At 40.5% G+C, this 143,405-nt stretch overlaps 7 protein-coding genes across 7 annotated transcripts in view; 4 read left to right on the top strand and 3 right to left on the bottom strand.

Moving 5' to 3' along the window:
* dph2 (diphthamide biosynthesis 2) overlaps window positions 1-3,852 on the top strand; it is a 3,919-nt gene extending 67 nt beyond the window's left edge. The window contains exons 1-7 of the mRNA XM_070928065.1: window positions 1-21; window positions 431-607; window positions 792-904; window positions 1,318-1,538; window positions 1,749-2,435; window positions 3,199-3,381; window positions 3,593-3,852. The exon at window positions 1-21 is cut by the window's left edge and continues 67 nt beyond it. Of these exons, the coding sequence (XP_070784166.1) occupies window positions 458-607; window positions 792-904; window positions 1,318-1,538; window positions 1,749-2,435; window positions 3,199-3,381; window positions 3,593-3,720 (1,482 nt within the window). The 5' untranslated portion in view covers window positions 1-21; window positions 431-457 and the 3' untranslated portion in view covers window positions 3,721-3,852. The remainder of the gene's footprint in view (window positions 22-430; window positions 608-791; window positions 905-1,317; window positions 1,539-1,748; window positions 2,436-3,198; window positions 3,382-3,592) is intronic.
* On the bottom strand, window positions 3,411-8,380 carry ncf2 (neutrophil cytosolic factor 2). The gene is made up of 15 exons (XM_070928064.1): window positions 8,170-8,380; window positions 7,871-7,953; window positions 7,604-7,712; window positions 7,092-7,226; window positions 6,704-6,811; window positions 6,409-6,468; window positions 6,151-6,194; window positions 5,871-6,012; window positions 5,688-5,753; window positions 5,325-5,379; window positions 5,129-5,172; window positions 4,856-5,004; window positions 4,653-4,764; window positions 4,145-4,262; window positions 3,411-4,036 (listed from the first exon to the last, which is right to left on the bottom strand). Exons 1-15 carry the CDS (start codon window positions 8,341-8,343, stop codon window positions 3,945-3,947), a joined length of 1,491 nt encoding a protein of 496 aa, XP_070784165.1. The 5' UTR covers window positions 8,344-8,380; the 3' UTR covers window positions 3,411-3,944.
* A 589-nt stretch (window positions 8,381-8,969) lies between these two features.
* Window positions 8,970-14,988, top strand: garem (GRB2 associated, regulator of MAPK1). The gene is made up of 6 exons (XM_070928360.1): window positions 8,970-9,090; window positions 10,554-10,694; window positions 10,946-11,076; window positions 11,561-12,763; window positions 13,282-13,436; window positions 13,837-14,988. Exons 1-6 carry the CDS (start codon window positions 8,970-8,972, stop codon window positions 14,687-14,689), a joined length of 2,604 nt encoding a protein of 867 aa, XP_070784461.1. The 3' UTR covers window positions 14,690-14,988.
* Window positions 14,989-25,456: 10,468 nt separating this feature from the next.
* prkdc (protein kinase, DNA-activated, catalytic subunit) lies at window positions 25,457-57,646 on the bottom strand. Its single transcript, XM_070927781.1, has 86 exons — window positions 57,481-57,646; window positions 56,767-56,843; window positions 56,581-56,685; window positions 56,147-56,221; window positions 55,818-55,926; window positions 55,600-55,712; window positions 55,370-55,469; window positions 55,213-55,268; window positions 54,909-54,939; window positions 54,668-54,825; window positions 54,356-54,502; window positions 54,013-54,177; window positions 53,660-53,828; window positions 53,330-53,379; window positions 53,046-53,168; window positions 52,541-52,708; window positions 52,162-52,271; window positions 51,801-51,960; window positions 51,415-51,501; window positions 51,168-51,287; window positions 50,343-50,502; window positions 50,130-50,239; window positions 49,521-49,608; window positions 49,218-49,381; window positions 48,926-49,078; window positions 48,293-48,400; window positions 47,942-48,168; window positions 47,552-47,646; window positions 47,138-47,240; window positions 46,696-46,829; window positions 46,228-46,458; window positions 45,829-46,055; window positions 45,530-45,738; window positions 45,004-45,136; window positions 44,579-44,737; window positions 44,131-44,334; window positions 43,702-43,890; window positions 43,457-43,561; window positions 43,134-43,301; window positions 42,819-42,946; window positions 42,304-42,505; window positions 41,989-42,167; window positions 41,706-41,874; window positions 41,516-41,581; window positions 41,364-41,427; window positions 41,020-41,168; window positions 40,641-40,781; window positions 40,351-40,470; window positions 40,047-40,190; window positions 39,563-39,714; window positions 39,151-39,282; window positions 38,792-38,903; window positions 38,454-38,575; window positions 38,202-38,351; window positions 37,707-37,880; window positions 37,386-37,484; window positions 37,003-37,213; window positions 36,714-36,888; window positions 36,357-36,560; window positions 36,121-36,236; window positions 35,854-35,985; window positions 35,532-35,711; window positions 35,153-35,361; window positions 34,859-34,997; window positions 34,527-34,715; window positions 34,016-34,240; window positions 33,679-33,787; window positions 33,410-33,512; window positions 33,139-33,301; window positions 32,866-33,040; window positions 32,087-32,280; window positions 31,710-31,893; window positions 30,891-31,051; window positions 30,204-30,415; window positions 29,982-30,069; window positions 29,745-29,888; window positions 29,047-29,254; window positions 28,793-28,860; window positions 28,461-28,681; window positions 28,124-28,216; window positions 27,462-27,542; window positions 27,250-27,321; window positions 26,959-27,160; window positions 26,652-26,840; window positions 26,356-26,495; window positions 25,457-26,056 (listed from the first exon to the last, which is right to left on the bottom strand). The coding sequence occupies exons 1-86, from the start codon at window positions 57,644-57,646 to the stop codon at window positions 25,852-25,854; spliced, it is 12,351 nt and encodes a 4,116-aa protein (XP_070783882.1). The 3' UTR covers window positions 25,457-25,851.
* Window positions 57,647-61,372: 3,726 nt separating this feature from the next.
* arhgap29a (Rho GTPase activating protein 29a) lies at window positions 61,373-95,121 on the top strand. The gene is made up of 22 exons (XM_070927952.1): window positions 61,373-61,652; window positions 76,109-76,252; window positions 79,368-79,464; window positions 80,262-80,334; window positions 80,794-80,854; window positions 81,406-81,552; window positions 82,648-82,712; window positions 82,813-82,923; window positions 83,075-83,155; window positions 83,741-83,923; window positions 84,775-84,912; window positions 85,063-85,253; window positions 87,511-87,680; window positions 88,037-88,165; window positions 89,541-89,639; window positions 89,927-90,090; window positions 91,156-91,344; window positions 91,666-91,803; window positions 92,101-92,336; window positions 92,473-92,782; window positions 92,944-93,052; window positions 93,146-95,121. Exons 1-22 carry the CDS (start codon window positions 61,373-61,375, stop codon window positions 94,096-94,098), a joined length of 4,068 nt encoding a protein of 1,355 aa, XP_070784053.1. The 3' UTR covers window positions 94,099-95,121.
* Window positions 95,122-96,115: 994 nt separating this feature from the next.
* abca4a (ATP-binding cassette, sub-family A (ABC1), member 4a) lies at window positions 96,116-125,392 on the top strand. The gene is made up of 50 exons (XM_070927951.1): window positions 96,116-96,181; window positions 96,777-96,870; window positions 97,026-97,167; window positions 97,399-97,538; window positions 99,399-99,526; window positions 100,137-100,334; window positions 102,485-102,574; window positions 103,506-103,740; window positions 103,928-104,067; window positions 106,451-106,567; window positions 107,410-107,607; window positions 109,629-109,834; window positions 109,917-110,093; window positions 110,275-110,497; window positions 111,351-111,572; window positions 112,073-112,277; window positions 112,390-112,467; window positions 112,639-112,863; window positions 113,639-113,816; window positions 113,932-114,063; window positions 114,281-114,420; window positions 114,636-114,773; window positions 115,007-115,185; window positions 115,507-115,609; window positions 116,128-116,333; window positions 116,723-116,777; window positions 116,955-117,035; window positions 117,797-117,972; window positions 118,233-118,357; window positions 118,557-118,655; window positions 118,749-118,938; window positions 119,055-119,149; window positions 119,384-119,416; window positions 119,616-119,721; window positions 119,850-119,924; window positions 120,103-120,272; window positions 120,782-120,959; window positions 121,131-121,246; window positions 121,427-121,574; window positions 121,671-121,794; window positions 122,176-122,305; window positions 122,514-122,634; window positions 122,771-122,833; window positions 122,919-123,025; window positions 123,131-123,272; window positions 123,772-123,906; window positions 124,038-124,141; window positions 124,238-124,330; window positions 124,487-124,736; window positions 125,259-125,392. Exons 1-50 carry the CDS (start codon window positions 96,116-96,118, stop codon window positions 125,376-125,378), a joined length of 6,996 nt encoding a protein of 2,331 aa, XP_070784052.1. The 3' UTR covers window positions 125,379-125,392.
* Window positions 125,393-127,240: 1,848 nt separating this feature from the next.
* On the bottom strand, window positions 127,241-136,693 carry tecrl2a (trans-2,3-enoyl-CoA reductase-like 2a). Its single transcript, XM_070927953.1, has 13 exons — window positions 136,670-136,693; window positions 132,757-132,807; window positions 132,392-132,443; window positions 131,739-131,783; window positions 130,203-130,306; window positions 129,741-129,856; window positions 128,647-128,752; window positions 128,247-128,319; window positions 128,091-128,134; window positions 127,945-128,002; window positions 127,618-127,706; window positions 127,477-127,522; window positions 127,241-127,368 (listed from the first exon to the last, which is right to left on the bottom strand). Exons 1-13 carry the CDS (start codon window positions 136,691-136,693, stop codon window positions 127,241-127,243), a joined length of 936 nt encoding a protein of 311 aa, XP_070784054.1.
* Window positions 136,694-143,405: the final 6,712 nt, after the last annotated feature.

Raw genomic sequence — 143,405 nt, 5'->3', positions numbered from 1 at the left:
CTACTCACATGACATTGAATTGTAAGTTTACATGTATGTGGTCACGCAGGTACAAAACGTCATACGTTGTAAATAATAGTTTGTAAAGATTTTAAACAGACATATGGAGTCAAATCAGCTAGCGGCTAAGCTAGCAGACGAAGTACGTAATTTAAGGGATGGTTAACTGTAACTTAGATTTGACAGGATATGTGTCGTTAACTTGTAAGAAAATGCCATAACTTCCTATTGACAATGTTGTAAAGTGGTTGGCTAACGTTATATTCAGGCATTCCTGAATGTAACAACATAGCCAGATGTCTCAGTTGTAAATTTACGTATTTTTCGCTGGCAGAATACACCATTAAACAAATGTTAGTTAAAATTTCATTAGCTTGTTTGCTTCATCACCAGCTGACATGCTGAAATATAACTTCTTGTATTATTGCAGGCACTGTTGAGTGTTTCCCACGCAACAATGGCTGATGCATTCAGTAGCAGCTCGGAAACGGTTCTTCAGCGTGTGGTAGACGTCACAGTGAAGACAAATACCCCTCTGGAAAAACTTGAAGAGTTGTATCAGATTAAGAAGACTTGCGACTTCATTAGTGAGCGTCAGTTTAAAAAGGTGAGGATGACGTTTTTACTTTTGGTCATGTGAACATTTCAGTCCATTTGTATACCAAAGCATGGACAACACACTTATTGTTAAAAAGCTCGTTGAATAGGTCTTCAGTTGAGCAACTGGAGTAAGCTGGATGCAGGAACTCAAATAATTGTGTGAAAAGTTTATTTGTCTAAAATGTTTGCAGGTTGCTCTGCAGTTTCCTGATGAGCTGCTGGTGGATTCAATTGCAATAGGAGCAGAGATTGAGAGACACAGTAATGCCATGCCATTCATTTTGGGAGACACATCCTATGGCAGGTAACATACCAGGTTTTACTGAGAAAAGTCTTGTTTTAATAATGCACGCATGCCACATATGCCACCTGTAGTGCTTTGATTCTTCATACAAAGTGAGGTGAAAAGTAGTGCCCAGTTGTACCTTTATTGATGTATCTGACAAAGACAAATTTCTACAGGCATTTTATATGTTCATTTCCAAGTTTGGACCAGCACACACATGGTGATATTTCAAATTTCGAAAGCTTATGTAACACTGATTTAGTAAGTGAGGATATTAAGCTTTTGGCAGTTTCATTCATTTTATTATTTATCATCAGCATGTGTGAAAATACGCCTTAGTACAGTGGCTTGTTGAACTTGAGAAATACCAGCTTTTGCCACTATACTTTAAATTTTATTTTGATGTTTAAGCACATATATTGCTGTTGCAGTTGCTGTGTGGATGAAGTAGCTGCAGAACACGTTGGAGCCGACTGCATTGTGCACTATGGCAGTGCTTGCCTCAGCCCGTCTAAGAGGCTGCCCTTGATGTACATCTTTGAGAGAAGACCGGTGGATCTTGAGAAGTGCACTTCTGCCTTCAGAGAACTCTACCCCGACACACAGAGTCACATCATCATCCTCTATGATGTCAGCTATGTTCATGCTATAAGTAAGCTATTCCACAAAACCCTACTTTATGCTCTTTTTTTCTGATCTTCAGTCCAAAAATATAAATTCCAGTCTCCAAAAGTTCATATTAACCACATCCTCAGTCAAGGCATAGTATTGAAATCTTGCTTATTCACATGTTAGCTTCATAAAGGTTTGTTAATGGTTTCCTCTCAGTGAGTGAATACAACATATTTATGTGTTTTTTCAGATAATCTCCTGACACTCCTTTCGCCAGAGTATCCAAACATTGTCATCTCAGAACTTGTCGTTGAAGGGGAGCAGTGTTACAGTCACGGCTGGATTAAAAGACAACATGACACCTGTCCGTCAGAGCGAGACAGCAACCAGGTTGTTTTTCAATTTGGGAGGCAATTCTCCTTGAAAAGTGGTTTAAGCGTAAAGGATTATGGTATGTTTTATGTTGGCCAAGAGGGAGCAACCCTGAGAAACTTCATGATGACTTGGAATTGCTGCTCATTTTGCTCTTTTGACCCTATCACAATGATGGGGAGGACTGAGTCGGTCAGTATCAACCGTACACTGATGAAGCGATATTATGCTATAGAAAGGGCCAAAGACGCCAATGTGGTCGGCATCCTGGTTGGAACCCTCGGCGTAGCAGACTACCTTGCCGTCATCCAGCAGCTGAAAGAAACCATCGGCAGGGCTGGCAAGAAGAGCTATATGTTTGCCATGGGAAAACTGAACGTGCCCAAACTAGCAAACTTTCTTGAAATTGACATTTTTGTGTTAGTTGCGTGTCCTGAGAACACATTGCTGGACTCAAGTGAGTTCTATAAACCTGTAGTAACGCCATTTGAGATGGAGGTGGCCTGCAACAAGAAGAGGGACTGGTCAGAGGAATATGTCACAGACTTTCGACAACTCTTGCCAGGTTAGATTGGGATTTATTCACATCAGAAATTCCTGACTTTTTTTTTTATTATATCACCCCATATTTAGATTTCAGACTTCCCTTGAAGGATTAATAAGAAAAGGATCAAATAGTTGCAAATGATGAATTAGTGTGTGCAGTGGGTCATAGAGTTTCACTTTGCCATATGCAGAGGACAACAATACTGTCTCTGTTTCAGGCCTTTATACTTCCCATCACAATCAATTGGAGATAAACACCAAATACATGTGGATCTGTATAGTATTATAAAGATAGTGATTCAATTATATATGTCATGTAAAGTTTTATAATTATTATTATAAATAATATAATATTTCAAGTTCAGTCTTTTATATAGGCTTTATTAAAAAAATGGAGATGGCGGGGTTATGTTTGCCATAGATTTGTAAATTTTAAGATTTCTAATTCCCCTTTTAATGCTGTATGTTTATTGGTGGCAACAGTGATTATTATTATTCCATTAAGAAAAGTTATGTTTTAAAGTAGGTTCCATCTTAAATATCTTTAATATTATTTTTTATCTATAGGTAATCTCAAGAAAGACCTGGTCATCAACCTGGTTTATGTTTTCCTCTGTAATTGTTAATGGCGAAATGATTTGTACTAACTTGGTATTACATTTGGAGATATTAGGGCGAGGGTCCAAAGAAAAGACTTGAAAGGTGAAATATAAGGTTAAATTGAAGGCTGTTGAAATCTTTTGTTATGTCTAATTTTTCCTTTTTATCTCAAACTCCACCAGGTGGACAGAGTCATGTGCCTCTGGCTGATCAGCAGGAGGAGCGTGATGAGACCGACATGTCTTTAATCACAGGAGCTCTGCGAAGCCAGAATCTGTTGATCAGTGAGCCTGCAGAGTCCTCATGTGGCTCCTCCGTGGTCCTCAGGAACCAGACACTGACTGTAGCCAACACCAACTCAGCTGGTATGCCAGTCACATCAAACACATTTGCTTTCATTTCCATACATCCATAAGTTTATTGTAGGAGTTTGCACACATACAGTAATTGTTACACCATGTTCATGTGAGCATTTCTCAAAACAACAAAACACCTCACTTCACTTATTACATTCTTGCAAACACACTTCATTAAATGTCTTGTATGACATTACATATGTATGCTTTCTCTTCGCAGCATCTTTCCTGGCAGAACGAAGCTGGCGTGGCTTAGAGCAGAAGTTGGGAGAGACACCTGTAGTGAAGGCAGTAAAGGGCAGGAGAGGCATAGCTATCGCCTATGAAGAGGAAGGAACGTCTCCATGATAATTTACCAGTAATCTACAAGGTCTCCAACACAGTAGTTAATCATGTCTGCTTGCACTTACAGGTATTAAATTTATATTGCTTGGAATTACTGGAAGCTGTAAGTAATAATTAAATGTTTTCATAAAATCAGTACCAAATATCACTAGTTTTTATTATTTATTTTACCTCTTAACTGTATTACTGGCTTTACTATCTTCTCTGTTTACATTTATTTGTTTAAATTACTGGCCATTAACGGGAACTTCTTCCACAAAGGATGCAGGAAATATACCAGTATTCCCATTGCATTGCCCCTCAAACCAATCCTGGTTGACTAAAGAAAAAGACGAAATTATGAATTAGAATCATATTTCTTGGACATATAACAGTATTAAAAATATACTTGGGAGATATATATATGACCCAAAGAATGGTGTCTCACCTTTAGAGAGGAGTGTGATTGTATCGCCTTGATTAAAATTGAGATCCTCTGGATTCGACGACTCGTAGGAATGAAGTGCCACCAAGTGAATCTTGTCCTCTGGCTTTCCATCAGTTTGCTAGAAACACAAAACACACCAATGACATGAAAAATGAATGAAAAGTAAAAATGTTTTGAATTATTTGTGTCCTTTGCAGGGGCGTGTCCGTCTGAGGTGTAGTAGTGTTTTACAGCTGTACTCAACTGCAGGACCACCATGATTGAAGATGAAACACATCAGTGCAAAGAGTTTCAATAGTGTCAATGTTGCTTTTTCACCCTGACAAAAACGAAATTCTCTGGAAACAGTTGAATATCATTTATCAGGGAGATCCTATCAGTAATGAGCAGATTCCACTCATAAATATTGGTATCATCCCAATACCCATATTAGGAAACTGCAGTGTCAACCACAATAACTGCATCTTGTGAGGCCAGCATGCACAGCAATAGATCACCACTTACTTACCTCTTTGGTGTTGCACCACAAGGTGATGCGCCCACCACTGGCAGCACTCCACACACTTTCCATTTCTGTGTTGGCATTGATTACACTTTGTCCAGTTGCCTCGGAGGTTATACTAAATCGAACAGAAGGATTGGATTTTGTTCTCCATCAGTAACACAATATACCAATTAAACTGGAAGATTTCTTTAATATGTGCACCGTACCTCAAGATGATTGCAGTAGAGGGGACATTCAGTTTCTTACTGATTTTCTCTATCAGTATGGCATAGGGAGACCCAGGTGGTACTGAGACAGCAAAGTTGAATGTGAAACGGATTTTGACAATACACAAATTGTCCATCGACTGTGCATCCTGGCATTAACGAAAGGACACATCGGTGGAATTACGTCATCACAGAAATCCACCCTAAAACACTATTGCTGCACATGTTGGCCATATTCATGGGCAGGACTGGACAACTCAATGATTTGCATACCTTTTGTTGAATGTCTCCACTGCTGCTATCACTAGGAGTGAGACCTTAATAAAAACATAAATATATGTAAAACATTTAAAACAAATTGTAATGTGGGTCAAAATGCTTTTGCAAATACTTTCTCTTGTATAACATTTATGGTTAAATGCAATGGTATTTAGCACCAGTCAGTGAATGGTGTGTCGGAGAAGTCTACCTTGTTTCATTTCAGGTCTGGTCGGTGGTTCTCGAGTAGGAGGCTCAGATATTCCCTGGCCATGTTTAATACCATCCAAATAATGCCGTTCAAAATACAGAGAAAATAAATAATGATGTAATTGCAGCGTACAACAAAACTTGGAACAAATAACACATTTCATTAAGTGCCATTTTAGAAACCTGCAAAGTATGCTTATAAAATTAAAAAAGACTACTGAAAATGTATCTCTCGAAAGAAGCAATCTACAAAACAAGAAATGATTCATACTCCTATAAAGGCTGCACAGTGTAGCATTATTACAGCAGTCTACTAACTATACCACCAAGAAAGTAATGCAAGAAAATAAGAAATATTGCTTACCTCATTCTGTTTAGAAGCCAAGGAGATCTCCAAACGTTCTAGGTAATTGTAAGGAACAAGTCCCCTCTATAATTGACATGATATGAATTATGGTTTCTATGCATATTTCATAAAAATAAAAACACAAGTGCCAACTGGAGGTAGAGGGTAAAGATGTATGGACTCTGTATGCAGTGGTCTTACTCTTCCATTGAAGATCACAGATGCCCAGTTGTCAGCACCCTTGTGCAGCACAAACACAATATTGCCCGGCACTACAGCCAACTCATCGCTGGTCTCAGGAACAAACTGAAACAGGACAGTGTGGGGTTCCCCCTCTAAAGCCCTGTGAAGACGAGAGAGATTCACATGGCATCAAGAGACCTGAGTACACACGCTATTTTTCAACATTGTAACTACGAACTAAATTTAATAAGTATTTAGAGAGCATCACGTGTCTACAACTGAAATGTGACTGTTCTACCTTAGAACCTCAGGTTCTTTTGGACAAGTTGGACCATCTTCGGCCTGTCAACAAAACAAAAGACATCCAATGAGTGCTGCTGGAAACAGTGTCAGTTGTCGCTGACATGGTGCAGCATGGCATCACAGCAATAGTCTTCTAGAATCACAGTTGTCTTCCATATGATATACTTTTGATGCAATGTGACATAAGGAGCTAATAATAACACGCTGATTTCTTCTCTGTGTTTTTATTGCCAAAGAAGACCCCATATGTCACCTGTGGCTGTAACGGGGCAAATCCAGAGAAGTTATCCTGGGGAACGACAGAGGCAACAACCTGAAGACAATAGAGACAAAATGTAGGACATGTCAAATAATTCTAGTGTTTGATCTCAAATGTATTTATCTTTTAAAAAAAGCAAGTACTCTATAAAGATAAAGTCACTGATTAAGTGATTGATATTTTAGCAAGCTGTACTCAGGTTCAGTTGAATGGGAATCATATCACACTAATTAATAATGTAGTACCAACTGTTACTAAAACAAAAGTATGTCATCAGATAAAGTATTACCTTCGCTTTGCCCAGGTAGTCCTTCTTCTCCAGCTCAGCAACATAGTTCTTATTTGGTTTAAATAGCTCTTTTGATGGGAACTCGACTGGTTTGAAAGGTTTCTGTTTCTGTTGGTGAAATTACATCACAAGGGATATTATAATATTCATCAAGCATTTCTGAATTGAAAGTAAATTCTTATCAAATTGCTTATATAGTTCCTCAGTATCACATTGAGCTACACCATATCCATGCCTTATCCATGACCCTTCACTGATTAGACTGATATTCATGTGTATTTCTTGGCAAATACACTGGCTGATATAGAGCTTTTATTACTAGCTGGTTACTGTCTAGTCCATGTAAAGCAATGCTTCGTTAAAAAGCCTCTGTTAAAAAGTATCTGACCAGGGTGGATTGCAGGGCTCTGTCAAGGATATTGAGCTTGCCGTCTGTCTTGTAGTCGAGAGCCTTCACAAGGTTTACCTGGGCTTTTTCCCAGTTACCCAGCTGAGCCTCAACCAGGGCCATATTGTGGAGAACCTGTGGCAGGAAACATTGATACTGTATTTGAAGCTTGTCACTACTTTAATCCCTCATGCAGACCACAGAATGGAGAATAATGCCTTAGCCTTGGTTATTAGGAGTTTTTTACCCTTACTGTTGAAAAGAAATGTGCCATCAACATTGCCAAATAAAAACAGACAAACTGCTTTTGAACCACTGGTTTTTAACATCAAGTTAGTCATTAGGGCAGATTATAAAAGAGTGTTCAGAATGAATGTACTCTACATCTTAACTGTTTGACAGTGGTAGTCAGAATAGAGAAGAATAGTCTTAAGTAGTGTAATCATTTGTAAATTACACGATAAGCAGGCTTTACAAGAACATATAAAAATTATATACTTTTAAAATCTTACCTCGCATGCATATAACTTGTATCTGAGACCAAGTGCTTTGTAATCTATCAGCTGGTTGCCTCTTAGTGTTTTGAAGGCATGCTGGAAATCAGCTAAACTCTCCTCATACCTTTGAATACAAATACTCCAGTTAATTACTTTTGCATGTAATAGACCACATCTTATGATAACAAAAGCAGTGTGTCTAGTGTACAGGATTTTGAAACCACAATGTTAAATATGAAAAATGAATGTGGCTGTTTTATTGAGATGGCAGGTGTGTCTTGCCTGTTCTTTCTGTAAAAGGTGATTCCTCTCTGAAAGAAGGCAACAGCCAAATGCTCGTCCTTGCGAATGCTGCAATCAAACGCCTGAGAAACATTGGTAAACACTGTAACTTCCCCCAGAAGAGAAACGGTAAACTCTACTTCTTCTTTCTCAGTGACTTGCACTTTCAGTCTGCAAAATATCATAGCATTTCATTTCAGCTTTATCAGCTACATCTTAGGAAGATTTTACTTTTTGATGGGTAATATTCCACACACAAAAAATACCGTAGAACATTGTGTGTTATGTTTTGGACATACCTTTTCAGCCGCATCCAGGTCTTGGTTAAGAAGATGGAGACAGCCAATGTCAAAACAAATTTTGGAGTTTGGTTCTTCGATAGACAGGAAAATCTTGAGTGCTTCTGACAAATCCTGTCTGTCAACAAAAGTCACAGCCTCGTCCCAGAGGCGCAGAGTGTCCAGAAAAGCCATAGTCGCAGGTTAAGAGTGCACCGAGTAACAGACCAAATTAAGGAAGCTCTTCTGATTTGTACCAAGGAGATCAGGAAGTGTGGTGTCATTGTTGGTACATTTATAAGTAGCTATTTTGAAATAGGCGGTCTTTAGTCTGCCTACTTGTATTTTAGATATCTGCATCACAAAAATACATCGATTGTGAACAGCCAATAACCCATTAGCATATGTCTTACTCACTATTATAAGGCAATTGAACGATTTAATGTAGAAAGTGTGACATGTTTTTGGGTTGTTCACCCTTTTTCACTATCTCGTGTAACGTTACCCCAAAGTAAATAATGCTCTTATTTTAAAAGAAGAAGAGACATATTTCCGGTTGTCGTCTGGTGAACTCTAACCTGGACAAGTTGCCTTGATGCAGCCGTCGCTAGCTAAACAAACATGGCTTTGCTACATTATCAGACGTTAATGACACATAGACAAATGAGAAGGGAAATATGCGACGACTAATCAGAGACGTGTCAAATCTAAAGCTGTAGATGGAGAGCTGATGTATTATTAAGTTGGTTAGCTTATTATAGCCTTTTGTTACCGTGTTTACAGATTGCTAGCTCCCCAGTTGGCTAATGTAAGCTAGCAAAATGGACCTTGGAACAATCTTGTACAACAATTTAAAAGATGTTACATGGAGCACGACGTCCTTACCATTAGATCAACTTGTCAGTGCTTACAGGTTGCCTCAAATTGTGAAGCTGGATAACGGTTAGTAACTTTCTGTTACTACTAAGTTTGTAGGCTGTTAAATTGCTAGCTACTTAGCAGCTAAGGTACACTAAGCCGTTTGTAATACAAGTTTTTGCGTTTGATTTTGTCAATGTGCCTTATTAATTCTCAGCAAAATTGTATTGTAACATTAAAAAAGTTGCCATTTTCTAATGATGAAAGTTGGAAATTGCGTCTCTGTCGTTAAGCACTCACCAAATAATGTGTGTTAATTTATATACATGTCCTGTAACCTCTGCCATCACACTGTTGCCATGCAATAAAATGCAGTTAGAGTTTGAGGAGGTTAAAGTAAAAACAACCATTGTCATGATAGCAATAGTATTTAATGTTAGGATAACATATAAAGGCATCAGAAGGCTGTTAATCGCAACAGTGATTACTTGAAAATGTGTGCACATCATTATATGGACACGTGCAGCGTAGTGCCATTTTTTTAAAAGAAAATAAGGACAGATCTACAGGGCTGAAAAATCATCTTTGGCCTCATTCTGGGTACAATGAAAGACACATTTATGCAAAACAGTACGAGATGGTATAGTATAGTTGCATTAAGATAAACTTCAGATGACTGTATTATGGGGTCAGGGTATTTACCTCCACAACAACTGTCTTGCCTGACAGTTGTGTACTAACATAAGCATGTTTATTATGGTGTGCACTTTGAAATGAAGCCATTATGAAATCAACAGTAATTTATTATTTTGTTCTCTGTCTTCCCATCTTCTGTCACTCTCTGCTAAGCCTCTCATGCAGAGTTGTGATGGTGTATTGTACTTTTAAATGGTAGGGCTTGCCTTTTAGAGAGGTATGGATTAGGCCATTAGTCACTGTCCATGGAGCTTAATGACTTGTGCTGAGTAATCCAATACCTTGGCTTGAATGGAGCAGCCTCTGAAGCTGATAAGCGCTATTAAAAAAAGGAAACAGTAATCATGGCATTCCTCAGAATACTTACTTCATTATTTGGGATAATCATTCAAAATTTGTCTCAACCATGGATGTTATAAATTCAATTCACTGCTGCCATGACCCACATTCTAGACACCACTGTGCGTCTAATCAGAGAAATTAATACAGTAAATGGCAAAACAAAGTTACTAGATGTATCGCAACTCCAATAAAACTAAGATCATCTGTGTCTGAGAAATCATACTTTATATGTCAATAACGACTTTTTACGATTAATTTGCCATTTTCCAAGTATAATGATGCAACAGTTACATGATGTTTCATGTGTTACATGACAGTTGTTGATGTTTTATGACGGTTAAGATTTTGAGTGGGCAAAAGGGGCAGCAAGCACATCAGAAGTTATTCTGAAAGTTTGTAAAATTTAGTGTACATTTGGTATTTTTTGTCTGTTGCACCTTGCAGTATTACAATATTTCCTGGATTGTAAGGTATAGTCTTTGATCTGTTTGTTGTTTTCATTCCTGCAGGTCAGTTGGTCGAAGGGCTCAGAGATAATGATTACCTCTTGATTCATTCCTGCCGTCAGTGGACAACTATTACTGCTCACAGTCTGGAGGAGGGACACTATGTCATTGGGCCCAAAATAGAGATCCCAGTGCACTATGAAGGTGAGCTGCATCAGCATGGATGCTCAGTGGTCTTGACTTTGCTTTGAATGATGATTTGAATCTTTGATGTCTTTGCCCTACAAAATTCACAAGATATTTTGAGAGGAGTTTTGGTGTATCAATATCAATATATCATAGGAACAATGTGTAGTCTTATTCCAAACCCTTTTTTTCCAATTGATAATTGTACTGAAAGGTACAACCCATGCTTGACCGTGTCAGTTGCATTAATATGTCTTTTCCTACTTCAGGTCAGTTTAAGCTACTGGAGCAGGACAGAGATGTCAAGGAGCCTGTGCAGTACTTCAATAGCGTGGAGGAGGTGGCCAAAGCATTCCCTGAGAGGGTATACGTCATGGAAGAAATCACTTTCAATGTTAAGGTACATCTACCCTGCTGAAGGGATTATTATGATTGGTTGTGGATACTGTAGTGTTAATTAAAATGGATTTTTTTTTTGGAATATCAATACCATGTTATTTGACATCAGGGGTATTTGATAAATGAATATTTCCAATTAAGACTAGAAATCCTCCTGTTAAAACTCCTAATATCCTATATATATTATACCGGCATATTTAAGTAATTTTGGTTTATCTTCAGAAAATTCAGCTCTGCAATGTAGGTTAAAAGCTACTTAAGCTAGGACACCATTAAAATGTATACTTCTACACACGTCTTTGTGGGGGCAGACTTTTTTAAAAATATGTCCTTGTATAAACCAGTGAGAGAATCTATTCAAAAAGCAATTGTTAATGCACTAATCTAATGTTTACTTACAGGGTTTGCTTAAATATCAAAATGACAAGGTGGAAATGCTCTCCTCTATTTTTTCGGTACTTAGGCCATATGTCATGTTTTCACAGATGGCTTCAGGGGAATGCAATGAAGACACCGAAGTCTACAACATTACACTAAGCACCGGTGATGAACTGACATTAATGGGCCAGGCTGAGATCCTATATGCTAAAACCTCCAAAGAAAAATCAAGATTCAACACAATTTTTAAGAAGATTGGGAAGCTAAACTCCATTAGTAAGATTGGTCGAGGCAAGATGCCGTGCTTGATCTGCATGAACCATCGCACCAATGAGAGCATCAGCCTGCCTTTCCAGTGCAAAGGCAGATTCAGCACCTGTAGTCCACTGGAGCTTCAGATGCAGGACGGTGAGCACACCATCAGGAACATTGTGGAGAAAACCCGGCTCCCGGTCAACGTCACAGTACCCAGCAGTCCACCGCGCAACCAGCACGACCTCCACCTCATCCGCGAGGGTCATCGCTACAAATTGGTCAACATTCAGACGAAAACGGTGGTTGTGTGCTGCATTCTGCGAAGCAACAAAATTATCCCCGTCCATTTTCCCTTTCATATGGCCATGCCCAGGTTTATTATTCCAGAGGAACTGCTGCAAGGAGAGTTGTGGCTAGACACTATGGTACATCGCTGGTTCTCCTTCTGCCAGGAACAGTTTGACATAGACGACTATTCCCGCGCTGTCCGGGATGTGCGGACAGACTGGAACGACGACAGTAAGAGCCCCAAGAAAAGCAGTGGGAGCGGTAGTTGCAGTGGAAGCAGTGGAGGCAGTGGCAGCTCCAATGGGTGTCTCAACCACATGCAGATTCCCAGCTCTTTAACGTATGCCCGGGATGAACTCACCCAGTCCTTCCACCGACTGTCTGTGTGTGTGTACGGCAGCAACCTGCACGGTAACAGTGAGGTCAATTTGCAGGGCTGTATGACACTATGTGGAGATTGGGCTCTTCTGCCCTCTGATAGCATCCCCTCAGACTCGGGAGAAAATGAGCACTTTTTCCCCGAGCTGTTGGATAGCACAAACCAACAACCATCCCTCAACAAGTCGGACGTTCCCTATGAGGAGCTGTGGTTGGATCACTTGAGAGGCCAGATGCTAAAACCTTCTTTAAGTGAGGGAATTCGAGGCATCAACAATGGCTGTGGCACAACAGCAGCCCTGTCATACCCAGTCACTTGTCCTCTCGGTGCAGTAACCCCTTCAGATGTGTCTCCTACTCCACCACCGGTCCCACCCAAGTCTGAAGCTGTGAGTATAATCTATTATATTTAAAGTTGTAATTCTTAAGATTTCAGTCTTGGTTGATTTGGCAACTCCTGTGGTTACAGTGGTAACAGCAAATGCAGTTAAATATAATCAAACAAACTCTGTAGGATGTTTGTAACTTAATACAGCAATGACACGGTGTAAGGAACAGTAACGAGAACAGCAAACAGTGAGGCTGTTATAATTTAGATAAGATTGCTCTGGATTTCCTGCATATTGTTCTCCTGTGTATCCCTCATGTTTAGGCTTTGTCCCTATCTGAATCCAGCTTGGGAATTGCGGACTCCACCCCTACAATAAAAACTACTATATAGATAGATGATTAGTGAATGTAAATACTTTGAATGGCTATTGCAGATAAAATGCAGTCCATACATATGATCAAAAATGGGGTTTGATTATTATTATTGTTTATGGATTATGACTTTAAGCATTCTTCAGTTTTACAGGAATAAAATGAATATGTTGGTTTTGCTGATGTCAGTTAATTTCTTTTCTAGGTGAAGGAAGAATGCCGTCTTTTGAATGCCCCACCAATTCCTCCACGAAGTTTGAAACAGATGCCATCTGTGCCCATCCTGTCAAAGCCACAGCAGCAAGAGACCCGGTCTCCAAGTCCAACCCTCTCCTATTATTCATCCGGTCTCCACAACATGTAAGAACTGTAACTATTTCAGAGCACACACGTGACACCTAATTAAAATAAAGAAAATACCAGGAGATGACATTTGCTTTGACAAAAGTGAGGTATAAATTCAGGCAATTCAATTTTTAAGTTCTAGTTTTAAAGGCTAATTTATGCTGACATTTCATAGACCGAGAAAACCATGTTGTCATTGTATTTTTTTCCTCATCTGCCCCCTGAAATCCACCTAGATCTTTTGGGATTTTTTCTGTATATTTAGCTTATTAGCCCTTTTAAATATCTTTCCTGACACATTTTAGTGCAGTTAAAAAGTAATGCATCAGCTCATTGAAGTAGTAGTATTCTTTTCTTTACCAACATTCTTTGTCAGCTGTAAAATGTAATTAATCTTATATTTTTCCATTAGTAGTGGAGCATGTGAGCAGGAGGCGGCCGACCCACAAGAGCAAAGTCACGCGTGCTACCCCTGTACCTGGGGTAAATCCAACAGCACTGAGACCAAAGCTACAATGTCAAGTGGTAGCCTGCCATCAGATGGAATGTCCTCCAGGTTGTCTTGGCCAAATAACTTCAGCGGTGGAGAATCACACGGCATGGAGGAGTTTCTGCCAGCCAGCTGCCGGAGCTACTACAGCTACCCCAGAAAGAGGTCACCGAGCACCCCAAAAACCTGTACATCCAGCCTCGTTGATTTTGATGGTGGAGAGCACGCACACAGCAGCAAGGACTTCAGGTTGCAGAAAGCTTCTCTGAATCAGTTCTCCACCAAATCTTCAAGTTACAATTCAGAAATGTACAGAGACAAGCCAATAGAAGAATCTAACACTAAGCAGAGCCTCTCTTGCCCCATCTTACCACCGAGAACACCAAAGTCAAACGCCATAAAGAAGTGCGCAGGTTTACTTTCAGGATCAATCTGTGACAGTGAGCAGGACACTTCAAATTGCTCACAGCATGAGCCGGGCACAAAAGAGATATATTCCATCTCTGACTCATTAACTCCTAACTGTCCATTCTTTTCTCCCACTACACCGTGGCAGCCCCCGTCCAGTTTGGCTGGTCTGTCTATTGAAGAGGTGTCTAAATCTCTGAGGTTTATTGGCCTGCCAGATGACATTATTTCTCTTTTTGTGTCTGAGAAGATTGATGGGAATTTACTCCTGCAGCTCACCGAGGAGATTCTGTCTGAGGACTTCAAGCTAAGCAAACTGCAGGTGAAGAAACTCATGCAGTTCATAAACGGGTGGAGACCCAAGATATAACTAACAGTATATGACACTAAGTCCTGTTCTAACGCAGAGAAAGTCATGCCTTCAATATATATGCTATGCACACCAAGCCACAAAGAGTTTCTTTTTGTATATTATGAATTTATTTCCTTTTTACTATATTGTGGGGAAGACAGTTGGGTAATATTTCCCAGTCAACTTAAAGTCTGTGACTGCTATTTACTAACTGAATGGAATCATTTGGCACTTTCATGAAGACATTTTCATGTCAGCTACTTAGTACTTTTTCACCCAAAGCCTACTAGTGTTCATGTTGTTACACAAATCCTAATTTAAGCTAACAAATTTAAAGAAAAAAAAAACGTATGTGACGATGACAGGAAAACATGATTAAGAGATCTGCTTGATGAGGACATTGTATGATTCTGTTCTTAAAGGGGATCTTTAAAAGAGCACAAAGAACCAGAGGATGGACTATAGTATATGTTGATTATTTACCACATGGAAAAACAGGTACACAGGTGGACATTGGGCTTGATTTGGTAACCCCCCCCCCCCCCCCCACCAAAAAAAAAGAATAATTACAAGCTTACATTGTTACTGTTTTTAGTTTTTTTTTTAATGGGATTCATTCCTACACCTTTTTCTGGAGGTCAGGGATGTGATAGAGAATGTTGCTGCATTTCACATGAATCAAAACAAGTCAATTTAATTAATTACTGTTGAATGAAGTCAAGACCTGCCTACTGCTAGCCAGTATTAAGATATACTTTTATTTATTCTTTTAAAAATCTACCCCTTTTGAGCGTCAAGTTGTAAGCTTGATCTGCATCAGTGAACTTTCACTATTTTTCCAGAAAGATGTAAACCTCCTCTTTGAGCCTGTGGTATCATGCTGATGTTCAGTTCATTAGAAAAGTAATTGGGCAAAGTGAGACAATGGAGCTGTCTGAATATGATTTGATTTTACAGCTTTAAATGGATAATATAATCCATTCATTTTTGAAGACATGTTGGATAAAAACAAACATCAGCTTTTAATGTAAATGAAGAAGTAGCTGTCTGTACATTAATCTGATATTAAGTAAGAGTGTTTACTGTCTACTTTTTTAAGATAAAGTGGCCATCAGAAACCACATCTGCATTCTTGGTGTGATATTGTACTTTACGGAACTATGCTAGTAAGAGTGAGCCAAACCAAATGATTTTCATGGTGTCTTGTGTGCAACAAGACATCGTATTTGCCAACCTTCCTTACGCAAGGTCTTATTTGTATTTGATGCCCTTTTAATCTAAAGTTGAATTCTATATTACTACTGGCATTAACAACACAAAATAAATAACTTGAGGTTATTTTATTTATAACTGAAAAAGCCTGACTGAGGCCTAACAAAATGATGTCCTTACCCTAAAACTAACATTGAAATAACATAATAATAAAGATAATGGACCATGATGTTCTACATAAAAAGCAAATTATGCATCATGCACTTTGGTGGATTTCAGCCTAATTAATTGCAGTTAAGGTCATTAATTATAAACCTATAAAAGAAGAGTGTCTATGTAGAGAGTGAATGCACTACACGCTTTTTCAAAACTAAAACGGTACTTCTCTTTTGTCCTCATTCTATGTATTGTATGTCCTCTAATGCAAGAAACAAGTACAAAAAAATAGCTTTTTCTGCGCCTTAACCCAGAGACCTTAAAATATATAATATTTCACTTTGGCTCAACATTTTCATTTAGTCAGAGATATACTCTCTACATGAACATCCTGAGAGGCACGTAAGCTAAAATTGAAAATGATCTGCTAAAATGAAATATTGGTTTATATTGGTACCAAACCTTTTTTTTTTCCTTCTAGATACAGAGTTGATTTATTTATGCAGCTATTTAACTCATTTAACATAATGCAAGAATATGCAGAATAGTTATTGTCAGACCGTTAGTATGGCTGATACATGAAGGTGCCTCAGCAACAACAGCCCTTCCACAACCCAGGTCCAATCTGTTGGCCAACAGCTGTTGTGTTTTGTTTTTTTTCCCCCTGACACTTTTTGCAGCGGGGTGTTACATATTTTACTTGATATTTTTTATGCAAATGAAAATGTATTGTGATTTTTGTAAAGAAAATGATTACTAATGTTGAAATTATTTTTATTGAGAAAAAAAGCTTATGTTCAAATTTCTGTGTTTTTGTTTTATACTATTATTCTGTATAACTTGGGTTTATAGATCCATGCATTAAAATAACACTTGGTCACGAGGAAAACCCTGCAAGCTTCAGTTACACTACATGGACAGTGACAAAAAAAAAAAATGTTAATAAGCCACTTGTCCCTGTAATTTTCCAGAATTCCTTGTCACAGTATCCACATTTTTGGGGGGGAATGGCATGTGTCCCTTGACACTATTATTACTGTACATGGTGGTTAATGTCTTATGTAATACACTCAAAGAGGCGAGGAAGGAACAACTAAGCAATGGGGTGACTACAAAAGGCAATGCAGTATTATGTGTATTGAAATTGCCACAGTGTTACTTTCAGGGGAATGAAAATCGTGCATGCCAAAGGAATTCTCCCAAGTCAATAACTTTACTTGAATAATTCTGAGATGCAAACTGTGAACACACTACGACAACTGACCCAGTCCCACGAATGCACCATCATCCAGCAGTTCATACTAAAGTGTATTCCATCTTGATAATACTCTGGACTGAGGACCACATGATTTATTGCCATGTTTGTGCAAAAAGGAGGGAAATGACTGTGACACTGGCATAGCATTGGTCAGCATTACTGAAATCTTGAGTTATGGACAGTTATCTTTCAGCTCAACTCTTGTTTCCCTATTTTTGATTGTATAATCTATTAAAAAATGGATTAACTGATGTTTGTGTGTTTTCTTTTAGTTGGGTAACAGTTCAGTGGAATTACAAGATTGCCCCACTGATCAGTTGCACAACAACGTCATACAAAACCTGGATGATGAAAGGGATCTGTGCCTTAGCAACATAATGGGTGATGAAAGTGATTAGTTGATGAGGGTGCTAGTTCAAGTCAGTCTTCTACATAAGTATTTGTATAATATAATGCTTTGATAATATAATCGTAAACTACGGCTAATAAATACTATTTCATTGTAGGAATAAGTACAGATTAGTGATGGACACAATGATTTCAAAGACCTCTAAAATTAAACAGGGTCAGTATTGTCTTGGCAGTCTCGGGACTGAGTGTACAAGTCTTTGGCAGGCAGTCGATTAATTGGTTAGTCGATCGACAGATAATTAATTGGCAACTAGTCTGATAACTGATGAATGATTGAACATTTTATGGCCCCAGCTTCTCAAATGTGACAATCTGCTGCATTTCTTTGTCTTTATAATATAGTCAATTTAATATTTATTTATATATTTATGGTTTATTTGATGGGGACAGATACAGTATACATAGCCAAACTAAAAACAGCTATCCGATGCAAGTATCATAGTGTTTATAGCGGATGCTAATTTGCAACACCCATTCCAAGATTAGTTCTAAGACAATTAAGACAGCGCGATAAAAAGAAGGCAAACTGAGTACAGCAGGATAAAATAAAGTACACATTTAAAAACATTACATTTAAAACCTAGACATGAGTACAGGTTTGTTGCTGAATTAACCAGGATTTAGTAGCTCTCTTAAAAGTAGTGAAGTTTGCAGCAGATCTTAAGTGATCAGGTAGCGAGTTCCAGGACTTTACTCCTTTCCCAGACAAAGCTGTCTGGGAAAAAACATGTTTTATGTATGTTTTATATATTTGGGACCCTTGGTTGGACAAAACAAGACATATGACATCTCCAAGAAATAGTGAAGGGCATCTCTCACCGTTTTCTGATGTTTTATAGACCAAATGATTTATTGATTAGGAAAATAACGGTTTGTTGCAGCCCCACTAGGTATAGTTATAAAGGTGCAATTTATCCGTAATTTCTTTATAGATTAGTTGATTTCATACAGTTGCATTCCAAGTGGCTCTAAAGATATTACAAAATCAGTCAACAAATTGCAGAAAGTCCTCAGCAGAGCTTTAAGTAACACATTGCAGATGTGAAGCATTTCAGGAACCAGTAAGAGCTTCATCAGTTCTGCATTTGTGAGGCCTTACAGCCGCTGTTTCCTGCCTTGCACCAAGCAGGTTTACATCTCACCATTCAAAGGCAACACCAGTTCTGCTTTATGTGGCTCCACTTTTAGAAGTGGTCTATATTGAAGTATAATCATTTTAAAAAGCCACAGGATTTGTTCAAATAATAAAGTACAATAAAGTCAGAGAAACGTCACTGTAGGCCAATGGGAACAAATCCTGTGGCTTTTTTAAATGACACACTATCAAGGGAGAACCTACACACACTTTTCCCTAACACTTACACAACAATTGCACTGTCTCTCTTAGGTGCACGTGCACGCACACACGCGCACACACACACACACACACACACACACACACACACACACACACACACACACACACACACACACACACACACACACACATTTAGAAACACAACAAATTCAGGTATATGTAAATTTTGTTTACATACAATTTAATAAGGCAAACTCTAAATGGGAAAAAAACTAAAAAAAACACGCTGACTAATACCAATAATATAGAAAAAACTAAAATAAATAAAAATCATATTCTGCAACTCCTATTCCATTAACCAAAGATTTTTTTTTTCTTCAATAGACCTTTCTCACAGCAGACACAGGTGTACCTAATAATGGCAATAATAGCTGTATTCCTGGTTTGTCAGTTGCATGGCCTTGGTACTGTACATGCTGGCTCATTGGCAAAACCTACTGGTACAGCTAAATGGAACACTGTCATCAATAATGTCACCAGCTGTGTTTTTTTTTTTTAATGGCTGCAGAGAGAACAGTCTATTATGTACCTTAATTGAGATTAAACTGACTGCAGTGTCAAAAAAGCTTTTAAATTAAAACATTTAATTTCAGCATTACCATTTAAGCTTTTCCATGGTGGTCAATTCCCATTTTACCTTTATTATAAGTGCTACCTTTTTTTTTTAAATTGCTGTTTCACAAGATCTATTTGTCCTTTGAATATCAAATTCTTTTCGTTTTACTTTACATTACTGAAATTTATTTACCATTTTCTCTTCTAATGTTTCAAATTTGCCTTCACACACACAGAAGGACTCCTTGGACTCAACTTCACTTGCACACGTACACCTGTCTCAATGACTTATTATAAAATGCAAAACACATGCATTGGCTATCTGGTGACTCTCACTGACCTCTTGCACGTCTGCAGAAGTACAAGAAAGCTTCCCGTTTCATGGGCAATGATTACAAAAATACAAAACAAATCTTTTTACATAGTACATGGAAATACCATCTTCATTAGAATAATTTTGTTATCGCAAATTAGTAAAGCCACCCCTCTCCAACCTTTTCAGGCCAAAAATGGATGAAAAATTGCCCGACTATCAAGTAGGTGGAGCTGGTCTTCTTTTTATGAAGCTGACCAGCATTGGTAACCAACCAACCAGGATGCTCTCAGGTCACCAAAGCCACCTCTCTCCAACTCTGTCAGGCCAAAAATGGATGAAAAATGACCACAGACTATCAAGTAGGTGGCGCGGGTCAACTTTCTATAAAGCTGACCAGTGTTGAGCCTACATATCGGAAACTTTCTCCAAGACTCCACTCAGCTCCTGACCGACCGACCGAATCCTACTCACTGACCATTCCAAGGGCCGAACGCTGCACCAACCCATCAGCCTCCTGAGCATCCACACCACGGGCAGATCAGCTCTCCAAGCCTCCTTCCAGGTCTGCCGTCTCGGTTGATAAGATTTCATGTGTATTGTTAAAATGTTGAGCATCAGAGTGTGATGTTAACAGGTGAGGCTACTAGTCATAAAATATGACTATTCGGAATGCATTTTAGGTTTTTTTCTGTATATGACTGCGGTCTGATAATTATGGGCAACTTTTCCTGGTTGGAGAAAGACAATGTATGCTCAAAACTATCTGTTACTTAGATGTTAGGGCAGTAGAATAGTGTATCTACTGTCAGATTCCGTTAAAGTCCCTCCCTCCATTGCTGTACATTTTATGGCAATGTTTTGCATTTTTTATTGTATTGGTGCTCATCTATTGGCAGGAAGCTCCAACTGTTTTTTGATGCAGCTAAGTCACATATTGTAATCGTATTCATGGTTGTTCTGCCTTTGACTTTAACTCAACATACCTCACACATGCAGTGCTGTTGGATAGCCAACTCTCAAGTTAACAATGTTGCAACATCCATCCAGCACACACGTAACGAATATCCATCACATACAGATCAGGCTAATAGAAATGTTCAAGTGTGTGTGTATAAGTGACTACAGTGAGTAAAGCGATTGTAATTTTGTGTGTGTGTGTGTGTGTGTGTGTGTGTGTATTGTCAGTCATGTGGTCTCCAGGCCTGCTGTTCCTGCTGTGGGTGTGCTCCTGCCCCCCTGTCGCAAGAGCTCCACAAACCGCTTCTCCTGGCGAGAAGCAACTGAACCAAGAACCACATGAAAATCAACGCAGGAACGTGTTTAAAAAGCTTGGTATTTGGTTAAAGGAACATTTTAGGGGAATTGGAGAGGTCCTTATAGCTAGTTTAGGACAGGTGCCAGTAGCTGGGCCACCCATTGCTGGAGCTATCAAAACCCTGCTGCTGATAACGCCAGAAGCAGACCCACTGGACGTTGTCAAGTCTGAACTTAAAGCTCTCGATTTTAAGCTCAACACCTTTCGTTCAGAAATGAAATGGGATGCATGGGCAGCTGGTGCCTACCAAATGCCAGTGAACAATATAGAGAAAGCCTGGATTAAATACACTGAGCTAGTGCGTAGTCAACAAACAAACACAGAAAAGGAGGAGGCACTCAAAAATAACTTTTTCACATTTTACAGCCAGTATGCAGACAGCACTTTGGTCTTACACCAATTCCTGACAGCTAAACCGGCATCTATCACAAAAAACCTTGGAGACCTACTGGCTGACAGATTAAGATGTCATGAAAAAGATATCGATGCCCAGTTTTTGTATTTAAATAAACTAATCTGTAAAGGAAATTTGCTTGATGAAAAGTACTACGAATTCAAAGGCATAAGCACCAATGCCAGGGTTAATTCTGCCCATACGATTGCATCCCAATCTGCCTCAGCTTTAATCGCATTGCGTCTGCAATGCATAATTGACAGTGCTCTTTACATAGAGAAGGACATTTTTGAGCTCATTGATGATACCAGAAATCATCAAGAACTAGCAGACAGTGTCAGCGCATTCTTGGCTAAGACATATGCAAGGTATGACTGGATGGTTGTTGCATTTACCACCAAAAACTCAAAGCGTAACCTATCATTACTAAACAGACATGTTTTGTTAGGGTTTACTGAGGTAGAGAAAGGAACAGTTACAGTGGCTGTAGCCAAGCAGGTGAAAGGAGGTCACAGCATGACTGCCGCTGTTATAAAAGATATTAAAGAGTGCTTACCGACGGGGATCAAAATCTGTTCAGATGTGGCAAAGAAACTAATGGAATGCAAGGCAAAAAGATTGTCACAGAAATACACAGCAGTGCATACCTATAAAATAAAACCTCAAACTTCCACCAATACACCAGATGATGAGGACTCTGCACTCCCAGAAAGCTCCGTCAGCCTTAGAGACTCTAGAGGACTAGGTCATCACGTCTTTACTGGGAAATGTGGAAAACTTTTGGGAAAGTTTATGGTCTTTATTAAAAGTGATGAAGAGATAATGGAATCAGATCCTTGCTCCAATGTAAAATGCAAGCATGGGAAATGTGCTATTGTGCAAGGCACCTTCATAGCAACGTGTTTGTGCGAGTACCCATACTATGGTGAGCACTGTGAGGAGAGCTTGGAGAGTTACAAGATAAAACTCCAGCAGGATGCTGAAAGCGGAACCCAAACCCCAGAACAATTTCGAAAAGACAGTCGTAGATATCAGCATTACCCCCGCGGGCGTTCAGCACGTGGCCAAACCAAGCAAAACCCAGGTGCTTCACGAGGTTCTACTGACCGTAGGCCTCGACCGAGCACCTCACAAGGCTCTGCTGACCGTAGACCTCGGCCGAGCACCTCACAAGGCTCTGCTGACCGTAGACCTCGGCCGAGCACCTCACAAGGCTCTGTTGACCGTAGACCTCGGCCGAGCACCTCACAAGGCTCTGCTGACCGTAGACCTCAGCAGCTTCCCCAAAGCAGACCTATTAATCCTAGCTCAAGCCAGCAAACACAAAGGCATCTTACACGTGGAAGATCGAACAGTGTAGCACCCCAGGGAGCTATAGGAAAGGAAATGATGATATAAAGTTGCTTTGTGGTTCTCCCTGCGTAGACAAAACCACTTAGAGACAACAGCCAGGCTCTGTGAGGCTTGGCCACAGCGATGCTTTGAGCTAAGTGCTAACATGAGCATGGCTAAATGCTTACAATGACAATGTTACCATATTGATGTTTGTCAGGTATAATGATTCCCATGGTCACAATCCCAGTGAATTAAGAAAGATAAAAGGTTTAGAGCAAATGGTACTGTAAAATGCACATTTGTACTATTGACATGTGTGAAGACTTATCAAGTACATTAAATTCTAAAATGTAACAGAAATATAGTGATCGATGCTCTGCTGCCTTTGTTTCTTTGAAATAAATGCTTTAAAAATATAGGTTCAAATATTTGTTGAAATGAAAAAACAGAGGATTTGAATAAATGGAAGTGGATATGTGCCATTGACATACTGTTAAAGACAACTTGTACATGCTATTGTAATTGCAAATGTTGTTCTTAGTGTGTGGACAGGTGATAGAATGTGATACAGAGCATTTCTATTGTAATGAAGAAGATAAGCAATGCTAGAGTTATAAATACAATGTGGCTCAATAATAACATTCATAATAACAGTAAAAAATTATGAGTTTAGGACCAACTATTATTCAATTTCTGGCAATAGGACCATATGGCCAAGAGTTCCAACAGACATTGTTAGGGGGTGGGAACCAAGGTGGGAACCCACTGAGTCATCATATTATTGTTACTAAGCTAGTGACTCCTACTGGTTGGTCTGGGTGCCTGCATGCAGAGGTGGTGGGACGTGGCAGGCACAGTATGAATCTCCATGCACACCAGCTCTCCCAATGAAGCTATTACAGTTTAGAGAGGGGCGCGCCCTAACATGTACATAATATATCATGGATTGTCAGTACATAAGTGTATTATGTTGAAGTTTCTATGAATATTTTGTTTCTTTTTGCAGCAGCAGAACACACAATGAAAACAGACCTTGCCAGCCTCCTTAATATCACTAATAGGTATATGGGTATCAAAGGACACCTACAGAATTATTGTCAGTGCAAAAAGGAGCAAAATGACTGTGACACTGACTTTGATCAAATATGTAATAGTACTGGTCTGCAACTTAACCCTTTTTTCTACTTTGGATTATAATCTATTAACAAGACTAAGAGTCTACAGCCATGCTAGTGGGCTCTGTGGGACAAATTGTACAAATGAAATGAAAATTTGACCTGATGATGGCACTAGTGATTACAATTCATCCTGAAATTAACATAAACATCTGCTCCAAATTTCACGGCAATACATCCAACAGTTATCCAGATATTTCACTACAAACTATCAAAATCATGGAAGCGGTAAAGGACTAAACTAATTTTGATGAATCCTCTGTGGACCATGAATGTCTGTAAATTCTTTCATAGCAATCCAATCAACAGCTGTTGAGATATTTCAGGGTCGACTGATATTTCCACTCCCTTGAGCAACACCGCTAGCATGGCTAAAAACTGATTACGAGATGTTTGGGTTTTTTAAATAACAACTCAGCACTACGAAGTAATTCAAGATTGTGGCATGAAAAGTTGCACAACAATTTCATATAATACCTGGAGCACTAATGTGATCTGTACAGCAAGATAATCATGAGTGGATGAGTGTGCTTGCTGAAGTCAGTCTCACATATAATTACTTTGCAAAACATAATATACAAAACAAACTAATATGTGCAATGTAATTCTAGGAATAAGCTATACAGATATTATATACCAGAATTTTTGGTAGGTTGTCCAGTTGAGCTATGAGCTTTAGTTATAAGATGAATCTGTAATTTCTGATAGAGTAATTGATTTCATACAACTTATCTGTTCAAAAGGATAAGGATAATATATAATCAGTCAGTTCTGCATTTGTGTCGCCCTGCAAACACTTTTTCATGACATGACATGACTCAAAGATAACATCACTCCTGCTCTTTAGGCTTACTATGAAGCCACAGAATTAAAATAGGACATGTACTGTGTACTATTTTAGTAACATTTTACCTGGTTGGTCTGGGCACCTGCACCTAGGAGGGGTCTGCAAAGTTTCCATTTATATTTTGATTTTTTTTACAGCATTCATTTGCCACCATGGAATCCATTGGACATGAATCCATGCTAATCACAGCCTGTTTGCAATGTTCACCACAAACATTTTACACCATGTTTTAAGCCTACAGGGGTGAGTGTTTCGTACTGAAAAGGTAGATTTTCGGTGGAGATCGAGGCAAGATTTGTCATTTTTGTTCATTCACTGATACACTGCCATTATTAAAGTAATCTGATTACAATAAATTATCTTTAAATATAACTCTCCCTTTGCTTTCTTTTGTTGTATGAGTTATATTCATATCATAGGAAATAATACTTTGTTTGCAGTTTTAATCAGCAAAACATTTTTATTTCATTTTAAATTGAAGTTACAAGACATTAATAGTGATGATGATAGGTCCTCCTCAAACAGAACTGAAGTGCAAGGAATGGCCAACATTATGGTGTTTATGCCCATATTGTCTCAGATTTAAAACAAGATTACAATTCCAAAATTCCATCCTTTTTCCAGACTTACATTTCTTTATTTTAAGTTAAGATAATATGCTGATCCTCACAACAACACAATACATGAATATTACTTTTACAGAGATAATTTTAAGAGCATTAAACAAAACAAACATGTTCTCAAATCTATTTTCTAGACACCTGTACGACCCATGGCTGTTCACCTATAATAAGATTTGTTTTCCCAATTACTGTGAATGACTTTAGAAATACTTCACAAATCAAAGAATCAGACCCACGGTTCCCAGCCCACCCAAACTCTGCCAAGCACATTTGGGTCCATGGCTTGGTCAAGCAGACAGTCCACCTGCTTCTCCACCGACAAGCCTTCGGCAGGAAGCTTAGCGCGAATGTTGTGCTCCTTAGTCCCCGAGGCCACAGACTGCATCCCCGGGAAGGCAGCGTCCTTCTCAAAGCCCAGCTTTAGCTCCTCACTGATAAAAATAAACCAACATCTAAATCACTGTCAAATTCAGGGTCTTTTTTGAAGACCAGTTATAGTATTTTGGATTGAAACCACTGAAAGCTGATATTTGTTTATCTTTAAACCAAAAATGAATTGCATCAAGAAGGGCTAAAAATGGGATAATGTAGATAATGGGAAAGAGAATAATGACATAAAAGGAATGGAGACAAACTAGTTATCACAACTATGACGGCGAAATTTAATTAAACATTAATGAAATTGATTGACCTATTGATTGGTCTGCCATATTGTGTTTTGATGATATACCTGGTTATAGCAGCCGGATTTGCTCCTTCTAGTTTTCTTCTGGCAAAGTCCACCTTCTGTAAGGGGTACCAGTTGATTTCTTTGGTGTTTACATTTTCCGTCCACGTGCCTCCTTTCTTCAGTTGTTTCTGCTCAAAGTTCTGTGTAATAGCAATGGGAAATGTTGCATATTACAAAAACTCTTAAGGTCAGATTCACACCACATATTCTGTCTGTAACACACTTAAAATCCCCAAACACTGACAGTTCAGAAATTCAATATTAAATGGGATCTTTGAAGCAGCAGCGATGGTTACCTTCCAATCCAGCGAGGGCTCCTTGACGAACACATCCATGGTGTTTAGCAACAGGTCCGGCTCAGCGCTGTAAGCTCGCAAGGAGTGGACCATGACGCTCTGGACCAAACCCGACTCCTTCAGGGGTTGCATTAGATTCACAAACTGTTGGGTCAGCCGGAAAGGCATGAGCTCAGGCACAGGGAGGAACTGTGAGGAAATACAAGATTGCACAGAAAGGGAATTATTTATACAAGAGATGGTTGTGTCTTTTTCCAGACTGAAATACGTTTTCACTTCTTCCTAGACTGAAACAAGCATGACTTACCTGTGTGGCTGAACCGAATGCGTGACCAAAGTCGATGCCAATCATGCCTCCTGTTTCCATGTTGATCATGAAGTTGGAAAGATGGCGGTCTCCAATTCCTATAATCCAGTGGCTGACACACAGTAAGGCATGAGAGCTGATGAAGTGGGAGCGCAAGGAAAGGAAGGCCTCGGGACTGTTGCACATCTTCAGAAAAGCTCTCCTGGAAATTGAGAGAGAAAAAAATGTTAATGTTAAAAGTGTTAACCTTTAATCATGGGCGGATTTGTTTTTAAGAGACACTTTACTTACTTCAGGAGATCACTGGGCACATGCTGCAATACTTTCAAAAAGTTGCTGACTGTCTCAGCACGTGCTGCTTTCCTGGCAAAGAAGAATTATGCTGTAGCTCATGCTGATATTTCATATTTGATCAAAAAAGAGACAGGGACAGTCAACAACATTTTACTGAAGCAGTTATAGTTACTTGACGTATCCAGCATTTTATGAACAAAATCACTTACTTGTAAGCCTGACTATATAGTGCAATACCATTCATTTTTGGAGCAAAGGTTGAGAGCCACTTATTGTAGTCTTCAACACACCTTTAAGAGAAAGAAGTCACCCAGTTTATATTCATAAAACAAAACTCCACTGAGATGAGCAACTACACAAAATACCTCAATAGTGACAAAAACCATAAAAAAGAAATATCACTGCTTTATGCTGCACTGTGCGGAGCATACTGATAACTGTCAGCTGATTGTTGTTGATACAGTTAGAGTGCTGTGTCTGCACCGCTTATGTTTCTGAATGGAATTATTTTAAAATGCTTTTGTATGAGCTCAACATTTTCGATAACAATAATAAGTAAGTTATGCAATGACACACTTATGTTTAATTAATAAAATGAATGCGATTCAAGAGAAAATACTCCACAGACCGCAGCACCATATGTAGCGGTGCTTAAGTTAGAGTAAGAGTACAATGTTTTTTGTTTTGCTTTAAAACCTAAACTTCAAATATATATATCTTAGGCAAAAAACTATTTAATTTAAAAATGATAATAATTGAATAATTGCTAAAATGATTTCCCTTTTATAGCACAGCAAATTTAGCAAAAACTCAACTTTCATCACTGGACAATGGGCTGACATCCAAGTTATTAAAGTGAAATGCACTGTACCTCCCTGCCCTCTGCTGCTCCTCGGCAGTCATTGTGCCATACAGGAAATCCTTCAGAGTACAGGTGTTGTCCATCCATTCAATTAGACCAATTCTGAAAAGGCAGTGAGACGCGGTTACCCTGGCAAACTCAGTTTTTCTCCATAACATCCAAATAGTATTTTGTAGTTTTTGGAGTGTCAGTATGGCACCAAGTCTTCAAAATATGTCTGGACGGGCCCAATGAAATAACATGATAAAATAATAATATAATAACATAAAGTCATTTTGGTACATCAGGAGGCCTTCTCAGTTTATCTAGAAAGACAGACAGAAGGATAGACAGACGGGCTCAGTACCTAGTGGTTATGGGAATGACTTGATAGGTGCGGAGCTGCAAGCCTCTGTGTGTGCAGGTGGCGTCATGACTCAGCAAAATGTTCATGACAGCAAAAAGCTGCTCGATGCGTTGGTCCTGGCGGAGGTCCTCCCCGCCCTTCACCAGGAAGGGGTGGTCCCGCTCATCATCCCCACGAATGATCAGACGTTTGGGGCGGCGAATGGAGGACATCACCTTTACCTGAAGGGCATAAATTCACACTAATATACTAACCAGCCCTGACTGGGATTTCAAACAAACACACTAGACGCTATTAGAATTCGAATTGTCTTATTTTACAGTGAAGCATACCCTTTCATCAAAGCCTGTTATTTTTGCATGATACTCTGGCAAAGGTTTTGATCTGCCATCATATTGTCCTACAAAAAGAGAAAAAAAGATCTTCATCAGTGAATAGAATTCAACAGAATAGTGTTTTAATTTCAGTTGTAAGTCTGTAATGACTAGAAATAACTAATAACCACATTAGAAAAATGCCATAAACAAGACATTTCAGAGAGTTCAGATTACCCTGAATTTAATAAAGTGAGCATTTATTTTCTGACCTGGGATCTCCAGCTCATTGCTGAATGGGTCTGCTTTAAATCCACTCAGCCAGGGCGAGTATTCCTTCAGGTTCCCTGGTTCCTTCTGAAATCCACGCATGGATGCTGCCAGTTCGTCCACTTGCCGCACAAAGCTCTTTTCTTTTCTCTTCTCAAACAGCTTGCTGCCTTTAGGTCCTAGCAGTTTCTCCACATCTTTAGCAAATTTCTGCAATGAATACCACAGTAACAATATTTAACATGATATTTTGTTACTACTACAAAAAAATGTAAGATTACGGATTGAAAGTCTTCAGTTGCTACTGTATGTCTGGTCTCTGGTACAGAGCCCCAAAATTTAGTAAAAGGTTTTCAGACAAGTCAAAAAATATAACTGTATACATAGATAAATAATATTGTTCTTGCAACAATAGCTATAGCATTTTAGCTAGCAAGCCAAGAAATATTTCAGTCTGATAACATTTTGTCGCTGCTCCATACTCTGACAGGTCTTTCATAGGACACATCCTATGGGATGTAAGTGATGCATTTTAAGTTTGGAATAAAGAGAAAATGAAATGAAAGTGAATAACTGGGTAGTCAGCATATGCAGCAATAAACACAATAGCTGAAAAGACAAAGGAGAAAGTGTATACCTCAAAGTGAAACTCAAACTAGTGCTATATAAAAAAGATGAAAGATCGAAGCAATCTACAAACTTGGATGAATTTCTTGCGAAACATTCCGTGACCGGCTGCGGTACGATCCCCGAGTGAAGAGTGCATCTCGTCGTACATGTTTCCCATCCGCTTCTTGTCAAATTTTGTTTTTTCCAATTCATTTTTCAAACAATCCCACCAATCCTGCGTGGACCAAATGACAAGGAATCAATAACAGGCCCCAAAAACCAGTAGGTGGCAGCTTGATTAATTCGGGGTCGAACTTGCACTTGTTACCCTAAAAATCATCTCAGGGTTTGTAAGCTGCTGGAGCGCATCCACAAAGTTCTTCACAGCTCCTCCCTTATCCAGCATGCTCCTGAGCCTGTTGACACACACAACATAAATGCGCAGATGTTTATAAAATGCACTAGTAACATCGAACCCAGGAAAACAATGGGAATCCATCAGGAATTGCAACTTTTCTTTCTTCCCCAGACTAAATACTAAGCAGGTCACCTGTTGACAAATTCCTGCTGCCGGTGTCCCGTAGCCGAGTCCTCAAACTCGTAACTCTCACTGCTGATCATTAGAGCGTAAACCAGTGCTTGAGGGTAGCACTCTGCTATCTGCCCAATGCAATGCTGCACTGCCACAGCTTCCGGTTTGTCCAAAAGGGCGACCATTTGACTGATCCAGCCAATCAGCATCCAGCAGGGAACTGACATCATCTACACATGGAAGATAGTAGTGTCACCGTAAACTAAAGCGCACATATGGCATAAACTTTGGGAAATAAGCTTGTTCGCTTTCTGGTGGAGAATTAGATGAGAAGATACCACTCTCATATGTGTCTATTAAATATGAAGCTGCAGCCAGCAGCTTAATTTAGCATACAGACTGGAAACAGCTAGCCTGGCTCTATCCAACTATTTCTTTAAAGCATTAATGGCTGTAATGCAATTAACAGATGGGTACATTTCCACAAATAGTTTGAGACCATTGCAAAACAAAGAACTGCTATACATTAAAAGACACTTATATTTTGAGTAAAATGTTGATAAACAAATCTTTATATAACATCCTTACTATAATAATTTACGCCAGCCCAAGAAGAAGGTTAGAATATTTAGCATATGCACACTGGGATAAACTGTATTAGCGTGGGTTTACCCTCCACAACATCCCTGGTTATGACACACTAACCTCTTTGGTCATGAGGTCCAGGGTCTCAGAGGGGTACGACTCGATGATCTGCAGCAGACGTGGGAACTTGAGGCGAGCTTCCTCCGAGTTCATCTTCAGTGCTTTCAACATAGTCTCTACTACATGAACAGGCAGCGCCAACAGGTCGGGAAATTGTCTTTCTGTAAAAAAACAAACAAACAAATGACTTGCTAATGGAGGAAGTGCAATTCTTTAAGATACCCACACAAGGACACTTAAATAAAATACAGCTATACTGTTTATTTAAGTTATCCCTTTAACATCTCTGGGCGTATGAGGCCATTGTAGGGTCTGCATCAATGTGATAAAGTACATTGATTTGTCAGGTATTTAACTAATCCAAAACCAGACAGTCCATATTATTTTATCTATAAACACCTGCTGAATTGAATTACTAGACAAACTGCTGTATCACAATATATATTGCAATATAACCTTAAATATACCGTGATAAAAGACTGTTTTCCATGTTGCCTATCCCTTATTGTTTTATGGCATATTTGCCTTCATCTGACAACAGGAAGAAGAGAGCATCAGGAAATACAGTGAGAGAGAAGGATAAAATGTGACAAAAGTCCTTTAGGTTTAGGTTTAGGTTTAGGTTAGATCACTGGAAAATACTTTGAAAGTGCATCAGTCAAATACACAAGTGTTCTCTACAGGGAGCTTAGCATTATTTCATGTAAGAGGTGTATGTTTTCTATACAGAAAATATATGTATATACATATCTCCACAATGCCTTCATTGGTAAATCAGAATAACTGATCAGACGATCAGTTAGTTATATTAGTACTCGCCAGTCTCACTCTGCTCCTCCTCTCGCAGTCGTTTGTCACAGAAGTTAGCCAAAGCCATGTATGTCTCAACGATGCTGCTGCTTTCCACACAGTCCTGGGTGTAAGACTGAAGCTCTTCATCAGCCTTTCTGGTAGCATCACACAGCAGCTTCAATGCTTGTAGCTGCAGCCCCACCTCCACATTCTGCAGGGTAAACAGGTTTCAACATCAACAAAGTACAGTCTTTTCTCATTCAGATACATGAATCAATGTTTAGCTCCTGTGTTTTGCAGCACCATCACCCATATTTTGACATTTGCATAGCCCATAAGCAATTCAAAGACTGTACACTATATGTTTTAAAGTTTAACATAATTAAAACATCTAAGTAGAGTACCTTTGGATTTTCATCGGGCCAAGCAGCTCCAGAAAGCTTTGCAACTCTCTCCGCTTTCTCAGCTTCAATAGTTCCCAGGACCGAGGGGCTTCTGCTGACAGCTGAGGCCAGGATGTGGAAAGATGTACCCTGGAGTATCTTTTGGTATCTGAATATTTTGGCTGTGGCACTCTGACAGTCAGCCTGAAGGTCGTCTGCAGAGAGAAAAGAGCTAACATGAAACATCTCAAGAGGAAACAAGAGAAGCTGAAATCACTCAGCTGTATGCGCATGTCACTGCAAATTTCTTATGGAAAGTACTAATTGAACCCTGACTTGCAATTACTAATGTTATGAACTCCAGAACAAAGTGCAAAAAAGGACCACTAGAGGTGCTATGGAGCAATGTTTTACTAGTGAGTCTTGCATTGTGCACATGCGCACGAGGACGCACCAGCACATAAATTGGTTTCTGCCACTGGTTTCATGCTATTCTGCTGACAGTTGGTGGTAATAATGCGCCGTCACACGTAGCAATGCCCCAACAAAGGCAGTGAAGAAGATTGCTAACAAGCAACATGAATGTAAACAATGCATAAAAAGGAAGGAAATGGACTAAACATGTTTGTTAGACCTCAAGTATACTCAAAATGTGTTATGATGTGTAACACTGAATGGAAACATGAACACTTCACAGGGCAGCTTTAAGTTATCACATCATCACAAAATCTGGCAAGTCAAATATAAAATCAGTTGTGTAACACACAAGATAATGTACAGGAGTCATTTTCCCTGCTTACCCAGGAATGGGATAGTCTTTAGCATGGCACTGACTTGCTCCACTGGCCCCTGGGTCTGACTGCGTTTATGGCTGTAGCGGCTAAAACTGTGGACCCACCTCAGCAACCAGCCTCTGTTTGTTTTAGCTTCCCTGTAAAGTTCCTTCAGCAGCTTGGTGGCCACAGGAAAGTTATTCTGAAAATAAAAGTTGTATCTCAAGGTGAGTTTGTGGTAAACAACAGTGTGTGACAGCACAAAAAGTCAGTAAGTAACTTCCACAGTTGTTTCTTCACCTGCTTCCATGCGCTATCGGCCATTTGTAGCTTCATGTTGAACTTGCAGTCATTTACTAATGTGTCAATGTCACCTGCTGGGTCTTCTGACCCGTCCACCTCCATACTGTCACTGGGAGCGTGGCCTTCCAGCTTTCCCCTGATCTTGTCCAAGAAGAAACATCTGAAATGTAGAGATCAAAATTTGACACTGTGTCACAATTTGCTATCTGACTATTTAAAAGATTTGTGGTACGGAAGTGAAATATAAAAAAACACAACAATTTTGTACCGAGACGTAATGATGTCATCCCATAAATTCACTGGATCCAGTTTAGCATCAGGATACCGTTCAGTCCATAGTCTGATGAGCCGCTTGAGGGAGCTCACAGACACTAATGAATGAAATACAGAGAAAAGTTACTAGATTTTGAAAGCAAAAAATAAAAACAAAATAAGAGTATAACCTTTCAAGGAAGAGAAGAAATTACTACTTTTAACTGTTTTATTTGGATATTCACTGTTAAAGACACATTTTAAAAAGGCAATATTTCCGCTCACCCTCTCCTTTCATGAACAGCAGGAAGTCCTGGATTTCAGTCAAGGCCTGCGCTGACTGTAGGGTGGTCAGCCGGCTTTGAGTCAACAGTGTATCCACACTAGAGTAATTCTATAGAAGGCAAAGAGATTGAGTGCACACTGTGGTTGAGTGTAGTTTCAGATCCATTTCTGCATATTCTTTGCAGGATGTATGAAATCTACATATACAGCATATACACAACATATTGTACAGTACATACATGAACTTTTTTGCTTTTAAAGTAAGAATCAATTAATAATGATCTTTGTTGTTCTAAAACTCTGAGGTGCCTGACAGGAAGGACGTGTAACAGCAGACCTCCATAAAGAGCTGCATGGCGTAGTTGGTGTAGTATTTTGCACGGTCGTAGTCCTCCTGCAGGATGTAGAGCAAGCTGAGCTCTTGGCTGTAGTGACTTTCCAGCAGCTTTTTGTGCTCCTCCACCCTCATGGCTTTGTCGATGAAACTGAGAAGAGTTTGGTCCATCTCACCAAGCTGCAGCTGCTTCAACATGCTGCGGATCATGTGCCGCAGGTACATATCCTGGAACAAACGCAGAATGCATGAGAATTTCCACTTCTATTTCCAGTGCTTTTATCATGCTATGATATGTTGCAGAATTCTCTTTTTTGTCAAAATTAATCTCAATATACCATTGCAATATTTTATTACTAAAGGTGACTGAAGAGTCTGGGAAGGGCATGCCATGAAGGGCTGTTCAACAAGAGAGGAAGAGTGCTGTTTTGGTTGGAATTAAAACCTGCAGGACGTCATCTCTCCCAGGTACATGACTGAGAATTCCTAGACTGTGAATGGTCATTTCTATTACCTGGTAAAGCGGTTCCGACCACATCCTCTCGAGGTTGGGTGGGGAGTTTTCATCTATGTACACAGTGGAGCAGTACTGAAGAGACTTCCACTCAGTCAGGTGACTGTAGGCCTCCATAGCAGCTATTTCCCAGAAGTCCTTCTCAGAGTCAGTGGGCTCGCCATCACTCCAGTCCTCAGTATTTAGAGCCTGCCAGTATGGAAGAGAGTATGCACTTCACTTTTACACTACAGTGCTACACATACAGCTAGCAGGCTGGTAAACCTGTACCAATCCACATGCTACCTCAGCATTATGATAGACTTATTGTATTGTATTGTGAAACACTATACCTCATTGTAAAGCTTCACAGCTTCTGCAAAGTCAGTGTTGGCTTCAGCTTGAAGCGCAGCACAGGTGATCGACTTAGTCCCAACTTTACCGCCAAAGATGCCGCGCACGACATCATAATCTTCCAAAGATCTGTAAAGTCTGGAGCGCAGAGGAAACAGTAAATGATGCTCTAATCTTCAACCCAGGTATGATGAACTTGAGCTATCTATGGAGAAGACCTTAACCTTAACAGTATGGTGTACACAAGCCAGCACTGGTAGAGCCAGCGTCAAAATAAACAACATTGTTAATACCTTGCTAGGTGGATCCATTTCTTGGTGTCTGGGGGGATTTCTTTGCGTCCTCGTGACCGTTTGGCAGGAGGCTCATTCCGACTGTCACCCTGCAACAAACCCTCTTCCAGCAGCAGGATGCCCGAGGGCTGCTGAAGACTCACCAGGCAAGTGGAGCTGATGGCTGCTGGATCGAGCTGCTGCAGCTCCTTATTCTGGTAGCACATGTCCTAACAACACAACCGGCAGAGTATGAACTCAACAGTTTTATTATAACAATTTAACAATCACGCTAAAACATAATCTTACTTCTTATTCTCAATGAAGGCCACTGTAATTTTACAGATTCAGGACTTTGCCAGCTGAGTCAAAATATTAAAATAGTTTCTGAAGGTCATACCTGCACACATGCTATAAATGGAGGGAAGCAGAGGGTACTCTTGCTCAGGAAAGTATTCATGTTGCACCGCAGCTCCTCTTTAATCCTCCCGCTCTCCCCTCTTGATTTGTGCGTTTCCATTTCTTGGAGGATACCAGCAAACAGGGAGCTGAACAGCTGTTTGGCTAAAATTGGATCTCTCTGAAGGAACATGCATAGAGAAAAAAGAACCCAGTAACTGTGATCAACGCTGGATATATGTATTGTTCATATTCATTTATGTTAAGTATATTTACAGCCTGACTACTTTGTTGGAAGGGCACAGAAACAGTGGCAGTCTTACCTGTGCTAGTGCTTGAAGGGGGGTGATGAGGCTGCTGTATGAGATCTGGATGTCTGGAAAGTCTCCCACTCTGTAGTTACGATAGAGAGTCACCTGAGCCTCTTTTCGCAGCCTTTGATCAGCTTTGTCTTCCTGTGGGTCACCCAACAGAACAGGTTAGAGACACTGGCAATCTTGAAACTTCCATGTGCTGCCGTATAGCTTTTCAAAATGAATTGCACTAAGGATAAATACGGATCAGCATATTGGCTGTCATGTGTTCGATACCTTCTTCTGTTTCTGTTGTCTGATCTCTCTTTGTGCAAAATTCAAGCTGACTTTCTCCTGATCCTTGAGAAACCTGCGTCTCAATCTCAGGATGTTATTTCGTTGCTCGTTTTCTGCTGTTGAAATAAAAGATATTCACAGTAATAGAGTCTCAATTAATTTGAAATGTTTAACTTAAAAAAACGAAATGTGATTGCTGTATGGTTGCAGATGGGTATTTCTTCTCAGAGACAAACCTTTAGTGCGACTGTCCACCTCATCGGTTGATGCAGTAAGTCGCCTTAGACCAAAGCCTTCTCCTACTGGTCTCCTTGCTGAAGTCTGCCTCTCTCCTTTCTTATCAAACACCAACAATGAAGACAGAGACTCAGAGCCAAGTGTGTACTCTGCTAGTGTATCCACACTGCTGCCCGTCAGCCAGTTATATGCTGTACGTCGACCTGGGAAGAATTTTTAAATCCAGGGTAAATATACCTGTGTTAACCTGCAAATTCTCTGACTGCAGAGCTAGAGATACAGCAGACGCTTCTATCTTTAGTACTGGTATAATAGTACTTTAGTACTAATACCAGGATACTGAATTACAGTGGTACCTGCTGTTTGGGTTTGGGTGAACTCTAATGAAGTCTGAGTGGCTCGGAGCTTCCCCGTCATGGCTCCAGACTGGGATGCCACCAGACTTTCTGGGCCCTGAGAGCTTTGGGTTTCAACAAACATGGGAGTCATCACTGTGCTTCTGAAGCGCCAGTTAGAATCAATCACATAGTCCTAGAGAGTGGAAAAACATAATTATTACATCAGTAGCATACAAATAAAAAAATCTCAAACTCGCTCATTTTTAACTGACCTCGAGAGAAACAAAAGCTGTAGATTTCAACTGACCTGGAAAGTACACTCTGACAGTGGATACTCAAACATGTTGCGTGTGAAGTCAGGACTCTGGCTGGTCATTTCCAGTAGCAGATTGGTAGCCAAGCTTAAGAAACACCTTTCTATTTGACAGGAGTATAGCGAGCGAAGCACCGTCAACATTCGTTCTAGAGTCGCAGTGGGGAGGCGCTTCTTCTGACTCCAGAAGTTACGAACATAAAGCCTGAAAACATAACGGACAGGGATTTTTTTTGTTAAAACACTGGATATTGTATTGTGGATTGTTGGGATTACACTTACCTGCATAATATATGAAAAGATAACATAAAACAAAGACAATGCAAAAAATAAATAAAACATAAAATAAAGGCTAGCGAGAAATAGCGGGTACTTACTGAAGGCCTTGGTTTTCTTCAGAAAGTCCCTGAAGTAGTGTTTCTTTAGCTGCATTCAAAACCTCTACTGAGGTGTTGTCTTCCATGCTCTCTGCATCACTGGAAGAACAATAAAAAAACAGTATATCATTAAAGCTCACACCAGAAAAGTAAAGAATGGACTGCAAGCAGCATTGGTTAATAGTTTACATTACACAGCCACCCCTTGGGTCAAATCAGAAAACACTACTGAAACCATTTTGGCATAAATACTGTAAATCACAAGACAGAAAAGTGGGAAATTATTTGTTTGATAACTGAAGACAACACGGCTCACAGTACCTGTAGTTGTCCTGGATCCACATGAGGATGTCATACATCCGCTCTCTGCACACTGGTGAAGGATGGGAGAGGAAAGCTGTCACAGCTCCCAGGAGCTCCTGAAGCTGAACCGGAGTCAGGCGGGCAATAATCTTGTGGATGATATCCAGACAGACTCTCTGCCTTGCTTCATCCCTGGGGGGCACAGATGAGTAATGTGTCGAAACGTGGTTGCAGCACAAATAAATATTCAATTGTGTTATTCATTTACACTTATAAGCTAAAAGGGAGAAAAAATCCCTTTTGATATTCTGACTTTGAAGATCACAAAGGAACTGGACAAACTGTTAATTCAAAAAAGAGGTGAAATTTGTTTGCAAGAGCTCTTTGGGGTACTTACATATACATTGATGTCTCAACATTTTTGCAGGGATGACTGATGGATATGAACCAAAACAGTCCAGAAAGACAATAAACATGATGCAGATCATGGAGAAGACAGCGATTAGGACTTACCTGTGGCCCATCATCTGGATGAAGCCTGTGGTCTTCAGCTGCAGAAAGATGTCGGGGATGACATCAGCTCGGCTCAGCACACACTCCAAAGAGTGAGTCTTTAAGATGCCGTGCAACTTTGGCAGGAGGGAGAACACGTAGTTGACAAACCTGAAAAATTAAAAATAAAGCAGACTTATCAGACAATCAGACTTCATTCAAATTATTTTCATGTTACGACGTATAAAACATAAAGCCGAACTACAAACTCACCGATCCATAAATGGAGGAAAGTGCTTTGACACTTTGCTCAAGCAAATAATGAATTTGTCATCCATGTCCTTTTTCTTCAGCTTTGTTATCTTATTTGCAGCTTGATTGAGAAGTTCCTGATGCTGAGACAAGAATCAAAAATTTAAAAAATCTGACATTCATAAGGTTTCTTTTTTATCAAGATATACATCACCTGACTTTACCTAAGCATTAACTTATAAAAATAAATATTCTTTTCCATGTGAGATCTTTTCTACTAAGGTGTCTTGAGTTCTTCTCAAACGTAAACATGAATGAAATATAACTGTAATTCAACCAAACTGGGGAAAGTCTCATACATTGTCCATTTCAGTCATATTCTTCAGGGTGAGGCCAATAATTTCAGCAGCAGCTGCGTAGATGTCTTTATACCTTACAAAGGACACGTTGTTGGTGAGCGACTGGATGTACCTGAAAATAAACAGCACACAGAAATGATTAAAGACATTTTGCATGATGGCAGTATGTGAGCTACAACACACATGTGCACACATTTGAAAAGAAACCATATACATGTGAATATACTGCTCTCGATTTCTCTTCCTATATGTTGCTTTACTTCACCTGAGCTTAAAAAACAACACTTGTACTAGCAAATTTAATTATGGTTTCAAACAGTAAAGCTGTGGGGTGTCACAGTGTACACTATATGTTTTACCTCTCATATTCAATTCCACACGAGGCGTCGTAAGCAGGGAGGTTGTTGGCCAGGATGATTCCCAGCAGCTGAAGTCCAACAGAGTTGTCTTTACTGTTTGGGTCGGTGCCACAAAACCGCTCGTGTATGAGACTACAAGGGCAAGAAAAGAGATTCAGCCAAGGACCGGTTAAATTCCATTTCATTCATAATATACAGCATTTATGCTAGTACACTACCAAATGTACAAACAGATCTATCGCAATCTTCTGACTCTCCCCTTGTTGGTGAGGGCTGATTTGCTGAATAAAGAAATCATTATAAATAGCGTGTAAAGTGTTTGTGTCCTGTTGTGAACTGGCCAGATCCACTGAGCTACAGGCTTGTGTCAAATGCATAGAAAAAGTGTTCAGTGAGAGTGTGCATGTACTACCTGTAAGGCACATGTAGGCAATCTTTCCAGCACTCTACCAGAGTGCGAATGATCTCCAGGTTGTGGCGGAAAACTGCCCTCTTGGAATGGAAGCTGTGCTTCATCAGGAACTCTAACAGGCGGTTGGCGAGCACTTCATCTCTGGGGTTACCCTGGGACAAAAAAATTCAGTTATTACTGATAATCCACTAGTGCTCCATAGTTTCTTTATATGATAATGAAATGCAACAATGGCTTAAGGCAAAAAAGCCTGGGGGACACTCATTCTCAAAACATCTGTTTAAACTCCGACACTTTTTAAAAAACTTTATTATATATTATATACTTTATTATACAATTCTTATACCCCTAAAAAATTCCTTGCAAAATTCAAAAACCACATGTTGTAATTTTTATATTAAACTTAAACAAATGTTGATATATACATGACAAAAATTTATTCATGATTTATATTTGCTGTCTTTAAAATGTAAGTAGGAGCAACCTCGGGGCTGGCCAGGCTTGTCCAAGAGAGCACTGTGACCACAATATCCACCACCATAAAATGGATGCCCTCTCCTCCGTTGTTTCCTGAGACCACGACCTGCAGGAGTGGCCCCAGAAAGTGCTTGGCATACGGTCGAAAAACCTGGAAAAATCAACATCAAAGTTAACATTAAATACATAAAAACAAATAGTGACCATAAGAAGAGCAGAGTATGAGGTGTCACATACAGGTAGATACAGTATCATCATATGTATTTATTTTCAAAGACTAATTGAATACATTTGTACATAGGGACATTTACCTCCTCTGTGTTGATGATGAGCTTTGAGATGAAAAGTCGAACATTCAGAGGTGTTGCTGGATTTGCTAGTTTTGCATGTAGAAATTTCATCCATGGGGGAAGTTCAACAGGCATGTTTCCCTGTTTCAGTAACAAAGGAGAGAGTTCCAAAATAATATTTGTAGATGATTATATTATACTGATGTGAAGGCCAGTGTCACTTAAACCTGTTCAGATAAAATATAATGGAAATGATTGTTTGTAAAAAGATCAAAAGTCAAACTTGTTTACTGTTTGTCGGTGCCACTGACCTGTTCTATTTTGGGGGTTATGTTGTTCCTTTGCATGTGTCCAATAAGAGCAGTCATGGTTGTCATGCATTCATGCTGATTTAGCTCATCCATTTCTAGATCCACCAGTGCATTCTGGGAGGGACTTGTCTCCTCTGTCTCCTTGACGTACAAACATACCAACAAACGTCCTTATCACCATCAAAACCAGATTATAATGTGTCTGCTTTTAAACTGCAAATGACCTGTCACAGTGCTAAACACATATACAAAAACATACATTTAGTTGCCCCCAAGGATTTTAGCCTCGGCAGGGCGGACGAACCTCTGAAACAACGTTTAGACCATCATATGACACTAAAACACATTACAAGCTCAAAACAAATATCATATGACTAACTCTTTTTGCAATGGTGCGTCTGTGTCCTTCAGGGTTTTGGGAGCTGAAGGAAAAGCTTTGGACTCCGGTGGAGAAATCAAACTGACTCATCTCCTCACTCAGGCTGCTGTCGGCCATGTAAGACTGGGAGGACAGATACACTGGCGCTTCTATGGAAACCACAACATAAATATCATGAACGAACATCAACATCAACAAATTACTGGAGATGCTCTGACATCTATGGCCACCTAATGACTTATGTTAGACATGTCACATACCAATTCATTGTAAAGAGCAACTGCTCTGTGACAAAGACGGCCAAATTCTATAGTTTTAAAAACATTGTTGTGAGCAGTAAATACCTCCATTCTCCTCGCTCACTCCTTTTCGAATAATGACGTATTTCTTCTTTCTCTCAAGTGGAACCTACATTGATGAAAAAAACAAATGACTAAACCAACTCAAAATATACTGTTAAACAAACAGGTATGTTAATAAAAAAAAACCCAACAACCTCAATTTCAACTGGAAAGTTGTAGGTCCTTTCAACATCAATGATATTTTCCAGAATGAACTGATTCTGGAAAACGAAAGAAAGGCACAATCAGTGAAGTAGTGTAATTAATTGTAGTGCATCATTGCTAAATGAAAGATGACTGCGGTGCTGAAGTGAGTTGGATATCATTATAGAAGCCAGCCAGTACCTTCTCTGGTTTCTCACTGAAGAGGAAGCCATGGTAGAATTTGGGCTCATTGAAGCTGCAGCTGATGACGGCAATGGCACAGTTGTATGCAGCACAGTGATAGTGCCTCCTAAGTTCAAGGAGCTGAGTCTCACCAGCCATGTTCTCCGTGAACGCTTCAAAACATGACCTAATTGAAATGAAAATCAATATTCATAATACATTCATGGGAGAATAAGGACATTTTACATTTTACATGCTTTCGTGTTACGTCTTGTATTTTAAAAGTGTGGGGGAGTCCTACTTGATCAAGGTCTTGGACAATTCATTTCCCTCTGTTTTGTCTAAATGACAGTAGGCTTGATTAATACGGGATTCCTTGGAGTAAACCTCTTCTTTGGGAAGCCGAGAATAGAGGAGCTCCATCAGCTTGTAGCAGCCGTTCTTCTTCAGCAACTGGATCTCAAACTCCATTATGTTTGACTGAAATTGACAAATGAAGTAGTCTTTAATCAATTTAAAATGTGCTCCTCCGGTCTACATAATACAGTATTGGCTTTGGGCTGTGAGGACAAATCTTCACATATTTCCCCAAATGTAACAACGTTAAGAAGCAAACCTTAGTGAAGCGGCTGAGCAGCAAATCAGTTATGTCGGAGACATTTGCCACAAAGAAGTCATTCAGGGCCTTGGTGCTACAGTGAGAGGCAAGCGGCAGCAGAACCCTCTCCATCATGTTCTGCAACATGGAGCTCGTCGGCACATCACCCTGATGGATCACCCCGTACACTGTACGCAGTAGCTGCACTGCACTGCTCGACCTAGTCAGACATTGACGAACACAGGCAGTGGACACGAAATGAGCAACTCCTGTACGATCTAATGCAACGTGATATAATGAGCCTGCAGTGCAACTTAAAAGGCCTCTTTTGAGTCACTGCCATGACGTCATCTCATATATCATCTCTTATAAGGGTGTTGACTATTCTGTTCATTTTCTAAAACTAAAAGGGTATCAGCAAGCATGTTTAACCTATCAACTGAAAACACCTAATGTACCTCAATGTAAGAAAGAAAGAAACCTCACGTGTTTGTCTCCCATGACTGAAAAATGGTTGTGAAGGCTTTACTAACCGCTTGGCAATTCTTTGGAAACAAGTTTGGAAGTGCTCCTCCATGATGTGTTTTCTATCTCGAGACAGAATCCCTGCCATCAATTTGAGCAGGAGTGGGCTCTGTGAAAGCTCCAGGGCATCCAGCAACTAAAAGACAGAAAGAAATGTAGGGTTGGTCCAACAAAAAACCTGGTTAAACCAAATAAGAGACACTTGCCACATAAGAATCTTTGGTCAGTCTTTAGAGACAGCTGAGTCTGCTTGTTCTAAAAGGGATCAGATGAACTTTTCACCTCTTGATCGGTGTTCCCCTCCTTTTTCTCCAAAACTTTACCTTTCGGATACAGTCCATGTAGTTGTTGCGGTGAAGCGAGCCCTTAGCAAACTCATCCGACTGCATGGGGAAGTGGGAGGCCACCAGGGCGTCAAGGGCTCTCTGCAGCTCAGCCAGTGGCTCCTCTGGCAGGGTTGTGAAGAAAGGCAGCACCAACAGGGCCTGACTCTGAAGAATTGATAGAACCCAACAAAAGAAACTTATACTTAAGCTTAATTTAGATTTGTTTGTAAGTAACTCAAACAGAAAAGGTAAAAACTGTACAGCAATTTGAAGTAATGCACTGTACTGACTGTCAAAACATAATACACCCTCTCCATTACCTTGAGATTCAGAGGCAGATTCATGTCAACCAGCAGCATAGTGAAAGTGTAAAACACCGGTCTGAATGCTTCATGGTTGACATTGGAGCAGACAGAGGAGTCAATCTGATGAGAGAGGGAAAAAGTGGTAGAGGCAGTTAGAAAAAGAAATGGGTACGTTTGTATTACACTGCATTGTGTAGCTTGTGTAGCTGAGCACATAAATGACAAGGGGACACACAGTAGTAACTCCAGCTTCATAATACCTGTAGGAGCTTGGAGAGCAGCAGGAGAGTGGCAGTTTTGCTCTCAGGCGTTGAAGAGTGTCCTTCCCACCATGACTGCAGAGTATCCCACCTTCTTAGCACCTCTTCAACCAGCTGTTGTCCCTGAGTCTTCCTCACAGAGCGCTCTCTAAAGCTGTGGTCTAGCATGCCATTCAGTAAGATGCTCACCTGATAAAAAAAAAATCAAAAAATCAATGAAAAACAACAGTGTTCCTTTACAAATGCATGGCTACGATGCACTGCTAGTGCTCAAAATTAGATCTGGGCTGACAATGATACTTTTATAGTACTCATTAGTACTCTTTTTTTATCATTCTATTTGTTTTGGGAATGCTTTTGGTAAACTTTGTACAAAAACATTTTCTGAAACAAATTCAGAAATGTGAAAAAAAGAGGAGAAAGAGCTACCATGCTGGGATTTTGAGAGGAAGCTTTCATGAGACGTGGTACTGTGGTGTCCAGACTTCTCAGCAGCTCAGTGTTGATGGTCGTCTGGAAGAGGCTGTAGAAGTACTCGCCGTGCGAGAAGCTCATGAAGTTGTGGCTGTGACTTCCAGATATTGGCACAGAGAGCATAATGGTGTTCAACAACAAGTCCACCAGCTGCTCACTCTGCAGAGAACAGAGAACAGGAGGCAGCAAGCAGTGAAACACTCAGTAAACTCAGACAAGAAACACTTGCATCACATTCATACAATTTTTTATTGATATAATAATCTCCGTATATTTCATCACTATGCATTAGCTACATTTTTATTTTTATCTTAACTTTTTTGCTGTTGTCAGCTGACTGCAGCTCCAATGGCTCGGTTCCAATTTAATTTAATTTACTTAAGAGAAGAGAAGTAGCACTGACCTGTTGACTCAGAGAAAAAGCGAGCTGAAGCAGGCCGTCTGCTAGCCTCTTGGTATTTATGTCCAAGGATGGAAGTGCCTTCCTGTCCTCACCAGGTGCTATGCCTTTATACACAGTCATTAGAAGACGGGACCCAAGGGATTTGGCATAGGCTGCATCCTTTAACACAACAAGAAAGACCAAAAAGTGTGGCTGCCACTGTATTAGAGAGTATGCAATAAGCACTCAAAGAAAAAATCCATGTAAGATCTATTCTCCTATATCAAAATATGTCATCAGTACATAAAGTACAATCACTTATGTTCATTTTCAATATGTTTTGAGTGTTTGATAATTATGAAAACTGAATTGCATGGCACATTTGGACAACTGAAAAATGGTGCTACAAATATAAAGCTTATTTTGGTTTGTCTCAGGCCACATACCTGGCTGTGCAGAATGGAGCTGAGGAAGTCGGCTTTGGGGATCTGCTTACAGGAAGACAGAACCATTTCCATGTGCTCATGGCGGCTCAGAGCGCTGGAATGGTAGAGATCTACAGCACACAACTCCTCTACACTAGAGAGATCATTAGAGATTAAGAAAGGGATTAATAACTGATTACTGGTGTTGATAACTGTACTATCATCAATCATTAATAACTATAATTTCCTTATATCAATGAATCTATCATAAATCATACAGACTCAAAAAACGTCATAATAAATACAATTAAAAGTTAAAACAAAAGATGAACTACTCCTGATTGCAATTGTCAGCTCCTGACTCATGAATCCAAATGAATCATGCCATCTCAATTTTATTTTTTCAACCTTTATTAACCGTCTTTTGAGATACATGATCTCTTTTATGAGATACATTTTTTTTTTCAAACCATTCAGCCATTTCATCTGGATTGTCTTTTTCTCTAACAGTGAACTAAAAATGAGTACTCAAAGATGACTAACATACCTTTTACGTGAGATTTTTCTCTGCAAACTGCTTTCAATATGAGTGCGGTAAGGTGAGGCCAGCAGGGCCTTTAGTAAAGGAACACACACTTCTGGTAGGTTCTTCATGACCTCCACATCGGCGATGTTGAAACCTACAGTGGATGGCTCACACACCACCAGCGCAGTCAGCTCAAAAAAAGCTGAGACAAAAATGTCTTGTTCCAGAAGCTGCAAATAAATGGAGGATATAGTGAGCAAAAAGAAAAACTTTCAAAGGAAGAATCATGACTTTTTTTAATGTCAGAGAGTCAGTGATACCTTCCAAAACTCCTGGTCTCCTTTGACAAGAATCATGCTGGCAAACTCCAGCAGGCGGACAATGATGGTGCACTTGCTGAAGTTGTACTGGTCCACCTCTCTTGGGCTGAAGTGAGAGGTCTTCTCGCCGAGAGGGAAGCAGCTCTCTGCTGCTACCAGTTCCTGAGTGGCCAGCTCAATCAAAAAGAAATGTATAGCTTTCAGAAAGCTTGACTTCTCTTCAGAGCCTTGACAATGAAGGAAGAAAAACAAAAGAGACTTCATGTTAGAAAGTAAGGGAGGGGATAATCAATACTGATTTAAAACAATTTTCCCTTTTACATGACTTTTTGCTTCATGTCATCATCATGATAGGGCTTAAATAGTATAACTCTCAACCCTTGCACATATAAGACTTACCAGGCATGTGGTGTGGCTTGATTATGTGTAAGCTGATGAAGGTGTTGTAGCAGTCCAGGGCAGCCAGCAGCAGGTCCATCCACTGTAGGGTGGCTCTGACACTGAAAGGACCTGTCAGGTCCCTGAGAGTGGGCTGGGAGAGGAGACCTCCGCCCTCAAATCGTGAGATCAAGAAACCTATGCCATGATCCTTCAGCATGCCCTCCAACCACTGAGGCGGAGACGCCTTTCCTAAGTTCAGTCACACACACATCAAATCATTTATTCACAAATGAACTCTTACAAATGTATAACAAAAGTAAAGTCAGTCCGAATAGCAGCAAACAAACAGCTTTTGGAAACATCTATTCCTGTTAATTGAATTTAAAAAGGATTCTTATTCTTTTTATAAATTGCATCTGTCGTTTTTACTTGTTGATCTGATCAACGCTACCTTGGAAGGTGAAGCCACTTGGTAGGATTGCTCACCTGGGAGGAGAGGTACAAACTCATAGAAGAGTTCCATGCATTTGTGGCGACACTCAGTCTGAGGTCGGCCACATTGTTCCAGGAGCCATAAAACCACATCAGAGAGGCACAGCTTTCCATCAGGTGGAAAGCCCCTGGAAGAAGAAAATAGATAATAATGGAAAATGTATTTATACATATCAATAACATCTCATCATGCATAGTCATTACTGAAATTGAAGCAAGAGGCTTCTGGTACAAAAAAGGTGAGTGCACACATATATTCACACCATGTATCCATTACATGTAACACTTAACACACACAAAATACTGAATGGCTGAGTTTTATTTCAAAACAACTACATCTTGTAATTTTGTTATGTTAGATTCACTTATGCTAAGGTATGGGAAGCGTCATAGCTTGCAATTATCCAACGGATATGCATGTACACAGAGTACCAACCTTGGGATGCGTCTCTTAGCGTTGTGCTCATGGAGAGTGGGGGCCTTTTGTTTGATGATCCTTTTCAGATGATCAATGGCACTGCCACACTGCTGCAATGTACCTGAGGATAGAAGAGCGGCATGAACAGCTTCATACCTAGATGAGCTTTCAATCATAATTTTCTTTTAATGTGCAATGGAACCTTGTTTACGCAACATGAAAGCTTTAAAAAAAACTGTATAAATGCCACAACAAAATAATAAAAACACAATTCATAACAACGCAACACAGCAATATATCACCTTAAAAGAAGCATAAATTACCACTGCTAGTTATCGCTCGTACATTTCACATTGACCCATTTAGACATTGACAATGAAAAACAAAAATCTGTGTGTCCTGTTTGTAAAGCTGAAGTGGTAGAACAATTACCCATAGATCTCTCATCTGAGTGTGCAAGGGCCAGACTTTCGACAAATATGACAAGAACTTCAAAAACAAACTGCTCCACCAAGGATTTTTCCTCCCTGCAGAGACAAATAGGCAGCACTGAGCAAATACAGTACAACCACTCAACAGTTTGTTAATATGAAACCATTTCTACATTCTGTCAGGAACGCAATTCAGTAGTAGTGTGTATTTTTTGGCATGAAAATGTATTAATTTAAACACAATAATAACTACCAGTTTTGGCTATCATTCCCAAATCAGCCAAAACTTAAATATCACAAACAACATACAGCTTGCTATTATGTAAATGGCTCAGAAATCATAGGGGTCTACAGAGACGAAATGAAAGTGTTAAAACAGAGAAAACTGTACCTGAACTGTCTGTAGATACTATTGAATGCTAAGGCCGCACCAAGTCTTTTGAACCCATTGGGGTGGAGAGCCAAGCTGTAGATACGCTTAAAAAAGGACTTCATGTTAGTGGGGCTCTTCTCTTGCTGCTTGGGGGTGGTTTGTTTGATTGACCATTTGACAAACTCTTCAATGCAGCGACCACAGAAGTCCCTGAGAGTGCTATCCATTGGGTCAACCACACCGTCCTGAGGAGGAAAAAATAACAAATAAAATTAGACAACCAAAGGAGCCAGAAAACTAAATAGTTTAGTCTCAAGTCTTGTTTGAACGTTTAACTTATAAAATCCTTCATAGAATAAAAGCACTTACCATAATGGCTTCTAGGACAGCTACTGTATCTTGGCTCTCAAACTTCTTGTTGTTTGTGAACCAGTGAATCAGCTGCATAACCAGCGGTTCAAACAGCTGTCTGGTCACCTGGTGGAGAGATTCAAATTCATAAACATAAATGTGGATATTATCACATACCCTCTACCCAAGCACCACGCTCTGTGTGTCCCCTCACTTGCCTGTGTGCAACGCTGACTCACTCAGGCTGATAACAACATATGAGGGAAATACACCAGGAGTTATTATACAACTAAAATAAGTATTAACCAAGTGGGGCCTGGGGCACTGTATGTGAGACATGGAAGACTTTTGTAACAGTAGCAGTTAAGTCAACAAGTGCACTAATCATTTTGTTCAGTTTTTAATACTTAACATTGTTTACGGTCTCACACATTCAACATAAAAAATGCTCCACCACAAGTATATGTTTTTATATTTTGTATTTTGTTTTTCAAACGCAGGGTGTCCATGGGCTATAAATATTCTTCCTTGCTTGGTTTGTTATTTTGTAAAGGGGTAAGGAATGCGGCTCCATTGGCCAGCTAATAAAATTAATTATGTAAACAAAACGGTAACTACATCTGTAAACTCCCATAAATCTGTAAAACATACCTGATCCACATCACAGGCCAGACGTAGTAGCACAGGAAACAGCCTCTTGTGCAGCTTATACATGGGCGGCAAACTATTCTCCCCTTCAACCATCTGAGCACTCTTCCCAACCATGTAGACCACCAAGCTGTGGAGCAGCTCACAGGCTGCGACCTGCACCAAACACAAGAGAAACTGGATGATACCATCGTCATCAAACCTAAACTGTGTCAATCTCTACCAGAAGTTTGCATCAGATTCAGTTTGTGAGCTGCCACCGACAGTGGAAACTCTTTGATGCTAGAAGACATACTTTGGTTTGTCTGTCACTTGTGGACAGAGCCAGTTCACTGACGCGAGGCAGAAACGGGTCGAGGTAGATGACTGGCTTCATATCGGCGAATGGTACTGCAAAGCTGAGCCTTTTCTCAGAATCCCAGGCAACAAATTTCTTCATCATTTCCTCCGATGAGACCACTAAATGCGAAAATAGATACGATCAACAAACACAGCAAATATCTCCATTCACAGTCCTGTGTCAAGTGTCCTCAAACCATCACCTAAAATGCCAGTGTAAAATAAAATGAGATGGTGGGTTGGTTATGTAAATCCTTACCAGTTACAAGGTTCCTGTTCAGCTTTCCTCCCAGGTGGCCGAGCAACTTCACCACCCTGAGCCTCACCATGACGAGAGGAGCGTCTTCCTACATTCACATAGAAGTAATCAGTAAGCTCAGATACGGGACTTCAGGACTACGAAGCGATATCACTCTCAATTTCTGCACTGTACAATACTAGGTAGTTCATTAGCAACTGTCCTGAAGTAATTCAACTTTATAAAGGGAGTAGAATAGAAATTAAATTCTCCTGCAGGAATTCCTCAGTCATATGGGGGTTCTGTAAGTTCCTGCACACATCAGACATAGTCATCTCCTTTTGTATTTGTATTGTTGTACTAATGCAGTTAACACAATACTCTGTGAAGTAAACAGTACATTAACCTGGCTATACAATAACTGCAGTCAAATTGCGATGGAAGATAGATTATAAAAAATAGTTTTGCTCTGACCTGTGGGGGTAGTGAAAGACCATAGAGAGTAAACTCTGGACATATTATTTCATTAAGGTTGGAAAATTGGAACGTCACTGAAGTGTAGGAAATAACACAAAAAGAAAATAGCTCCCAAAATACTGAAAGATGTTTTCCCATGTTCCCATCCAGTACCATGGTGAGCTGGTTAGATTTTTTCAAGAGCCGTGTCATCACTCTGCTGTATCCCCTGTCACTTCTTGAAGACAAAGAAGACATCACCTCCCAGTTGCTGTCGTCTTTGTCTAAAGTCAACAACATCTGAATTAGAAAGTCCTCTAAAATTCAACCAAACTGTCCATCAACTGACAAACAGATGTGCTTGACCACTGACTATTGTGGGCTTACTGTTGGTGGAGGGGGTTTTCAGATACCCATCCAGAAGAGGAAGGATGTTCGTGTAGCAGGGCTGCATAGTCTCCGAAGGAATGTGGGAGGACCAGTCCTCAAGAGCATCTAGAGCTACGTTGGCCAAAGGAACGTGGCTCAGACCCAGCTTCAGAGCCGCCTAGACACCCCATTCACACACACCACACACACACACACACACACACACACACACACACACACACACACACACACACACACACACACACACACACACACACACACACACACACGACTTACTGTAGGAGTCCGGTGGCAAACAGTTTCTGTCTGATGAACTCAAGTGCCCCCTCCTTCCTCAGCACCACCCGTCATGTTCCAAATGTGTTCATTTGAATGGATTTAAAACTGGACGTCATTCAGCTATTAATGATATAAAAGTGTATCGTGGGTGGTACAATATTATTTTTCCATATAGTTGAATTGTCAATGTTTAGGTCGGTTTGCATTTGTAGAACTACCACGTGGAGTGTCAGAAGCTAGACATTTCATCCATTTATCCATTACTGTAAGCTAACTATTTCAACTGTTTGTCTATTAGTTTTAGCTACCTCTTTCAATCATTCATCCATTGCTTTTAGGTAATGTTAACAATTTCTAGAGTCTCTGTTTCCACATGGCCCCTGGCAACTGCAAAAGTAACCGAGGAACAGCTATCGTTGGTTGGGAATTACTGCACCAAACCAACTACTGCACATCTGCATTTTAAGTTCTTGTTTGAAGCTGTATCCATCCATCTTCACCTAGTTCACAAAGACACAGTGAAACAAATAAAAAGGATCCCACCTCAAGAGCAGGACAGTAGGCCTTGATGTCCAGAGCTACGATGTTGTGGTGCAGCGAGAGGACAAATGTCAAGCAGGATGCCAGCAGCTCATCTTTGTACTGCTTCATTCTCACACACACCTAGTGGGAAACCACATGTCACTCACATCTCCTGCTTAGTAAGTGCCTCGGTAATGTTCCATTTTAGTTCATTGCACCAACAAGCAAGTTTGTAACATTCCCAGGAAATATTGTAAAGAGAAGGTACCTCTTTTCCAAACCTAGAGAAGAGTGCAAAACAAGCACTTTTCACTGTGTCACTCTGGGGGGATGTAGAGCTTCTCAGGCCAACTCCCTGTTCAAAAGTAGATTTTTATTATTCATACAAGATATTAAATGAGTGCACTGCATGCATGAAGATTCTTTTCTATGACTCATTTACACATTAAGTGTTCTAAATATGCTACAGAAAGAGCTGAAAACACAATACAATGCATTTAATTTGTAAGACCAGATGGAAACACAATTTAATATTCCTGTAATGTGATCCATTGGTAGATTAATTTTTCAAATGCCCTGACAGAATCCAGTGTGATGGCAACAACAAATGGGATGACAAAAAAAATTGCTTTGTACCGGTGGATTATTTATTACCTGGTAGTACTTGATTCTCTTGGCAATTTTCATGGTGACAGAGAGCAGCTTGTAGAAGCCACTGACGAGTGGATTTCGTATGGAGTGGAGGATAAGTTCATGGCTTAAGGGATACATCCAGGACTGAAAATACACCACATGTTTATTCTGCAACAACTCACTGCAAAAAAAAAGAAAAAAGAAAACAGTGTTCACCTGAGACTGACATCTTTATTCCTTAAAATAAGATGTAAATGTGCTAGAATACCAACTATGTTCAATTTAGGTATGAGAACAATTAGGGTGTCTCACTGAGTTTGATACTCTTTAAGAAGAAAGTGAAGATTAAGGCAAAAATGAAATCAAGTGTTGTCTCCATTACCTGCAGAAGTCAACCAGGTTGATAAAGGCAGTGAAATCTTTGATCTTATTGGGCAACAGATGAGCTGTGGGGTCAGAGGAGGGCAGGACGTGGGCCGCATCATCAGGAGCCTGACAGACAAGGAGGCAAGTGCCATGGACCAACTGAATTATGTTTAAATTGATACTGCCAATAGCAAGCACACAAAACGTTTACATGTTCATGCCATCTAACGGAATGTTCTTACTTACCTATCTGTCTATTATATAATCATAATGACAGAAACAATACCACTATATCCTGTGCCAATCAGATGGTGTGCAGGACTTTGTATTTGGCCTGGTCACCTGTCAATTACTTTTTTTTTTATGAACGTTAATGACGCACATCGAAGTGGGACCTGAGAGGGAGACCTCACCTCCTCTCCTGTTGTCACCTTCTGCACAGACAAGTCCAATTTCTCCACGATTCGGAGAACTGATTTCACCAACTCATCATAAAGAAGACGACTCAAAGAGAGGAGAGCAGCGTTCTGACTTTCAAAAGCTCCATCCAAAAATCCTGAATCCTGCAGAGGAGGACACAAATGTAACAAGGACATAAAATAAAACGTACTGCTTATCGAAAGGTTTTACAGCACATATACAATTCTAATTTCGTATAGTAGGTAGCCACAAGCATTCAAAGTAGTTTTACAGTCATACAATACACAATAATCTGAAAATAGACTTATTGATAATATTTAGAAAATAAAATAAATAAATACTGTTTTCCAACAGGACGCTAAGTGGCTAAATGTTATGTAATGTGGAATATTTAACAGGCTATACCAAACAAACCTGCTGAGTCGAGCAAATTCTCCATATCTCAAAATGATGAAACTTTAAAAAAGAACATAGCTGTACCTTCAGCTGGTCGCAGTCTAGAAGGCCTTTATACAGGGCAAGATAGTTCTGACTGGATGGAACTTTCCACTTTCCCACACGAACTTGGGAAGACTCAGAGGGACCACTGTCCTGTCCTTTGTCCTGAGAAAAGAAGGATGAAGGGCATATTTCTTATTTCTAAGTAAAGAAAACTCTTTGACTCAAGTAAAATTCATTTGACTGCAAATAAAACATTCAGCTGAGTAAATATAGACGTGTGAGAATTCAGTTATGACAAGAACATCTGAAAACATGCGTCTGACCTCAGAAAGCATGATGGGTTTTGAACAGACACGGATCAAACCCTGGTGCACTGAAAGACAAGTAAAAGTGAATGTTTTAGCAGATGTTACGTGTGATCTCATCTCAGATACAAAAGCAGCACGCTGTTAAAATCAGATCTTGATAACAAGTTCTATATTTTAAAAGGAGCCTTTTACCACTACAGTCTCAAAGGGCTTTACAACCCTGAGATGCAATCTTGAATTCTGTCATCTTGTCTGGGAGACAAATGCATGTAATGACTAAGGCAGTGTTTCATTCCAAAATATCATGATGGCCTTTTAGGTACAATATGCTCATGATCGACATACCCACAGAGCTAATAAAACTCCACAGAACGGGTCCTTTAGAAGCCATGGCCACCAGCACCTTAAGGATGGACCTGCAACAAGCGGTCTGCATTTTCTCGCTGTACTGAGGGAAGTGGTCGATCTGCACCACGAGGAGACGCTCCAGTAGTGGTGTATACACCTCTGGAATCTGAGACCAGGGACACGAAGCAGAAGTTGAAATGAGACAATCACTCACGTCACATGAGTCTTTCTTGCTACTCTAGGATAGCATGGTGTATAGAGGCACATACAGATAAGGCTGGAAATCTATGAAGCTTGTCGGTTTGATTTACTCAACAGTTGGCCAAAGTGAAGGGCAGGCTGTTAATTACCTTGTCCAAGTGAATCAGGACACTGGCTATGGAGTCCAGGAAGCTGGGCAGCTGGTAGTAGCTGTCGTCCTCCCTGTCAGACTCCGTCAGGTACATCTGCTTACAGCGCTGAATAAGCTCTGTGTACATCAGGTCCACGTCTTGTGGGCAAACTTTCTTGCATGGCTACAGAAAAAAAAGAAGTTTTTTTTTTTGCATTTTGTATTAAGAAGTTCTCACTAGATTGTACATGAACAACAAGCAACAACAAGTCAAGCTGCAAACATGCACTTTAGATTTGTGCATGTGCATTAACTTCTTGTTAAACAAGTTTGGGCTTTTACAAACAAGGCAATAAACATACGGCTGCAAAGAATCCGTATCCGCGTATGGCGATGGACAGTTCCTTATGTGTCGAGTCCATGGTCTTAATGATGCCGCAGAACTTCTGCATGAAGAACTTCAACTTGCTTTTGTGCTCCTCAATATTCTCGGCCACCAGCATTGCAACCTTGAAATGACCATAAAAAGTATTGCACAGCAGAGGTGTTGGAATTATTTTGGAAATAAATTCGGTTGCCATCATGACAAACAGCCTGGGGCTCTGCCACCGATGACAGTTGGTTTTTATCACGGTGCTAACCTGTCGGCCTGGTTGTCTCCGTGTTTTGTTTACCTGTTTGAGGAAGGCCTCAAGTGCATAGTAACTTGTCTTCTTCATCTCAGCGTTGATGTGTCCACAGAGTTTAGACATGACCTCAAACAAAGCTCTGTAGTGGTCCATGAGGCAGCTGCTGAACTGGGATGCGTGTCTGGCAAATAATCTAAGCCCGGCTGTTTCAGAAAGAGTCAAAGAGATGTTAGTTTTCAAGGAGTTTTATCTTCATTTTGTTGGCTGTGGAAATGGCAGGCCTTACCACATGTGACGGCATAGCGACTCATTTCCACCTGCGACAAAAAATTGGAAAACAAGCAATTACAGGAGCCATGTTACATAGTGTCACATTTAATGTGAAATCATAAAACTGTTCAGTCTGCCAGGACACAGTATGCACAAACATTAGGGTCAATATAATAATGCTACATAAAAAGACTACTTAGCAACTTATAAGTATGTTTCTTAATACCAGTCAATTTCAATCTGGATGTTATGTTTTCACACAAAAGGGTGCAGGGTACTCCAACTGTAAAAGGGTTGTTAGATAGCTGAAGTGCATTTACCTGGGGACTGACTGCCTTCAGGGCATACTGAAAAATGTCCTTAGATGTTGCTGGGTCTGCGAGTCAGAGACACGTTAATCATGCAAAAAATAATAACAATAAATAAATAAATAGATATAGCAAAATAATACAGACACACACACACACAACATCCCACCTTCTTCCATGGTTTTAGGGAAGTTGACCATTACAGCAGTGATTCCTCTCAAACATCCAGCTACAACATAAAGTTTTGGTTCCTTTGTTGCAGAGGTCATCTGAAACAAAAAACAGTCTCAGAATCAGGATAGTTATTTTCCCCAAACACTTAGCATCGCACCATACAACGGATCGTGATTTTCTCTTTGTAATTTTTCTATGTCACTGCCGTACCATCTGTAAACATACCTGTTCTCTTAGCTCCCCTAGATAGGCTTTGTAGAGTTTGTCAGAGTTGCTGACCATCTCGCTGGGGTGAACCTCTGCAAGAACTCCCAGCAACTCATAGATTTTGCCGAGGACTATTACAAATGTAACAAGAGTATGGAATAAAATGTTTGCGATTTAGTCATTCTCAGTACAGAGTTAAACCAAACCCTGGTTTCAGCCATCAAAGGAAGACTCACCAGAATCTGCTAGTTTGCTCTTCTGACAAAGCTCGCTGTAAAATCTGTTGAATATTTCGCAGATTCGAAGGTCTGCAGCCACACTGGAAGCCTTTGTTGTTTGGAGAACCTGTGGAGAGTATTTAACAAAACAAGGGATGACCAGCATATACAAACAACTACTTTATAAGTCCATATTCACAAATATATCATAGAGACTCTCACAAGGATTTGGGTGAATAACAAATTGTGTCAGTGGATCTCTTTTGGTCTGAATGCAGTTTATGTTTCTCACCGAGCACACAAGGCTTATGTTAAAGACAGTACACCAGATGCCAGGAGAAACCAACCTTAATAAGGAGCTCCAGCACTGGAGTCCTGCATTTGGCTATTTTTTCCTTTGTATACACAGCCATGCATGTGTCCTGCATAAATAGAAAGAATAAACAACATAATTAATTGGGTGAATTACATGTACACATCCAAAAGTTAGTTTTGTTAGTTTGTAGTACTGAGAGGTGTTTCTAATTATTAATATAAACGAGTCATAGAGGCTACTAAGTGCCAGTCTCAGTTGAATTACATGGAAATGTCCTTTGCTTTCACTGCTGTCACACCCTGTCTGAAGTCTTTCTCAGGCACATGCACACATGTAAAAAGCAGATGAAGCCATACTCTAGTTGTAGAATGAAACTTTTAGATTTGGAACTGTAAATCAGTGTCTGACAGATCTTTCCTCAGGAAAAAACTAAGCATTTAATCTCAATCTAAATGGGGAACTTACTCTTATGTCAATGGCGTAAGTCTTCTCCCATCCTTTGACTCTTGGCGTGACCCTGTCCAAGAACTTCTCCAGAAAACACAAGATATCAACTCGGGTGTCCCGGAGCTGGAAAAAGAGATGTTTCTGTTAATATAAGTTCTTTTAAATTGACTAGATTATTGTTCACTGGATGACCTTGATATCTACCTCGTCTGAAGCCAAGGACTTCCTGAGGAAGCTGAGCAGTCCATAGTCTTTTGAGAACAATAAGGATGTCTGTAGAGCTTCAAGATGAAGATAAAAAAGATGGAATCAGAAAGAAAGGTGATATTTGTTTTTGCATACTACTTACAGTACATGCATCACAATACCAACAACAAAATCTGCACAATGAGAGCACCATTTAATTTCAAATATGAATACATTGTGCAATTTTAAAACCTCTATTGCCGCTCCTTTGCTGCTACATATTACATCTACATATTAGCTTCTAACTGAGGGGAGAAGATGTTTCCACCACTCAGGTGCCAAACTATACTAGTTGAATAGTGCGGACGTCCAATGGAGTTTTTGGTATTAAGCACTTGCAAGCTTTGCTTATAGTCAAATAATCACGTGGTCTTATCGTGTGTTCTGGCTGAGCGTTGCCTCCCACCACAGTGAGTTTTGGCGGAAGACCCTGCTGCCATAAACCAAATAAAACCTTATTTACGTTCTAATTATAAATCATTTCTGCAGGACGAATTTATAAGCAGCTTCCAAAAATCCATAAAGCACCTTATCATACAAGGTGTTTCACGCAAGTCAACACCAGAAGCATTTTTAACATTAAATTGCCATATTATTAAAGGAGTTTGGCGCGGATTCAATGCGTTCATATGAGATAGTGAGAGGACTATTTGATGAACTTCACTGTCTTACCAAGTTCATTCTCAGTTGGCGTTAGCATGCACTCCTGTCCCAAGTCACCGACAATATCGTGACATTTCAAAGCTGCAGCTCGGATGTCGTCGTCCGAAAGTGATTCATGAAGTTTCAGAAGAAGCCCCTGAATGCCTCCAGCAGTGTTGCTGTGAGGAGAAGACATAACTGCAGCACGGACCTAAGCTAACATTAGCATCACGAGCCCCATATCACTTTCTGTCACAAGTACACAATCAGAGAAAAACTATGTTCTCTCAACTAGCTGCTAAACAGAAGACTGCCAAGCTAGTCAGCGCACTCAATCTCAAAGCATCACGCACATCAGGAAGAATCACAATTGGATAACACGCTGCACGTGTTTCAAAATAAAAGCCCAGACGAAGAAAGTCCCATGGACTTCAGGCGACACAAAGTTCCCTCTAGTGGCTCCACTTAACTAAAAGGCCCACTATCGCACTACGCTTCTAATTTGGAAGATAAAACTACTGACCCCCCCATTGTTATATTGATCGGCAAAGAGTGTTACTATTATTTCTGCGTTGATGCTCGTGGATTTGAAGGTTGTCATGCGTGTATAATAATAGTGTCCAATGCCCCCTAGTATACATATTTCTAGTTTGAAAATTGCATTTGTTGAAGTTATAAGAAAACACCTAAAACACAATTAATATCATAATTTTGTGATACTTTTAGTTTTTTTTCTGATTGCTTCCGTTTGGTAAATATATTTTGAAAGTATCCACCAGAAGTCCTACTTTGTTATCTTCTCGATATTGACGCTGTCTTGACGAATTTAATGCGTTGCAGTTCTACCCTTTGACCACTAGAGGGCACTGAACACTCATGATTTCACATTGTTGACGGATACAGCAGCTAGAGCGAGTGAGCTTCTCCACGGCACAGACTATCCTCAAACACCACTCTTCAATTTGAATTTCACTTATCACAGTGTCATTAGCTCTAGCAACTAATAGTAACAAGTGACAAGCGATCTTAATGAAATGATAACTGCTCAGAAGCTGGTCATAAGGACCAATAGAAGTGCTTTAATCACTTGAAAAATTAAAAATAGACACGAAAATAAAATAAATAATCTACCAACATTTTGGTGCAGGTTGTAATCCAATATATTATCTACAAACAGAATGACTAAATATCTACCTATAATGATAATGGTGTTTATAGTGAGTTATGGCTGTTCATTACTGCATGGACACTAATTTTCACACATTTTCTAAGTAAAACCCACGTGTTGCTGTGAAAGTTATGGCAGTTACCATCAACAAAAACCTATTATTCACTTGTGTATGGAAACATATATTCCTATTCAGACTTAGAGTGCCACAGGGTGTGTCAGTCTCTGACAGTATAGTGCTGATCTGATCTGACACTGCTAAATAAAAGAAAGTGTTCATATTTCTGGAAACATAATGTGGATAAAATATCAAATACCTTACACCAATAGCCATATATCTGAAGCACAACTATGCTTTATTTATTGTGAAATATCAAGGTTCAAGGACGACATAATTAGCATCTGCCTGATGACTTCACTACATCCATTTCACCAACAGATGTCAATCATGTGCACTGTGTTACCTGAAACCTCCACTGCGAGATCCATTTCCAGTGCCTCAAGGGTTACAGACCCAAATCCTTTTAGGGGCTTTTTTTTCTCCTTCACCATATACAGTTGAGGCATGTTCACACACAGAACTAAAAAGTGATAATAATAGTTTGATAATAAAGGTGACCCAGTGCAGTTCTTTTTTACTGTAAGATATACCACTCCTGTTTATTCGTCAAAAGTAAGAGAGTTGTGTGTCTTTCTCAGGAAAATGTCCTCATGTCCAAAAGTGTCCTGCTCCAAAGCAGTGCAAACTGTGGCTGCAACACAGACTGGCGATTCAAGTCGATCTCTATATAAACTGCAGGGATTTACAGCCCAGGCAACGCAAGTGTCTGCTGCCTCTGTAGTGCTGTGTGTCTCCATCTCTTGTGCACAGTGAAGTAAAATGCTACTCAGGCTACTTGATTCCAGTTACTGGACTTTTATCTTAGTCTGGTATCTTTAGCAGCCCTGATAGTGAAGAACGACTGGGCCAGATCCGAAAATTGATCAAGGTTTTGCACAGATTTCAGGTTGGCAAGTCAAGTCCGTCAGAATAATACCGGAAGTAAAGAGATTTTAGTTCAGAATAAAACTAACGTATGTCACTCAGAAAATCCTCTGCTGGCATGTATGGGTTTTTTTATTCGTGTATTTAAGGCAGTGTCCCTAATATTCTGTCATTGGATTTGAGTGAAAATGCTTTCAAAGTTAAACCAACACACGGTCGTTGTTGTGAATTTCCATCCAGGACATTTATTTTGAAAGGTATGCCCGGGGATTCAGCGTTTCATTGTGGTTTTCTTGACACTTTAACTCCAGACACCTGTTGTTAAGGGAGGACTCTACACGAAATCCCCAACACACACACACAAACACACACACACACACACTCTAATCACAAGTCACAGCCTACATCACATGGAGAGAGGAGGCGATTCAACACAGTGGAGCTGAGCCGGGCAGTGAGGCTCTGGGGTCCGGCTGAGAGGCACCGACAGCAGCGCTATCACTGGTGGTGGATTAATGTGTCTTTCTCAAGACTGGCCGGCGGTCACTTCTCCAGGATCTTTTCCGGTTGAAATGTTTCAGGACCCAACGGCAGGTGTGTAACTTAGTTTTTTTTAATTTGTAACCTTTGTTTTGGGCTCGTTAGTTCGCTACAAAAGCGAATTCCTTCCGATAAATAATTGTAACATTTTCAGAAAGAGGAGAAGTGAAGTGAGCTAAGTTAGCTGGGCACTTTTCACAGTGAAATGCCCGCAAACTGCTGCCTTTTGCCTAACGTGTCTTGTTCTGGAGGGGAAATGACTTTAAACCTTTAACGCGTGTCTGACTTCCACAAAATCCCAGATTTGAGATTGTTCTTGGAGTCACTCTCCTAAAATAACTAACGCTGAACGCAAACGGTGACCCGGCAGTCACAACTGCTTACAGAAGTGGAGAGATTTTATGACAGGAAGTGTTGCTGTGGAGATTTTGTGGATGCCGAATGAACTAATCGACCTTAATGATTCCACAGTTTTAACGGGGCTGAAGATAATCTCCTGTATTTAAGACGTCTAGCTGTATAACATTGGACACCATTCTGAATGTTTCACTTGCATTTCACTGTGATTGTACCTTTTTTTTTTAATATATGATTAGATGTGACAAATAAACGTGACTGACTGACCATTGAATCAAAGTGCAGCACATGTTTACATGAGTTGTAACATCGAGCGCGGCCACAGAAGCTGTAGATTCCTATAGAAAGGGAAATAGTGTGACAGCTGTCATCACAAACTTCAGATGTATCTATTCATTGAATATATGATGTATTTCTAACGTCCATGTCCACTATGCCCAGTGTACCTCACAGTTAGAGCCTGGTTTGCTCTGTCAGTGTGTTTTGGGTCATTTGTAATTTGTAACATTGCTGCATTAAGATCAAGAGAAACTAATTTAGCACCATTCAAACTCCCTGCTGATTCCTTATTGTTCATTTCAATGTTGAATGTTGTCAACAAACGGCAGAGACAGCCCGTTTCATGAAAGAGGTTGATGGTAAAACTGCGGCAGGGTGAAGAATAGTCCACGTTTGCCTGTTGCTGTCAGGGCGGATGTGCTGCTGAAACCCAGGTGGTAACAGTGATCAGTGATGTCGTGGTTTTTCAAATGGTTCTCGTCTCTCCTTGGCAGCATCCTTCATCCCTGTTATGGTGCAGTGCTAGGTCTGAGACCGGAGCTGAACAGCGGGTTAACAGTCATCAGGCCTGAGGGCTACCGGACCAATAAGACATGCTGGCTGCCATGCTGCGCCAGAGTAGTGGTGGAGGATCAGGAGGTGGTAGTGGCGGCGGCGGCGGCGGCAGTGGTGGAACCAAACTCTCTCTAGGCATCTCCCGACTCTCCAGCTCCAGCTTGGGTTCAGCCAGCAGGCTCTCCAAGAGCGGCTCGGTGAGCTCGGACAGCCCTGATGCCCCCTCCTCCGACCCGAACTACATTATGCAGCTGGTCAGCGACGTGCGCAAGTTCGCTGATGTGCTTCTACAACTCAAAGAAGTTTTCAACTCCAAAGGTATGTTTGGAAAGAGTGAACACTGGCATTAAGGGACATGTAGCACAATACACACTGTTTTTGTAGTTTTGTGCTGATGATAAAAAGTGGCCGGCACAACTTTCTTGAGGCACTGATGTCTCTCACCTGCCATAATTAATCAGTTCTATTCACACTGACAGATTCATATACTAACTTGAGCTGTATCTGCTGAAGTGTCTTTGGAGGTAACCTGTTAATGATTTGTTGCCACAACAATTGTGAATGTGGGCTTTTCAATAAGTTAAGAGTACTTCCACGTATCAGCCATGACTTCTTGTTTCCCTGTTTCTTGTGATGACATGAAGACGTCAGTGTGGTTAAACCCTGCACTCTCTGATTTCAGATTTTCTCATAAACACTCGTATGTCCTTTAAAAATGTGTGTGGTGTGGGGGGGTGGAACGGAACAGTGTTGCACAGCCAAAGGGATTTATAACGGGCCGAAGCTGCCAGTCAACTCTTGTGTACACACTGTTGCTTTCACCACAATGTACACAGTCCCAGGTCTGCCTACCTGTTTTGTCCCGCTGTGGCCTTGGCTGCACGGTCAGTCAACCAGCCTTATCTCACTTGTAGTTTGGTTCTTGCCCTTCTTGTTTCTTCTGTAAAGTAGACAATACAAAAAAGTGCATTTACTGGTCTCTCTTAAAAACGGTTAATGAAGGGTTTGATAAATGACTTCACAGTGAGCATTTAGCAGAAAATAAATCTTCAGGTCAAGGCAAGGTTGCTTACCACAAATTCTGACATCGGTAAGAGTACCCTGAAAAAAAGATTTTAACATAATATAATAAGGACTTCTTTACCCTGAGCATAAAAAAAAATCCATGTTCCCTCTAATTCTTGGTCAGTGGTTAAAAAGATCATTTCCAAAGCATAGAGACGTTTAGAGACGCGCCTCAGACGTACTCCTGTCTGTGGGACTGTGTATATTTGTGTGGGTGGTGGGTTATTACATTCCTGACTTGGTATGTTCGCCATTGGCTTTTAGATCAGATCCACATTTGTTAATCTGCAGACCTGGTAAGGAAGGTCTAAATAAGACGAGGCGAAAGTGCATGTAGTGGTGCACGTGGTGGTGGTGTCCTTTTCGCCCCCATTACCACTGTGTCATGGCACCCAAGCCCTGGAAAAAGGAATCCCAGGCTTTTGTTTTACGTCTGGAGAGGTCAGTAAAGGTGCTTGACCCGGCTGGACATGGTCTATAGAGAGTAGGACTTGCAGCAAGCACTTTTTTAGGCTTGAGAGACTTTTTCAGTGACCTATCAACATGCCAAGGATCAAAGCAGTAAATCATCATGTGCAAGAGGTCGCTGTCTGCATCTTTATGGAGCAGAATGAGGCTTGATTTTAAATAAGAAATATGCCCTCTGCATTTTCTTCTGCAGTTTCTGACTTAGTCCAGCGTAATCCACCACAGATACAGTTTTGGTCTGTTTAATAGCAGATGAAAGGTGATCAACACACAGCGTGCGGGCACAGGTTCTTGCTATGTAACAAGGCTGCATTGCTGTCATACTATACATTTTGCCCTTGCTGCTTGTCCTTAAGAAACCGGTTTATAATCTGTGTTCTCTCCTCTCCACTCTCTCCATTGCACAGACCGAGTACAGGTTTATAACATCAAATGTTCTCATGAAGAACACTCTGCTGCTAATGTAACTGCACACAATTTAGAGGTCCAGTGAGCACAAGCTCAATTATGCAGATGCAGTCCCTGAGATGCCAACACGTGATTGTAAAGCAAAGTATTCCCATTAGAGGGCTTATTTTGGCTAAATACAGGAAAGGGCAGATTTGGGGAAATAGGCTGATTACAGTGTGGAAAACAGACCTCTCCGCTGTTGAGGAAAGTAGCAAAGAGACCGTTGTGCCTCCACAGTCATTTCAAACTCCAGGGGGAAAAAAAGTGAAGTCTGATAAATCAGTGATTTCACATTGGGACACACTTGACCCCATGCGAACACATTGAGGTCTTTGGGTTTTATTTTGTTGGTCTTATCGAGATGGTTTGTCATCAATAAAACCTCTTCAAAGTGTCATTGTTAAGGTTTAGCACCCTAGGGCGTTAGCCGAGCTTGCTAACAGATTGTTGGGAGTCACTGACTTGTGCTGTGATTGGTTGTGATTTAAATCCCCCTGTAATTTATGGCCATATTGTCTCTACAGCGCTTAACAATAGTTCAAACCTCTCATTACCCTGGCCACTCACTGAAACCTATGTGAACCCTCCTTTTTTTGTAGTCAATAGTCAAGAGCAATATTCAGCTTAGAGCCTTGCACCCCTCGCAACAGTGCCTGCATTCACAGCCAACGGTGTGAGTCTGACACCCATTGTCCCAGGAGGCATCTCCAGACTAGCATGCTGCTGCTAACTGGCAGCTTTTTCAGAAATGATACTTTCCCAAGTCAAGAATAGCTGCGGCCTGTGGGATTGGTCCCTGGGGGGGTTCTTCAGCCAATTCCATTAAGAATGTTTTATTTATAAAAAAAGGTTTATTTTTCTTGCAATGCACATCAACCTTAAATGGTAATTATAACGTGGCTGTTCAGTTGTGGTTAGAGTCAATGACGCATGACTGAGTTTAGTTTTTTTTTACTACTGCCTGAGAAGAAATTGTTTACATGCCTTTTTATTGTTATTATCAGGTCAGTGTTGAAGTCTCTTCGCAGCATCTCCACAGTGTGACAGATGTTTACGTTCTGCTTTAAGGTTGTGACCTTGTCCAGTGGCCACTTGTGAAGGGACATGTCAGTAATTGGAGGGGATTATTATTTTCAGGGTTGGTCTTAACTGGGGTCACCGAGGACGTTTGGGGACCAGATGAGCTGTGGATGTGGTCCCCGTGGGCCTTTTGTGTTTGCGACGGTGAATGGGGCCCCTGAAGCTCTCCATCATAAGATTAGGCGGAACAAACATTTGGCCCTAGCATGTCTTCATTCAGCAAACAACAGACTCCCAGCACTGTTTTTGGAGTCGCTGTGTTTTGCAGCAGCTCTGCAGATGATTGTCGCGCATGTCATCATCTATTTTAGGAGCGAGGGTGTATTGTTGTGGCCGCCTGCCTGACTGCGACAGGTGTGTCATCAGTGTTTTCACGCTCCAACGCTGCCAAGCAGAATGATGGCCAATTTTGTGCGTCAGCTGCTTAAGAATGAAAATTGCACCAGCAAGCTATTGACTCAGCGAGGCTGAGGAGAACAGGGTGTTACAGGAAAGCTACACGTATACATGTGTACTATGAACAGTTATCTAAATCTTTTGCATCTGGATCGGTCTGTTCGTAAGATTGCTCTCACGTTGAAAATGGGATTCTTCAATTTAACAACTTAATGCTGTTCCCTTTTAACTCAGTCAGCTCCTTGTTATTTTGCAGCTGTCAGACAGTGGATGATTTTTTTCTTGTGTGTTAATAGCTTTTGCACAGATACATTGTCACCACTAACACCTTCCCTTGGGATATCTTAAAATGAAGTAAAATCACAGCCGTGTACCTATAGAGCAACCACCCACTTGTTGCTTTCCAGTCTCTAAAGCAGCAGTTGTGATTTGAAACATGCGCTGACAGTGTGACATTCATTTGTTGTAAAATCATGTATTCAATCATCCATTATTTAAGTGAATCCAAGTCAATTTTCAATGCAGCACATAAATGTCAAACTATCCAAACTGGTTGCGGCCACTAGGCCATCCTGCCAAAGGAACCGTAACTAAATATTGCACAATCCCAGGCATTCTCTCTGGGAAGGATGGCTGTGCGTTAAGCATGCATGAAAGCAAGGTTTTGTCAAAGCTCCATCATCATTAGTCACAGTTTTAATTTGTCAGTGTTAATGTATGACTCGTATGCCCCCCCCCCCTCCTAATGTCAGCTGTGTGTTTTGCTTTGAGTCATAAGCATGTGTCCTCGGTTAATCAGTATGGGGTTTAGAGTCTCTCTCCTCACAGTGAATGTGGGTTCTGGGCTTTAATGATTAACAGGTCCAAACTAAAAATGTACCGCAGCTGTTGTGTAATGTTTAGTGATACACTGTCATGCACCTGACCACTCCATTGAGTTTTGTTTTGAGAGCCATTGACAGTAAAGGAAATGATACAATGGTTGTATTGATGTTAAACTTAACTTCACCAAGTTGCATTTTGGCTTCATGTTGTGCCTTTAGTTGAAGTATGCTGTGAGGATGTGGGAAAACAAGTGCCTTTTCTTTCTTTTTGGGAAGCCAGTTGAGTATTCTGCCATGATGCTGAAGCTTTGTGGGAAAATGATTCTGGTCTGGGTCCTCAGAGAAAACCTAAATGCTATTTTAGTGCTTTGTATTCTAAATCACCCCTTGTGAAATACCAGCCTAAAATTAGCCCTACTTGGGCTTTTCACTAACCATTCCAGGCTTTCTTAATGGCTGTAACTGTGCTCTGTTTAGACAGTCTATCCCACTGGGTCTGGGATCCACTCTAAAGCATTGCAAGCTTCTTCTTGCCCCCCAAAACTTCCTTTTATGGTTCTTTTTACTGTGCCCATATGTTAAAGCCACTGTAAATTATTGCAAGCACAAGACAACTAGCCTTCCTTACTTTAAAGTTGTCTCTTGAAGATCAAGTTACATTCATGGTTTGGGAGTCTGGTTCCTAAATACAATTTTCCAAAGATCTCGATTTAATCAGACCGTACACATATCGTGCTAACTAAGCTGCCTAACAGGATTTATTACATTAACTTAATTGTTTTGGGTGATCTTGTTTAAAAGCACAGCTATGGTCATTAGTTGATGCGGTACTAGGGTTGGGATTAAAGTGCATTGCATGCAGAACATTGTGACATATGGCAGGTCTCTTTATCCCCTCTGCCTGAGGAAACAAAACATGAAATCATATACTGTACAGAGCACCACCAGCTTAAAATCCTTTGGCAATGCACAATACGTGCAATATTGGCACGCTGTCTACAGGTGGCAAAACCATGCTGGCTTGTCAAGTGTAATAGCCCAACTGCACTTGAAGATTTGTAAGTTGTTTTCAAGTTGTAACCCAAGGGAGCTCCCTCTCTGTGTGTCTCTGGTCTTCCTTCCCTCTGGTAAGATTTATGGTTATGGGCACTGTTTTTGCTGGGGCAGCTTTGTTCCAGGAGGCTGTCGATGTCTGCCACACACTAAGATGAAGCTCCCACGGGGAAGCCAAGGATAGTGGGCTCTGATGAGGGGCTGTACTTTAAAAACTTTGTGCTGGAGGCTTCGTAGAGGCTATATACAGTGGAAGCTTTTTGTCTAACTGTAAAGTAATAGGGATTTTGAAGATGGCAGTATTCTTCAGTATTCTTTCATATATAACTCAGAATAAAGATGGCAGATTTAACCAACACCCATTTGGTTGTGTGATGAGAAGACCCCCCCTCGCCCTTCTTGGATTAAGGCTTTAAGGAAACAAAGATGGCAAGTTTATCCTCTGAAAAAGCTTAAGTAGCCCTTGAATCTGCAGCCTGTACCCCTGCATTGGAATAAAGTCATTTAGAATGAGGCAAGTCGGCATTCATTTGACATCCTGCACTTTTAAACGTGTGGTGCAAATTATTCATCCACTAATACAGACATTTCAATTAGATACATCCACTAGTAGGGATGCAAAATGTATGATCTTTTCAGTTGAAACCTTGATTTGAAAAATTGTCATGGGTAATTTTTTGCAACACAAGTTGATTAGGTATAGTATATGTATAATAAATGAACAAAAATGCCAGCAGTCAAAATTGCTACTCTGCCTCTTGTTCTTCCTGTTGTTATTCAACAACTGGTCGTCAAAGATTGAATATAATGACTTTGTGGAAGATACAGATTTTTCTGGATATGAATTGGAGAACACAAAACATGCATTGTGCTTAAAACAAAGTCTAACCCATTCTTAGATCAGCAAAGTGGCTGTAGATTACAAATCCCCATATCAAGAAGCAAAATAACATGGACCGGCCTGATCTCCTTAAGTCTATGTGCTTTGTTATTTAAGAGCATGTCTATGTGGTGAGAGGTAAGTCGGCCGTCTATTCATTGTCACTGTGTATTGTTGAAATTTGGCGAGTCAGCTTTGCAAGGGATGATTTGTATGGAAGAGCCAGACATAGTGAACTGGTTAGATGCTGCAGATGACAGGTGCTTATTTCAGTTTCAGCTTCAACAAGATAAGTAATGGGTTTTAGCATGTTGTTCTTGTCATTTCGAAAACCTCCTGGCCTGTTCAAACAACACAAGCACTGACTGTGCGGCAATGCACAGGTATCCCAGCCTCCTTATTCACTAGTCTTTGAGTGAGATTTTGATAAACAGTTATAAATATTATTCACTGATTTTTAAAATTTTTTATTTTTTTTTTAAATCAGTTTCTTCTTCTTTCGGCATCAGGTGTCGTGGTGATACCTTGTGTAGCGAGGGCTATACTGAACATAATTGGCCTTGTTTTTCTGCCAGAACCAACCTTAGGGCATGCTCACATGTGACTGGGTCAGCCCCATGCTGGGTACAGCTCATAACTTGTTAAAGGCCAACAGAGCTGATGGGAGAGAGAAGGATAACCAGCCACTGTCTTTGTCCACAACATTCTGTAACTTTAGGAACTCAGTTGCTGTGCTCAGTGAAAGGAACAGAGACCCTGTTTGATGTCGAGGTAAACAGCGTGAAGCATAGCCAGGACCAATTGGGGTCTGCCCTGTCTTGTGAGACTCAAATTAGGTCCCATTGGAGTGTAGAAAGGGCAGGGGAGGAAAGTGGAGCTATTGGGGTGTGATTGAACTTGCCAAAGCATACGCCACACAAGCAACAATACCGGTATCGCTCTTGAATCGGCTTCTCCAAACTGATAATGGCTTCCCTAGAACAAATAGTGTCTTTTCATCTAATCAGTTGTTAGGAAGGAATTCCAGAGCTTCTAAATCTCCATATTTCATAACTAGCAATGAATGGAGATGAGGCCCATATATGCAGGAGGCCCCTTAGAATTATAATGTTTTGTACCTTTGACAAGACAGGCAGGTGAAGATCAGCATTGCCTCCACAGCCCCAAATGCCTTCAACCCCATGCAAGGCCTCAAGCTGTTAATTCTTACTATGGTAAGATACAAAACAGTGCCTTGTGCGCACAGAAGCCCTTGTTTTTCTTCAGATGTTTTTCTTTATCTTCCAACTTAACATATCCTTAAAATGGTAAATATATTTGTCCCATTTCCCTTTTTATAATCAGCAATGTTCTAGCTGTATGCATGAAAAACAAAAATGAATCTTCCTTCAACCCTTTATGTTGCCCAAAGTTGAGAGATACTTGGAATTAGAAAAAAAATGAATTTAGTACATTTCACTATCGCACAAAGCCCATTCTCTCAGGATTAGGATGCTAGTAAAGCTAAACAGTGTCCTCTTGTTCTCAATGCTGTGTTTGCCCCCCAACCTCAGCCCCCTCACCTCCCAGTTCTGCCCCTTGACAGGTGTACTAAAGGGGCCCATCTTTGTACTTGTTGGACAGCTCTCCCAGCTCTCTGGCCTGCTGATGTTCCTTTGCCTCTCATTACACAGCTTGGGAAGCAACTGTAGTCTCTTCAGCCTAATGCCTGACCAGTTTGGCTGCCAGCTAGAGGTTGCACGGTGGGGGGGATTTGCAGTTTCTCTTAAAGAAAGCATAGTTGGAATGCCAGCCTTCAGAGCTTTGCATCAACAGTAGGCGGTGGTGGTGGTGATGTGGGGGGATATCCAGAGAGAAAGGTTGCCTGTCTTTCCTCACTGTGACAGACAGCTCCAAAGAGAAATGAAGGAGGGGGAAAAACAAATTCTTCACTCCACACTGGGTATCTCATTTATATGCGAAGGACTAAAGAGAGAAATATCCAAGGGTAAACTTCTCTGTTGACTAGAAAAAGATCTTGGAACATTTTACCAGTTCATCCTTGGATTTTAGGATAATTGTCAATTCCTTATTGGATCTTTGTTACTGGATTTAGCAATATGTACTTGTATCTTGTGTTTGTGTTCCTCTCTAGTAGTCAAACGTAATGTCATTTCCTATCTTCAGCCTTCATTGAGCATCATTTTTCATTCACTTTTGGTTTCCTGAGCTAACAGCTAACAAGCCTGACAAAGGCAGTAGCCTGCAGAGTGGGAACATAAAAGCCCCCTACCTAGGTGGAAGGTGCTGTGTGTCTAGCCTAGGGCTCTTTTTTAAACGCCAGCTCTTTGTGCATGCAGTCTTGGGGAAAAAGAGCTTCAAAGGTGAAGCAACAGGGAATGCCTCAGAATGAGCATAGCAGTCTGGGAAGGCAAAGTTCCCCTGCCTTTTACCAGCTGCATGTAATCTGCTAATCCGTAGAGTGGACCGCCGGTGGTCTGTCGACAGAGGTGGACCAGGGCCACTGACCACAGGAAGTATGTTTGGGAGGGGGATATCAAGGGATGTATGGGCCACCCATTGCAGTGACCCTTCCCAAATGTTAAAGGTTAAGTGGACCCATTTTGCAACCCCCTTATAGTCGGGCAAATAGATTGAAACGATGGGGTCATTTTTAGCATTGCGCAAAAATACCCTATTAAAGATGTGGTACTGGCGAGAGGGTTACGTGAAAGAATGTGGCATTTCACCCTAGCCAATTAAAGAAGAATTCATTTGAACAAAACAAAGGTTATTGAGTCACACAGTGATTGATTATTAGACCCCCATTTCATTGCTTGTCTTTTGAAGAAGGGGGCAAGTCTCAACAGAGCCCCTTGAAACCTAACCTTACCATAGCTTTCGATGAATGCACAATTTCTTTGAAACAAGTGCCACTACAGAGTCCTAGTTGGTTATTTAAGGGTGAGTAGCTGGAATGTCCAGCTGTGGTCTGACTCAATAGGACACATTGAGAGGTTTTGATTGACATTGGTCATGGCTAGCCTGTCCGACATCCTATTTAGCCCCCTCTGCCATGAGCTGCTTCCATTTGATCGGACCTCCGCAGACCCAGTTGTGACATGTTTAGTGATTTCACACTTGCTTTGTGGCAATGAGCACCCCTCCGTTCCCTCAAATGTTTTGAAGCATAAATAATACATTGCTCCCATGATTTGCAATGCATGACTGAGCATAGCTAGGGTCAGAGCAAAAGGAATGTTGCCAAGTCATATTGTGCCAGGCCCTAGTGGAAGTTTTGTGCTTCAAAGAGTTAAGCCATTGATGCTAAGTGAGTTTCCTTATGGTGCATATCAAGAAAAAGCATCAGCGTATTTTTTTTTTTTTTTTTTTTGAAAATTTACTTTCTTGTATGGTAGTCTGTAGGCTACATTGTGAGCAAATGTTAAGTATTACAAACCTAAATGCTTAAGTATAAAATAGTTTGACTCTCCCCAAGTACAAGTTTGTTCTCCTTACCTAAATATCCTTCTGTCTCTCTTTAATAGATGTGTCAGTTTGGTTGCACTCAAACAAAAATAACCAAGAGTATAAAGACTTGCTGCAAAAACCCTTTGCACATGTAAATCTAGGTAAGTATATTCCAGGTGTGGCCCTTTTTATTTGCCTTGCACAATGTTTGGGTATTGTGCATATTACAACTCAGAATGGAAAAAGCTCTTTCCGAGTGTGTTACGTGACACCATAGGATCCAACTCTACTGTGTGTTAAAACTGCACAGTTACGCTAATAACCAAGGTTGACCCTGCAGGTTAACATTGGATCTGCATATGGGCTTGCACTTTGGTGAGTTACCAAAGAAATCATTTAACATAAAAAACACTGTAGTGACCTGGGGGTCAGGGAGTGTAGGGGAACCTACAAAGTGGAGAATACTGATTCACAAATGTCCCAGCTAGGGAATATTGCTATGGCTACAGGTTTCATGCTCACCAATATTGCCTCCCCACATACTGTGTAGACAAATCAACAAATATGATATTCTTTATATACCCGATCCTCAGGACACAAGGTTATCAAATGGGAGTCTATGGCCTTATGTCTGTATATTGTAGGTCTATAACATGCAATGTCGGAGTCTCTGCTGCAAAAGGGCATCACAATGTTTTGGTATTGAGGTGTCATCTCGATGGTGAGTGATCCGACAATGTTTTCATTATGGATCCCCCTCCACCCCTCGCTCCTGCAACTCCCGTCCCCACTCCCAAACAAGAGGCTGGAATGTTGGGTTTCCATGACGCTAATGAAGTAAAAACCTGGCAATGTGTTACTGGCAGCCTCAGAGCAGCTCCTGATCCGCGGCCTCCTTCTCATCAGGATCAGAGTCTGATCCCCCTGTAGCCTTCATTCACCAGGGCTTATTATGCCCAGGAATGTCTCTCACTCTCTCCTTCTCTCATAACCCCCACTGAAGCAGGGAAGTGGGGTGCAGGGGTAAATTTGGGACAAATCCCAAGGGAGAGTACTACACCAAATAACACACAACCCCCCATACCCACCAAAACTCCTCCCCATCACTCCTTACAATCCTTCCACCGCTAACCATCACACATGGACAAAGACACATACACACACACTCCAAACCTTCTTTCCTGTGAAAAGTGAAAAGCTGCCGTTGTGATTTATTGTTCCATAAATGCTTCATGTGGCAGGCCCTGAGGCGACCAGTCCCTCTGTTTGCTAGTGGCCCCAGGGACAATAGTGAGTTTTCGGCACTCAAACAAGTCCTCACGCAAAACTCAGTGATCTTCCCAAGGGAAAACGGAATGATCTTTCCAGCTCCTTGTTTTTTTGCCATTTTTCAGATGAGTAATATTTGCAAATTTAAACACCTTCTGTTTTCTAAATTCTCCTTTCCAAACTTTCTTTCCCATCTTAAACAAGACACTCCTGAAACAAAATGCACTACTCAGATGTTCCTTTAACTGGCCCTCCCTGGTGGGAACGAGTCTTCTTCTCTTTGTGTTTCGCCCAGAATGGCAGTTGAGGGGTTAAATAATCAGTCTCTGTACATTATCCTGTGTCCTGCTGGGCTGGTGGACGCAACCATAATGTCTCGCTAATTAGCCTCCATTTAGGATGGTCCAATAGGCCACACAACCACCATTGAAGATTGAAGCCCATGGAGCTTTGCAAAGGAAGACCCTCTGTCCCATGGGCATTCAGGGTTTAGGCTCGTCCTTAATAAAACTCCAGCTTGCCCAGGCATGATGCCTCCAGGACTCGGGATTCAGTTACTTGGTCGATGAATGGAGTGTATAGCCTGTGTGGGGATGATTTTGGCCATTGTGTGTATTTTGTCATTGAAAGGATAATGTCCATAAATGGGATCTAAACTGACCAGGACCAATTAAGGGCTTAAAGGTTGAAGCGGCTCATTGTAAATGAAAATTATTGTTGGTTGGGGTCGCTGTATAAGGTTTTGAGAGATAAAGTCTTTTGGGAAGACTGGGTTCTATTAACAGTAAAGGATATGCATTGAAAAAAAAGTTAAAGGAAAATATTATGTATATATATATATATATATATATATATATATATATATATATATATATATATATATATATATATATATATATATATATATATATATTTTTTTTTTTTTTTTTTTTAAATCTAAGATACTGGTAAATGTTTCTGATGTTTTTTGTTGTTCTACACAATGTGTTTTTTGTAAAGGCGGACTTTCCTGTCAAGTATTTTGATTGAAGATTTTCTTTAATTTGTGCCATATTAAATGGGGAACACCACCATTCAAAAGGTTTGTGATGGGAAAGAGTACATCAGTTGTACCACTACAAAATCACTTGGCACGGTTCTACTTAATCGTTTACTCAGGATTGTACAGATACAGTCATTTACAATGACATGGTAATCCAGGCTACCAACAAAGAGAATGACCTTCTCTGTACGCCGATGTGCATTGATTGTATAGAGGTATTGAGTCTCAGTTTGATGTGTGGTTGTGCCAGAAGCACACCGCTGGCCCTTTTCCTGCCTCTTGAGGAGTTGGGCAGTGGAAACAAAAGGACGAGAGGCTTTCGTCATCAAAAACCACTAGGTCCTTGGCACTAGACGGAGCTGTGCATGACATCTGATGAAGATGGATGAAAGTGGTTGCTATGGTAAAGGATAGGACTCTCCAGGTCCTGTGGAGAAACTTTTGGTGAGCTAGAAGCAACAGGGCATGTTGGCATGGAATAGTTCATGTGGTACTGGAACAGCCTCAGATTTGTGCTTGTCTTATGTAATCGTTTTGGTGCGTCTGGGTTTTCAAGTGTTCTGTTTGCCGAGTTGATTTGTTTGTGTGTGGATCTTTTGCAAGTGCTTGACGCTCACCTGGAATTACGTCTTGACCTCCTTGCGGTGTTATTTCCCAGAGTTGTTGCACCTTACCCAATCACTCCAGATCTTTGGGTTTATGTTAAGTGGCCCATTGTTGAATAGCAGGATGTGCTGATTGGCTGCATTTAAGATGTCAGTAAAGCAGCAGCATGCATGGCCATTTGGCACACTATGGCCGCTGAGTCCAATGAGACACACATACAAGTGTGGTCCTCTGTAGTTGACAGATATTTTGTTGTTTTTAAGTGCTTTATCTGGTTGTTTGATTATTGTTGTGATGTTGTGACCTGTTGGTCAATGTGAACTTGTCACCTGCTGGTCAGTTGGCTGGATTTCCGGGTCAGGCCTCAGCTAGCATTGTCATGGCGGCCACACAGACCCAGCATTATTAGCCCCACTGGCGGCACTATTTGTCCCACTCCAAAATAGAGGGCTAATGAATAAAAGAAAAAATGGGAGACAGCTAAAGTCTTTCTGATCCCCCCTTCAATGAAGGGGTAATCCAGGGGTGATCGTCAGCACAAAATGTGGCTTTGACTGCCTGTATCCATTCTCTGTGTGTGTGTGTGTGTGTGTGTGTGTGTGTGTGTGTGTTTTATTTTTTTTTAAACCTGTATTTACTAGGAAGTTGCAAGTATATATGACCAAGAATAAACTTCTTTGTACACGTGACTCTGATAATCACATTTAAAGCATGAAATAAAAACAACCTGCCGAGCAGCCTACTAGGTATTTAGTGTGATTACAGGCCTAGGACCGGAACATATTTTAGTCACAATGCCAATTATGTGTGTCAGAAAGAGGAGCAGTCGGATGCGTCCCCCTTTACCACCCCAATTCCCTCTTGTATCAGTCGTCTTTGGGAAAGCCACCCATGGCAGCTCTGTCAGTACCCTGTCACACTACCCGGTAGTACTCAGTATGTTTCCAATAAGTAGTAAAAAGAACACCTTAGCCGTGGTTCATGTACTCATTTACACTTTCTCATTCCTCGACAATTCCAAGAGCACATTATCAAGGTTACTTGATAGCAAAGGGCATTTTGTCCCTTTGTAAATGGTGGTGACTCACTGTTAGTAAAGTCACATCTAGCACACGGAACCACATACCTGAGATGCCATGTTCTCTTTGGTTAACTGACTAGCTGTTAACACTGTTGTTTATTTGTGCACTTGGCTGTCAGTTTAGCACCATTTTAGTTCTATGTGTTGGCTTGCTGAGATGTGTCCAATCCATCTGCCATCTGTGCTTTATGGTCTAGTTGCCTAGACAGACCATTGATTGCAGTGTCTACTATAACTGCTGTGAATGGATGACAGGAGTCTGACATGGCTGCTGTGGTCAGTCTTTCAACCACCAACAAAGCTGGTATGTCATGTAGTAATCCTGTTTCCAGTGAGGTTGCTCCATTCATTTAAAGTAGGGAGATTTTTAAATAGCTAGGTTCTAGGCCCAGTCTGCTCAGGTTTTGTAGCACATGATAAATTGTTAATTGTTAAGTGTTTCTTCAGACTGAAAACAACATTCATATAATAAAATAGTACCTGAAAACGTTTTTCTAGGATCTACATAGCATGTTCTGTTGCAGAGGAAGAATGAACGACTTATTGGTGAAAGGTTAACAAGGCTAATGTATAATGTAGTAGCTGTCAATGAGATTTCAGTGCTTGATATCCAGTAGACACTGTAAATGTTTTTACTGTCTTTACCAATGCCATCACGTTGAATGGTTAATTGAGGTTGATGGTTGAAATACCTTTCCAAAATCCCAACATGACATGATAGGTAGGACTAATAAGTTCTTTGAAATGCTAAATTGCAGTTGTTCCTTGAATTGACCTTTTTCATTTTGCTTATATACATTGTATGCAGTCTTTATTTATTTTTTTAATGGCAGCTAAAGTACAAGTCTAGTCCAGAATCCACATCCAGCTTTCACATTTGCAGTGGTATCTACTGTAAGGGCTTGTCCTAAGTAGTAGATAATATCCTAAGTCAAAACAATGAGGCTTCACTAAAAGTGCCTGTTATCACATTGTGATGTCGTCTACATGCAGTATAATAATTGAATGTAACTTAAATGAAAATCAAAGCATGAAGGAGTGAAAGCATTGTGATACAGGGAAGGAATATACATTAATTGTCACAGTAAAAGTGTCTTTGCAATTTTCCAGAGCACCAGGACTGCCTCCATCAGGCGGTCCACGAGCGTCTCGGGGAGCTGCTGCGAGTCCTGAAGGCTATTATCAGCAAACACCAGAGCCTCAACTCGGTGGACATCCTCAGTACAGCTGGAACCGTCATCGCCACAGTCAAAGGTGAGCTGTGATGACCAGATCTCCCTTAAACACACATGCACACGCGTAACTCACAGCTTTCCTGTAAAACATACCAGCTACTCCTCCACTCTTTCTTTGGTCTGTTTTCTGTCTCTGCTTATCTAATCCCCCCTCCTCCCTTGACTGTTTTATCTACTGGACATCCACTATTACTGTGTCCTCTCTCTCACACTGTCTCCCCAAGTCTTAAAAAGAACTTCCCAGTTCCCAAGTTTTTCGTATAGCTTCAAAGCAATGCAGCTCTTCAGAAGTCACACAAGTGCTTTGAATGCAGCAGCATGTGTTTCAAACCCCATACAGAGAGTAAGAAAATAATATTTGGGAGTCAGATACCTGATTCAAGAGGCAGGGAGAAGCGGGTGTCCTTTGTGCTTTGTCTGCCAGTTCAGAGGGAACTACACTGAGGAATCCTATTCAATCCCTCATTCTCTGAGATTATGATCTGGCATGCAGGTCAATTCTTAACTTGGCCGACACACAAGAATCCCCTGAGTATACCTCGTCTCAATTTGCATTGCAAAGAGGGCCATAGAGGGGCTGCATAGCTTTTTGTAAAGCTTTCACTTAATAAGGAATGGTGACATGGTGGAGTGAACAAAGCAAGAGGAGGCTCTGCATATGAATGTAGCTTACCTTCACTGAAATATTTGGAATGAGTCCACACACATGCACACACTCGTGTGCATGTGTGTGGACTCATTCCAAATGAGTGTGCCATAAACAATTATTAGATGCATGCAAGTCCCATCTTTCATGCAGTAACTTTGCTATTTGTATGGCATTCAAACTTGTTGATGCCCAATAGAGGCACGCAGAATAGGACCTTTTCAATAAGGAAGCCTTAGATTTGACAGCTTAATGGTTGTTCTATAGAAGCCTTTGATTTAGCCTCTTACTAATATTAAATTGATGGGTGGAAGGATTCTTAAGAATGTAGATTAAAATTTTCAGCTTATTAATAGCAACTGGTTTAAGGGCAACAGTGTTTATGATATCTCTGAACAAGTGCCTTTGATAAATAGCAAATTAACAGACAGCATTTACAGTAGCTGTTATTATCTGGTCTTTTAATGATTATGTGCATTGAAGCATGCTGTGACATCTTTTCTGCCACTAGGTGGCCAGAATTGTTCACCTCTTGACCATCCCACAGTGACAAGGTGATATCAGCTGTACACTTATATGTAATATTTTTTCACTACCAAATCTAAAAGCTGTTGAAGATATGCAATTTTGTCAAGCTACTATTTATGGAAGTGTGTCATGTGACCAGGAGGTTGTTTTGTTCTGTCATTAATTTTAATGTTAAGAAACAGATTAAAAGTGTACTGTTTGATTGTACAAATAAGACAATAATGTACATTTTTCTAGTAGAGATTGTATTGCATTTCTACGTCATTGCACTCTAAGGTACACCCCAACACTCGATCAAATACATGTTCATACAGAGTTTTGTCACCTGTGATCCTTCATTCAGTCGCATGCCAGGTTGCTACACCTTCACATTATTCTTTATTGGAAGAAAAGCATAGGACTTTGCAGCTGACGAGTGTTTCGATAGTGTTGTGCTTTTCCAGTGAAACAATACCATTTTTCTCCGATGATGTAACTTCCACGTTTGGACCAGTGGTTGGGGCCTGAGCGAGTACTGGCATTGTATTCCAGCAAGCCTCAGGATGTCCTGTTGGGGGTAGGGGTCGGACAGCAGAGGAGGAGATGTAACTGCATAAGAGAGTTGCGTTCTTTGAATGGTGGTGGCTACAGTAGCTGGGCTGGCGTTGAAAGAGGCTCCCAGGGCCCTATGGACATTGGACCCCGTCAAAATCCTGTTTTTTGCACCCTTCCAACAGAGCCTTAACACTTCCTGTACCTGAGTCTGAGAGAGGAATTTTTACGTTGGATGTATTTCTCTGTCAAGTTCTCCTTTTGCTGGATAGAGGAACATACTATTGGACCCCTTGAATAACAGTAACTTGTTCAGTGGCATGTTTAAGGTGTTTGGACTGAAAAATCGCGTTTCAGTCACCCTGAAGTATTGGTTACTGGTCATGATCAAGACAGTTTATTTCTGTCAAACAGGAGAAATGCTGAAGAAAGTTTTGAGGTGGGTAATTGGTAGTTTTGTAGCACAGTATACTTCTCTGACAACTGTTTCCAAAAGACCTGGATGCAATGCGTAATAGCTACTGAGGAGCATCTTAGTATTTTGTAGGTGTTGTTTAGGTGGGTGCTCTTCAGTTTTCATTAAGTGGCACATATATGGAAAGGCCTGGTTATAGAGTTGGTGGGGATACAGTTTGGGGCCGGTTTTCTGATTCCAAAAATAGTTCCCAACTTTTGGTTCATCCAGAAATCTCTTCTTCTACTTCTGTTACAAAGACACGATTCACAAGAGAAACTTTCAAAACAAAGTCTTACAATAAAGCTCAGTAACTGAAGACGGTAGGTTTTCTATTTTAAAATATCTGCTCCACTTGAGTCTAGAAACTCTAGAAATCTCCATTGTTCTAATGGAAAGGAAAGACTAAGGAAATCATGGAGGCAGCAAAGTGGTCTGTGACATCACTGATTTATTGCGTGGTGTTTACTCTCATTTTCTGAGCATCTCCTAGTTTATTTTCTCTCTGCTCAGTCAGGACAGGAAGTTTATTGTGAAGACTGATTACAGCCGTATTTACACTGGTGTTTTTTCCCTATTCTGTCCTCAGTCATCACTGTGTTTAGACTTACAGCAGGAAACTACTGCCTTTCCAGATTACAGCTAAATATATACACTTGCAGTATTTGCTTATCTTCTGTGATTTAAAGTACAAAGTTGTTTTTGGATGCCTCTGAGGGACTTTTCAATTTTCTTTTGAGATATGAAGTGAACAGTTCCTTAGCTCTCGGTGTGAATTGAGGAGTACAGCATGACTCAAAAGAGATTTCCATTGACTCCATACTTGACGTCATGCACAGGATGATGAATCATACCATGAGATTCATGCTTTAAATGTAGCAATATCAATGGCGCCAGTTCAGGATGTCATCAGTATGCAGGTTTTAGGTTTGCTACCAAAGCTTGACTCAATCCTACTTCATCACTATTTGACAGGGGTGAACTTTAAGGAGGTGAACGAAGAGAACAAACAGAAGCTTTTCGGAGAGATCTACATCGCTATCGACACATTGGCATTCACCTTTGGCAATGTGTAAGTATGTCATCACTGTGATTGCAATCCCCATGGCTCGTTTCTCTTTTGTGGCCTTTCTTACTCCATCAAACGAGTTGACTGTACTATTATTCTTAATCAAGGGCAGGTTTTTTCAACTGTAATTGTTCCCTGTCAGTTCTGACAGTCCATAATTAATTACTATTACTAAGTCAATTAGTATATTGCACATTTTAAACAATCCAGTGCAAGACAGGAAAAATAGTACCATGTGAGCAGAAAAAGAAATATGGAAAACGATAAAAAGGAGAATAGAACCAGAGCTAGATGATAAATTAATCATTACAAATATTTCTGTGTAAATACCTGGTTAACATTATGTTAGATGAAATTTGAAAATATAAATAAATAATAAATAATAATTCTTTGGGCTTTCAATTGTGGCTATTTCCTTTTAAGAGTATTGTTATGAAGAAATGGTTATGAGGCAGCAATGATTGAGAGGTGATTAAAAGAGAACAGAAATCTTGCATTACAAACTGGAGGTGAGGAAGGTCTAATGAAAGAGACTATTGGGTTGATTTATGGAAACTGTAGCTTAACCCTGAAAGTCCAGATATCAGATATCTCTGCCTCTGTTGCATCGAGTTTGACCATTCTTTTTTTAATCTGTCTTTTTTTCCCCCATCTTCATGGAAGCCCAATACTAAAATGCTGGAATACCCCCATAAAACTAAAACACAAAGATGATTTGAGTCAGGTTTTAAACTGATTCCTGCATATGCTTTCTCTTTCTCAACCAAATTTGTTGATTTGTGTTTGTGTTTTCCCCTCAGAGTGTCTGACTTCCTTATGGGAGATGTAGAGAATGGATCAGTGTTGGGGCTCCCCCTGACTAAGAGAAGCAGGGTAAGAAAAGTACAATCATTATATTGTGTAGCTCTGTTTATCACCCCCCAAACAAATGGCCTAATTCATTTAGCACAAGTGAGGTATCAAATTGGCACTTGCCACCTTCCACAACTGTTATCATCAAAAATGAAAGCTGTCATTGTCCCATGAACGCCAGGATGTGGCCTACTGCCCCTGAATTGTCAAGCAAAAGATATTAAAAATGATCCAGCAGAGTGCAGAGTTCAGGGGTTAAACCAGCACTTGCAGGTTGACGCATGTTCCCGAAATGGCCTCCGCAAATGATGAATTGATGCTATGTATTGTTGTTTTCCTGCTGAAGGTTTTATAACTGCTCTAAAGAGGAAGTAAGGTTCTGATAAGCCTTGTTTTAAGCCTGTTAGCAGAGCATACCGTGCCTTGAGTAGGAAATTCATCCTCCTCATTGTAGATTTTTTTTTTCTGTCTGTTTTTCAGTCTTTTGAGAACCTCTCCGTGGAATCTGGAGGATCCGGTCCCGAGAAAGATGATCCGCCAGGTAAGACAGATCTCTATAGCACACTACTGTGTTCTGGTGCCACTCTGTGAAAGTGTGGGGAGAAACTAATCCTGGCAAATTTGTTAGGAAAAAAGCTTATTATAAATATTATTATTAATTATTATTATTATTAATATTATTATAATTATATACCTAAATCAGTCTTAAGCTGACCTACTGTTGCTGCTTTATCATTCTAGGTTATGGCATTGTTTGTGCTGTGTCACTGACAGTGAAGTGTTTGTGGGGTTATGTGGGGTAAGAGCATAACTAGCTCTCAAGTCTTGATGACCAGTCACCTCAACCACTTATTAATACACCCTGTAGTCAGTGTCCTGTCAGCATTACTTATCTTCAGATGGTATTAGCTCACCCAAGGTCAGTGTGGGCTTTTCTCTCTGACTCACAGTCACAGATGTTGCTAGCTTAACACATATGTAGTATGAGTCCAGCAGTGGTGAGAGGCGTGTTGGATGGAGGTCGGTCGCTGGCGGTCATGTTCAGGCCCATCTTCTATAACCTCCCTTGTGCGATTCCGGTGGTTTTCACAGAGCCGTCTCCGCCAGTTCGGGCAGAAGAGGTGGACAGGACACTGCAGCGGCAGGACAGCGGGTTGGAGTCGGCGCTGTTGTACGCCAAGGCCTGGTCCAAGTACACCAAAGAGCTGCTGGCGTGGGTGGAGAAGCGTCTCAGTATGGGTGAGTTAGGGCACAGATAAATACGTATCAGTATTTCTGACACTGTAGGGAGGCAAGCAGCTAAGTACCACCTATCACACTGAAGTCCAAAAGTCAGCTGTCATGTGTTAGTGTCATGGAGCATGTACTTAACTGTAGTACGTCATTACATACTTAAGTGAAGGTATGGTAGGTCATGTCAGGGTATCCTTATGACATGTTTACATGTACATGTCATTCACATGTAGGGTCTTTTTTGAAAGAGTTTGAAAATAAGACAAATAAAAACCTTTTTACCAAGAAATGCACTGTGAAATTAGACTGGCAGTTGTCAGTTTTACTTACATGACATAACTTACTTTACATTCAGTTTTATATAATTGAATACCCACTTTTAGATTAATCTAGGACAAACTTATTGGAAATGTATTCAATGAATTTCCTGATTTTTCTTTAGCTTTACTGAATTTTGAAATATGATTATTTCCCAGCTTTTTTTTTGTTCAGTCCAGTCTTAAACATAGCGCATTGGCAGCAACATGTGGCTTTAAATGTCTTAAATTAGTTTAGATTCATACATACAGTTTAGAATACAGTTTTACAGACACTATACTCTGTGCTTAGCATTTTAGCCAGTGCCCCAAATGTGGGCTTTAATTAGGGGCCCAATTTCCTGAGAATTTTGTTTCTCGATCACCTGAGCTGGAGTCAAAACAATGAAGTCTTATCCAGGCTCAAGGTTGAGTGTGCAGTGTGAGAGCTTTTGTTTGGCACGCCGGTTAATGAATGGTTTCAGTCTAATACTTAGTCACTTGGCCAGTCAACACAGTGACACAAAGCACTCAGTCAGGCTGTACAGTACTGTTGTTATCGTTGTTTGTTTAACACATCCCCTTTGGTTAATGCTGTATTTACTGATTGATTTTATAGATTTGTCTCTCATGACTCAAAGACATTGTGTGATTTAATCAGAAAATGCTTAAAATGTTTAGTTAGGTAGTTAATGTACTTCAGCATAATGCAGATATTTGCACACACATAAATGACAAATTGCAGGCCAGTAGAGAGCACTGTATATGTTATATTCAAGTAAATGTTAATGTGGTCTGTTTGCAGATATTGAGTGTGCAAAGAGTTACGCCAAAATGGCTGAATCTGCCAAGACGCTTGCAAGTCAACAAGTGAGTAGATGTTGCAGCTGACTTGCACTGACATTACAACTTTGTTGCCAACTTTTAGCTGTTGGGGGTTGACATAAAGACTTTCTCCCCCTCATTGAAGGAATTCATGCCTTTCCGTGAGACCTACATGACTGCTTTCAAAAATGACATTGAATACAGCCAGCTGGTACTTCACACCGCAGCAGTACTCCAAAGCAACAAATTCATGCAGGTAATCCAACAAAGCAAAAGGTACCTTTCTGAAATGGGACTTGGGTTGTATAATGGAAACAAGAGGACTTACTCACTGTGTGTGTGTGTGTGTGTGTCTGTGTGTCTGTGTGTCTGTGTGTGGTGCGGGGGGGTTATGTGTTTCTTTTCAGCCTCTCCTGGCCAGAAAGAATGAGCTGGACAAACTACGAAAAGAAGTCAAGGAGCAGTGGCAGAGAGAGCAAAAGAAAATGGTGAGTTGATTTCCATAAAGGTCGCATTAATAGAAGGCCACACACACAACGCATACAGAATCTAAAGATGCTTCACTGACCTGGGGATCAGTCCAAAAATGCCCTTGAAATGCCTAAGCCCAATATACACATGCCTTGTTTTGTCATGTCGTCATGCATGCAGCATATATGTGTCATATATCATATTACATTGGTCTCTATTGCATTGTTGAAATGTATAATTATTACAGATTACTATTAATTTAAAAGAGGGTATAACCTTAAAAGCCATATTTATGTGTATGCTTTGGTTAGCATTGTTGGATTTGGGCTTGTAAAACCATATATGTGTTTGTAGGTAGAGATTTGCACAATCTTTATATTTTCCTGTATTTTAAAGGTTTTTGTGTATACCACTGGAATCTGGGTTAGTATGGTTGTGGTTTTCATTAAAGTGGACAGATCCTGTGGAAGAAAGACAAAGGAAAAATCAGCCACTGGTAGAATGTTGCAACATTTGCACTTGTCTTATTTGTGGTACATCTGTCTTTGTGGTTTTATGTTTGTTTGTCTGTATATGAACATGATATGTGTGTGCATCTCCAGCATGAGGCAGACAGTGCTCTGAGGAAGGCTCGGCTGCTGCAGGCCCAGCGGCAGGAGGAATATGAGAAGGCCAAGGTGTCCACCAGTCGCCTGGAGGAGGAGCAGATCGGAGGAGGAGGAGGGGCAGCGGCGGCCAAACAGCTAGAGAAGAGGCGCAGGCTGGAGGAGGAGGCCCTGCAGAAGGTACGCCACCTCCACCACCTGATTGTTTTGGCTGATAGGCTGATTGGCTTATAGTTGTTGTTCGTTAATATTTGTTTTAATGATTGATTACCTACTAACCTATTGTTTCACTTTAGTAGCTTTGTTTGGCATTTTAAAAGTCAATTTTACCCTGTCGCCGAATTTCTGTAAACACCATTTCCGAACTGAATATCAGCCTCTACTAGCCACTCGCACAGAACAGGAAAAATGTCTGCCGTACACTTGAGGCATGCAAATTCCTGTTCTGATGCACTTGATGACATTTATTGGACACTGAAAGTAAAGAGAGACAGAAAAAGTTGGAGAGGGCGGGACTCAAACCCAGGAAGGCAGGCTAACCATACCAAAAACTATTCCACCTTGTTATCAGCCCTAAGCTCCCCTTTTTTTCACAACAAACAAACAATGCAGGATTTGGAGGGAAGACAAATGACAACAATCTGTTTGGTCGGCAGTCAATCAGACCTAAGCCCAGCACTTTTCTTATTCTTTTAGCACTCGCTGAGCATCTTTGGTTCATTGACCATGTGACTTACAGCAGTTACAACTAAACTTGCTAAATCCAAAGTCAAATCCATTGTATTATTTTTACTAAGCAGAGAATTTAGAATGATGATGAAGTGTCTTTAGATAAGATTGACTTGATTGTCCACCAAAGTGGCTTCTCCCAAGGTACAGTAAAGTTACATACAATGCACATAACACAGCACACCATTAAAAATATACAGAGTATACAATAGTGCAAATGGGCAAGTAGCAGCAAATAAGTTATGTAAATAATACAAGAGAAAAATAGTGCAATTTAATTATACATTTTGCTCTGTTGGCAGGCTGAGGAGGCCAGGGAGCACTGCAAAGCATGTCAGATTGATGTTGGAGAGAAGAGAGTCGATCTGGCCAACACCAAGAGTGAGAAAATCACTCAGATCCGAGAAATGGTCTCCCAGTGCGACCTCACCCTCAAGGCTGTAAGTTCTGTAAATGTCTATCAGACATGTTTATGTAAAATTTAGACCAACTTGATAACAGAAATAATGTCAACTACATCTTGGACAGACTGATGAGGAGACACTCGGTGCGTGATGCGCAGTTTAATGTTGTTGTGGTCCTTGTTTCAGGTGACCGTCAATTGGTTCCAGCTCCAGCAGGCCCAGGTGGTATCTCTCCCCGTCAACCACCAGAGTCTGTGTGAAAATGCCAAACTGTACGAGCCGGGCCAGCGCTACATCGACTTTGTCAGGAGTCTACCCACTGACGGGCCTCGTCTGGAGTCCCACTCGTTAGACTCGCCTGTCACACCAAACACAGGGTGAGACATCGAGATACTGCTGCTAAGAAACACATGGGCTCAGTGGCTCGCTTTGACATGGAGGGGTTTGCAAGTGATTTAAGCAGATGGTCAACTAAAAGATTGCATTTTTCCATTACTGACAAAAAAGTTCAACTCTGCAGTAAAATGAATCTTTCACTTTCACATGGGTGTTCATAAAATCACAATTGTATGTTTCAAAAGAAAACCAGCAATTGATATTTAGAAACTTTTTCATCCTTATGAACAAAAGGCAAACAGCAACAACTTGCACAATAAATCCAGTAAGTCTAATCATGGTCTCTCATATTATAGAGAAGGCAGCTCACAGGAACATCACCTTTGAATTAAACAGAAATCTGATGCTTACTGCTGAGGGAGTGTGTCTAAATTTAACTTCATCAACCCCCTTAGTCATTTCCTTGATAAAATCTGAGAAAGTAAACATAAACACTGATAACAGAGTTATTTTTGTAAGACTGATAAAGTGGTGGTTCTCAGAGGGGTTCACAATCCCAGACAAAGTTAATTTAATTTCAGTATTGTTTAATTCATTTGAAAGGTGTTTCAGTCTCTCCACGTGTAGTGTGGACGTTTATACAATCATTTTTATATCAACAGTTTAAAGCTCGCATCATAGGATTCTGTGGGGACATGAATATTTGTTTATGGTAAACAAGTGGTTGTAAATACAGTGGAAAGGAGTTACTGTAATAGTTTGTGGTGCTGTAGACCTCACTGGTGAGAGGTGGAGTGATTGAGTGAGAGAGCTTGTTTTGGAAAGCGTAAAACAATTGGGTTGGCCAGGGCTTCCTGCGGAAATGACTGCGGTCACGGGAGAGAGGAGCTGGGGCAGTGGGCTTACCACCAATTTCACTAAACCGCTGTGAAAGTTTTCAGTAGCTTTCAAACTACACATTGTTTCTGACTGACATGAAAAACATGGGGGGGGGGGGGGGGTCATTTTACATTTGGGCAATTTTTAGTACCCAGTTCTTGTGAAGGCTTTGGTCAAACAAATTAGTTTCCTTTTGAGAGAGTTTTGTTGACACAGGTTTCTGGTCACACACACACACACACACACACAGATGGAAATAAGGGAGTGCTTTGTTCTTACATAGTTGTCTCCTTCTACCCCTAACCCCCCAACTTTGATCCCTCTGATCAAAAGAATTCAGCTTGGGAGAGAGGAAATGAAACTTAGACACACACACACACACACACACACACACACACACACACACACACACACATGCTCACATGCATCCACAGCATTGGTCTTCAAATGGTTAAATATAGACAGCTGACCTGCATACTGTATATTGTGAGATACAGTAGGATATTTTCACTAACAATGGTTGACATGGTTTCTACATCAGCCATTCGCAGCCCTATGTGTGTCAGTTAATCACTGTTAAACCCTTAACAAACTGCTGTCTTTGATGGTAAGGTGAGGCTGATCTCATGGTATTGTGATTATTCAGTGGTCTTTTCACTACTGATGACTACTAGAGTTAGGAAATATAGTTTTATACAGTGTGATACTGCAGTATAGGAATTACAGATCTAGGTCTAATTTAAAATTGTCCAAAGAGAGGAATGTTATTGCTAGACAAGAATCCTGGACTTAATTGTTGTTAGTCTTAAATGTGAATTTTTTTTTTAAATTGAAATTTCAATATCAATTTCACTGTTTAACAAACAAATCAGGAAGAAAATAGATTAAATAGAATGATAGTGCTTTGCACTTCTTGAGATTTCTCCTTTTTTTCCTGTTAAAGAGTTAATCCTTATCCAGATTTAGTGTCTAAGGATAGAGCGTGTTCTATTGATTGTAAAGCCCTCTTAGAAATATATAATGTAAATAAAGTTGACTTAACTTGACTTAGATAAATTCTTAGGATTAGCAAATTTGGTTAGATCAAACTGCCCAATATTGCCTTTTAATCAAAGGCTTTAGGGATCTATCTTGCAACACACTTTTTTTTGAGGATATGATTTTACTCAACAGTGTCAATGATGTCCATCTGGAAAACCTTTAGTAGTAGAACCTTTACCCTGCCATAAGTATATTTATTACTGTGGGATTTCTTTATAGTGTTCCATGATAATGTCTCACTGTTGTTCCAGAGGACTGCAGACAATAAAGACAAAATATTGGACTATATGAGTCCAAAGGTTATCGTATCTGTGTTTCAGCCTTTAAAAAATGGACGTTGTTTAAACCTTATTTTCATTCCATCATTTTCCTCCCTAGGATGCCTTTCAACAAGCGCTCGCTAAGTGGCAGCCACTCATCCCACAGTAACCTCTCACAGGCATCCATGATGTCTGACCTCCCTGGTGTCGATGACGTAGACAGTCCCATCACTGCCCAACACACCAAGATTGCAGAGAGGCGCTCCAACAGTAGCACTGACATCCAAGGTACACAGGTTGAAAAGCTAGTTTCTAGAGGTGTCATTTTGCCCTGTTGAACACTCTTACAGGGCAAATTTAATTATAGAACAGACGGAGATGGAACCTTCCACATTGCCATTAGCTTCAGTAGACCAAAATGTAGTAGAGCCACATACAAGACAAGTTGCTTTGGTAGTAACATGAAAAAATGATATGAAGGGAAAGGTGACAGTACTTGTGTTGTTATCTCCTTTTGTTTAACTTATGAGTGGAAGTTGGATCCCGCCAGATCTTTTTAGGCAGCATTGGGTTAAGAGCCGCATCAGTGACTAATGGGCTGTAATATCGTGATATTCACTGTTGTAATATGTTTTTTTATCCAGCACTTCGGATTCAGGTCCCGTTTCGTCCTTGGGCCTCGGCCAGCCAAGGTGGAGGGATGTGCAGCGACTCAGAAAGTGCTGGAGGGAGCAGTGAGTCCCGGTCCATGGACTCGCCCACTGCAAGCCCAGGTAGCTTCAACCATCTTTGCATACACTATGTTGTAATAGGTGTTTGTGTTACTGAATGGCTAATTAACAGGATAGTTACCTACCAACTCTACTCTTTTGAATGAATCTTTACATGCTGTTACATTTGAGCTATCAAGGAAAAAGGAAACACATTTACTTCCTGTCAAGCTTTTATGTTTACTGCCTAACTAAGGAAGCCAAATCACCTTGTTTACCTCAGGTGTTACATAATACCTAGCTCTAAACATCAGGTGTAATAAAGAAACCACACACTGCAGATGATAGACAGGAGGGGCATTCCTCAGCACTGACTGTCTTAAGCGCCCCCAGGGCAGGCAAACATTTCTTTCCTATGAAGTTGATGTTCACCCAAACGTTGTTGATGTGCTATCTCAAAGTCAAGTGGCTTAGCAACCACTGACAGTGGTGCCTCTTTATTGAACTTTATGAAACTCTGTTAGTCTACAACACACACAAACACTGTTAGTCTGCAACACACACAGACACACAAAATTGTAGATTTGGTGCAGGCTGGGTTTTTTCATTGTTGCCTCTGTTGCTGTACAACAGTACACATGTGTTGCAGTGTAATGTCCTTGTACAGTTCTGCTTCCGAAAAATCAGGATGTGGCAGGCCTCCTCCAAGTGTTTGCAGAGGAGCGTTTCATTCAAATTAGTGTCAGCTCATATAGATTAAGACCTTTTGATATGTGTTCCCCCTTTTACATCTGACACTTAAAACGACACCAGGTGTCCCCTTTAACTAATTATATATATATACTGATAATGGATCTGTTGCAACCTAAGGACATAATATATACAAACTATTGAATACTTGTCTGATTGAAATCTTTCTTGCATACTTTCTATGTAAGAATCAATATAAGAATTTTGTGGTATCGTGGAATTTGGGTGGTAGATTGTCACTGCACTATTAGCAATGCATCGAAATGTTGAAAATGAGAGTTGTGTTGTTTTCAGTTGTACTGAAGTACCTGCAACCCCCAACCACCAATCCACCACGCCCCCCACTTCTCCAAGTATGAATGGTGTAGGAGTTTATCATTGATGAGCCTCCACATTGGGCTCATTAGAAAATCAACAACATTATTCAAATGAGCCTACTGGAAATAATTGATCAGTCAATGGAAGTGTGAATCACCAACAATCCCCCACTGGGAATTTAATTATCAACAACATGACGTAGACCACGCCTTTTTGGGGCCTTTTTACCTTTAGTCCACGGCTCAGTACTGCTTATTTCCACCACTGTAATCCAGCCCAAAGGAGACAGAAAAAAAGAGAATTTACCTGAACTGACTTGACGTGACTGTGGAGATGTGGACTTACTGGTGTGTCCTGCCTTACTGTTCAGGAGACTTCAAGAGGAGATTACCCAGAACTCCCTCCACTGGCACCATGTCATCTGCTGATGACCTGGATGAGAGAGAGCCTCCCTCTCCCTCTGATAATGGTGAGTCAAACTGAACACATTTTTCACTGCATAACAAATGTCTGTTTGTTCTTATAGTATTATTTTATTTATGCTACATATATTACATTTTTTTCCAGTATTATTAACCCAGTAAGTTTAGTTCTTTTGGGATTGTCAATTGCATTTTGTGTACTTTTATCTATTAATATGTATAATCTGTTATCAGTAGGATTGTAATGTATATACAGTATATAGGGAGAAAAGTAAATGTCTTCTAATGATCCTCTTTGTCCTTAATGTCTTCTCTCTTTCCCTCCGCTCTGCAGGTTTAAGTGAGATGATAATCGAAACAGCCAGCTCTCCAGGTCCCTTTAGAAACACCCAGATGTCCAAGGCTGCTCAAACCCACAAGCTGAGGAAGCTTAGAGCGCCATCCAAGTGTCGCGAGTGCGACAGCCTGGTGGTGTTTCATGGAGCCGAGTGTGAAGAGGTAACCTTGGTTTCTGGAACAAAACACGATCCAACCATGATCCTCTATTTGGACCTTCATTAAATGTAGTGAGTCCACGGCATTCAGAGTATTACAAGTTCAAGAAGAACGTTGCCAAAGTTTCACAATGGCGTCTTTATCACTCACGGTCAGCAAAAATCAAACAAAAACAAACGAGAAAGACCACCTCGTCCCTCATCAAAATCTTTGAATAAAGGGAAAAGTTGAAACTAGCCACAGGCTCTCCTCAGAGACCAAATCCACCAACTGGTCTCAGTCGGGGAGCAGCCAGTGGAAACTGAAGACCTTTTGTTCAGTTCGTCTTCTGAGTCGCCGCCTCCATTACCCCCATTACCCCCATGCCCCCCCACTCGTTTATTATTATAGATCCAGTTTCTTTCCATATTTATTAGATACACAAGACAATAACAAAACGGTTATTGTTTTTTAAGCCTTTTAAGATATGTCTTGTCAACGTGTCTATCTGCTTTACATAACCTAAGAATGTAACTCTGCAGTGTATTGGAATCCTTCCATGGCAATGGTTCAGAGGGTTACCAGACATGAAGCTTTTCTTTTTGGCTTTTTGGTCTTAATTCAAGGAGTAGTTCACAACCAAACTACTTTTGAGTGCATATTTTTGTGCCCAAGCTGTAAAAAGCCTAAACCAGCGGGAATTGATGGTTTGATTGGCTATAGTAGGAGAGATGTAGAAACAGGGTGTCCATTGGTCCCTATCAACATGCAGCTTCAACTAAAGATTTTCAATGGGATGTATTGTCTCATGTTTTTTTTACATTGGTTGCATTTACCGTACAGATAGTCAGTCAGTAAGTGTGTGTTTGTAGTATTCTTGTGATTGGTTGGATGTAATCATTGACGTAATCTTTATCCTGGTGTTATCCTTTTGCTTTTGCTACTATCATGATCAAAATGTTGAAATTGGGAAAAACACTGTTCCATCTCTTGTATTTGAATCTGCTTTTCAGCAGTGTGTTTAAAAATGTTTAACTCCAGTATCCACTATTCCTTTCATAACTGAGATACGTGTCAACTTGTTTCCAGTGTTCGTTAGCCTGCCATAAGAAGTGTCTGGAAACATTGGCCATCCAGTGTGGCCATAAGAAGCTCCAGGGGAGGCTTCACCTCTTCGGCATCGACTTCACACAGGCAGCTAAGAACAGTCAGGACGGCATCCCCTTCATCATACGCAAGTGTACATCAGAAATCGAGAACAGAGCGCTTAACATTAAGGTATTTTCAGTCGAATGTGAGAGATAAAATGATTATTGTCAGATCAATTACTATAAAACATCAAGATGATTGGTACTATATTGTTTATGATGATGTTGCTCATTCTTTGGCTTCACTAAAGAGGATCCAATGCTATGACTCAAAATACAACTTTCAATTTAAAGTTTGCACGCATTTTCTTTAAATGCATGTCCTGTGTGATGTTTCTTTGGTGTACCTTGTTAATATTCTGCCGCTGTGTTACCCAGCTTTGCCATGGTGATCCTGAAAATTGCATCTAATTTTCCTGTGTTGAATGCATTTTGTTTTTGTGCTGTGAAGGGTATCTACCGCGTGAACGGTGCCAAATCTCGGGTGGAGAAGTTGTGCCAGGCGTTTGAGAATGGCAAGCACCTGGTGGAGCTCTCCGAGCTTTATCCCCACGACATTAGCAACGTACTCAAACTCTACCTGAGACAGGTGGGCTGCTTTTGAAACCTTAGGTATAGAGGTATATGAAAAGAGGGTCGTCCAAATACTGGCATGAGATGGTTTAAAGTGTGCTCTACAGAACAAAGCCACTGCAGTAGTATTTATTTGTCTTTGTTTATTTTTGGTACGCAACTCCCACCTCTCATCCCCTAATAGCTTCTCTCATTTCTAAATCTGTCCCACTTGTCTATTTACTTACATATTTCAGTTGTCTATGTTTATTATTAACTTCCTTGTTTCATTTGTTTTTCTTGTTCTTTTCCCCCCTCATACTTTCCACTTCAGCTTCCAGAGCCGCTCATCCTGTTCCGCTATTACAACGACTTTATCGGTTTGGCCAAGGAAAGCCAGAGTATCATTGTGGAGGAACTGGAGGCGTTGCGGCTCAGTCCCACCCCAGTGGCCCCGGCCCAGGTCAGCGTGGAGCTCAACCGGGTCCTCTTCAAGATCAAGGACCTGCTGAGGCAGCTGCCACAAGCTCATTACAAGACGCTGCAGTTCCTAATAGAGCATCTGCACCGGTATGGTGGCCTCAGTCGAACACATTTTCTGCTGAGTGCATTATTATATTATATAATCATTTTACAAGTAGGGACATGAATCTCATTCTTATAAATCTCAACATGTAATAAGCCATTCATTCCTTCCTCCCTCCAGGGTGACGGAGCAATCAGAGGAGAATAAGATGACAGCCAGCAACCTGGGTATCATTTTTGGCCCGACACTGATCAAACCAAGGCAGGCGGACGCCGAAGTTTCCCTTTCCTCTCTGGTGGATTACCCATATCAGGCACTCATTGTTGAGCTCCTGATCAGACACTACCAGATGGTCTTTGACACCCCCCTCAGTCCCCTGGGCAGCACCTCGCCTACAGAGATTGATGCCCAACCCCGCCATGACACCCGCCTCACCCACCAGGAGCAGCAGTTGAGCAGGCACTCCAAGTCGTTGGGAGACATTAAGGAGGTAATGAGTCATTAACTTTCATGCTAAAAATTAGATTGTGTTATTGTAATGGCACGACATGTAACAGGATTTTATATCAATATCATATACAGCACATTTGTCCATTTGGTAGATTGATGCTTTGTTTTCTGACCTTATTCTTGTCTGTCTTATCTTTACAGCAGAGCTCTAAGGTGTATAAAAGGCATTCCTCCATAATTCCTTCCTCCCACTTATTGGCTGAGGTTCAGGAGACCATGCCAAGTCTTGATGGAAGTGACTTTGAACCTGGTCAGTATTGTTACAAAGCTAGGTAACCAATATAAAGCATTATTAATGTTCGTACATTAATGTTTAACCTCTTGTTAATCTCTCTATTTAAAGCTGATGAAGTGGATTCAGAGACCTTCAATGGGGTTTTGTCATCAAGCGTCCCCGAGGTCCCGAAACCTGGTGAGAGAGGCCTCTGTCGGTCTCAGCATATCACTGTCACCAGGGTCCAGCTTCGACACACTCGCAACAAACTCTCCTCCCGGCCAGTGAGCCTGCCAGCTGAACAAATACTCAACCGAGGCCAAGTGGACGAGAATAACACCCGGAACAGCACTGACCAGGACGACTGGAGAGGAGGCAGTTGCGACCAGTCGATTGAAGAGGCGGACGAAACTGAGAATACAAAATTGCGAGTGGGCACCCATTACCGGAGTACATTTATTGACACCCAGACGTTACGCAGAACTTGGGACAAACAGTACAAGCATGATGTTGCTTCCAGAACAGTCAGAATCGTGGCCAGTTCACCCACAGAGAGTACAGCAGTAGATGTCGGCAATTTATCACCTTCTGTGCCATTGTCCTCATCAACCTTCTCCCTTGCAACAGCTGGGAGCACTATTAGCACCATCTACCCCAACAGACCTTACACCGTCGCAGTGCGACCCAGTAGGACCTTAAGAAGGGAGGACAATGTAACAAAGTACAACCATGTTGCAACAGCTTTCAGGGCTCCCAGAACTCTCCAGCCTCCCCCTGGGACCTTCTACAAGCCCCCGTCAAGGAGCAAAGCGAAAGCGCTGCAGAACTGTGCATTGGCTAACAGCGCTGAGGAAGAAGATGAGGAGGAGGATGACGATGAGGATGAGGAGTTGGGGATTGAGATAGAGGTGTCTGTAGACGAGCCTCTTGAGGAAGACATTGAGGCCGAGCAGGCAGCCATGTCTCAGTCTCCCAGCTCTAGCCCAGAGGAGCTGGGCCAAAACCAGGCCAAACCAGTGTACCAGAGACTAAGGCCCAGACGCCTCCAAGAGGTAGAACATCGAGAGGCTCATTTTGTGTGATCATCTGAGAGTCATGGACTGTCAGAGGTCTAGAAAACGGTGCTTGAATGTGAACAATGTGTGCCATAGTCTCTTGGACAAAGAATAAGAAACATCTGCATTGACTCTGCAAAGGCAATTTCCAGATGTACTATGATTGTGGGCACTGTGTGGAAAATTAAATGTACCTTTTGGTCCTCAAAAGACAAACAAGATGCACTTAAAATGCTGTATATTTTGTAACATGATTCACCAATATTTCATTTACCAATCACTTGCTCAGTACACTCTGGCACATGGTCAGAATATTTATAATTCTTTTTGAAACTTGTGCAATTACATTTTTGTTTGACTATTTTGTACAAAGTTCTTACAGGCTCACTATCTATGTATGTTTATATACCAAAAATGAACTATGTTTGAATCGTTACAATAGTGCATTTAGCCACAACACTGAAAAAAAAAAGTTTGGTGCACTTAGCTGACATCAATACTCTGACACAAATCTTTTCTGAGTCGTGTTTCTACCTACTGTGAGTCAGAATGTTTCAAACTGTTACATTTAGGTTATAATTAATCATTTTGCTAATAACTTGTGTGTATAAAGCAATATAATGACCTTTTGTTACATGCTGCACTGGGTATCTGTATAGGCATTTGGTAACGTTATGAACCAGTTGCAAAGGGTATACATCCACTTGTTTTTATACTGTTCAACTTGTATGGTGTCAACTTTAAACTGATCTGAAAAGCTTTTGAAATTCCACTGGATTGTATAACGGCCTTATCCTTCTTATTTTAATACAACATTTCCATTTCTTAATAGCCAAAGCTGTTTTTCTTTTTACAACTGAAGTAGTTTTATCAATAACCTAAACCTTACAGGTTCCTCTGTAAGTAATAGGAAGTGCATCATTTTATTTAAATGGTATCTGTTTTTCAAAGTAATGTACAAAGTTGACAGAATGTTGAGATGTTCAGTGTAAAAAAACAGGTACATGAAAACAAACACCCTTTTGTAACTTATTAAAATATATCTGACAATTTCCAACTTCCACAATGGTCTGTTTCTTTTGTTGCAGCAACTTTATTTAACAAAAAAGAATGACTCCCTTGATTACTAGAAGTTATGTAATGTTATTGTTTAGCAAGAAAAGCTTTATCCATGTTATACAGACTATTAACAAGGAGCATGTTGGCCAGTGAATGTAGGGCCATGTGCCATGCAAATTTTTGTTGAATGTTGTAAAAAATTTCATATTTATTTTTTACCGGTGGTGGGATTATAACAGAGGTAGGATTATACAGTATAACATAGGCCAGGTGGTTAGGTCATCTAGGCCTCTACAAATGGATGAGAGCATTAGCAGCCTCTCAGCACTGAGGAAGGAGATTAAATCAATCTCCTTAACTATTCACAAGGTCTGGATTCTAGCTGTGTTAGCAACCCCAAGGAGCACTCGGTGGAATATGTGGTGTTATGCTTCATTTATTGGGTATCAATCAACAGTGCAAGTGTTCTTCTGAGGTAAGTGATATATCATGCTTGACTATAGCTACCCTTTGAAATTCAGTCAAAGTATATAGTTAGTGATGTGGTAGCCATAAAATTTCATTGTAGTTGTAACTGGTTGAGATTTAAGTTAATTTTGTTACATGCACCGGGAATGTGTGATATTCAGTGTTTTTGGGAAGTGGCATTATCCATGAACAGTTCTGAGAATGTTTACAGACTGTGGAAAGTTCTATAATTGTTATGCTGACCATGGGAAGAGTCTTGAGCTCATTAACCTTATTACAGAGCTATTGCTAGCCTTCACATGGAGCACTTGCTGGATGAATGGATGGACATCTCTGATGTACACAAGAGTTCATCCACAAAATGTAGCTTTCCAAATCCTTAAAGTATCTCTTAAAATCATAAATGTTTTTGTCAAACACAAGGTAGCTTTATTTAGCTCATAAGAGTATTGTCTACTGGTTGAATACAGGTTTGTAGGCTGGTGCTATCCCCTGCGGGGGGTGAAAAGGAGGAGCCATGGGGGCAGGAAGACAGGTCAAACTCCTGTTGTGGAAGAACTGGACCATCCGCAGGAGGCAGAGGGTAAAATCCTCTCATCCATTAATTACACACCACATTCACCCCTGTGAGAGTTCCAGTTAAAATACCTTCAGGTGTCATTGTTTGTAGATGATACCAACTAATTTACTGAAAAGGCTTTTGTGTCTGAAACATGAGACAGTGTTTATTTAATTGAACAATGCAAAATCACTGTAATAAACTACAGCAACAGTCTTTTTTAAAAATCATCTAGTCCTTTTTAATGCTTACAATGGAAACTGACATTAGCAATATTGCTCACCTGCCAAAAGTTAGATTCCATGAAAATATCTCAGACCTACAGAATATTCTGATAAGATTGATCAAGGAACTCATTTTGAAAGTTGTGCTTTTGTTATGTGACTTTATCCAACTTTTTTTATTAAAAAAAATATCAAATGGACTGTTTTGTGTAGTAACATATTTCAACTTAATGTCAACATGCAGCAAAAACGGGACATTCATTATCAAGTGAAAACTATTCCCTATTGCGCCAGTTTACCAGTCGTCATACTAAAGGCCTATGTACTGTATATGCATTGTCTAGAAGTCCACTTTTAAAATCTTTTTCATACAACAAACACTTTCAATCAACCAGGTGCGTTTCTTCATGGAGATCATGTGGCCTGTTATGCTTTTCATGGGACTAGTGTGGCTCAGAAGAGTGAATCCACTCTACCGTCAACATGAATGTAAGAAAACGACTGTACCAGAAAATATCAGAAACATTTTAATCCACAGAGAGAGAAATGTGATGCCCCTTGTGGTCTATGGCATCCTCATTCATAGATATTCATAAATCATTTGTGTAAAGCACTGAAAGCCAACAGTATCTCCTCTACCTCAGGCCACTTCCCCAACAAGGCCATGCCCTCCACAGGGGTCCTGCCATGGATCCAGGGAATCTTCTGTAATGCCAACAACCCTTGTTTTCAATACCCCACCCGTGGTGAATCTCCTGGCCTGGTGTCCAACTACAACAACTCCATGTAAGCTTCACTCTGGGCTGGTAGGGGGAGGTCATCTTAAACCAGAGGTGTTGAATTCTTATGAACATCTGATCTGAGATGAAATGGCAGAAGTTTCTAATGGAGTCAAAGAGAATATGTTTAAATGTGGATTATGTTCTATGTGTGCATACAATCATGTGAATGCGTATGCTGTTAATCTGTTGTTAAAGAAGACTACGTGTGTGGTTTGTTGTTGACCTCGCTCCTCAGATTGGCTCGGTTCTACTCAGATGCCCAGGAGCTTCTTTTTAGTGACCCAGAGTTTCTGCAGCTCAGTCGCCTCTGGAGGGAACTGAATGCCATGAGCAACTTCATGGACACCCTGCGCACCCATCCTGAACAGGTCTCAGGTCAGTGCTCCAGCCTTTCATGAACATACTGCGAAAGCATTAATGTCTGTAAAGGCAAACCCAAGGTCAGTCAGGTTATTCTGGTTGGTAAATATAGATTTAGCATTGCAAGCTATTCTTAATGTTCTGCTCCTGGTGGAACATACAAAGGGTTAATTTTTTTTGCTGTTGTGTTTTGTAAAGATATTATTATTATTATATTATGTTATGACCAGTAGATCGCGATCGACGTATTGGCCACCCCTGGTCTACATGATATCCCACACCTTTTCCCATCAGTCTGTCTGTGTATCTATACAGCAAAACAGGATTACACCATATGGGTTTAAGAAAGGCCCATAATGTAATCTGCTTACTTTCACCACCAGCGTGTTGTTTATTTGGTGGGAAAGCAATTCACATGTTCCCCATCCATGCTCCTCTCTCCACAAGAGAACATAAAAACACTGATCCCGTCTCAAGGGACACCATGCAAACAATTCTCTGTTCATGTCAACATATACGTTACATGTTACATTCTGTATACAACATGTTTCCCTGCTGGCTAAATAAACCTTTATGATGGGAGTGGAAGGAGGATGAGTGTATTCCAGCCTGCAAATGATTATGTCTAGTTGGTCTCTATGCTGCCACTCTCATGGAGAAATATGTAGATGGGCTAACAGAGCGAACAGAGATATGGATCCACATTCCACACAAGTTCCCGTGAGCCCCAGGAGAGGAAATTGAATCATGTTGAGAACTAAGTTATGTAATTGTTGAAATTGTGCAAGGCCCTTGATTATGAAGCATGAACTTTTTTCGCACTGCATTAGTGTGTGCATGCACCTGTGTCCATGTGCCCATAGGTGTATATACTCCATAATTATATAGCCCAAAAGAAAGGTCTGCTGTGAGATGGTGAAGAATAGTTTGACATTTTTGAAAATAGCTAGCTGGCTAGGCTAGCTGTGTCCCTTGTCTCCAGTCTTTGTGCTAAGCTAACTGGCTGCTGGCTGTAGCCTCACATTTAATGGACAAATATGTGAGTGGTATCGATCTTCTCCCCTAACTTCGCCAGAAATGGAGCCTTGCGGTAGTTCAGGCAAGCACAGAAATCACTTATTGTCACATGCTGTATTTATCATCCAATCATTCATGTCCTCGACCTAATTTCCATACAATCACCTGCAATTTGTTTTTAAGGTTGGATTCCCAACTCGCACATTCACATGCATATTAGCTAAACATAAAAACAAACACAGAGGTATCTGTTTTGACTGACTGTATATCCTGCTTTATCCAGCTACTTGATAGCCCAAAGCACTTTTGTGTCAGTGATCAGTGCCTCATAAATCTTCACTTGGTGTGAGTAACCTCACCACAAAAACAAGTTCCCGTGCATGAGAACTTTATCACAAGGCAAGTCAATTTAGGGCTGGATGCAGGCCACACCAGCACTTTGCTTTGCAGAACAAACTGTATTCATGCACAGACAGCTCACAGGAAATGATGAGACGGTGCAGAGGAGGAGTGTCTTCATGTTCATGTTCCTATCCTTTGAATGCAACAGATTTGTCACAACTTGTCCAAAATATGTGTCACCTAGTATTCAGATTTTTTCTGAACTTATCCAGTATCCGCTGCCTGACTCAAAAGCAGATTTAATAAACGTGTGTCGCTAGACAGTCATTAAACCCAACAGTATATGAATGTACAATTAAAGAATGAAGACAATAGAGTGTGCTGTTGTGGAGCACAGAAGACAAGAGTAAATTCTCATTTTGGTGACTGTGGTGGTCTCCTGTTATTCTAACTGGAGAAGATATACACAATCATCCAAGTTCCGTTGTCATTCACATGAACTGCCTCTGTCTGTAGGCCGAGGAGTGAAGGTGGAGACCATCCTAAAGGATGATGAGACCCTGACATCATTCCTGCTGAGGGACGTTCCTCTGACAGAGTCTGTGGTGTATCAGCTAGTCAATGCCCAAATCAGGCCTGAACAGGTACACAGACACACAGACACAGACACACACACAAATGTAATGTTGTGGTTGGATGCTGTCCCTGAGGTTGATCTGCCAGTTTCAGTCTCCCCCAGTGTAATGCTTGACAGTAATGTAAAGTACAAATGAGTCATCAGCTTTGAATGAGCTTTTCTTGAAGTGGAGTAAAGATCACATAGTAGCTGTTCACATCTGTACTGCAACTCATCATATTTACATCTCACCCATTCATCAATCCCCTATAGTTTCTTTTCATTCTCGGGGCTCCAGCCTATCCCAACATGCATTGCGCAAGAGGGTACAAGCTGGACAGGTCAACATATTGACAGGCAAATACTTTCACACCTATATGGAGTTTCCACTTCAAATAACCTGTCAAAACTTATGCTATATTTTGAACTTCATATTCCTTGAGTTGGAGTGCTTTGGAAATTTCCATTCATTGTTTAACGCTTTGATTTTCGAAGCCATTTTCATTCAGAAAACACAATATAAAATACTGTGAAGTTCAATAAAATACATCACTGTGAAATTATATCAATATTTAAATGTTTCAGTCCTTGTTTGAAATCAACCTAACCTACGTACATTTCCACTCACACTTTTCCAGTTTGCCTTCGGGGTTCCAGCCTTGCATTTAAAAGACATCGCCTGCAGCCTGAGCCTGCTGGAGAGATTCCTCATCTTCCCCAGCCGCCGAGGACTCTATGCCGTCCGCAATGCCATGTGCATCCTCACCCCACAGCGGCTACAGATCATTGAGGACAAATTCTACGCCAATGTCGACTTTTTCAAGCTCTTCCGGCTGGTCAGTGTTGGGATTTAGAGGGCTGATTAGGATGTTAGTTTTATAGGATTTCATTTATTAATTTTATTAATTAAATTAGAGGCCCTTTCTCCTCATTTGAACACATACCAGTGACTGTAAGATTTTTTTAAGCCATCCATTGTGGACTGACTGTATAAAGCTCATAGAAACATCATTTTTAAGTGTGCAATGCATAAAGAGTTATCCATTTGGTTTATGAATAGGAAAGGGCAGTACAGAGTTGTGGTTGGATGAGTCCCATTTGGGACTTTGCCGTGTTTATTATTTTATTTGCAAAGATCTTCGATGGCCATTCACAGACGGCCGAGCCAACCGCTGCCTGAATGACTTGAGGTTAAGCTGGCACAAGGCAATACAGTATTTGGCAGGATATGACATTTGCAAAATAGTTATCAAACAATGACATGTAAGTGTTTTAACCACAGTGTGTGGTTAAAACACTTACAAGGTGGTTGACAAGTTCATGTATAAAGATGTTTTGTCTTTTAAGTGATATAACAGACCCAGACATAATAATTTTACAGCCAAGTTATTATACTCTGACTGCACAAAGATATTGAAAAACCTACTACACAAACCTACTAAAGAGGTACACCTGCTATTTTAGAGTCATCATAATTTAATGATACCCCCATTGCATCCTCAGGAAGATGCCCTTCATTTTTTGTACATTCGGTGTATTAGCTGCTGGTTGCAGCTTATGTCTGACTTCACATCAGCGGTTTGTGCTCAAATCACATCTGGATCAAGACTTAACAAGCTCACACAGGCCTGTCATACAGCACGTTTAAAGTCAGGAGCCGCAGTGGATAGCTGTTAGTGTTTTGCTCTGACTCACAGGGTGGAACAAATATTTCTCAGGGATATGTAAGCTGTAAATGCAGTCCAAATTATACTACTTTACACTACTACATCATTCTCCACGCATGTTAAAGAACTCTGCATTACTACATCATTAAGAACGCAAATGTATATATTAACATGAAAGATACATTTCAAGTGATGGAAAATTTGAAATATGAATATCACCCTGTATTAAGTATAGTGTTGTAAAGAAAGTATTATATGTAAAGTTAGTAACCCTAGCCCTATCCACAACCATAATCGGTTACTACAAAATGAAATAGTACTAATCAATATGTGGAAAGTATAGCTGAAAAAACATGTATTAAGAACTCCTAAATCTTATTAAAACTAAATTACATCTGCAAATCTTAGAGATGTGGATAACATTAGTGGCTGCTCAAAGTGTTTAGCTGGGATTTACCGTCTGAGTAACTGAATAAGTTTACAGCAAATAAACTTGAGACAATATTTCAAACTGCAAACAACTCCAAAACTTAATGAACTAAGTTGAAGAAGTTGCTTGGAAGCCCTCATTGCATTTAAGCATGGGCTTTATTTATCTGCAAGAGACTTAATTAAGAGTGCGCTGCAGCTCTGCCAACATGCTTCAAAATAGGTAGGGAGGATGCAGACAACTTGTGAAACAGCCATGAGCATTAGCTGAGCCTCTGTCTGTAATTAGCTTAGCGAAGAGTCACTCCTCTCTTTAGTAATCACAGGGCACTGCGAGTAAACATGGGCCACAATGAGACAGACAGCAACAGCAGCGGCTGCCGTCTGCCTCATCCTCATCCCGGCACAATCACATGGGACTGGGCCAAGTGTGGTTAGTTGTCTGTCTGTCTCTGCTTGTGCTATAGCAGCAAAAAAGCTCAAATGCTCCTCGCCATCATTTCTTGTGGGTGTTCAGTCCAAACATCATTATTGTTTTGGAGTGATGACCACTGGGAGCTGTTCATTATCACCACAGCCACTGATATGACTTTTGAAACCCATTTTAGCCAAATCACACACTGTCCTTCTCTGTCTCTGTCACACTGAGATAGAAAGAAATGTCAAAGAGGAAGGATGTCTCTGGAAAGATGAGATCTGCAGCACACGGTTGTTGTAAGAGCTTTTAATAAAGTGCAGCAACTTGTGCTTTTAACTTGACATCATGCGACCTGGTCAGACTGCATATAGGCTGTTATCAATGGCCAAATTAAATGTTTGCACTGAGAAAAAGTGAAAAAATATGTTTTTATGTATTTATGCTAAAATAATGTATTTTTGTTTCTCTCCAGCTTCCTCTTGTGCTGGACAATCACTCTGAAGGCATTGACATTCACCTCTGGGTACGGGTCGTCTCGGCCGCCTCGGACAAACTGCAAGAGGTAAGGCATGGCCCACGCAGCTCCAGTCTCGCTCTATTCAAAAGTTCACCGCCTGCTATTTTTAGCTGCCAGGAAACAGTTGCTTCCTCTGGCTTGAGTTTTTACGCAAACACAGACAGTGGGGGGATATCGTTTAGTGCGTATGAGGAAGGCTAAATGCAGAACAGGCCCTTTTAGCTTCAAAAACAGATACATCATCATTATGGGACCATCCCAATGGAAACAACACTGAGGCTGCAAGAACAGGTGAATAAGAAAGGATTATCTTATGAAACATGAGTCAGTATTATTAAATATGGTTACACTGCTAAACATTCAGTGTGCATGGGTGTGAGAAAATACCGTTATTTGTTGTTGTGGCTGTTTCCATGGGATATTTAGTGGAGCTGACAGTCTGACATCCTGTTGGCAAGACACTTGTCCCTGTCTCCACGATAGACAGTCAGGACGGATGACGTGAATCCACTCAGTTGTTCCTCACCTTTTAAATCAAAGATGTTTGCAAAAATCTTCCAAAGATCATTTGGAAAATTGAAAAAACTGAAATCTGTGTGACCAAACAAAAAACAAGATTCTAATTGTTGCTATTAGAACATGATTATAAGATTCACAGCATTGACCTTTTTCAATTAGAGACTGCGATCAGGAACAAAACATTGCATTATAGTTAATGAATGTCAGAAGTACAGTTTTGTACTTTTCAATGTACCAGATTTTTGTCCATGCAGTTGCTCTTTGCTTATTGAGTGATTCATGCCCATCCAAGCCTTGGTGCCTAATCAAGGTGTCTATGAGAAAATTAATAGGACTGTTACAAAACCTTAGAACTCATTGGAACCATAAAAGAGCTGTTATGTGTTATGTTTCACCTAAAAGCTCACACCTCTCTGGTCTTATTTAAGCTCTGTTTTCCTGTCTTATCTCTCCACAGTTGTACCAGAGGAACAGCTCCAGGGAGCTTCTCCAGGTCGTGACTCCTCTCTTGCAGAACAATCTGTCCTTTAAGCAGGTGATGGCCGCTGCCTCCAGCCTGGTGTGTGGCTACACTGAGGGTGCTTTCTCCCGCGTCACCTCCTTTAACTGGTATGAGGACAATAACTATAAAGCCTTCCTGGGCATCAGCAGCGGCAGGGCCCAGAGCCACTACATGTACGACAACAACACCAGTGAGTAGAACACATGTTAGTATGACAGATATTAGGGAAGGCATTGTTCCAGTCTCAGGCTTTCAGTTTTACTTTAAAACCTCGCCAAATATGCTACATAGTATATATGGATGAGCATAAAAGCAATTTGCTGTATTCTCTTTCAGTAAAATGTATCAAGTAAATATGGCATAACCTTTCCCTGTAGCTCCTTTTTGCAATGATCTGATGAAAGAACTGGAGTCCAACCCCGCCACCAGGATCGTGTGGAACTCTGTCAAGCCCATGCTGATGGGACAGATCCTCTACGCCCCTGACTCGCCGGCTGTTAGGCAGATCATACGAAATGTAAGCAGCATTGGGCCGCATGGTGGACGCATTTATCGTTGCATTTATCATGGTTTAATACTTTTAAGACAGTGGAAATCAAATTCTTAACCCTATTGATACAATATTCTAGTGAGCCCAGACACTTAAAAGTTTTCAAATATAGAGGTTTTACTCTATTGTTGATTGATGTGACACAATAGTGATGCATTTTACTTTTCAGCTATTTTGAATAAATAGCCAGAAAACTGGGTACTTGGCAGGATCATTGAACAAAGAAAAATGTGTCACACAAAGATGGAGAGATAATGCAAAAGGTAAAAAAATATTTGTTTCCCCCCCCAGATTATCGTCTTTAGATGTGATGTGTATTAATACACATCAGATGCTTTCTGTTACTCCATGACATCCATATCTTTGATTTTCTGTGGCGAAACCAAGCCTACTGCAGTGAACAATGCATTTTCCCTCAAAAGGGGATCAGCTTTCCTCATGTCATGTCCCGCGCTTTGTATCTAGATGTAGATACGTGTTGGTCAAAGCCCTTCAGGGGGGCAGCAGTCATGGATGGCTTGGTCGCAATGGAAGAACACAAGCTGATCGGCTGTGATGACTACCACACAGTCCACTGGCGCCATGGCTTTTTCAGTGTTATGTAAGCAGCAAGAGTCTGTCCTTAAAGACGTGTGATCATGCACACAAAGAGACACACAAACACTCGTGTTTCCTCTTTCCTGACCTTTAATGCCCTCTTTGTTTTCCTCTTCCCTCAGATTGGGATCCTAATTGTACTTAGAAAGCCTCCACAGGCTCTTTGCTTTATTCCTCTTAACTCTGTCATGCATCGGTTTATTTCACAAGAAACTCCAAGTGAAGCACCATGTTCTTAAATATATGTTGTCACTCTTTATGTGACTGCTCTTGTGTAAAGATGAACTATGCAGGTCTTATCTGCATTGGTTACTCTTGACAAAATCACCTTCAAGTCCACACAGGCCTGAAAGCAAGTTTGATATTTCTTCACAGTTCAGTTTGATACATTGAACATTTTTAGAATTAAAACCAGAGTTGATTATGAAATACGGTGGCAAACGTTACAGTTAAATACTTCTGAGCAGTCATTGCTTTTGAGTTTTTGTGCTCAGAAATAGCAGTAGCCCAACTTACTGTAATATTAAGAGACAATGTAAAAGTCAGTGGATTTTACCCAGGAAGTAGGACCCAGTCATTGGCATTCATGAATAGGTTTAATCTCTAATTGCTCATTTTTAACACTGCGTTGGCCTTGTATTCAGTAACATTGGCTTCACCATGATGATGACTGCAACAATACGTCTTGGCTATGTAATATAGGTATAGGCATCTGTTCGGCTGTCTTATGGTCAGCTCAACAGACACCAGAAAACCAGAAGTCAAGCTTAGCTATTTGACATGACTGTTACTGTCTTGCATAGAGGCAAAGATGCAAGTGTTTCATTGAGTTCAATATATGAATATAGAATACTTTGTGCTCACATTGCAACAAATTCAGGTATATGCTAAGACAGGCACAAAACATCCCACATCTTGGCCAACTACAAGATCTCTCGACCGCCCCCTTGAAGAAATCACCGTAAGGAATCCCCCAGTCCTGCTACTGCTTTTGGCTGCTGTTTCAAACTGCCTCAGGGGATGAGGAAGCGCTCACTTGTGGGAACCTGACTGGGATTCACTGGGCAGGCTGAATGCATTCGGCCAGTTGTCACCAAAGGCCTCCATTGTCACCCCAGCTCCATTGTCCCCATTGTCACCCAAAATCAGACACACACAAGAGGAAGGCGTTTAATTGGGTGTACTCTTGAGCGCTTTCATCCCCCACTGCACATGACTGAATACTGAAATAGCCAGCCTTTGGTATTTGCCACACAAAGCACTGTACCCACACACATCCAGGGTTTTAACGATAAGCGTGCAGTAAATATTTGACGATTTGGCACAGAGTGCATTTGTTGCACAGTTGCTGGTTATCTGAACAGGCCCACGGGAATTCTTTGTGTGAGAATGTGTGTGTTGTCTTTGCAAAGCCTGTTTTCACAGAGAGTTTAATGTGGGAATGGTATGTAGCAGGAGATTAGGAGAGCTGTGACAATGTGTGTATTTGAGTTTCTGAATGTTGTGTACACATGTGCACGTGTAGACTTGTGTGGATTTGAAGTTTTCCCCAACATGCTAATTTCTTCTATGCATGTGTGCAAAATGTGAATGTGTGTTCCTATATTTCTGAATGCTGACGTCCAGATATGGGCATTTGTGAGAGCTATGAGAGAGTGGTGTGTGCATATTTATTTTTAATAATAATTCCCTGTTCTTCCAATCTTGACTCACTAACTACTCACACACACACACATTTCCATCTCTCCTATAGGCAAACACTACGTTTGAGGAGCTGGAGAGGCTGAGGACGATGGGGAAGGCCTGGGAGGAAGTGGCTCCTCAGATCTGGGATTTTTTCCAAAATGGAGTCCAAGTCAAGATGATCCGGGTAGGACAACAATATAGTGTGACTGAATAATCAACAAACAGTACACCAGTACACTATAAGTAATGACGACGTGTATAAAGTAAGTTTATCAAATCATGTGTTCGTGGTAGAAACTCCTTTAACATGCAACCAAATATCTGAAGAATCAGTGAACAAAATATACAAGACTACATGCAAGATCGCTGCATTTACATTACCACAGCTAACTTATCTTTGATTATGGTTTGAAATTACATCCACATACCAGCCCTACTGTGCCTAATACAGCTGATATGATCAGGATCCACCTTTGTGTTGCCATTCAGCTGACATCCAATGCCAAACAATTGTCCCTTTGAATGAGGTGATTGATGATGTTGTTGTTATTTTATCCTGATCTTTTCCTCAATGATATTTTTTGCTGATGTCTCAGGAGTTCACAAAGTTTCCTGTTTGAAAAGAACCTTATCTTACCAAAAATATCACATCTCTTTCCCCTTTCCTTCTATCTGCCTCTCTTTAATAAGTGTCTATCTTTCCCTCTTCTTTTTTCTTTCCAGCCAAAACTATAAACCCCATCCACTTTACTTTTTGTCCTTGTTTGCTTATCCTTCTCTTAACTCTCTCCCTTTCTTCCTCTAGCCTTTTTGTTGTTTGACAAATCTAATAACATTTTAATGCTTGAAATGAGTTTATTTTGGTTGCATATGTATTGCTCTTTCCTCTTCTTGTACTTGTTGTGAAATGTTTATTGTGTTCCTACTGGTGTCCTAGCAACATCTTCCTCAGAAAAAAGGCCTTGCTCTTAATGGAAAAAGAAACAGGGTAAATAAAGCTTATTCCCCCACTTCCTTTTGTTTCAGGACACCATCTGCAATCCATCCGTGATGGATTTCATCGATAGGACTCTAGCGGAGGCGCCATTCTCCTCCAAACACATCCTCAACTTCCTGTACAATGGCCCACCAGAGGACCGTCCAGACGATGTGCCTGATTTTGACTGGCGAGACATCTTCAACCTGACTGACCGGGTCATTCGGATGCTCAACCAATATGGGGATGTGAGTGAGCATTACTCAAAGACATCCATCCTTTTAGCAATTCCTTCATCTTGTCGTAGCTGAAATTCCTTGCCTCTCAAATACCACTGAATGTGTGAAATGTGTATCAGAGTGCGGAATTATACTGACTGGTCAAAGGGGGCCCCACATTTCCAGATGAAAATAAGGTGTCAGGATTGTTTTTGCTAATCTTTTCACCTTGTCTCCCAATTGACTGAGAATGTGGACTGTTTTTCCACACCTGAGATGTCAAGTTCTAGGACAGGCCTATTCATGAAATAATCCAATCAAGCACAGGTCTTGTCACTTCCAATACCCTGCTTGCCAAACCACTATGTGCTCAATACTGCTCTTGATGAGATGTGAGCATTTAGATAAGCTGCCTTTGGGCAATTTGTCGCCCCCGTCCAGAGACATGGAAATCCACCCAGGTGGGCGAGAGCCAGAGCAACAAACTAGCTGTCGAGTCTCTTTTGTTTACTGTTGATGGAGTGGAGGGTAAAGAAAAACAAAAAAAAACATCACAAACCTTCTCTTGTGAGGGCCCTCCACATTTAGTGGACCAATGCATTTGAAACAAAGTTAGAATCACCCCTTACCATGCGGAGGCTAATCGGAATGAGAGGCCTATCGCACTGGGGGGTGACACGGGGGGCACCTGGGGGCATGGCTGGGTGGATGGTTGGTGCTCTTTGTTTTTGTCCAAGTTGAAGCTTACAGCACTTGAGTGTGACAGGGAGAGTGGGAACGATTGAGGCCGATTAGATACAGCTGTCACTCCATCCACCATCCTTTATACAGCGACAACAATGACCGTGGGCTTGATGGCTGGTTGGCTGCGCGTTGATGGCATGCATGCGTATCACACCGCACAGTGGGGCTGCAGTGTTAGTAGGTGAATGTAAATGAAGGGACAGTCTTTGTAATTTGAATCATCTGTTGGGCATGTTTAGTGTACATTGTGTCTGTAAATGCATATATGCGTGTATTTTGAATGCATGTCTGTGTTTGAACTGCTAATTGTGTGTATGTGTGTTTTGGGTTGGGGTGAGTTCGTGGGGTGGGGGGGTATCTGTGCATGGGATCTCAGGGGCAAATTGTTGTTTTGGAGTGTTTCCTTTTGGATCACGCCCCTCCCTATTTGCATTAGCCTACAGTGAATGGCTATATCAGACTCCTGCTTTGCAGGAAAGTCGGTCCAGCACTTTTGTCCGGACTGAAATATCTCAACAACTATGGGATGGATTTCCATGAAATTTTGTACAGATTTTCATGGTCCCCAGAGGATGAATCATGACCATGATCCCCTGGCTTTTCTGCAGCGCCAACAGCTCACTTATCCAGTGAGACGTTTCAGCATTTACTAGATGGATGGGCACAGAATGTGACATTTTCGTCAAAATTTAAATGTGTCCAATACGTTGGTTTATGACTAAATACCTAGACAAATTACATTCCCATCACTCTCAGCTTTGTTTTCTAGTGCTAATTAGCAAACATTCCTAAACTAAGATGGTGACTATGGCAACATCCGCATTGTCATTGTCAGTATGCTAGCATGCCGACGTTTAGCACAGCTGTGCATAGGTACAGCCTCACTGAGCCACTAGCATGACTGTAGACTCTTAGTTTTGTTTAAAAAATACACCAATTTAGCGAAAGACAAAAAATATAATTGGCCAAAGAGGGCATTTTGAGGTATTTTTCTGAATATTGTTTGTAGAAGAAACTACTATTTCACATTTAATCATATCAGTTTACACTTAATACTGTTCAAATGTCAGATTAATTGGCAATACATTTGACCCATCAAGATGAAAAATATTTCTAATGTTTGATGATTCGATGACTACAATTATGCTCCAGTGTATGTAAAACTCAAGTAATGCAGTTATCTTTTAAAGTGAAATCTAAATCTAATATTCTGTTAAACAGACAGCACTTAAAGTGCAGTTTTGCTGGTGCTCTGCTTGTTACTCTGGTCTAACACCCGTCTCCCTTGTTCATTCTCCCTTATCCAGTGTGTGACCCTGGATAAGTTTGTAGCTCAGCCTGACGAGGACGCCGTCACTCATCGGGCCTTGGACCTGTTGGAGGAGAGCAAGTTCTGGGCGGGCCTTGTCTTCGTCAATATGTACCCTTGGACCACCAATGTCCCGCCTCATGTTAAGTTCAAGATCCGTATGGATATTGATGCGGTGGAGCGCACCAATAAGGTCAAAGACAGGTTAGAATCAAAGTCAAGTGGAGATGATGGGTTTAGTGTAATATTGGTACATTTAGAGACTAAATATGTGTGTATTGCTCAGGTATTGGGACCCTGGCCCCAGAGCCGATCCTATGGATGACTTCCGATATGTTTGGGGTGGCTTTGCTTACCTCCAGGACATAATAGAGCACGGGATCATCAAGAGTCAGACAGGAAAGGAGTGGCCACTGGGAGTTTACCTACAGCAGATGCCCTATCCTTGTTATGTGGATGATCTGTGAGTGGACAACATGAAAATTTAGTAACTTTAGAAGTTCAATCACATTTAACAGTCATGTTTTAGCATTACACTACTTGGTTAACTACTTTTTTTGGTAGTAAACCTGAATTCTGGTTCCTCACTCCAGTAACTGTGTCCTTCTCCTCCATCTTATTTCTCCTTGCCCTTCTCTGTCCAGCTTCATGCTGACACTGAACCGCTGTTTCCCCATCTTCATGGTGCTGGCCTGGGTCTACTCCGTGTCCATGATAGTCAAGAGTATTGTCCTGGAGAAGGAACTCCGCCTGAAGGAGACCCTGAAGGCCACGGGGGTCACCAACGGCGTCATCTGGTCCACCTGGTTTATCGACAGCTTCCTCATGATGGGCACAAGCACCGCTCTCCTCACGGCCATCATCATGGTGAGGAAAGATTTACCACAAAGCTTCTAAAAGTCTTGGTTCCTGTGCCATCTAATTTGTCTCATGTGGGTGGAACACTGATAATGCAAAGTATACAGTATATGAATGGAGGACCTAGAGTGCATGTAGGCTTTCCTCTACTATGTTCCAGCACATTTCTTCACTTTCGTATTTTTACTGTTAAATTTACTATAATCCATCCTTTGCCAGAAACAGCTAATCCACATGTGAAGCTAATGAGTCTTTTTAATGATTAACCAGTGTGTCTCTGATCATGTTGACTTTTCTGGATATACATGTCAAGATATCACCCACCCAGTTTTACTGTGAACCACTACCAGATCTTTTTCCTTGAAATAATTAATAGATGATAGTGGCTAACTGATTGTATACTTCACACATGAATCATTAATGAACTGTGAACTGTGAATACCATGACATCATGGGAATTATGTCATTGGCTTTGCAGAAATGGGCTGGTCAATGAGTAACTCTACAGAGTCATCTCTTGCAGTCAGCCAGTGGTTCATATAATAGTAAAATAGGCTGTTGTGACCTCTAGTGGATGATGTTTTATACCAAAATCACTTAAATAATGTCTGTATTGCATGTCACCAATGTGGTATTTATTAGCCCTTATTTCACATGGCAAGTTGACTAAAAAATACTTTTAAATTCTGTTTAACTCCCGAGGTATCTATATATTTTATATTATAGGCTATGGAAACATGTGTTTGATAGATAAATTGGTTCAATACATCAGTCACCATGTCCTTCGCCTTCATCCGCAGTGTGTGTGGTAGTCCTATGCTGATGTTCACCCTGTGTATTTCCCTCTGTTTCTGGCCTATAGGGAGGAAGGGTACTCAACTACAGCAACGCCGTCATCCTCTTCCTCTTTTTGCTCACCTTCACCACGGCGACCATCATGCAATGCTTCCTCCTCAGCGTCTTCTTCAACCAGGCCAACCTGGCAGCTGCCTGCTGCGGCATTGTTTACTTCACCCTTTACCTCCCGCACATCTTCTGCTTCGCCTGGCAGGACTGCATCACCAAGGACATGAAGATCCTGGTGGTGGGTGTCACATCTCGGCATCTCCCTCTAACAGGGGAGTGTGTATCAATTGAAAACATGCATCTGTATGTAGAGTAATTATTCCATTTTTAGCTACAGCACAGGAGTTACCTGCTCAGAATCTTCCCATGTATATTCAGATATAGAAACTTTTAATACTTTACCAACCATGTTTAAACACAGTGAGTTGTTCCTTAATTGCATTGACCTATTAGATCCAGAGGAACCGAAGCATTATAACTATGCCTAACTAAACTCAAAACTAAAACTTATTTTGGGGCCTCTCACACATTCACACAGTCTATGTTATATAAACGTCCTGCATTTCTTTAAAAAGCTTTGCTTAATAAACAGAAAGTATATGAAGTACAATAAACACAGTAATATTGAGGGAAAATATGATGAAGAAAATTAAATAAATTAAGTTTAGACAATATATGGTTGAAGGACGGGCCTTCAAATTAGAACAAAGATGATTTTATCATTGCCTCCTCCCTCAGAGTCTGCTGTCTCAAGTGGCTTTTGGCTTTGGGACTGAATACCTGTCACGGTATGAAGAGCAGGGTCTGGGTCTGCAGTGGGACAACATCCAGACCAGCCCTCTGGAGGGGGATGAGTTCTCCTTTCTCACTTCTATCTGCATGATGGGTCTGGACTCTGTGCTGTACGCTGTGCTGGCCTGGTACCTGGACAATGTCTTCCCTGGTCAGTGCATTAGAGATAAATGAAGGGTTTGCTGTAAAAACAAATACTATCTTGATTAATTTACAAATTTAATGTAGCTCATGTATTATTTGTTATTATCTTTTCATCACAGGACAGTATGGAATTGGTCGACCATTTTACTTCCCCTTCCTGCCCTGTTATTGGCTCAACAGTGTGGCTCCAGCTTCAGGTAACCTTTCTTACTTACTGTTTTCCCAATTCACTTACTGTTAATGAACAAAATGTATGCTAAAGCGAATTATTTCTAAATGAAAGAGGACCTAGCCTGTTAAAGTTTTGTTATCCAGTGACATAATGTACCAATCTCGGCCTTAAGTCAGCTTTTCTTTTTTCTCTGAAGGCGACACCAAACTGGAGTTGGATAAAAAAGGCTTTGACAACCTGACAAACAAAGAGCAAGGAGGGCAGCGGAAAAAAGAGGAGGAGGAGGAAGACCAAGACCATGAGAAAGACCAGGAGAAACCCAAGACTCTGGAGAAGACAGCCTCGTGTGAACACCAGGATCAGCGTGAGAGGCTGGAGAAGGAGAGCCAGGCTGAGGCCGAGGAGAACCAGGAGAAAGACGGTATAATAGTTCCTGTTGTTTCGTATGTAACTCTTTAATCAGATTACTTTCACATTGTAACTTCCTGGAAAAGTCGCCCATTGTATTCTACCACAGGGTATAATAGACACAACACAGTTCTATCATGATTCTATTATCACACATTACAGCTGCACTTGATTATCTATCAACATCTCTGCTCGTTTCTGGTATCTGAAGGACAAATTACAGCATAATTATCCACATATGATTAATTACATATCATATTAATTATGTTGATGTAATATTTCTCTCAATTGATCTCCATTCGGGATTGAGGCTGTCTCTCTGTTTGCTCTCACTTTCCCTTTCTGCCAATCAAATTCATTGTGTGGGAACTCTGTGTCCTTGTGTGTGTTTGCACTTGCTGGCATATACGTGACACACATACTGCCAGCTTCTCCGTTTCATGCTTAGTTAATAAGTGATGGATCTTTGCACCGTATGGCATTCCGATCTCATATGTGTCTTGCCTCTTTCATACACTTTAGATGAACATTTGGGAAATAAAATGACACTTTTGTTACTTTCTGAAAAGACATGTGATGGGGATAGAAGGTGATATGTTGATATGATTGTCATTTTGTAATTTGGTTGAACTTGAAATTATTATATTATTATATATTATTGTTTCTCTGTTTACTTTGCTGCCTTGGTGGATTTCATTTTGCTTTTTAGGTACTCAGTCCAGACGCAGTCTTCACTCATGGTCCGGACAAATTAGTAACACACATGTGGTTGCCTCTCCTGTATGCAGGTCAGCCGTTCTTTGAAGCAGAGCCAGCTGACCTGGTGAAAGGAGTTTGTATCCAGGACCTTGTCAAGGTGTTTGGCAGCAGCTGCAGACCAGCCGTGGACGGCCTTAGCATCAGCTTTTATGAGAGCCAGATCACTGCCTTTCTGGGCCACAATGGGGCTGGGAAGACCACCACCATGTATGTCACACAAATGCTGCACATGCAAGCATATTAACACACGACAACCACACACTAAGTGCTGAACATGTAGAAAATACAAAGAGTCTTATTTCTCTTTCTCTCTGTCTCCCAGGTCCATCTTGACCGGTATGTTCCCTCCCACCTCAGGGACAGCCACTATCTACGGCAAGGACATCCGCACAGACATGGACACCATCCGTCTCTCTCTGGGAATGTGCCCTCAACACAACATCCTTTTTCAGCAGTATGTAACTCCCCTCACACTTAGAATTTAGATTCAAATTGTTATTATAAATAAGTAGTTTTGGTAAATTGCATTTGATGTTGTGCCACAATAGTAGTCATCATACAGTGTGATAAAAAACAAGCAGATAAAGTGCAGTGTGCAGTGTCTGCTTGCGTGTAATTTCATAGTTGTAACTGGATTATATCTTCCCCATCTTTCTCTTGTTGTCTATCAGTATGACTGTAGCGGAGCATATCCTCTTCTACTCGCTGTTGAAAGGCCGTCCAATAGCGGAGGCTGAGGAGGAGGTGGAGAACATGCTGCAGGATCTGGGTCTTCCCCACAAGAGGGATGAACTGACCCAGAACCTCTCAGGTCCGTCTGGATGCTTCTTCATGTAAAAAAAAGCTGCTGAAAGTGTGTGTGTGTGTGTGTGTGTGATTTTTGTTTTTTTAGATAGATGGTACACACCTAGCATGTAGGTGTATGCACAAATGTATATCATTGCTCACTACCATGCAAACCACACACACACACACACACACACACTGATATGTGCACCGTCAGTACTTTATGATGTTCTAATCCAGGGGGCATGCAGAGGAAGTTATCTGTGGCCTTGGCGTTTGTTGGTGGGGCTAAGGTGGTGATCCTGGATGAGCCCACTTCAGGGGTGGACCCCTACTCCAGACGCTCCATTTGGGACCTGCTGCTCAAATACCGTGCAGGTAACACTGACCCCTGCTGGCTATATACAATCATATATTCTTGGGCCTACTGAATATATGATACCATATTCAAACCAATCTCTTAATTAAAAATGGATGAGTTTTTTCCTGCCTTAGTCTTTCACAGCACCACAGTATTATTACATCTTGATTGAGCTAAGAGATAGACTTCTAAATCAGAAGCATCTATCCTTCTTTCATATTTACCCCTTCTTCTCTGTCCCATGTTGCAGGGCGCACAGTGATCATGTCCACCCACCACATGGACGAGGCCGACCTGCTGAGCGACAGGGTGGCTATCATCTCTCAGGGCCGCCTCTACTGCTGCGGCTCCCCCATCTTCCTCAAGAACTGTTTTGGCGCTGGCTTCTATCTCACTCTCGTACGCCGAATGAAACATGACACTCCAAAGGTGGGAAAATGGAGCCTTGGCTTGAAACCCTGATGAATAATAAATCAATCAATAAATGACCAAGCAAAGAAAAAAAGCATACTGATATATCCACATGGAAGTGGATTTATCCATGTGGTCTCTAATTTTCCTCTAATTTTTACCTCTAATTTTTTAGTGAAAGATATTTAACACCAGACTAACGATGGTTTCACCTTTATGAGTCCCTCTGTGATTTGCATGTAAATGAGTCCCTGTGAGACTAAGGGGCAGCAAAAATGCATACAGGAGGGTTATATAAAAGAAGTATTTTTGAATTTCCGATAACATTTTGTCCTGCAGGCCAGCTGTGACTGTACAGAGGATTGCTCCTGCAAATGTTCAAAGTGTTCAAAGTTCAAAGTGAGCCAGGAGGAAAGCCAGACTGCAGGCAGACAGATGGACGGTAAGGTCACCATTAGTTCCATTATTATCTTGTGAATTTCAAAGATCAGTTCGTTATGCCAAGTTCATTGTCAATCTCCTTTAACCTGTTTTAGTCTATTCAGCTTCTAATTTGATAATTCAATGGAGCATAATCCATTTGTCCTGCTGATGAATAGCACTTTTGCACTGGATTGTCGCCAGTCTACTTTTTGTACCTGCTGCCAACACTCCTAGAAACACCCTGTACTTACTGTACTACAGTAGGCGCTCTCTAGAGGTCAGTTGGATGTGCAGTTTTGCCCAATCATATGCTGTGATTTTATTTGTTTTTCTTCTATGCTTCTTTATTCACTGCTGTGGTTTTGCACAGTACATTTCTACTTAACATGCCAACTATCAGTTATCAGATATTCTGTTTTCATGTATCTTTTTACATTATTGTTGTTGCTGCTTACTTTACATTCTCCAGTACCTCTTATAGTGTGTAGAGATTAAATTAAACAAACAAAGCAGTGAAATAAGGCCACTCATTTCCAGGTAACATGGAAAGCATCACAGCCCTGGTCCATCATCACGTGCCGCAGGCTCGTCTCATCGAGGCCATTGGCCAGGAGCTGACCTACCTGCTGCCGAACCGTAACTTCCAGCCCAGGGCCTATGCAAGCCTCTTCAGGGAACTGGAGGAAACCCTAGTGGACATCGGCCTCAGCAGCTTTGGTGTGTCCGACACGTCGCTGGAGGAGGTGCGTGCAAATAGTGAAAAAAGAGATGGTAGCATTTGTAGTAATCATAGGACTGCTTGTATTTACATGCAGTCGTGATTTGTGAGGAAAATCAAAAAAGTAATTGACGAACAAGTTTACACTGAAGTCTCAGGACAATACATCAAGCTGACAATGAGTGCCCCCTGAATAAGAAAGATTCTAGGTTATTGAATTACAAATTACATTTTCATTTTCAGTGCTAAACAGCAATTTGATAGCAAGTACAAAAGAAAGCAGGGAGCATCTGTCATATAGTCACTGCCTGACTTTCACCTTCACAGTGATTAGGCTCTGTTTCATAAGGCTTTGTAATCAAGAGCAGCTGTTAATCTTATGTCCTGACAATAAAATAAGCTATTTCCTTGTAGATCTTCCTAAAGGTCACTGCTGATGGGAATGCAACCAACAGGAAATGTACACAAGGTAAAAAAGAAAAACAGCCCAAAGTTTCTGTAGAGCTTTCCTTTAACTTCTTTTTCTCGTCCTCTTGATTTATTGTGTGTCTAAATGTGTAGTTGTGTCTCTTGTAGGCCTCTTTTCTCCGTCTACCCCTCCTCACATGTCCTATATCCTTTGTATCCCATTCTCCAACTCTCTCAGACAAGAAATCATTGCAACAGATCTCTCGAACTAGTCTCTGTGGATTCAACAGAGTGGCAGTTGATATGGAACCACCAAAAGGTGATACTGGCTTTCAGCTTACAGCTCTGGACAAATGCTGCTGTTGTGGGAAAAACACATCAGTTTCTGTAATTTAAGAGGAATTTTAGAGGATGGACAGTCTACAAAGGAACAAACCCCCGTAAAACCACAACTAGTTGTTTCTACACTTTTTTGTTTTTGCATGAATTAAACAAACAAAATTTAACAGAATTAGTGAGCTTTAGAGCTGCTGGTAGGTGTTTTTTTTTGTTACCTTTGGACAGAGCCAGGCTAGCTGTTTTTTTTTTTCTCCTGTTTCCAGTGTTTGTGCTACACTAAGCTAACTGGCTGCTGGCAGTAGCTTCATATTTACAGTACAGACATAAGAGTGGCATCAATCTTCCCATCTAACTTTCGGCAAGAAAGCCAATGAGGGTATTTCCCCAATGTCAAACTATTATTTTGAATATTCTTTAATCCATTCCTGAAAACATATTTGGGCAAAAGTGTTTTTCCTCAGAACAATGCAATGCAGAGAGCTTCAGCTTGGGCATTTCGATATATGATGATTCATCATGAATATATATTTTGATCCAGAGCTTTCACTGGCACACTAGTGACATATTAAGATGATGAACTACATCCCTAAGGCTAGTGGAGCACTGCTGGTAAATGCTTTTTGATCCCTGTTCACAGAAGACTAAACATGCTTGGCTTGCTGGCTGGCCTCTTCAATCTAGCATTTAACACTGCATGTGCAAATCAGAACTGCGCCACTTGACCTGAGCTTTATATTCCAGAGACAGATGGGGCAGTGCACACCAATGGCCAGGGCCCTTGTGACGTCCCAGAAAGCAGCGCAGGAAGGGGATCCTACCAGGTCCGAGGCCTGTGTCTGACCATCAAACAGTTCTTCGCTCTGCTGATCAAGAGGTTACATCACGCGACACGCTCCTACAAAGACTTCTTCGCCCAGGTTACCTTGCTATAATTCATCAAACCATAATCTAATGCAGCACTGTCAGTAATATTAATAGCAGTTTATGTTTTAAGTGCTGCTACAGTATATGGTATATTATAGAAGATCAAAATGTCGTATATTGTTATAAAGTTTGGCTGTCTGAATTAGAGTTTAATTTCCAAGACGTTTCAGGGCCTTAATCCTCATCAGAGTGTTACATATTTTGTCTGTTTTGTGTTTTTTAAATCGCAGTTATGTCTCTGTGTCTTTGGTAGACTGTGCTGCCAGCTAGTTTTGTTTTCCTGGCACTGACATTCACTCTGATCGTTCCGCCTTTTGGAGAATATCCAAGTCTGACTCTCAGTCCCTGGATGTATGGGAGACAGTACACCTTCTTCAGGTGGGCGTAATGGACACAAGGTCACCTAGCACTATTATATATAGTTATATATAATATATATTACTATAGTTGTTATAAGGAGACTTGCCAATTTAATGAGTTAAGAACAATACTTCTAATTGAATTTGTCTAAATTGTTGAAAAAACTATTTCCAATTTTGGCATTGTAGCGTGTATTTTATTGTTTTGTCCACTGCAGTAATGAGCGTCCTATAGATGCTCAGATGAGATACTTTGCTGAAGTGCTGTTGGACAAGCCTGGCTTTGGGACTCGCTGCATGGTGGATGAACCACTCGAGTGAGTCACCTTCACAGATTTTGATTTTTTTTTCCCACTCTGTACCCTGTACTGTTTTGTTTGACTACACTGGTCGATTTCTCCCTCTGGTAGAGATTTCCCATGTAACAACATCACCACGGAGTGGGAGATGCCCCTTGTTAACCCTGTCCTGATCGATATGCTGGCTGGCCCAGAATGGGACTCCTTCAGACCATCTCCAGACTGTCAATGCAGCACACCCAAGAAGCTCACCATGCTCCCTGTGTGTCCTGAGGGAGCTGGAGGCTTGCCACCTCCACAGGTGGGTAGTTGAGTCGCTTATATTGAAAATGGCCACAATATATCACTTCCACTTATTCAACTGAAGGTCCGCCAGTGTCTCATGTTAAATGTACACTGTGTCATTTTGTGCATCAGAGGATCCAGTCAACAGGAGATGTTCTCATGGACCTAACAGGCAGGAACATCTCTGACTACCTGGTGAAGACCTACCCCAGCCTCATCAGAACCAGGTACCAAGATCCTTTGCACCAATTCAAGAACTTACTTGTCCAAAAAGCAAAAGCTGAATGCAATGATGAAATGCATTGAGTTACTGTTCAATATACTGTAGATTCTCTCCTGTGCATTGATCTAAACATTTGTGTTTACACGCAAGAACTCTACTGTAGGTATATAAGACTTGTGAGCCTCTTTGTGATGTTTAAGTATTTTAAGTTTAAGTTGAAATATTTATCTCTTTCCAGCTTGAAGAGCAAATATTGGGTGAACGAACAAAGGTAATTTCAACACACTTAAAACAGTTAGGTCCAAATAGGGCTATTTTATATGCATTTTGAAGTATATTACATGGACGGATATAGTGGTGCAGTTCTCCCTCCAGTGGTTGTAATGGTGTGGTACACTTTTTGGCTGCAGTAGCTGGAATGACAGTAAAGCTTTGCAGATGTCAGCAGGGGTTTTCTCTGTGGTGTCAAGGTATGGAGGTATATCGGTGGGAGGACAGCTTCCTGTTTTAGTGCTGCAGCCAAAAACCATCCAGGATGTGGCAGCACAGCTGGGACGACTGCTCAATGTGACTGGGGTATGGCTTTAAAACTCACTGTGTGTTTTGCTTATGTTTGTGTGCACTATTATCTTTGTTTCTGTGTGCTCATTACATTGCTCTTTGGGGATTTCTTTTGTAATGGGGCTTCGAATTTAATGTTGCAGGGCAAATACTCCAAACAAACGCTGAAGGACATAGGGACATTCCTCAGGTACATGGAGACTCAAAACAATGTCAAGGTCAGTCCAACAAAGCCTCACCAGTCTGATGAAACCTTCACCACTGTGATCAACTTTCCTCATTGTATAACACAATGTAATAGACTATACATCATTTTCTCACAAACCAAGGAAATGCTGTATTTTATAGACGTCAAAATTATAAATCAGCAGGACATCATTCTCTGTATTTCCACAGGTGTGGTACAACAACAAGGGCTGGCATGCCATGGTTTCATTTATGAACGTGGCCAACAATGCTATCCTCCGTGCCAACCTGCCCAAAGGAGCTAACCTGGACAAATATGGAATCACAGCCATCAACCATCCTCTGAACCTCACCAAAGAACAGCTCTCTGAGATCACTGTGTGAGTGACCAATGGCTGGACATGTCTCCAATTACATCTCAAAGTCTGAAACTTTGCTAGGCTTTTGCAAGGAGAAGGACAGACTTTCTAAGAAGTACAACCAGGGTGTGATACTTGTGTAGTCACAGTTATTACTGATCCAGAGTCTCAAATAAAATATTTGTTTTGTAATCACTGTTCACTGAGGTCACTGCTGAGAAATGAGCATTTTGTAAGTGACGTTATCCCCTGGAAACTCCCGTCCTGCTTGTTACACTTTTTCTTACACTGATTTAGTCATCTTTAAAGGAAAGAAAATCCTCCTGTAGATTATTTTATACTGGTAGATAGCATCAATCTGTGATGTCAAATGCATTGTTGGAGCTTTGCCTTCTGTGGATCTACTTATCCCTGTATGAATGTTGAAGGTTTGTGTAATATTACACCTATAGAAATATATATATTCTTTTAGATCTCTTAACATTTAACTTGATATTTTAGCTGATAATTTCCCTCTGTCCTTTCCCCAGCCTGACCACCTCAGTGGATGCAGTGGTGGCCATCTGTGTCATCTTTGCCATGTCCTTCATTCCAGCCAGCTTCGTCCTCTATTTAATCCAGGAGAGGGTCACCCAGGCCAAACACCTGCAGTTTGTCAGTGGTGTCAGTCCATTGGTCTACTGGATGGCCAACTTTCTCTGGGACATGGTACAGTGACCCTGTTACCTTATGAGATGTGTACCAATGCTTGGCAAATGTCAGTAACAGTCAAGGGCATGCAATAATGATGTTTATACAACAGGGTAAAGAGACCCTCCTCTTTGCTCATGAAATAGTTTGCAGACGCTAATATCTACTGTAACTGTATTCCTTCTCCAGGTGAATTACTCCCTCAGTGCAGCGATGGTGGTAGAAATTTTCATCTTTTTTGATAAGAAGTGCTACACCTCACAAACCAACCTCCAACCACTTACTGCCCTGCTTATGCTTTATGGGTAAGTTTTTGTCTTTTTCAAGCTCCAACTGTATTTGTCTTTTTTTTTTAACAACAAAGTATGTAAAATGAGGGCCAAAAATAGCTTAATTGAAATAGCCCTGTTACAGTTTAACTGTTTGAAAATGTTTACTATTACTGATGCTGTGATGCTTTTTTGTTCTCTCTCTTTCTCTTGTAGCTGGTCTGTGACGCCCATGATGTACCCCATGTCCTTTATATTCAGTGTCCCCAGCACAGCCTACGTCTCTTTGTCATGTATCAACCTCTTCATTGGCATCAACAGCAGTGCCATCACCTTCATCCTGGACCTTTTTGAGGGCACCACAGTAAGAACACGGGGCTTGTCTCTGTAAATTCCATCTGCCATGCATCTTTCATATCACCCTAATTTGTGTGTGTGTGTGTGTGTGATTTCTGTCTAGGCTCTGTACAAACTCAATCAGCTGTTAAAGACCGTGCTGCTCATTTTCCCACATTACTGCTTGGGCCGAGGCCTCATAGACATGGCCATGAACCAGGCTGTGACTGATATCTACGCTCGCTTTGGTAATTACAAAACACACTCACACTCATATAACTCACAGTCCAACAAGCAAATACTCGCAGCAACAAAAGCCTCCAACTGTCAGCCACCGCCCATCTTGACACGCTGAATGAATGTTGGCTTGTTGGCTGCATCAGAGATCTGATAGCTTGCACGTGCCATCAAGCCCAAGCCAACAGAGTTGTAACACAGTCTTGACCTCCCCTTTAGCTGAATTTAGAAGCATTACAATACAATTACAATCACTGATATTACTGAAAAACTATAATACACTAAGCTTCTATTCTAAATAAACCATCCTTATGTCAAAGAAAAAAACCCAACATTTTAAAAAATTGTGAACGTGTAATTGACAGGTGTGTTATATATATGCATTTCCTCAGGTGAGGACTACAGTCCAGACCCCTATAACTGGGACTTTATTGGGAAGAACCTGTTCTGCATGGCTGTTGAGGGATTCGTCTATTTCATCCTTAACATTCTCTTCCAGTATCGCTTCTTCCTGGATCACTGGTAAGTGTAGCAGAGCTTGAATTAGGAAACTGAATATGCCAGATGTACTTTAGTAATTGCTCTTTGAAAATTACAATGGGTGTAATAAAATGCAGAGATGTTGTAATATGTTACTGATTACAACTTACATTTCATTGTGCAACCCTGTGTTGTAAAATGACAAATTACCTTGATTCCTTTAAGCTTATTGTTAATTTTTCCATTGCAGGGTATCAGATTGCCCAAAGCCTCCTATTTTGGACGAAGATGTTGATGTGGCAGATGAAAGAGAGCGAATCTGTAATAATGAAAAAACGAATGACATTTTGCGCATACGAGACCTGTCCAAGGTGAGACATTTTTTTCAAAATATGATCAATCACGGACAATGGACAGAATGCTCAAATTGATGTTCAAAAAAGATTTCAAACACAAAATATATACTTTTATCTTTGTCCTTATTTGGTTCTCATCTTGCCTTGCCAGACGTACACAGGAACAATCATCCCTGCAGTGGACCGAATCTGTGCTGGAGTGTCACCTGGAGAGGTTTGTGTGGTTAAACCGATACAGTGGAAACGTTCTGATCATAATATTTCTCATCTATCAAGTTTTATCTCCTGTTCCTCTGCAGTGCTTCGGTCTCCTGGGGGTGAATGGGGCAGGGAAGACCACAACGTTTAAGATGCTGACTGGAGACACTGACGTCACCTCAGGAGAGGCCTCAGTCGCTGGTCACAGGTTAGTAATACATTGTTTTTACAAATAGGAAGCAACCAATATGGAACTTGATATACATTTTGAGGCTTATTGTTTACCCCATGTGTTTTCCCCCTAAATTTTCAGCATTTTGACCAACATCCTGGACGTCCACCAGAACATGGGATACTGCCCACAGTTTGATGCCATAGATGAGCTGCTGACAGGTAGAGAACATCTCCACCTCTACGCCCGCCTCCGTGGAGTTCCGGAGTGTGAGATCAGCAGGGTGAGATGCCACTTTTGCCAGGAAATAAGTAAAATTATGAATATAATAAATATGTCTTAAATAGTATGTTTGTGTCTAAACTAAACACAATCCCCAAAGCTAACATATTAACCCCACATGTCCATCTGACACCTGAAAGTAAAAAACATGAAGACGAATAAAAAAAGATATTTTCATTTTAATTGCAAGCAGAATATAGTAGGATATTCTTTCACTGTAAGCATAGAGGACAAATTAGCCATTCCGATATTGAGAGGAACATAGTGGGGCATTAAAGCAGCAATATGATTTTAGTAATGCCAAAATAGACAGTTGAAGGCATCACTACACATACAAATATTTGGCAAGCCTGTTCCTTCCTTTACCAGAGACGAAAATATCAGCAATCAGCTAGAAAATTAAGATGTTTTCTCACAAGAACACCACAAACAGCACATATGAGTGTATACTTGTAATACATTGAATTGTAATATGAGACAGTAATCGTCCTCATGTGCAGGTTGCAGAGTGGGCCATCCAGAAGCTGGGCCTGTCAGAGGACGCTGGCCGAAGTGTTGGGACCTACAGTGGAGGTAACAAGAGGAAACTCTCCACAGCCATCGCCATGATAGGCTGCCCTGCGCTGGTGCTGCTGGTGAGGCCAACACTAATGACAGTGCTTGGTTTAGATTAGAGGTTTAGGATGGAGACCACAGTTATATGAGCATGGTTAGATGATAGACAAGATGTTCCTGTGTGCATATTAATGTGTTATTATTACATCAGGATGAGCCGACTACAGGCATGGACCCTCTTTCCAGACGTTTCCTGTGGAACTCCATCATGAGTGTTATTCAGGACCGACGAGCTGTGGTCCTCACCTCACACAGGTAAACTATCTGATGTGGGTCTTTGACTGTGTGTGTACATGCATGCATGTTTACGAGCACAGATTTTAAGCCTAATTTTGCAATCTGTCTTTACAGTATGGAGGAATGTGAGGCGCTGTGTACCCGCTTAGCAATTATGGTTAATGGATCCTTTAAGTGTTTGGGAACCATTCAGCATCTCAAATACAAGTAAGTCATTTTACCTCTGGCATCACGTGCCAAATTTCAAAATATATTATAATTTCTCCAAAAATTCATACAACAATGAACAGAAAAATCCAATTAGCATTCTATGAAAATTGCAGATCTTTGATTTTGCTTTACCTTACATCAATGTGAACATAGGTTTGGTGATGGCTACGTGGTGACCATGAAGATCAGGGCAGCAAAGCCCGGCTGTGCACCAGACCTGAACCCTGCGGAGGCCTTCATGGAGAACACCTTCCCTGGCTGTATCCAGAGAGAGAAACACTACAACACTCTACAGTACAAGATCTCTTCCTCCTCTCTGGCTAGGATCTTTCAAATGGTCCTGGCTAACAAAGACAAGCTCAACATAGAGGACTACTCAGTGTCACAGACCACTCTTGACCAGGTAAATGAGCAACACAACATTGTGTATTATGTAATGGAAATTTAACTGGGGTGTACATTTTCTCCTCCAACTCTGTCAGGAGGATCAGATGGCTTGGTTGGGAACCAGTCAAATTAGTTAAATTGTGAACAATTCAATTAATTTTTTATTTTAGCCATGCTAGTGGTGTGGTTCTAGGAATGGCAGTGTAATTACTATCATATACTACTATAATTTGGTACATGCTCATGTCCCCGACAGGATGAATTGTAATCTCTTTGGTGATCCCATCACTTTTCATTTAGCACTATTATCAGGTCAAGCTGCTAACATGGCTGTATACTCTTAGTGTTCTTTGTATTTCATACCTTTGCTTTTTGATTTGGTATTAGATTTGAGAGACATCTTGACATCTTATTCTTTCCTCATTGTATTGCATATGTCTACCTGATGGTTCAAACAAATCTTGCTACATTATTTTTTATTCTCGTGCCCTCTTGTCATTGTGTATCAGTTCATCATTTATTATTTATGTACCTGTAGGTTTTTGTGAATTTCGCCAAGCAACAATCAAGAGAGGATGACACCATTGTGTTGCATCCAAAAGCTGCTGGGGCTCAGCGATATATTGACACTACACCCATCAAGTCTTTGAGGAAGTGAACTCACCTCGATGAGCTCAACTGGAAGACAGTCTTTGGCTTCCGTTTCAGGGGCTGCCATGTTCAAAGACTGTGGCCTGTGGATGTGCGTGTGCTTTGGAGGACTGAAATCTCATTGGCAGGACTTGAACCTCCTCTTCAAATGAGACAGAAGACTCAATGTAGTGTTATCATGAAGTACCGCCCGTAGCCTAGAAAAGCGACTGGTGCAGGATCAGCTTTGGTATACTAAAAACACAGAGGATGAACCGGATTTGTTCTCCAAATCTGTGCAAAAGAAGTCTGTATATTTCATGTGCATTTGGAGGAGCCTCTGGAAGGGGGCAGTCCTTGTTGATACATTGTGTTTTCAGTCTTGAAAGGCAGTCTGTGAAGGAGGCATAACATATGCCATGTTTGACTGATGATTTGACATGTGACAATACTGCACATGCTCTACTTTGCTTTTCCAGTAAACAGGGTTAGTGGGCTTTGAATTTTGAAGGTGTAGAGCATTTATGTGCCTGCTGATATGTTCCACGTTCTGCTCACCTCGTAGGCCTTGCAAACCAAATGAAACAGAGCTTTAGATTTATGACGAGGACCGTGCCTTTGATTGATGATATGTCAAAATTGTTCAGTATCAGGTTGTAATGGGAGCTTGACATGGATTGTGAAGAAAGCATAGGTCCTGTGTATTTTTTTGCTTCACATGCCAAGCAAGATAATCTTTTTTTGCCTTGTTTAGATATGTGAAATAATCACTCAGAGAAGCATACTCTTAGCACTTTATTGATGCAGCTTTAATTGAAGCATCACAAGTTGTTTGGCAATATGCTAAAATAAATCTGCTAGTGCAATACAGCTAATTATTTTTACAAAATCCTCTTGCTGCTATGAAATTCATTTTGATGTCATGTGATATTTTGATGCCACCAATGTCTTGTCAATCACTGCGCTCATTAGAGGAAGTTGACAGAATGTCACAAAAGCGATGTTTCTGAGAGGCGCATCATGTCAAATAAAGATTTTTTGAGATCCTTCTGGAGATTTTTTCCACCAGACATCCTGTTTAGTTTAACACTAAAATAGCTTGAGATAACTCACATTCACATTTATAGAAAACAGTTTCTAAGTTTAATAAAACCTGAGATTAGACAGTAAGGGCTAGAGAACCAGAGCATTTATCACGGACTACCTGATAAGCCCTCTACACATTAATGCCAGAAGGTACACTTCTACAGTACAGTTTCCCTTTCTCTGAGATATACAGTGGAGAAGCTTAATATGAGCATGATTAAATGTCTGCTTTATTGGCCTTCCTCCTGAGAGCTTAAAAATGATGCTGCACTCTCAAATGGATGCCACAACGTATTAAATTCTAGTCTGTTAATTTGCTTCCACAGGCACTTTATTATGAGCTAGAGTACGTTTTATTTATTTCACTTTAACTGAAAACTTTATTAGAGCTGTAAGCATTCATCATTGAAAAGAAGTAACATCTGTGGGCTTATAAACCAGCTTGTAACTACTCACTGGTTTGAATAAGGGTTGCTAAAATGCTAATGTGCAATTTCTCAACCTTTAGTCAAGTCCTGAAAGAGCCAAATACCCCAAAATCCAATGATTATGTGTAACCGGTGTTAACACCGCATAGAGAATATGATTTCTCTAATCTCAATACTATCTTCATATTACAAATGCCAAATCATACTCCTAGGCTCTGAACTGAACAGACTTAAAATGTCTGTATTTTTAAATGCTCCAGTATATTGCCATAATGCTATTGCTTCCATTCCGACTCCTTTCTGTTGATTCACTGTCATAAAAAGGGAGTGAATATACACCACTTATATGCTACAATACTTCAGGTTTTGATCACTATCAGAGAATCAGAGGGATAATGGCCATCCGGAGGCTGGGATAGTCCTTGAACTCCCTGCTGTAGGCTCTGTGCTTCCCTTTGGCCCAGATGGTCATCTGAATGAACCCCAATAATGTATACAATGCCACTGAAATACAAAACATACAAATATTAGAACATACACATTGTTGGTGCAGCTATTAGTAGTGATGAATAAGTGGATTTATGTCAACAAAACACAATGTCCTGTACATACCTGGCAGACACTGGGTCATGATGGAAAAGCCCACCCAAGCTCCAACCTACAGTATGTGTCAAATATACAGGCAGACAGAGAGGTGACTACACTAGCATGGGTGATATTCATGATAAATGACTATTAAATGCTTTCTCTTACCTCATATGTGTAATTTGGACAGGATACAAAGACAAATAACCATGTGAAGGGGTTCTTAGTTGGCATAGGAAACCTTCTGCCCCTGGATCCTGAGAAACAGTTTAGTGAAAAAAAACATTTACATTTTATTTTATGTACATCCATGTGTCCATGGTGGATCAACCAAAATTGCGATAGCATGGAGTGCTATGCAAATTATCAAATGGGGACAAGTGAATTATTTCAGACGGTTTCAGATGGGTTTACTGTATGTTTTCACACAAAACAATGGATTTGACATTGTCTTCAAAACTATGGAAGTAAACAGAACAAAGCTCAACAACTCACCATCTCCTTTGAGATTATTAAGAGTCAAGTGGATGGAGAAGTTGCCTAGTTCACACATCTGGAGCAGAAATAAGCATTTCACACCTTACTGTAATACATACATATGCACTGAATTTATGTCGCTGAGTGAATACCAGTATGCGTACCACAAATGTGACTAGTGCATAGTTGACTTGTAATTCTCCATATGCTGTGAAGAGAGAAAGGCTGGTGTTGATAAACTGCAGAAAATAGAGACAAACAAAATTGTGTGTGTGTGTGTGTGTGTGTGTGTGTATGTGTGTGTGTGTGGGCTGACTTACATGGAGGTGTATAAAGAGGGTGGTTGATATAGTAGGCCAACCAAGCTGAGAAACCCCAGTAATAGGCACAATTCTGAGAAGAAACAAACCACACAGATGAATAAATCAGTACATGATGTACAATGAATTTAAAAAAAGTAAATGCATTATTTACTTTGATACAATTTCTATTTTTGTACAACAAAAACACACAAAATAGAAGATCTATAATAACACCTCTCCACAACAAGACACTGTGCTCTGAGACTGTTGTAGGCAGCATTCTGCGTCAGAAGGAGTCCTTAGGCTAAAATCAGTACCACAACAGCTGGCATGAGACAAGGAAAAAGAGGCCACACATTGTAGAAGAGGTGAGTATATTATCAGAAGCTCTTCTTTTCAAGGGTAGTCATGTCCTCACCCTGACTATTGTCCTGAGAGGCATGGTCCCATGGGAGAAACGATGCACAAAGATGGTCTCTACCAACCTCTTCACATAGTGGAAGGTATGACACGCACAGGCTAGTCTGAGAGACAGGGAGGAGGGGTGAGGTCAGAAGTACACCAATGCACATTTAATTGAGGTGCTTAGATTCAACTTCATCCCACTATTTTCTGCAGCAGATTTAAAATTTGAGATGAGAAAAGATTAAATTTAAATGATCCCTGTGTGCCAAATTGGGTCGCTGCAGCAACAAAACTTTTGGGATTCGGCAGGGAAAGTGCAATGCAGACCAGAATAATTTAAAAATGTGTCGAATTGTATACGCTAAATGACTGAGGAGTTATGATAGTGTGTAAAAGATTTCATCAGTGTACTATCTACACTGACGTGAGATGATGCAGTCAATTTTCAGATTCGGATTTCATTTTTACACATACTGACATTTACTTCGTAATAGATGTTAAAATGGCAGTAAAGAAAGTCAATGACAGACATTTATAAGTACTCCTACATTTTTAAAGAGTAGTGTGACATTTTGGGAAGTGCTTTTATACTTGCTTTCTTACTGAGAGTTAGATGAGAAAATGAATTCCATTCCCATATCTGTACGCTATGAAGCTACAGCCAGAAGCTGGTTAGCTTAGCATAAAGACTGGAAACAGGGTGAAACAGCTAGCTTAAGCTCACAATATCCTTCTACCAGCACCTCCAAGTTTTTACACCTCCAAGTGTAAAAACGACACATTGTGGTTTTATGGGGGTCATGTGCCAGGCTATTTGTTGGCTAGCAAGGCTAACTCTTTACCTTTGTTTCCACTCTTTGTAAGCTAAAGCTAAGCTAACTGGTTGCTGGCTGCAACTTCATATTTACCGTACATACATGACAGTGGTATCAACCTTCTCATCCAAGTCTTGACAAGGAAGTGAATATGCATATTTTCCAAAACTGGAACTATTCCTTTTAAACTTGGTTATTAAGGAATCAAACTAATGTCTGTAAACGTTGTAGGTTAAAACCCACTGCCTGTCATAACATGTGCTGTAGTTGCAAGTTTATTTTTTCCACTTACGTGACAACAGGATGGGGACTGGAGGTAAAGGCATATCTGTGTGAGTAAATGTATGGTACTCGAAAATAGAACAGGAGGTAGGTGAGAAGGGGCCCAATGCACTCTGCCAGAAACACCTGGAAACAAAAAAACAGAAAAAGTTAACACTTCATAATATATCTCTATATCTCTCTAATATGTGCTCTCGACTCTACTATTCTATATTGTAGCATACTTATAAGTTAAAGTAGGTAGACAAAAACTGAAATATAACAAATATAAACTAATTTTGAATCCTTTGTTTTATATCCTCGTCTCTTTGTTATCACAAACAAGAATTCAGCCAGATATTCCCAAAATAAAGTGCCCCAATATCATGTCAGCCGACATTAAGTTTATGAAATTGTAGTGCCAGACACCAATTTATTTTTTCAACTTTCACAGTATTGGCACATCAGTAATCTTTGAGTGTGCTCTTCTTACCATAGTCCAACCTAACTGTGGACCAAGATCTCTGAAGTACACGGTGGCAGTGGTCCCAACAGGAAGATTCTGTAAGATTTCATCGTCTCTGAGTAATTTTTCCTCTGAAAAAGAAGAAGAAAAAGCAAAAAAACCCAGGCAAATATTTTTTGTACACACATCAGCTTCATTTGAAATTGTACCATAAAATAATTCTACTTTCCAGTGGAAAAGATTGGCAAGCTTCCCAGAGTTGAGAGATGACCGTATTAACAGAATTTGCAATAACAGGCATGCTGATATTCCTTATGAATATGTACATTTAAGCAGTCATGTGCAAAACATTGAGGCTTAAACTGATGTTTCACAGTGTTGTTAATGAATGTCTGATCAATTTTTCAGCACACGTTCTCTCTACCTGAAAGCGCATGGGGGGTGGGGTGCACAGCCACAGATAATACGTTGTAGTAATTGGATGACATTTTTAGAATATCCTCAGGGGTAACTGGCCCACATAGCTTTTAACCAAAGTCTCTACTCTGTGCTTTTTACTAACAAGATAGCTCTCATAGTCCATTCAGAACAAAAGCCCTGCAACATCATACCTCATGGTAGGTATTTCTTTATGTACTTTATGTGATGTATTTGCTTTTTACTGTTTTAATTTAAGATAAAATGAATGGAAATAAGGATGCATATTATGCAGTCGACCTTTCATGGTGAAAATAAAGGAAGAACAGTCTGGTTTCCACAGTGATGGTGGCTCTTTAAAGATGTGGGGAGCTTTTTATGGCTTTCTTTCACCTCCAGACTGAAGACCATTGCACATGTTATCAAACATTCTGGGCTGCACTGTGTAATGGCAGTGGTTTAATTTCAAAATCTTCCAAGTGAATTCACCCATTGTTCACATCTAGGTTGTGCAACACGTCATCAACATTAGGCCTGAGATCACATAGAATGCATTGTAATTACAACGGCAACAAACATTTGTCAGTTATTTCAGTAGCTTCTCTAGGATGCTGCATGGGTGTACTAAGCTGAACATCTCTCAACTTAAATCACACCGCAAATTGAATCAGTGTCAGTTGAAAAAACAGCAGTGCCTAGAAGGACACATACACTTCTCAATAAATGATGTTTAATTACTGCACACCTTTTACAGAGTGGGCTCTTTATAAACAACTAAAGCTGTGCATAGCTGCCCCTTGCCCTTTTATATTCTACACAACTTTAAACAACGTAATGTCTGTTTCAGGATAACCATCTAATGATGATTACAGCTGTACAGAAACAAGTTCTGTGTGACACATGACAGGACCTTGAAATCATGATTCTAAATATGCAAACCAACTTCGCCTAAATCACATTATGGGACTGTAACAGAGTACGGCATCTTATTTCCACACAGTATTTGTGAGTAATGAAGTATTTTTTTACAGTAAATAGTTGCCACCCACTGCAATTTGGAGCCACATTGCCTAGTGCAGCTTTAATGTTGTTTGTGAGACACTAATACATACACATACAGTAAATGATCAAAACATGGCTACTTACTGGGATCAAGCTTCAGGGCCTGTCTCGCTGGATACCAGTGAGGATCTGAGCAGATCAAACACACACACACACACACACACACACACACACACACACACACACACACACACACACAAATACAGGGTTGGACAGAGCTGGCATTGCACACACAGATTTCGGCCTCAGGCCCAATTATAATTGATCACAATGGAATAACGTTTAGCTCTGCTGCTCTGATGGATGCTGACGGCCTCGGGCTTGGCAAACATTTGGTGCCATTTCTGACCAGACACACGCTAATGACAGAACTGCTGTGGGCTTCAGAGGAGCAAACAAGAAATTGTTTTTAACAGGACATCTCTCTGGGGGAGTGGTGTAATGTGATGTACTGTAAGATGATTCACTTGCATAGAAAGTTTGTTAATCATAATTTTTTATCTAAGAACCACAAGAATTTTTAGAAAAGTTTTAGTTTACTGTACATGTGCAATAAGAGCTACAAAAGATGAAAGTATAATATTAATTCAAATTGATTTCTTGGATAGTGAACTAAATCTAAAATTCATGCAGGACCAGAGTACTATACAAGACACTGTACAATATATTATAGAACCAGTAAACTAGATGAAAACTCACCAAACTCACTGATTTAAAAACGGCATGTGAACACTCACATGATTTGTGAAAAAGGCTCTTGATGTCTCCGATTGTTGAGTAGGGCTCCACCTGAGCGGTATACAAACACAAAGTGTGTGGACTTGATGTAATATCAGTGAAGGGGTTGACAGTGTTTCTTGTGTCAACACCCACAGAGCTTTATTTCAAATTTTAGTTTGATGAATTTTGGGCAAATTAGCCAAAAATGATGCAGAATATCGGCCATTATTGGTCAGTGTAACATAATATAGTTTTAATGAAGAGATGGAACAAGCTGACACAGATTATATATGGTCAGACTGTGGAAATAGATTCTTTTTTCAAGGCTACCTAAGGGGAAACAGAAGGGTGAAACTCTTGTCATGGCAATGTGTCAGCATACCTTATCTAAAAAACAGAGCTGCTCTTTGGTCTTGGCATCCAGGACCTTCACCTGAAGAGAACACAAGATGGACCACCTTTATTAAGCACAAGACCCAGGTAGTAAATGTCACACACACATTTGAGAGAGATTTTCATTCATGCCTCATTTTCATTCAATGAAAATTCACAATGTGCTAAATTTGCGGATTGTAAACTAAAGATGTGGACTCTACTTGCCACCTTAGCAACAAAACCACAGGCAGTAAAAGTTACTACTACTTACTACCTACTTCCACATCCCTCTCAGAATAAGCTGTAAAGATTGAGCCTAGCCTATTTTCAGAAGACTATAAGTATATCATATGATGTAAATTTCAGCCAACTTGATATGTATCTCTGTCACAGAATATTTTCCATATACCTTTGTTGATTTATGTAATCAAGTTTTCTTATACAGTAACTATCTATTGCAATACAGCCTCTATGTGTTAGCTTCTTTAAAACACAAAACACTCATGATATTGACAGTTATACTACAATAAAGATTTAGAACATGCATGGTTTGAACTACATGTAGCATGTTCTACATATCTACATGTTGGTTGTTCTTTAGGCCGTCCCTGCCTCTTATCCTTTTTGTAAGAGCAAACAATGGGGATTATAGGAAACATAAAAAGCTCAAAATAAAATCCCAGCCACTTTGAATAAAATATGGATAGACACTGATGCCCTACTGCCATGTGTGTCCAGTTTTCCTGCTCAAATACAGTATTCTCAATCTGAATAATGAGGCTGGCTGAGTTTCTGGTAGGCAAAAAGTAATCGTGTTGTCCTGCTGCTCTCTTGCACACATCTTTCTCATCTTAATTAGACCATGTCAGTAGTGATGTACAGCATATGCAAGGAGGATGGTGGGTGGCGGCCCACAATTTGCCCTGAAAGCACTCCATACTGTGCTGCTCAGCAGAGCTGTCCTAGCTAAATTGGTTCCCTTACTGGACAGTGTAATAACCCGCTAATGGATACCTAAAGATTTGCTGAGTGCACAGTCGAGAAAGAGAGAATGAGAGTGGGAGAGAGAGCAAGAGACAGAGAGAGAGAGAGCGAGAGAGAGCAAGCTCTATACATATGCCTTCTGCTGTTTGCATTGCAAAAAAGTAATTTAATCTTGTGTCCAGACTTATTTCATAATATTCTAGTCATTAATTCAGTAACACCTTTACCTTCATGACATCGATTACATCTTCAAACAAGAACCTGGGTTTGAATTCCTCTTTATTTTAAACGAATGACACTCTCCTGACGTTCTTGAAACCAGCGAAACCTTTCATATTGCAATACACTTCACAATTCTGGATATAAAATAAGAGTATTCACTCTTTGCAGTGTTGGTTCACGCTTTGCAGGATCTGAGCGCGGGACATGCTGACGTCTCAGGACAGGGCATCCTGGGAGGTGGGTTTGTTTTGCTGTCCATCTGCTAACCTTCCAATCTGCATTCTAGGGGCACATGTTGATGCATTTGCGTGTTCATGAAGGGCATCAAGGGTGTCATTAGGGCTGTGTGTTGGTGCGCACTCAGATGTGCTGTGCCCTTGTAAATCTGATTATCAGGCGCCCCTGTCCTCTCATGGGAATACAGGGCACTGCTGACAGCACAGGTCACACAGAACATGTGCTTGTGAGGGCTTTGTCTATGTGAGGGAAATTAAAGTGTTTTTTCAAATGACCATTTATTATTGCAAAGTGTATGTATTTTAGTTTGACATCAAAGGTGATCCAGGTTGTTATTTTCACTATATCTTGCTTTGATAATCCAAGTAATGGATACCAACTGAAGAAGTCTGTTAGCCGTAATAGCTCCTCTTAATGTGAAAGCTGATGAATGTAATGGCTGATCTTCAACCACAGGATCATTACTTCAAACACTGAGCATGATAGTATCGAAGCTGATTAGCTTGCATATGGTTGCCCAGTTTATACCATTGTCCTGTTTGCTTTCACCCTCACTCAAACTAGACAGAATTTCTTCTTCCAATCAAGGAAAGTAATCAACTAAGCGCTCAGATGACTCTTTGCATGCTGCCAATTGACAGTCTGCCTTACATTTTTTTCCACAAGCATCTGTCCAAGTACACTCTTAGAAAAAAGGTTGTACCTTTTATCATGGTACTATCACTAATACCACCGGCATGTCCAGACTGGGGTGGCCAATGTGGGGCAATGACGTATGCAGGGGTGGCATGATGCACATGCACGCAAACATGTCGGAATAGCATTCATTTACCATTTCTGTCTCCACTACTCTAATATCCACTTAAATTACTAACATCACAGTATTTTACAGTTTCTTACATTCCTGTGTATAAACTTTTAATTAAAAAGATAAATGGACCTACCAATCACAACACAACAGAGTGGCACCATACAAATGTAATATAAAGCCTCCATACTTTATTCTTTAAGTCCTCAAAAAGAAATTGTACCTCCAAAAGCAGGCTGCATACAAAAGAAAATAATGCACATTCAAAATACAGTCACAGCATGGAGTGAAATAAAAAACAAGCATGTGTGGACAAAATTCAAATCTACAATACAACAACAATATACAAACTAAGATCCCGCCTCTGAAAGGGCAGATAGCCAATCAATTTAGGATAATGGGTGGCACCTAGGATGGACAAGCCCCTGACTGTGGATGAGAGATGGAGAGGACACCATCATCCTCTGAAAGCAGGACAGTCAGCTAAGATGAGATTGCTAAAGAGCTAAATAACGAGGCTGACTTTCCTGTGGTGTTCCATCAAAAACTATAAGGAAATAGTTTCATGAGTGAAATTCAAGTGCAGAGATGGGCGCTGAGCCTTCAACAGTTCTCGTCTGTTGACAAATCTTAAAAAGTATGGTGCTAATCTTGAGTCAAGGCAAAGGTTGAAGGAATGGTTCAACATTTTAGGAAATACATGTATTCACTTTCTTGCTGAGAGTTAGATGACTCTCATCCTCATCCGTCCATTCAATATGAAGTTAAAGCAGCCGGTTAGCTTAGCTTTGGACTGAGCCAGGCTAGCTGTTTCCCCCTGTTTCCAGTCTTTATGCGTTTCCTTTCTAAACTTATGACATAAGGATTGAGAAATCTTTCTCATAACCCTTATAAATATTTGCTCATTTGGCTCGCAGCCTTTATGTAACAGCTACTGCGAGCATGGCACACATCCCAGAGCATGTTGTAAATTAGCTTGAGTTCATAGGCCTGCTGCACTTACAGCAAATGACTTGTCTGCTTCTTTATTAGCACTCATCTGGCCTTGTGAGACAAGACTGGAGGCAAGAGAAAAATCATGAAAAGGGCTCCAGCTCAGTTTTGTTTACTCTGACTCAGAAACTTGGATTTCATAAACTCTGCTGACACTTAACTTGTTGGAACTCAGCAAGCCATAATTTAGTCTTTCTAACATTTCATAAGGCAGAGCAGTATGATCACTCTAACATTAGACTGATATTCATTTTAGAAGTAATGAATTTAGCTCAACAAGTATGCCTGCATGTGTTGTTGTCAATGTCTGATGAAATGAGTGTTAAACATGTGGTAGTTTGTTGACAGACATTCACTAACATGCTTGTCTTCCTGTTTTTACAGGACGTAGATGCCTGAGTTTACCTGACAGTACAGAAGTTTATGAATATGTTTCCAAGAATGAAAATCTTTAAAACAATGAAGGAGAAGAAATGATGAATTCAATCGTATTAAGGATTTCCCAAATTTGGCTTGATCTCTAATAAATATTGCTCAGTGAGTCTCTTGATCAAGTGAGGCCTTGTGAAACACAATGAACCAAAACTTTAAATTCTCCATCAGAAAGTGGCAAAAGTTTCAGTTAATTCAAATGCATTCGGTGGCACTTAGCATAGCACTGTGCATTTAGACTTACCTCAAAGAAGGTGGGCCGACTCATGGCGATGGATTACAATTATGTCTTCTGCGTACAGGGTGAACAAAATGACCTTAAACATCAATAATAAGCAAACACAACAAGCACACTCATTCCTCACACACATACAGAAGTAGTTCCTCTCCTTTCGAGGACAATCCTTGGACTGACCCCTTATTCTTCCCAGCCTCCTTTTCTCTCTCCCTCTCTCTCTCTCTCTCTCTCTCTCTCTCTCTCTCTCTCTCATACTCACTCTCTCTCTCTTCTCTGAGATAGTGCTGGGACACAGAATCACTAGAGGCACTCCAGAAACCCTGCACATGCTCTCCTTCCTGCTCTTCTCTCCTGCTGCTCTCTTCTGCTTTCCCCTCTATCTCTTTTTTTTTTTCCTATTTGCCAAAGTATCTTTGGAGAAAAGCACTTGGCAGAGTCCAACTTGGCTCAAGTAAGCAGATACCCTCCTGAGACTGAGAGAGCTGAACAGTGCAAGAATGTGGGAGAATACCAAGGATGATGAAATACAGAGATGACACAAAACTTTAACATTTCTTTAGGAACTAGGAATCTTTGGGAACACTACCCCAAAAAACACAATATATATATATAGCAAATAGATTCCATAATCAAAGCCGCTTAAAATAACGTGAGAGATATTACAAAATACCATTCTATTAATATATTTCACCAAAAGTCAGAAAAAGTCATGTGACAAACGACCTGAACCACCTACGTCTGCAGCTGCAGTGCTTAGTTGTGTCAGCAGAAGATGAACCCACCAGAGCACCGAAATATCCCACACCAAGTGGGAGAACTGCTGGGGGTGAAAGTGTACTTCACATATCCAAAAGTGAAATGATTAGCTTGCTTAAACATGCTTGAAGTTTAAGTTGCAGGATGTAGTTTACGAAAGAAGGTAAGAAGCTGTTGAACTGTGAACGACAAGGGCATCAATTTTACTTTAATTTTCTTATTTTAACAAGACTAGAAGACTAAAGTAATCTGTGGTGTTCATGAATAGAAAACCGCAAACTTGATTGAAATTTGCCCTTTAGCTTTTAAGTTACATTGTTGCCATGTTCCTCAGTGCTTAGTTGTTCCTTAAATGTATTTTAAGAACCAGGTCTTTCTAGCACACACACATATACTGCATTTGGAGAGTTTCTAGTTTTAGGTTTTCTTATAAGCCGTCCTTGTAAAATATGGGAGCAATGGGAGAAAGCCTGCTGGTGTTTATGTAACTCAGGGTGGGTAACATCACATACTTTCTCATTCCAGATATGAGCCTCTGTGTTGGTTTTATTTCTCCTGTATGCTTATGTGTAGAGCTATTTTTACCTTGAAAGCATTTATTGATGGATTGTGTGGGTCTTGTTTTTGTTTTTTGTTAAACAGGTTTAACAGTATAATAAAAAAACTACAGCAGCAAGTGTTTTTTAAAATCCAGCAGCTTATTAGACTTGCTGCTTGATGCAAAGTGTAAGAACTATAGCCTACAGCTGCATTTTTACATGGTTACGTAACTGAAGCTGTTCAATATGAATACAAAACATAGAGACTGTGGTGCATCTTCTATCACCTCTATCTGCAGTTTAGTGCTTTATCACATCTGGAACGTACTTTAAGGGTTACGTATGATGATGAGTGTCTAAACATAGATTGTGTATAGACAGCTAGAACAAGGCTGAACCTGTTTTGACAGAATATTCATGGTCAAAAGGTTTTATATTAGATGCATTTGGACATAAGATATGCATAAACATGATGTGTATTATTTGATACTAATCATAAAAGTAGTCTTTTCATAAAATGATATGCAGTACAAAGTTGCCACGTATGCAATGTTCCAGGTAAACAACTAGCAGATGTTGGGGCCCCATACAGATAAGATTTATTATTGTTTGGATGTGGTCTTCCTTGGGATGTGGGAGTTATGCGATAGAGGTCAAGGTCAGGTATGTGAAAGGTCAATCTGAGAGGTCTCTTTTCCTGGCCCCTAGATGGGAAACAGAAGTTTACAGACTCATGTGTTATAGTAGGACCCCATGTATGTCTAAAGGTATAAAAGACGAGTTTGAACAGTGTTCGAGGCAGCAGTACTGATTCGGCTACGGGTGCTGTACAGGTCAAGATGCGCATGCCTGTTGATCCTGATCTTTGATGCAAATAAACAATATTATGTGAAAAGTCAGTATCAGCGGAGTTTCCTTCCATCAACGGATCATCGCTTACATCTGGGGAAGAAGAAGAAATTAACAACAGTACACAAACAAATGACTGAATTATGAATGATTGAAGCTGTTTGGTCTCGGAGATAAAGTGAAATTTCCCCCTGTCATACACAGTCTTGATGAGAAATGTCTCCAAGGTACATTTTATGTCTCCTTTGCCCCCCCGAGTAGAGTAATGAGGTTTTCTTTTATCCTGCTTTGCCCTCTAGTCTTTCGCACGTGCTTGCTCAGCTGTGTTTTTCTCCACTCGTGCCCTTCAAAAAATGGATTCACACAATGAAAATCAAGATGAGCACGTATTCACTAGGCTGCCTGAGGGGATTCAATTTGTAGAGAAAATGTAGCTGGACCAGACCCCTCAGGCCTCAGGCAATTGTAAACCAGACAGAATTCACTCAAGAATGAAACAATGAAACAGACAGCGAGGAGACACACGTGTTGGTGAATGTAAACACTTCAGCATTTGTACAGTCTGTCATTCTCCAAGTCAGGATATAGAAATGAATTCTTTGGATAAGACTGTGTGACATATTTATGTGAGAGAAGTGAATGCGAAACATACAGCAATTTGAATCTCCTTAGGTAGCGCCACCTAAAAATACCAGATTTTAAATACCAGAGATTTGAAACTTTCTTACAGTGTCGGAAATGAATAAATATATAGAATTATAATTCTGGAGAGCTTGTAAATTAGAGACTGCACCCTTTTAAATGAGACCAGTGTTTTTGAAATAGCATGATAGCAGTTAATTGGTATACCTAGAGGAGGTCACAAGACGCATTTTGTTCTACATAACTGTAGCTTTGTGGTGCTTTAATGAATAGAAAATGTCCTTGAAATTTCAGTGCTAAGATAGCTATTTGGTTCCTAGGATAAAATTATGCACATACTCTATTTCCTTGATCCTGTCATGCTTCATTGAAATGTAGAGAGTGGAAGAATGGAAGATTTTTTCATGTGTTTAGCCTTTTGTGGAAGGCTAAAAGGAACTGTGACATTAATTACCCTGAAATCAGCTACTGTGTGTTGACTCCCTCAGGACATGCACCTGACTGTCTGGCTGTGATTAAATCTACGCAGTGGTCTGCAGCCTCTGTTTGGTTTTTTTTGTTTCACACCAAACATCAAGTCAAAATTCCCCCCTTAAGTTAACATTTCCTTCCATGACAAAATTTGCTGTTGATTTATTTATTTTTTTTCATCAGAAGATGTGCGTTAATGTTTTTGGTGACCTTTCCTCTAGCTCCGACCTTTCTTTCCTCCAGGGTTAGGCTTTTTTTTTTTACTAGCTCACAGGAGAAAAGAAATATCAAGATCTAACAGGCGAAATCTGCTGAGCACATTCAGACTTCCCGGAGGATGAACCTTGTCCATTTCATACATCCCTCATTCCTTGCATGGTTGGAAACTATACACTGGTTTAACTGAAAAAAGTAAGCTGTAGGATAGTTTCAGTTAAATTCATAATGCAGGTTAACTACACATAAGTCTGGTTTAATTAGAGTTACACATGATCACGTTGTACAAAAAAAATTTTTTGGTGTTGTTTCACTTGTAAATATTCCTCCTTATGGAATGACACTGTCCTCTGCTGGTCAGTATGGACAGTACCTCTGATTATTATCTACTACTTTATACTTCATACTTTTAGTAATGGCAGTTGCCTTCTATGATCAAAAGTGTGAGACTACATCACAGCCAGAGCATTCTTCTGCTAGTCCAGAGGGTCATTATTGACTTTTCCATCAGTCTGCATCACCCTCTATAACCTCTGAGCATGCCAGCCTCATTGTAGTCTGGGTATTTTTTTTTTTTTTTTTTTTACTTGGAGTCGTTGTTGGTCCTCTAAATGAGCAACCCACAGTCTGGTGTCATGATGTAGAGTTTAGATGGAAAGGGGCTGCAGGCTGCAGGGTTAGGGGGTGTGATGATGGCTGGCAGTATGTCTCCTTCCACTTTCCCTGCAGAGATCTGAGGCCTGGCCCCGTGCAGGAGGACAAAAGAGCAAGGTTATTAATGTTGTCTTTGAAGCCTCCTCTCAACTGCAAAACTGCAACACCCTCCCACAACATGTTAAAATAATATAATGTGTTAAATTGGTACAACTTATTTAATCATGTACCCCAATTTAAACCTTAATATCGAAAAATGGAACTTAAAGCGTCACCAATGCACACATTAATAAAACCCTGAAACAGTACAGACGCAGAACTGTTGTCATCTGCATGTGGCAAAGTGCACCTTTATCAACCGTGGCGCAAGTGAAAGTAACTATTGAATACATAGGAAGGCTGAAAGAAATATAAATTGAGGATGAAAAAAAAATGAGACCAGTTCCTGCTTTCCCCTGCTCTCCCCAAAAAAGTCCGGCTCCCCTACCTTCCGCCAAAAGAAAACAAAATTGGACCCCCTGTCCTCCCTTCATAATTTTCAAACAGTCCCTTAGGACTGTGTTTTACGTTTTAATTTATATTCCCAGGAAACATTCATCAGTAAAAACCAGTAGCCCATTCCTTAACTGAATTACAATCCACTCATTTTGTGACACAGAAAGGTTTGGGGGCCTGCAGCAGTTCTCCCACCTGGTCCCCATGTGAGCCTCTTATGCCAGTGCTTGAAGGGTTACAGAGGCATGGACTGGAATACAAATAAGCCTGGCAATGGCGTGCCTGATGTATAACAGTCTGCTTTGCATTAAACTGGTGCACAGTTTAAAGTCATTTATTTATTAATTTTATAGTCCAACAATTACAGTGTTCCACCTCTTCACACTGCTGCAAATTGCAATCTATAAAGTAATCTACAGCATAGAGACTATATATTAATCTAAAATGGTCTGCTGCACATTATTTGATCGTGTTCTCCAGTACAAATGTTTGTTCTCCAGTAGGGGGAGATAGTGACCTGGCACTAGGCGGTACAGTTCTCCAGAGATCTTCTCAATTCTTAAATTGCTTTCCTTCATGTATTTCTGATTGATCAACTTTCACAGATTCTGGTTTGCGTCGGTGTATCTAGCTTGCGAGGGAGACTGTTTATATGGAGTGAAGTGAATCGTCTGATGTTCTGCAGCAGGTGAAAGCGAATTTGATCTGATTTTAATGTTGTGAAGAAACTACATTACTACTAGAGGATAAATTCCTCTTTGAACCATGATTAAAGGAGACTAATTTACACATTGGAACATTACACAAAATTAATATAATCAACACAGTTCATGGAAAACTGTTTAGACTTTTTTTCTCCCACACTTCATCAGTGAAGAGCCACATAAAGTGAGCGCTCACTGCAAAGGACTGGCTACACTAATGTACCTTCCTAAGGTAAAAACAACCTTTCATTTTAATTCTAAGAAAACTAATGGGTTGTTAAAAATAAATAATGAGAATTCTGTGAAATGACCTTAATCCAAATCTATTATTGGGGAAAATGGCAGACTCGAGTCTGCCAGGTAAGTCATTCACCACAATACAATGTCAGATTGATTGATTTTTGTTCAGGCTACAAAACATTTTGCTGATGAACATGATTGAAGTACCCTGATCCATCACAATCTAATTGAGACCAAATCAATTCCATATTAGCCAAAAAGTTCTGCATCTTGTAGAAAACAACTTAAAAAGGTCAATATTTATAAAATTGGTGATATTTTGCAACTCTAACCAAATCTTAATGTGGCACAAAATAGTTTGCACCCTCACTTTCTGTGCATTCTTCATAATCAAATTTTGCTCCATCACATAGACACAACAAAAAGTTAAACTCTAATACACACATCATGATTAGTTGGCCTCCTCCACAGTAGTGAGTAAACAACAGAGGCTGCAACAACACTGAAGTCTGCATCACAACAAAGACCAAGTAAATGTTTCGGCACATTAACTGCAGATATGAGGCTCTCATGAGGAGGGATGTCATGGCTGCTTTTAGTTGTCTTATCAGTGCTACGGGGGGGGGGGGGGGGGGATATTACCATTGCTGCAGAAGAGATCCCAAGTAATCAGTCAACATATTACGACGTGTCGCCGCAACCTCACACATTATTTTCATTCGTTTTACGCACGTAATGTCATCGTCATTGTCCAGACAGATGGCAGAGCAGTCAGTTGTAGTGGCAGCCATTATAAACGCAGCCCCCAGACTGTGGCAACAACCACCAGCTTAACCCACCACCTCCACCACCCCCCACCCTCCTCATCCCCCACCATTCTTCTATTCATTTTATTTGACCAATGAATTTGACTTGACTTGCTGATAAAATGGAGCTAGCATGTCCTCTCCAATGACTACATGTAGGGCTGTCGTTTATATTTTAGAAATACTGAGGTTGTGAGTCTGTTCCACACCCCTAAACATCCAACCATTTTGTATTATTAGAATTTACACATTATTTATTTGATTAGCTGTTCAGTTGTATTCCTCTAGAACAACAGCTTACAATCAATCTCTAGCTTAAAGATCTGTCTCCGAATATTGTCTCTATTTTACCTATACTTAGTATAAGATT

Source organism: Enoplosus armatus, chromosome 21, assembly GCF_043641665.1.
Source record: "Enoplosus armatus isolate fEnoArm2 chromosome 21, fEnoArm2.hap1, whole genome shotgun sequence".
NCBI lineage: Eukaryota > Metazoa > Chordata > Actinopteri > Centrarchiformes > Enoplosidae > Enoplosus > Enoplosus armatus.
Note: the sequence above shows the minus strand (reverse complement) of the source record. Positions and strands in the feature narration are given on the sequence as shown.

Coding starts and splice junctions, on each gene's coding strand:
- prkdc (XM_070927781.1), bottom strand. CDS start 57,646: ATGTCTTCTCCTCACAGCAACACTGCTGGAGGCATTCAGGGGCTTCTT. Junction 53,380..53,659: donor GAGTTTTATTAGCTCTGTGG/GTATGTCGATCA, acceptor CTTGTCTTTCAG/TGCACCAGGGTTTGATCCGT. Junction 29,889..29,981: donor ACCCTGAGATGATTTTTAGG/GTAACAAGTGCA, acceptor TGGTCCACGCAG/GATTGGTGGGATTGTTTGAA.
- ncf2 (XM_070928064.1), bottom strand. CDS start 8,343: ATGGCTTTTCTGGACACTCTGCGCCTCTGGGACGAGGCTGTGACTTTT. Junction 5,380..5,687: donor TGGCTTCTAAACAGAATGAG/GTAAGCAATATT, acceptor AAACATGGCCAG/GGAATATCTGAGCCTCCTAC. Junction 5,173..5,324: donor CAGACCTGAAATGAAACAAG/GTAGACTTCTCC, acceptor GTTTTTATTAAG/GTCTCACTCCTAGTGATAGC.
- tecrl2a (XM_070927953.1), bottom strand. CDS start 136,693: ATGAGTCGGCCCACCTTCTTTGAG. Junction 128,320..128,646: donor CTCTCAGGACAATAGTCAGG/GTGAGGACATGA, acceptor GTTTCTTCTCAG/AATTGTGCCTATTACTGGGG. Junction 128,003..128,090: donor ATGCACTAGTCACATTTGTG/GTACGCATACTG, acceptor TTTCTGCTCCAG/ATGTGTGAACTAGGCAACTT.
- abca4a (XM_070927951.1), top strand. CDS start 96,116: ATGGGGGCAGGAAGACAGGTCAAACTCCTGTTGTGGAAGAACTGGACC. Junction 100,335..102,484: donor TTTTCAAGCTCTTCCGGCTG/GTCAGTGTTGGG, acceptor GTTTCTCTCCAG/CTTCCTCTTGTGCTGGACAA. Junction 109,835..109,916: donor ACCAATAAGGTCAAAGACAG/GTTAGAATCAAA, acceptor TGTATTGCTCAG/GTATTGGGACCCTGGCCCCA.
- arhgap29a (XM_070927952.1), top strand. CDS start 61,373: ATGCTGGCTGCCATGCTGCGCCAGAGTAGTGGTGGAGGATCAGGAGGT. Junction 80,335..80,793: donor CCCTGACTAAGAGAAGCAGG/GTAAGAAAAGTA, acceptor TCTGTTTTTCAG/TCTTTTGAGAACCTCTCCGT. Junction 83,156..83,740: donor AGAGAGAGCAAAAGAAAATG/GTGAGTTGATTT, acceptor GTGCATCTCCAG/CATGAGGCAGACAGTGCTCT.
- garem (XM_070928360.1), top strand. CDS start 8,970: ATGGACCTTGGAACAATCTTGTACAACAATTTAAAAGATGTTACATGG. Junction 9,091..10,553: donor AATTGTGAAGCTGGATAACG/GTTAGTAACTTT, acceptor TCATTCCTGCAG/GTCAGTTGGTCGAAGGGCTC. Junction 10,695..10,945: donor GATCCCAGTGCACTATGAAG/GTGAGCTGCATC, acceptor TTCCTACTTCAG/GTCAGTTTAAGCTACTGGAG.